General features: G+C 41.0%; 2 protein-coding genes and 1 non-coding gene across 5 annotated transcripts; 1 reads left to right on the forward strand and 2 right to left on the reverse strand.

The window, feature by feature from the left end:
* Positions 1 to 6,663: 6,663 nt before the first annotated feature.
* On the reverse strand, positions 6,664 to 77,857 carry LOC138429540 (cytochrome P450 3A24-like). The gene is made up of 14 exons (XM_069571185.1): positions 76,832 to 77,857; positions 66,507 to 66,835; positions 60,366 to 60,459; positions 56,153 to 56,205; positions 46,663 to 46,762; positions 42,586 to 42,699; positions 42,250 to 42,338; positions 38,556 to 38,704; positions 23,821 to 23,948; positions 22,661 to 22,727; positions 16,191 to 16,351; positions 12,772 to 12,998; positions 10,258 to 10,420; positions 6,664 to 6,872 (listed from the first exon to the last, which is right to left on the reverse strand). Exons 2-14 carry the CDS (start codon positions 66,575 to 66,577, stop codon positions 6,777 to 6,779), a joined length of 1,512 nt encoding a protein of 503 aa, XP_069427286.1. The 5' UTR covers positions 66,578 to 66,835; positions 76,832 to 77,857; the 3' UTR covers positions 6,664 to 6,776.
* On the forward strand, positions 8,017 to 8,088 carry TRNAC-ACA (transfer RNA cysteine (anticodon ACA)). The gene has a single exon. It is a non-coding gene; the product is annotated as a tRNA-Cys (tRNA).
* A 2,554-nt stretch (positions 77,858 to 80,411) lies between the features above and the next one.
* LOC138429539 (cytochrome P450 3A24-like) lies at positions 80,412 to 120,412 on the reverse strand. 3 transcript variants are annotated; one of them, XM_069571182.1, is made up of 13 exons: positions 120,135 to 120,412; positions 115,925 to 116,018; positions 114,006 to 114,058; positions 111,580 to 111,679; positions 107,604 to 107,717; positions 107,270 to 107,358; positions 101,881 to 102,029; positions 94,145 to 94,272; positions 93,020 to 93,086; positions 87,960 to 88,120; positions 85,340 to 85,566; positions 82,917 to 83,079; positions 80,412 to 80,620 (listed from the first exon to the last, which is right to left on the reverse strand). In XM_069571182.1, the coding sequence occupies exons 1-13, from the start codon at positions 120,203 to 120,205 to the stop codon at positions 80,525 to 80,527; spliced, it is 1,512 nt and encodes a 503-aa protein (XP_069427283.1). In that variant the 5' UTR covers positions 120,206 to 120,412; the 3' UTR covers positions 80,412 to 80,524. The 3 variants fall into 3 exon arrangements, with proteins under 3 accessions (XP_069427283.1, XP_069427284.1, XP_069427285.1); XM_069571183.1 differs by having other exon boundaries at positions 111,669 to 111,741; positions 120,135 to 120,304; XM_069571184.1 differs by lacking the exon at positions 111,580 to 111,679 and having other exon boundaries at positions 120,135 to 120,310.
* Positions 120,413 to 121,635: the final 1,223 nt, after the last annotated feature.

Here is a 121,635-nt window from a genome sequence, read left to right on the forward strand (position 1 = left end):
CGGAGATAAGTGGGATCTGGAGCCACTGTAGGGATGGGTGGGCTTCCCAGCGGAGGTGACACTGCTTGCAGTACCAGGGACAGAGCAGAGTTTGCCTAAGAGGAGAAGCAGAGAGGGTATTCAGGCTGTGAGAATGGTCCATCTTATCATCATTACCATTGCTGAGTGTGTTTGTCATTTCTTGGTTGCAAAGCACAATGTCTAAATCAACGAGTTTTTATTACTGCTAATCAGATCACAGGCCAAGTTAGAGATCCTGTAATTCTAGGGCCAAAGTTCCACCCTGGACAGCTCAGCAGGGAGCTGAAGGCTGTGCAGAATGTCTGGGAAAAGTGACAGGGCTTTCTGGCATGACAGTGACCTGTCTTGAATTTGTTAGGGTCCAGTCCTGAGATTAAAAACATTTACCAAGGTGACACTGACTCGGCATAAATCAACCATTCGGGGCCATTTCGCACATTCACAGTGTCGTGCCACCACCTCCTCTAGTTCCAGCGCGCTCCCATTCCACCAGAGGGCACTCCTGAGTCCATAAGCAGCTCCTCCCCACTCTGTCCTCTCCTAGCCCCTGACCACTGCTCACGTACATTCTGACTTCATGGATTTGCCTCTTCCAAATGCTTCCTATAAATGGAATCATGTAATGTGTGGTCTCTTGTGTCCAAATTCTTTCATTTACATGTTTTTAAAGTTAATCTCTCTTGTACCATGTATTAGTATTTCATATCTTTGATAACTGAAGAAACAACTATTGTATGGATATATCACAATCTGTTTATCCATTCATCCACTGGTTTGCCTTTTTCTGCCCTTTAGCTTTTGTGAAGAGTGCTGTTACGAACATGCAGGTGTATGTATTTGTTTGAGAAATTGTGTTCAGTTCTCTTAGGCATCTACCCAGGAGTGCAGTTGTGCAGTCATACAACTAACAGCACAGTCCATAATTCTATGCTTAAATACCTGAGGAGCTGCCAAACTGTTCCACAGAGCTGCTGTACCTTTACATCCCCACTAACAATAGATGCTACTGCTGCTGCTGCTGCTGCTAAGTCACTTCAGTCATGTCCGACTCTGTGCGACCCCACAGATGGCAGCCCAGCAGGCTCCCCCGTCCCTGGGATTCTCCAGGCAAGAACACTGGAGTGGGTTACCATTTCCTTCTCCAATGCATGAAAGTGAAAAGTGGAAGGGAAGTCGCTCAGTGGTGTCTGACTCCATGGACTGTAGCCTACCAGACTCCTCTGTCCATGGGATTTTCCAGGCAAGAATACTGGAGTGGGGTGCCATTGCCTTCTCCGGCAATAGACGAGGGTTCCACATTCCCTCTACATTGTCACCAAAACTTTTGTTTCCCCTTTTTTTTTTAACATAAGCATGTTAGTGGTTGTGACATAGTAAAATTTCTAGGATTTTGACTTTTTGTAACAATGTTAGTTAATAATCTGAGAATTTGCCAGAGGCAGAGAGGGCAAATGAAGGGTGTGGCTGGGAACCTGGTCCATCAGGTCCCAGAGGCTTCTCTGGGCTCCGGGACACCTATTCTCTGTACTGTGTACACAGCTGCCTAGAAGGCATCCACAGAGTGTGACTGATGTGCAGGCTGTGGGTGGATTATTTAAACCTGCTCAGTTGCCTAATCTGTAGAATGAGGGTTAATAATTACGTCTTTCCCTTCCTATAGGAGCTCAGTCAGACCAGACCCTGATCCATGACCTGAGGGGCTTGGGGCCTAAACCTGCAGGTCAGAGTCCTGGTGTCACTGGGGGATGAGAACATGTGACCTTGCCCATCACATGCCTGTTCCTTAGCAAACCCTCTAGAAATGTTCACTCACAAGAGCTCATATGAATTCAAGGAGTAGCCAAAAAGGACAAGCATTATAGAGTAAGCAAGGTTAGGAACTGTGTTGTTTGTTAGCAAAAGGAGACATGAGTTCAAGTTGTAGTTGAAAAATTAATTTTAAAAAAAGGCTGGGAGTTTTCTGACTCTGAATCTTTACCTTTTTCATTCTTATTGACTGTGTTTAAATGTCTCCTTTCCCCTCTGCTGTGTGAGGGGCTGCTGAGTCGTAAACGTTCGGATTATTATTTCCTGGATCGGGGCTGGGCAGGTCTGTCCAGCTGTATGAGCTCAGGTCCCTGAGCAGGACTCCAGCGGCAGATTCTCCACCCACCACACAGACGCATGGATCTATCTGCATCTACCTGTCATCTCTCCATCTATATCAGCTATCTATCTGTAGTGCATCATCCAACTAACTAGCTGTCATCTGTCTACAAAGAAAAGCAAGGATGTACACTGATACATGCAGTTCCAGTCTCTGGCTCCGCGGGGTTTCTGCTGTTTTCCCCTTTCCTGGGCCAGGGACTCCCTTCTCTGACAGGGAGAAACCTGTCTTCTGTTGTCCGTTGCTGCTGTTGAGTAGCTCAGTTGTGTCTGACTCTCTGTGACCACATGGACTGCAGCATACCAGACTTCCGTGTCATTTACCATCTTTGGGAGTTTGCTCAAACTCATGTCCATTGAGATGGTGATACCATCCAACCATCTTATCCTCTGTTGTCCCCTTCTCCTCTTGCCTTCAATCTTTCCCAGCATCAGGGTCTTTTCCAGTGAGTGGGCTCTGGGCGTCAGGTGGCCAAAGTATTGGAGCTTCAGCTTCAGCATCAGTCCTTCCACTAAATATTCAGGGTTGATTTCCTTTAGGATTGACTGGTTTGATCTTCTTGCTCTGCAAGGGACTCTCAGGAGTCTTCTCCGGCACCACAGTGCAAAGCCATCAATTCTTCGGCCCTCAGCCTTTGTTATTCTCCAGCTCTCACATCCATACATGATTACTGGGAAAACCATAGCTTTGACTAGATGAAGCTTTGTTGCCAAAGCCATGCCTCTGCTTTTTAAAATGTTGTCTAGGTTTGTTGTAGCTTTTCTTCCAAGGAGAAAACGTCTTTTAATTTCATGGATGCAGTCACCATCTGCAGTGATTCTGGAGTATACACCTGTGGCGGATTCATGTTGATGTATGGCAAAACCAATACAATATTGTAAAAAAAAATAATAATAATAAATAAAATTAAAAAATAAAAAAAGATAGGAAATAAAGTATCCACTATTTCCATTGTTTCTCTATCTATTTGCCACGAGGTGATGGGACAGATGCCATGATCTTGGCTTTTTGAATGTTGAGTTTTAAGCCAGCTTTTTCACTCTCCTCTTTCACCTTCATCAAGAGGCTCTTTAGTTCCTCTTTGCTTTCTGCCATAAGGGTGGTGTCATTTGCATATCTGAGGTTATTGATATTTCTCCCGGCAATCTTGATTTCAGCTTGTGTTTCTTCCGGCCTGGCATTGCACATGATGTAGTCTACATATAAGTTAAATGAGCAGGGTGACGATATACAGCCCTGACATAATCCTTTCTCAATTTTGAACCAGCCCATTGTTCCATGTATGGTTTTAACTGTTGCTTCTTGACTTGCATACAGATTTCTCAGGGAGCAGGTAAAGTGGTTTGGTATTCCCATCTCTTGAAGAATTTTCCACAGTTTCTTGTGATCTACACAGTCAAACACTTTAGTGTACTCAATGAAGCCAAAGTAGATGTTTTTCTGGGATTCTCAAGCTTTTTCTGTGATCCAACGGATGTTGGCAATTTGATCTCTGGTTCCTCTGCCTCTTCTAAACCCAGCTTGTATATCTGGAAGTTCTTGGTTCACATACTGTTGAAGTCTAGCTTGAAGAATTTTGAGCATTATTTTCCTAGCATGCGGAATGAGTGCAATTGTGTGGTAGTTTGAACATTCTTTGGCATTGCTCTTCTTTGGGGTTGGAATGAAACACTTTTTCCAGTCTTATGGCCACTGCTGAGTTTTCCAAATTTGCTGGCATGTTGAGCACAGCACTTTCACAGCATCATCTTTTAAGATTTGAAATAACTCAGCTGGAATTCCATCAGCTCCACTAGCTTTGTTTGTAGTGATGCTTCCTAAGGCCTACTTGCGACTTCACATCTCAGGATGTCTGGCTTAGGTGAGTGATAAAACCATCGTGCTTATCTGGGTCATGAAGATCTTTTTTGTATAGCTCTTCTGTGTATTTTGTTACCTCTTCTTAATATCTTCTGTTTCTATTAGGTCCATACCATTTCTGTCCTTTATTTTGCCTATCTTTGCATGAAATATTCCCTTGGTATCTCTAATTTTCTTGAAGAGGTCTCTTGTCTTTCCCATTCTATTTTTTCTCCTATTTCTTTGCATTGTTCACTTAAAAAGCATTTCTTATCTCTCCTTGCTATTCTCTGGAAATCTGCATTAAGATGGGTATTGGGTATATCTTTCTTTTTCTCCCTTGCCTTTTGCTTCTTTTTCCTCAGCTATTTTGTAAAGCCTCCTCAGACAACCATTTTGCCTTTTTACATTTCTTTTTCTTGGGGATGGTTTTGATCACTGCCTCCTGTACAATGTTACAAACCTTGGTCCATAGTTCTTCAGGCACTCTATCAGATCTAATCCCTTGAATCTACTTGTCACTTCCATTGTATAATCAAAAAGGATTTGATTTAGGTAATACCTGAATGGCCTAGTGGTTTTCCCTACGTTCTTCAATTTAAGTCTGAATTTGGCAATAAGGAGTTCATGATCTGAGCCACAATCAGCTTTCAGTCTTGTTTTTGCTGACTGTATAGAGCTTCTCCATCTTTGGCTACAAAGAATATAGTCAATCTGATTTTAATATTGACCATCTGGTGATGTCCACGTGTAGAGTTGTCTCTCCTGTTGTTGGAAAAGGGTCTTTGCTGTGAACAGTGGGTTCTCTTGGTAAAACTTTGTCAGACTTTGTCCTGCTTCATTTTGTACTCCAAGGCTAAACTTGCCTGTTACTCCAGATATGTCCTGACCTTCTAATTTTGCATTCCAGTCCCCTATGATGAAAAGGACTGGTGTTTTGGAATTCTTTCTAGGTCTAGTCTTATAGGTCTTCATAGAACATTCAACTTCTTTGGCATTAGTGGTTGGGTCAGAGACTTGGATTACTGTGATACTGAATGGTTTGCCTTGGAAATAAACTGAAATAATTCCACCGTTTTTGAGATTTTACCAAAGTACTGCATTTTGGACTCTTCTGTTGACTATGATGGCTATTTCATTTCTTCTAAGGCATTCTTGCCCACAGTAGTAGATACAATGATCATCTGAATTAAATTTGCCCATTCCTGTCTGTTTTAGTTCACTGATTCCTAAAATGTTGATGTTCACTCTTGCCATTTCCTGTTTGACCGCTTTCAATTTACCTTGATTCATGGATCTAACAATCCAGGTTCCTATGCAATATTGTTCTTTATACCATTGGACTTTACTTCCACCACCAAACACATACACAACTGGGTGTTATTTCTGCTTTTGCTCAGCCTCTTCATTCCTTCTGGAGCTATTTGCTCTTCTATAGTAGCATTATCCATAATATATTTATTTACTCGATCAATCCCCCTTTATGTAGCTATTGCCACTCAAACCCCTTTCTACTCATGGTGCCCTCCTCATCCTCCTCGGACCTCCACACCCTCTTTAGGCTCTGGCTGCCCTGGCCAGGCCGCTCTTCAGGGTGGACACTCCTTTCTCCTAGCCTATGTTCCCACACCCATGCCAGGCTGCTGTTTCTGTGGATACTTTCCCCACTCTATGCAGTCTCCAACTCGGAGCCACTGAGCCCCCCTTCTTGGCCCACACCCTGGAGGTTAAGGCTGTCAGCCTTCTGTGTGCCCCCTAATGGCTTTAGGACTGGACTATCCAGGAAATCCCTAGCAAGGAAGGGGTTGTGGATGGGAGGGGCAGAAAAGGGGAAGGAAGGGCTGTGTGCAGCTTCTGATATCAACTGAAACTGACCAGTGGCTGTAGCCTTTCTCTCCAATCAACTGACCAATCAACCATCTTATATTCCATGTTCATTGTGTTAAGACAGTTGGGAGTTGAGGGTGGAAAACAAAGACGCTTCAAAAAAAAATCTGTTTCCTGCCTTCCAGAAATATCAGGGGAGATGAGATGAAAATTGTTAATCAAAGCTAATAGTATACATGTATCTGTTGTTATATAAAATATGAGCTCAAAAAACATAGATTTAAACTATGAACATACTCTGTAAGAAATGGGCAAAATCACTGTGGATTAATTCTTACCTATGTAATACATCAAAGAGCAGTTTTGAAAAAGGTCCCACCCACCAGGGATTGTGATGGTCAAAAGTATTTAGTCACTGGCTCTCCCTGATTCCATTGTACACATTCCCCCTAAAGGGCAGGATGTATTAAAAGTATCAAATAATACTTTTGTAAAGAGTTGTTTATAGAGTTGCTCAATAGAATATTTGATTTGGAATATATAAAATAAAACCTGTGATATAGAAATAAATGTCAGAACTTCAGTCACCACAATAATTCTTGTTTTCATTAATTTGCTGATAAAACTGTTGAGACATTCTCTTTCTTGATCAGTGCTCTGGAGTAGATGTTACTAATTGCAGGTGGGTGGAGATGGTCCTTTGAGAATCAGATAAGCTGAGTGTACATACCCAGCCCTCATTAGTCACCTCTTTCATGTTACACAGTATATAAAAACACAGACACTGAGAAAGCTAAACAAATGTGCAGATACCCTAGTCATCCAGCAAGTACAATAGAAGAAGCCCATCTTTATTTCTGAGTTTTACCACAAAGTAAATCAAGTCCCCTGAAATTCTGGGACACAGCTCCTTGAAGAACAAAGCTCAGGTCTTTAGGGAAAGTCAGGCTCCACTTATGGTTCCATCTCTGAGCACAACCTTTAGAACAACAGGTTTTTCCGGTCTTAAAAGTCCTTGGCTGCTTATCTTCAAGGGGATCTGCAACAGTTCAGAGAACCAATGAATGAAGCACCGCCAACAAGAGAAGCCAAGTAGACGATGCATTTCAGACAATAACGCTTTACAGCAATATACAAGCTACTTGTAGCATCGTGTATTTTTTTATTTTTTTTTAAACTACCAATTCAATGTGTTCAACAGCTATAGGGAGGGGCAAGCTGCCAATATTTCCTTGATTCAATTTTAATAGATTATGACTTTCAGAAAATTGGTCTGTTTAACGTGTTATAAAATATATGGGCACAAAGTCATTTCTAGTACTCCCTTATTATTCACTTAAAATTTTTTAAAATTCCAATTTATTGAGATATAAATGATTTATGGTATAAATATTTGACTTACATATATAATGAAATTACAGCCACAATAAGTTTAGTTAACATCCATCAACTCATAGAGATAGAAAAATAAAAAATAATATTTTTCTCTCATGAGCACTTTTAGGATCTATTCTCTTCTACTACATAAAAATGTCTATAATTTTACGTTAAAATTTATGCTTAAAATTTTATATTTTTATTTTAATTGTATTAAAAATGTCTACAAACTATAATCATCACATTTTATGTGACAGCCCTGTACTTATTTATCTATAACCAGAAGTTTGTACCTTTTGATCACTTGCATCCAGTTTCCCTTCTTTATCTTTGATTCTCTGTACTTACTCCATAAGTTATCTCAAGACTAGATAGTGAAAGCATTCATTCATCATTCACTGCACAAAAATATCGACTGAGCGCTATGCCTATGAAGCATTATGCCTGTTTTTTAAAACATCCCCTGGTTCCAAGTGCAGGGCAAAGGGTGAAGTTCTGATAACCTACAGTGTTCTGTCTGAGATTTTTAGCCCCTTTCCCAGTCACTCCTTCTGGGTTGGGGAACCAACAGAGTGACCTTCTAACCTCAGCTGACTGAAGGACAAGCAAGGAGCTGTGGAGGGAGAAGCCCCAGCCCATGGGGGATTGGGTGGAGCTTGCAGGGGCATCTGCCCTTCCCAGGGGTGCCTGAGGCCCCCTTTCTCTCAGGGCTGAGTCCCCTGTGTGTGTACACTTACAGGACGCCCACACAGATGCCTGCAAGTGAAATGGAAACATCTTTATCCTCCTCTTCCCTGAGAAAGACTTCCCTGGTGGCTCAGATGGTAAAGCATCTGCCTACAATGCGGGAGACCCAGGTTCAATCCCTGGGTTGGGAAGATCCTCTGGAGAAGGAAATAGCAACCCACTCCAATACTCTTGCCTGGATAATCCCATGGATGGAGGAGTGTTGTAGGCTACAGTCCATGGGGTCGCAAAGAGTCGGACACGACTGAGCAACTTCACTTTCACTTTCCCTGAGAAAGCTACTCAAAGGGAGGAGCTGCTTATTAAATGTATGACTCCTAGAAATAAGCCTTATTTTAGGGCCATGCTTGAGATGAATCAATGCCAATTGTTCTGTGTGTGCCTCAGAGAGTGATTCCAGGTCTTGCTACAACTGCAACAAATTGTTATTTTAAACTTTCAAACATTTACCCTCCTACACTGTTGGTGGGAATGCAAACTAGTACAGCCACTATGGAGAACAGTGTGGAGATTCCTTAAAAAATTGCAAATAGAACTACCTTATGACCCAGCAATCCCACTGCTGGGCATACACACCGAGGAAACCAGAATTGAAAGAGACACATGTACCCCAATGTTCATCGCAGCACTGTTTATAATAGCCAGGACATGGAAACAACCTAGATGTCCATCAGCAGATGAATGGATAAGAAAGCTGTGGTACATATACACAATGGAGTATTACTCAGCTGTTAAAAAGAATTCATTTGAATCAGTTCTGATGAGATGGATGAAACTGGAGCTGATTATACAGAGTGAAGTAAGCCAGAAAGAAAAACACCAATACAGTATACTAACACATATATATGGAATTTAGACAGATGGCAATGACGACCCTGTATGCAAGACAGGAAAAAAGACACAGATGTGTATAATGGACTTTTGGACTCAGAGGGAGAGGGAGAGGGTGGGATGATTTGGGAGAATGGCATTCTAACATGTATACTATCATGTAAGAATCGAATTGCCAGTCTATGTCTGACACAGGATACAGCATGCTTGGGGCTGGTGCATGGGGATGACCCACAGAGATGTTATGGGGAGGGAGGTGGGTGGGGGGTTCATGTTTGGGAACGCATGTAAGAATTAAAGATTTTAAAATTAAAAAAAATAGTACAGTATTATAAAGTAAAATAAAGTTAAAAAAAATTAAAAAAAAAGAAACAAACTTTCAAACAGTATGCATTTTCCCTGCAGACAGACACACAGACATACATAAAACAAGCAAGAACACAAATGACATTTGATAAATTTTAAAATTCAAACTTCCACAAAATTCCATATTTGTGTCCAAGAGCTCTGATCAACTGCAAGTCACTCCTTAAACATTTGCCCAATGACGTCAAGACACCACTGAGCGTTTATGAAAGCAATAAAATGAGGGGACAGAGTTGAAGACCTTCTTAGGTATAAAGGAAATAAAGGAACCAAACTGGCTGGTTCAGGGTCAAAGTATTGTTAGGTGGTAGGACCCATGATGCCAGCCTGTGATACCTGTACACACAGCAGAGGGGGCAGTGGGCTCTGGCCTGGATGCGCAGGCTGCATGGAGGGACTCAGGACTGAACTGGAACTCGAAGGGGGAGGATGGACTGTAGGGTGGACAGGAAGGACACACAGTCATTCTGAGAATGCAAAGGGAGCCCAGCTGGATGGCAGCAGGATCCCTGGCAGGTGAGGGGCTGTGGGAGCCCTTCCCATCCGGCAGAAATGCTTTCACTCAGGGATCACTGTGGCTGCACAGAAGGATCAGTGGGGGTGCTCTCAATGCCACACTCTGGGGAAATTATTTTAGAGAGTCTGAGGTGACCTCGGCATAGGGATATTGGTCCCCAGTAATTTACTTCTTTATACAAACAGTGGCTGAGAATCGCTGTCAGGAGAGCTTCTGTAAGTTCCCATGGAGAAGGGCATCAGTGAAAAATCATGACATGGTCATCTCTGCTCTCACAACTTTGTACGACATTTTCCTCCCTTCTAGTGGGCGTGACCCCAAATTGTAAAAGTTGCTCGCGTTCACTGGACTTGGTGTAGTCATGTCGTGCTATTGCACTGACTCTAGATGACCTTTACAGTTGGGTCTCTATGAAGACTTAGCCCTCCAAGGCTGGTTGGCAATTAAAGGCCACAGATGGCTTCAAACAGATTCTCTGTCTCTAAACTAAACTGTTGTTTGAATAGATCACAATCTTATAGACACAGAGAGATACATCTCACTTAAAAAATTCTCAGTAAAACGCTATGCAGAGTGAACTGCTAACCTGTGTTTCTTTACAAGGTTTGAAGGAGAAGTTCTGCAGGACTCTGACGACAGCAAGTTTCATGTTCATGATAGCAAACCTCATGCCAATGCAATTTCGGGGTCCAGTTCCAAAAGGCAGGTAGACGTAAGGATTTATGTTGTCCTTGTTCTTCTTACTGAACCTGGATCCACAACCGTAGATGAAAAAGTCAATGGAACAGAAAAGTCACAGAAATTCCAGGTCTGAGGTTTTAACTTAAACCCTCAACCAGTAGCATAAGGGAGACTCCTGTGGGCAGATGACTGAATCCTGCTGTGGTGATTTTGCTGTGAGAAAGGTAAGCCCCAGGGCCTTCCCATTTTCCAGACCCCACAGGAGAGTTCAGTCCTGGCGAGCAGATGAGATGAAGGATGTTTAAAGAAAATGCATCTTTAAATATGAAATTTACATTCAGATTGGTGACATGCTCAGGCTCTGAAAGACAGGCAATGAGACTGATTGTAGGAAGAGTGGGTTCCTGCCTCCACGAACACTGACATTGGTCACGTGCCCAGAGACGAAGGAAGCAGGAGAAAAGTCTCTGAACATTTTAATTGTTAGTTTTCAATTGCTTCCCCTTCCCCTCCTTTTGTGTATGTGTGTCTCTTCCTCTCACATACAGAGAATGTTGAGGTCAGTAGATTTATGTGGGCATATGACTCTACTCTGGTTCAATCACTGATTTCTGTGTCTGTCATTTCCACAAACCTTTAAAGTCCTTGATGGTTAGACCTCTGCTCAATTCAAATTTGACTCCTTAATATTTGAATATATTAAGGAAATATGTGGATTTGGGGTAAGTAATAATGGCATTGTGGTTCTGTGTATTTTAAAGAGTCCCTATTTTGGAGACTACTCTGGACTATTTACAGACAATGTGATTTCAGATGCACGGAGAATTAGTCGAAGGGCATCATGTGAGTCGTGCAGACCTGGCTGATGGCTGTTGAGCAGGGAATGGACACAAACGGATACATTAAACATGATTCATAGACATTTGCCTATAGAATATATAGTGTATATGTTCAAAACTCTTAATAATAGGCTTTAACATTTGGATTTCTCACTCCCTGGCCCAGTCCCTGCCAGGTGAGCACTATCTCTCTGCATGATGGCTGAATGAATCAAAGGGAGGTACAGTGAGTGGTCTCTGATTTCAGGTTCCTGAGGTTGCAGGAGGGGGAGCTACTGAACTTGAGAGAGACACTGAGGTTCGCTGGTCCAGGACGGAGGACTTGGTGGACTCTGACTCTTCTTTCAACAATGTTACATGTACAGGTTATGCTAGCACTAAGGACACCGGGGTGAAGAAGACACAGTCCCTGCCATCAGGGAGCTTATAGTCAGGGGCTCATAAAGGGCTAGATCCCAGCTAGGGTGCTAAAATCTTCAATCAAATTTTGCTCACCATAAAATAAATGGGAGAGCATCAGCTCTTTCCAGAGTCCAATCTGTGCCCAAACCAGATCCTGACTCTGAATTCCCAGAAGACAATATTAACCCCTCCAAGGAGAAAGTCTAGACATCTAGAGACCAGAGGACTTCTCTCCGAAAGGTCACCAAACACTGAGGCAGAAGGGAGCTGCTCAGGTCTGCAGCCACAGACTGAATGAGGGCACCTGTGTCTCCATCCTCACTGAGGCTGCTGGAATCACCTGGGATGAGACCGCTAGGTCCTCAGCCTACAGTCCCACAATAATAATAGAGGAAACAGTAGCCAATGTTTAAAGCAATGGAAATATGGGAATGTTGGTGATGAATTCAAAGAACTAAGGAGAACAGACAGACAGACTTTAAGGAATAAAAACCAATGCAACTAAAATAATATAGCTGTTAAGTAAATTATAGCAGATGCAAGATATATAAATATATTTTAAAAACATAGAATGTTGTTTATAATTTACTGTTAAATAAAGAAAGCAATTGAAAATCAGACTATATGTAATGCCATTCCAAGTTTTAACAGTGGGTATATGCATAGAAAAATGTCCACAGGATTTACATTTCACTATTAGTGAGACCTATCTTAAGTTATTGGGCTTCCAGGGTGGCTCAATGGTAAAAAATCCACTTGCCAATGCACAAGATATGGGTTCAATCCCTGGGTCAGGAATATCTCCTAGAGAAGAAAATGGCAACCCACTCCAGTATTCTTGCCTGGAAAATCCCACAGACAGAGGAGACTGGTGGGACGCAGTCCATGAGGTTTCAAAGAGTCAGACACAACTTAGTGTCTAAACAACAGCAAAGCTTAAGGTGTTGAGAATGTACAGAGCTAAATACTTTTGCTCTAGTTCACGGTTGGTAAAATTTTTAATTTTAATTATTATTTAATCAAATAATATTCTTGGAATACGAAAAGACATTTAACAATAAAAAAGGTATAAAATAAAGCAATTATATAGTCACACATTTGTTATCCATAATGAGAGTCGTTAGAATACGCTCTGAGCAACTAGATCAGAGAGGGTCCCCTTCCCTAGGGTCTTGTACCTTTCAGGACGGAACTCCTCAGGCTCTGGCCAGAGCTGTGGGTCTCTGTGAAGCACGGAGATTGGCACCATCACTGTTGTCCCTTTGGGAATGGACACCCCATGGATTTCCACATCCTTCTTACAGAACCTCTCAAGTCTAACAGCAATTGGAAACATTCTGAGAGTCTCATTCACCACCATGTCAAGATACTCCATCTGTGCCAGGACATCGTAGGTTGGAGGTGCCTAGGAAGAAAGAAATAGATTTTGATAAATTAAGATATCAGATCAACCTTCAACTCCATCTATGTAGGCCTATTGAAATGTTAGGAACTCCAGGGGATAATTTAAATTGGTAAAGAACGTTAGCATTTAGAGACATTTTACATGTCATTTGACCTCTCAGCGCCCCTTGAGATGGGCAGTAGTCATGGCAATGGAAGAACATTGGAACAGGTCTCTAAATAGTTTGTGAAACACCACAGGTTATCGTGGAGCGTATCTTTTCTCTCATGAGAACAAATGTGACCAAGGGTTAGGACCCTTACTCTTAAGTGAAATGGGCCACAGTCAGTTTCTTTTCCAAAGTGAGGCCACACATCTCTACCAAGGAAAGAGCGTATAACAGAGCAAATCCCCTATTCAACGTGAAGGTTCTTAGTTGAAGACTCCTGACCGCTCATTCTCTTCATTATACACATACAGTCTGGAAACAATATATGAAAACTCCATAAATAATTGGGGAGAAACAAGTTCCTTTCTAAACCAAATCCGCAAATGAAGAGTATGGATGAGAACACAATTTCAGATGCAGGGAGGTTACAAGAGGATCAGAACCCCACCGTCTGCTGCTAGAAGGGTCCTTATTATCCCTACAAGTGTGACCCTAAGGTCTGAAGGTCTAAACAAGCAACTCCAGCTCCATGGTCCAGCTATCTGCACGCCACAAAGAACTCTGGTTTGGGCTGAGATCTGAGACCAGTGGGGGTGATACGTGGCTGTCACGTGGGGTTATAGTTAAGGGGAAACATTGTAGAGGGTAAGAGTGGCTCAGGAGCCAACACCCCGGATCACAGCTTGACTAGATCAGCACCACGCACACGACTAGTGCCTGGAAGTATTTCATCTCCCTGTAGCTCAGGTTTCTCATACGTTACATGGAGACAGATGGAGCTGACCCTCCAGAGGGTAGCGTGGCAGAGACACTCACTGCTCACCCAGCATCCATGTAGTCCACATGTTTCCCAGCCCACTTGAAGTTATGGAAAACCAGCTTTGCCAACAGGCTGTGAACTGAGGCAATTATGTCAGTTCAGAGACAAATCAGTTGAAAACGCAGTAAGCAACTCTAGAGTTCCTTATTCCACAGAAGACAAGAAGGCCTTATGTTTCAGATAAGGCAATTATAAGATGGTAAATGCTCTGAGTCAGTTTTCCTGAGTGACTCTGTGAAGCAGAGCTGTCCACTCCATCCTCCACTAACAATCCATGTTCAGTGTGTACACGTGGGTGATGGAAAACTTTGCTATGAAAGCCCCTGAGATTCCAGGGCTTGTCTGTTACTGAGGCATAAGCTAGCCTCTCCTGACTAATAAAGAATTTCTTGAAAATTAAACACATTTTTAAATAGAAAGTATTTAGAACAGACATATAAAGTAAGAAGCACATATTAGCCAATAATACTAGTATTATTAGTATTCTTATAAAAGGAGAGAATGCAATGCCTTAGCTAGCCTTGGTCTGTTAGCAGCCTTTCAATCTTCTTGTAATCAAAAGAATCCCAATATGGGGTTTACCAGAGAAGAAAGTCATCTCTAATTTATGCAGGCCCTACAAAGTATTTGAAGGACCTAGGATTCGAAAGGACATAAGACTTGTCCAAAAGCAGTCAGATCTCATACTTGTGTCCTCTGCTTCCTACCGTATGTCCTTTCTTGTACAGCAAGCTTCACCTAGTCTAAAGTTTACACTGGGCAGCAGACTGAATTAATGGTCCCAATTCTCCACCATTATTTGTGTCCATTCCCTTCGCCATTACCTCTGTGATGCCCTCCCATCCTGACTCAGGTTGGTCAGGTGGCTCAGTGGTTTGAGCCAGTGGAATATTGGCTATGTGTGATGCTAGCAGAGTTTTGAAAGTCACCCATAGGATTAGGCCTCTTGCTCATGACATCTACTGCTGCCCTGAGAAGCAGACAGGTAGAGATTGAGACATGTGAGGAGCATGTGTGGAGCCGAGTCAGTCCAACTGTTAGGGAAAGCACACTGACTGAAACCGCCCACCCTGGCCAGGTGCCGTAGTAATTGTTTGCATGAGTTGTTTTATGACAGAAGGTCCTGGTTAGGAACACAGAACTAATAAGCCACCACCAACTGGAACAGTTCAGGAAAGGTCAAAAGGAGACATCACATGTCCAACCACCTCCCAGAATCCTTCTCTCTGGCACCCATCTTGGCTGAATAAGGCATGTACCACCAGGAAGGACTGAGTCAGAATGATTGGCTAAAGACAACCCGGGAACTAATCCCATCACTGTAAAACCCGAGACTGCAAGACTGGCAGAGCTGTTCTCCTGGGTTCCCTTACCCTCCTGCTCTCCACCTGGGTGCCCTTTCCCAATAAAATCTCTTGCTTTGTTAGCACATGTGTCTCCTCAGACAATTCATTTCTGAGTGTTAGACAAGAGCCCCGTTTCGGGCCCTGGAAGGGATCCCCTTTCCTGCAACACAACCACTTAGCTAAGGCCAGCCTAGCTCTGCCACAGACCACAGCCCAGACCACAGCAAGTCCAGCCAATATCAACAGATAACTATGCAGACACCATAAACTTGGGTAAACTCTGGGAGATAATGAGGGACAGGGAAGCCTGGCATGCTGCAGTCCATGGGGTCACAAAGAGTCCGACACAATGTAGTGCCTGAACAACAAATGCAGACACCAGAGAAATAGATGGTTCCTGCTAGATGCCACTGAAGTTCTGTGCATGTTACTTGGTATTATTCTGATAACTGATACCTCAAGACCAGCACTTTTTTCAAAGCACTTATATTGCTGTGAGTAGCGCGAAGTACTTATGTTCTCTCCCTTTGCTTTGTATCTTTTAGATCTTTCCTAAATGTGCTGTGTTCAATCCCAGTCTTCTGTGAGTCTTTGCAATCCCATGAACTGTAGCCCACCAAGCTCCTCTGTCCATGGGATTTCTATGGCAAGAATACTGGATTGGGTTGCCATTTCCGACTCCAGGGGATCTTCTCAACCCACGTATCAAACCCACATCTCCTGCATTGGAAGAATTGGATTTTTTTTTCCACTGCATCACCTGGGAAAGGAGGTAAATGATTTGATGCTTATGCTTTGGGCAGAAATCTCCTAAGAAGTGGTGAGAAGACAATCATGCTAAGGCTTCACCTTCCCCATCTCTGGGTATCATCACTCACCTTATTGGGGAAAGTCGCATCAATCTCCTCCTGCAGCTTCTGCTGGACATCAGGGTGAGTGGCCAAAATATACAGAAGGAAGGAAAGAGTACTGCTAGTGGTCTCATAGCCGGCAAAAATAAAGATAACACTTTGGGCTATGAGTTCTTGGTCAGAGAGAGCTAAAAAAAAAAAAAAAAAAAAAAAGACATTTTAGGTAAAGCACGGCATTGTAAAAACCATAGCTTAAATGATGAGACATTCCAGTGAAACTCCCGAACCCCCAGGGGAAATCATGTAAAAGTAATTCAGAATCAAACTGAGAGTGATTTCCACCCTGTGTCTCTCACAGAGCCAAGAAAAAGCCAAGAACTGTCTTGATCCAGTTTTTCCCAAGTCTCTACTATTCTTGGCCCTCTGTTCCTGCAATGCCACCCCCCACCAACACAGCTGGGTAATTTCAAGAGACAGCACTTCTGTCTAACGTCTACAGTATTATCATTGTGGCCTTTAGAGAACTGTAAAAGAACTTTAGCTCCAAGTAAAATGGAGCAGCATTTCCTTCTAGAATATTTCAAATTATTTTAGTTAAGGCACAGCTTGATTTTTTTTTGTGAAGGATACAATAATAAAGCTACATGGTCAGTTTAGTTCAATCGCTCAATCATGTCCGACTCTTTGCAACCCCATGGACTGCAGCACGCCAGGCCTCCCTGTCCACCACCAACTCCTGGAGCTTGCTCAAACTCATGCCCATCGAGTCGGTGACTCCTGCCTTCAATCTTTCCCGGCATCAGGGTCTTTTCTAAAGAGTCAGTTCTTTGCATCAGGTGGCCAATTTATTGGAGCTTCAGCTTCAGCATCAGTCCTTCCAATGAATATTCAGGACTGATTTCCTTTGGGATGACTGGTTTGATCTCACTGCAGTCCAAGGGACTCTCAAGAGGCTTCTCCAACACCACAGTTCAAAAGCATCAATTCTTCGGTGCTCAGCTTTCTTTATAGTCCAACTCTCACATCCATACATGACTACTGGAAAAAACACAGCTTTGACTAGATGGACCTTTGTTGGGAAAGTAATGTCTCTGCTTTTTAATATGCTGTCTAGGTTGGTCATAGCTTTTCTTCCAAGGTGCAAGCGTCTTTTAATTTCATGGCTGCAGTCACCATCTGCAGTGATTCTGGAGCCAAAGAAAATAAAGTCTCTCACTGTTTCCATTGTTTCTATTTGCCATGAAGTGATGAGTCTAAATGTCATGATCTTCATTTTTTGAATGTTGAGTTTTAAGACAGCTTTTTCACTCCTCTTTTACTTTTTTCAAGAGGTTCTTTAGTTTCTCTTCACTTTCTGCCACAAGGGTGGTGTCACCTGCATATCTGATGTTACTGAGATTCCTCCCAGCATATCCTGATTTCAGTTTATGCTTCATCCAGCCCGGCATTTCGCATGATGTACTCTGCATAAAAGTTAAATAAGCAGGGTGACAAAATACAGCTGTGATATACTCCTTTCTCAGTTTGGAACCAGTCTGTTGTTCCATGTCCAGTTCTAACTGTTGCTTCTTGACCTGCATACAGATTTCTCAGGAGACAGGTCAGGTGGTCTGGTAATTCCCATCTCTTTAAGAATTTTCCTCAGTTTGTTGTGATCCACACAGTCAAAGGCTTTGGTGTAATCAATAAAGCAGATGTTTTTCTGGGACTCTCTAGCGTTTTCTATGATCCAACAGATGATGGCAATTTGATTTCTGGTTCCTCTGCCCTTTCTAAATCCAGCTTGAACATCTGGAAGTTCACAATTCACGTACAGTTGAAGCCTCACTTGGAGAATTTTGAGCATTACTTGGCTAGCATGTGAGGTGAGTGCAATTGTGCAGTAGTTCGAGCACTCTTTGGCATTTCCTTTCTTTGGGATTGGAATGAAAACTGACCTTTTCCAGTCCTGTGGCCACTGCTGAGTTTTCCAAATTTGCTGGCATATTGAGTGTATCATTTTAATAGCATACTCTTTGAAGATTTGAAATAGCTCAACTGGAATTCTGTCATTTCCACTAGCTTTATTCATAGTGATGCTTCCTAAGGCCCACTTGATATCACATTCCAGGATGTCTGGTTCCTGGTGAGTGATCTCACCATCGTGGTTTTCTGGGTCTAGAAAATCTTTTTTGTATAGTTCTTCGGTGTATTCTTGCCATCTCTTCTTAATATCTTCTTTTTTTTCTGTTAGGTCCATGCCATTTCTGCCCTTTATTGTGCCCATCTTTGCATGAAATATTCCCTAGTTATCCCTAATTTTCTTGAAGAGATCTCTAGCCTTTCCCATTCTATTGTTTTCCTCTATTTCAGTGTCATATCTTTTTGCTTTCTCATACTGTTAATGGAGTTCTCAAGGCAAGAATACTGAAGTGGTTTGCCATTCCCTTTTCCACTCAGACCATATGGTCAGTTCAGTTCAGTTCAGTCACTCAGTGGTGTCTGACTCTTTGTGATCCCATGAATTGCAGCATTCCAGGCCTCCCTGTCCATCACTAACTTCCGGAGTTCACTCAAACTCACGTCCATCGGGTTGGTGATGCCATCCAGCCATCTCATCCTCTGTCGTCCGCTTCCCGTCCTGCCCCCAATCCCTCACAGCATCAGAGTCTCTTCCAATGAGTCAACTCTTCTCATGAGGTGGCCAAAGTATTGGAGTTTCAGCTTTAGCATCAGTCCTTCCAAAGTACACCCAGGACTGATCTCCTTTAGGATGGACTGGTTGGATCTCCTTGCAGTCCAAGGGACTCTCAAGAGTCTTCTCCAACACCACAGTTCAAAAGCATCAATTCTTCAGTGCTCACCTTTCTTCACAGTCCAACTCTCACATCCATACATGACTACTGGAAAAACCATAGCCTTGACTAGATGGACCTTTGTTGGCAAAGTAATGTCTCTGCTTTTGAATATGCCGTCTAGGTTGGTCACAACTTTCCTTCCAAGGAGTAAGCATCTTTTAATTTCATGGCTGCAATCACCATCTGCAGTGATTTTGGAGCCCCCCAAAAATAAAGTCTGACACTGTTTCCACTGTTTCCCCATCTATTTCCCATGAAGTGATGGGACCAGATGCCATGCTCTTCGTTTTCTGAATGTTGAGCTTTAAGCCAACTTTTTCACTCTCCTCTTTCACTTTCATCAAGAGGCTTTTTAGTTCCTCTTCACTTTCTGCCATACGGGTGGTGTCATCTGCATATCTGAGGTTATTGATATTTCTCCCGGCAATCTTGATTCCAGCTTGTGCTTCTTCCAGCCCAGCGTTTCTCATGATGTACTCTGCATATAAGTTAAATAAGCAGGGTGACAATATACAGCCTTGACGTACTCCTTTTCCTATCTGGAACCAGTCTGTTGTTCCATGTCCAGTTCTAACTGTTGCTTCCTGACCTGCATACAGATTTCTCAAGAGGCAGGTCAGGTGGTCTGGTATTCCCAACTCTTTCAGAATTTTCCACAGTTTATTGTGATCTACACAGTCAAAGGCTTTGGCATAGTCAATAAAGCAGAAGTAGATGTTTTTCTGGAACTCTCTTGCTTTTTCCAAGATCCAGCAGATGTTGGTAGTTTGATATCTGCCTTTTCTAAAACCAGCTTGAACATCTGGAAGTTCACGGTTCACGTATTGCTGAAGCCTGGCTTGGAGAATTTTGAGCATTACTTTACTAGCGTGTGAGATGACTGCAATTGTGTAGTAGTTTGAGCATTCTTTGGCATTGTCTTTCTTTGGGATACCATATGGTAGGGGAAATTAAATTATATTTTATCAAAACTTGTTTAGAGGAACATAACAGTACAATATGGGCTACAGATAAACTCTTGGAACTGAAAGTGTGGTCCATGGACTAGCAGCATGAGCAGGATTTGGAAGCCTAATACAAATTCAGATTTTCAAATCCCATCCTAGAACTATGGATACAACATCTGAACTTTCATGAGATGTGGAGATGTGTGTGCACAATGTAGCCTGAGAAGCATGGATTATGCCCTTGAGAGGCATCAGGGAATACAAGACTTGGGGCACATGTCTTCAAGGGGATGTTCAAGATACATATAGAAGCTACCGAAATCAACAAAAATCTTGAAGAGTTGTGATGATCCTAGGCTAATCATTCGCATTAAAATAGCAAAAGAAAGCATGCATCCATGGAAAGATATAGCCCAATGTGAAAATTAGAAAAATAAGATCCAGAGAGTAGAATTAGCAATGCTGATTCATTCTAGCCTGAAGGTCATCCTCTAAGTACACATCCCCTCTCTCTGCACTTTTTTATGCTTATCAAACAGCCCTGTGATTATACACTAGTCTACAATTTTATTTTCTCCAAAGAGACAAAGCATGCTCAGGCTCTCAGCTATTTGATGGGTGTAGTATAACCTTTGTTACTTAGAGCACTCAACTCTATGTGGTACCTGTTCCAACCAAGAAATAAATAATAAAAGTAATATAAAATGAGTGTAATAAAGGTCTACAAGATTGTAGATGATGATATCTCCAATGATGATATCTGTGATGCTATTGTGGATAAATTCAACCATCAAATTCTTTCCCCAGTTAACATGAACTCCATAATACTCAAAGTCTAGAGTTGTGCTGTCTAATATGTGACTATTCAAATTTTAAATGATTAAAATGAAATACAATTTAGCATTCAGGTTCCTGGGGCACTGGCCACATGTCATGTCCTCAGGAGATACTTACATCTAGTGATTACTATATTGAACCGAACAGATATAGATTATTTCCTTCATCACAGGAAGTTGTATTGAATCATGTACTTGAAGAAATGATAGATGATAATAGATAGATAGATAGAATGATAAAAGTAGGTATCCACACAGTTATAGATATATTTAGAGTGTGCTGAAGTAGGTTTATACCTGCTTTCAAGAACCAATTTTATAAAATTCCAGACTTTTGTGAGATGGTTATCAATCCATTGGTGGCTTCAAATTAACCATTTAGGAGTATTCATGTAATGGGATTAAAGCACACCAGGGTCTTTTTGTGTGTGAGAGAGAGCTGATTTGCATCAGTGTTTTGGAGTAGATACAGACATCTTTTTTTTTTGTTGTTAAATTTTTACAGTATTGTGTAAAAATAGTTGATGTTCTGAAAATTGTCCACTGAGAGGATCTGGAAGCAAAACAAACAAACAAACAAAAAACCGTGGTAGCAATGAGCATTCCTAGAACCCAGATTTTGGATTCTAAACATCATTTCTCAGTAGACGGAACCTGAACTTCTTAGAGAAATGGCTTATTCCAGGGGAAATACAAGAGAAAGCTAGAATGCCTTGCATTAGGAAGTGAGGAAGTTCTTGGAAAATGATAAATGAAAAGGATACAGGATACTCTGTATACAACAGTGGTGGACACACATCATTATACATTTATCAAAAACCGTAGAATGTACAATGCCAAGATTGGACCCAGGTGTGAACTATTGTCTTTGGGTGATAATAATGTATCAGTTTAGGTTCATTGATTATAACAAGTGTATCACTCCAGTATGGACTTCTGATTTGAGGAAGGCTATATATAGGTGGGGGGGCAGAATGTATATTGGGAAACTGTATTCTTCACTCAGTTTTGTTTTTTAATTTCTGCTAAAAAATAGCCTATTGAAAAAAATTTTCAGGAGAAAAAAGTAATATATATATATAGGAGCCCACTTGAAAGGGCTCCAGTGGACAAACCTGAGAGAATTTGAAAATCAAAATGAAGAGTGATATGAGAGAGTAAGTTAGCTGTACACGAGATATACTGATATAAATAAATAAGTGACTGGGGGAGAATGGAGAGCTCTCCCTATGAAAGAACATCAGCTCATAAATACAGAAGAATGATGGGTTTAGAAAGACATCATGTAATCATAATAACAACGGTTTCAGTCAAAAACCATTCATGAATGATAAAACCAGTGGGTGACGATTGGAAGAGGAACAGAATATTTACAGTCACAAAGGCTTCTACCAGAAGTTATGTGTTAATAACAAAGTGGGGTGGGAATTACACTTAACAGTAGAATAAGCTGGTGAACACAAGTTTAAAAGTATTTCAAGTTAAGGTCACTAACACTGGAGCAATGTGTCCCCTGATGAACGAAGGGATGAAGCCTTGATGCAAATATTCAGACAGAGGTTCTGACTTGGTGGTTCTGGGGGAGTCTGAGAACTGATATCGGAACCAAGCTCCCCAAAGGTTCAGCTGTAGTGATCCATTTCATAACTGACTTCTGGGCATGACATTCTTGTTATACTTGCCCTTCGAGCTCTGAACAAAGTTGTGCCTGCAAACTTCTAGGAAGTACCATGGTCTACTCTTTTTTTCTGCACAAGTGTCTTTCTTCAATTTGGCCTAAATTCCCATCTGCCTGGAAAATTTCCTGCACATTTTCAGAACTGCCCTCTACCTCTGTGTTTCCCCACTGGGGCCTCTCTGAAGCTCTCCTTGGTTACCTTTATGATTGTCTGTTTCTTTGAAATTCTGGGAGTTAATCATCAGCTGAAGAAAGTCCACACGTGGCTGTAAGCAGAAAGAAATTTCTATGATAGAAAGTTATTTGTGAAGTCATAGACAAATCAGGAGTGCAGTATTTAACCTCTTTCCTGAGAGTATGGCCCCTTAAAGAGCAGAAGTCTGATTAGTATTGCCTGAGTCCTCAGTGAACTAACATTCACCTACAGACCTTGGAAAACATGATGTTTCCCAGACAGAAACCCAGCCATCAATCCAACTGCTTTCTGGTCCTCACTCTCTCCGACCTTTGGTTTCTCTGTCTTTTGAAACAGCTTCCTTGCCAAAGAGTTGCCTGTTGTCTCTCCTGTCACACTTGTTTGCTCAGGAAAAGTCCGTGATTTTGTTCCTTTTTTTCCTTCCAATTTTAATTCCTAATGAATTATCACACAAATTAATCCCCTCACATTTGCAAAGTTCATTGGCAGTGTTTTTGGAAGCATGTTCAATGCCTTGACCCTCTCAAAACCTTATACAATCTTCAGTGACATCTTGGGTACAAAACCCTTGTCCCCCTGACCTGCAGACATCCTTTGGTGGCCTCCAATCTTCAAAGAGGCAAACCTGGGTTAATGAGCTTGCAGCCTCATGGCCCATGCCAGACTAGGAGAGGGCTCCAATTTAACACAGAATTCACTCCACGAACTGCCTGATGGGGCTTTCCATTCATTGCACAATCTATAAAATAGGAGTCTTGGAATCAAAGTGATTCTTTACCAGTATAACATATGGGAAAATTATAATATTGGTAAAAATCATTCTCAAATAGTAATTGTTATCCTTTACCAGTTTATTGAATGGAGGTGATAAAACTTTTATCTCAACAATATTTATGTAATGACATATTACATAATGACATATTAGTATATGCATGCCTACTATTAAATTTAAACATCACTCTCTGGCTCATTTTCTTATTTCTTCCCCAACCTCCACCTTCCTCATCCCTCCAAAATGATATATTAATAACTTCCCAGTTTTAAAATCTATATTTCTCTACCTAATTTTTTTAAAAATGCAGAGAAGTACACAAATCATATGTGTACAGGTTAACAAATTTTCAAAATGTGACCACCCTCATGTAACCACCACCGGATTTTACCTTTTGATTATCTTTGAGGCGACTTTCTTTTATCCTTTTGACAGATTTTGCAAAAAAATTCAGAGCACTTTTTGGAAGTACGGTGATATTTAATACTTCAAGGATTGGGATAAGGAATGGAAAAAGTACTGTAGAGAGAAGATAAAAGAAAAGCACAGTGAAAATTCAAAAATTACACAGCAAGTATAATTTTCTCTATCGATCAGGAAAGATACCAGGGTCAGATACCAGAATCACTCCCTCTATGACCTTTGCTCAGACTCCCTAGCCAATGACTGAGCAAGGCCAAGTCCACTTACAGAGGCCATCACTATGGTAGTGAGATCAGTGGTCCCTTCTGACTTTTGGGATGATCAAGGAAACAGAATTACATTCCTGAACTTCATAGTCTTTCATCATTGGATTAGAGTCTCTTTGGATAAACCACACTAAAGTCTGCTACTCTAATTAACCATTTTCTGCAAAAAAACAATTCAAGATATAAATAAAACAGTGTATGTCTTTCAATCACAATGGAACTAAATTAAAAATCAATAATAAAATTGGGAAACTCACAAATACATGGAAATTAAACAATACATGGAAATAAATAATACACTCCTAAATAACTGAAGAGTAGTATACTATATCAAAAATACAACCAGAAATTACTTTGAGATAAATAAAAATGAAGCCATTACTTACCAAAATGAACGGGATATAGGAAAAACAGTGCTCATGGAAAAGTTTAAGGCTATAAATGTCTACTTTTAAAAAGAACAAAAATCTCAAGTCATGAACCTAACTTTCCACCCTAACTCAGTGAAAGAAGAGCAAACTAAACCTAAAGCTAGAACAAAGAAGAAAGTAATAAAGACAAGAGCACAAACGAATGAAATAGGGAATAAAAACAATACAGAAATTCAATGAAACCAAAAGCTGATTCTTTGAAAAGAACTTTTAAGCTAGATTGACCAAAAAATAAAAAAGAGAGAGGAAAAAGTCTCAAATGTCTAGCATCACAATGACAGAGGAGAAATTACTATTGACATTAAAGTGAGAAAGAGCATAATGGAATACAAGGAACAATGTTCATCAATAAATTAGATAAGTTAGAAGGAGTACACAAATTCCTTAAAAGACATGAAGTATAGAAACTAACTCAAAAAGAAACAGACAATCTGAATTTCTTTATTTTAAATGGTTGAACAGGAAGATTGATTCCTCTGATTCCATACTTCTTTCTCAACATTACTTTGGCTATTCAGGGTCTTTTGTGTTTCCATACAAATTGTGAAATTATTTGTTCTAATTCTGTGAAAAATATCATTGGTAGTTTGATAGGAATTGTGTTGAATCTATAGTTTGCTTTGGGTAGTATACTCATTTTTATTATATTGATTCTTCCAATCCAAGAACGTGGTATATTTCTCCCTCTATTTGTGTCATCTCTGATTTCTTTCATCAGTGTTTTATAGTTTTCTGTATATCTCTTGTTTCTTTTGGTAAATTTATTCCTAAGTATTTTATTATTTTCATTGCAATGGTGAATGGGATTGTTTCCTCAATTTCTCTTTCTGATCTTTCATTGTTAGTGTATAGGAATGCAAGGGATTTCTTTTTTTTTCCCAACATGAACATATATGCATTTATTTGTTGATTATAAAAATGAAAACCCGGAATGAAAATCTACACTTACAAATGTTATAACAGAGAACAACTAGCTGTATACAGGAATATTATAAAGCATGACTGATAATATTACTTCAGTAATAACGGTGTGGTCTTCTTGTAGTTTATGGAATAATGGTAGAGCCTAAGGTCCAGTCCTTTTAAAGTTTATTTTTTCTTTTTTTTCTATAATTGTGCTTCTATTTCTTAATATACTACTGCTTCTGAGAGCTTTACCTGACAGCCATTAAAGATGATATAATTTAGTCTTCTACATTACTCTGAAACCTAAATTGGAAACAAATATTTCCTAAAAAGCAATTATATATTTCAGTGCTTATTATACTTGCTCTACATATATTATTAAAGTTGAGTGCTTTATGTTAGAGAAGTTAATCTGAAATCATTCTTAGTTAAATTCATCATTCTCTGTCCTTGTTAGAACAAGTAAAATGAAATGGTAGGAACATTAAGGGTGGAGCATTGTTATTATATGTTTGGCAAACTATGAAAATTAACATTTGAAAAGTACCTCACTGTGTTGAGTTTTATTATTGTTTAGCTATAATAAAGGTGGAAATGTGAAAATATTCCAGATGGTTATATATTTTTTTCTTTTCTAAAAAATTAATTAATTTATTTTAATTAGAGGTTAATTAATGGCACCCCACTCCAGTACTCTTGCCTGGAAAATCCCCATGGATGGAAGAGCCTGGTAGGCTGCAGTCCATGGGGTCACTAAGAGTCGGGCACGACTGAGCGACTTCCCTTTCACTTTTCACTTTCATGCATTGGAGAAGGAATTGGCAACCCACTCCAGTGTTCTTGCTTGGAGAATCCCAGGGACGGGGGAGCCTGGTGGGCTGCTGTCTATGGGGTCGCACAGAGTCGGACACGACTAAAGTGACTTACCAGTAGCAGCACTTTATAATATTGTAGTGGTTTTTGCCATACATTGACATGAATCAGCCATGGGTGTACATGTGTTTCCCACCCTGAGCTCCCCACCCACCTCCCTCCCCATATCACCCCTCAGGATCATCCCAGTGGACCAGCCCTGAGCACCCTGTCTCATGTGTTGAACCTGGACTGGCGATCTGTTTCACATATGATAATATACATGTTTCATTGCTATTCTCTCAAATCATCCCACCCTCACCTTCTCCCACAGAGTCCAAAAGTCTGTTCTATGTATCTGTGTCTCTTTTGCTGTCTTGCATATAGGGTCATTGACACCATCTTTCTAAATTCCATATGTATATGCATTAATATACTGTATTGGTGTTTTTCTTTCTGACTTACTTCACTCTGTATAATAGGCTCCAGTTTCATCTACCTCATTAGAACTGATTCAAACGCATTCTTTTTAATAGCTGAGTAATAGTAATGCAAGGGATTTCTGTGTATAATTTTATATCCTGCAACTTTACTATATTCATTGATTAACTCTAGTACTTTTCTGATGGTATCTTTAGGGTTTTCTATGTAGAGGATGATGTCATCTGCCAACAGTGAGAGTTGTACTTTTTCTTTTCCAGTCCGGATTCCTTTTATCTCTTTTTCTCTGATTGCTGTTGCTAGGACTTTCAAAACTATGTTGAATAGTAGTGGTAAGAGGGGGAACCCTTGTCTTGTTCCTGATTTTAGAGGAAATGCTTTCAAAGCAATCTTGAGAAAAAAGAATGGAAATGGAGGAATCAACATTCCTGACTTCAAACTATACTACAAAGCTACAGTCATCAAGACAGTATGGTACTGGCACAAAGACAGAAATATGGATGAACTGAACAAAATAGAAAGTCTAGAGACAAATCCATGCACCTATAGACACATTGTCTTTGATGAAGGAGACAAAAATATACAATGGAGAAAAATCAGTCTCTTCAACAAGTGGTGCTGGGAAAATGGGTCAACTACATGTTAAAGAATGAAACTAGAACACTTTCTAACACTGTACATAAAAATAAGATAGATTAAGCCTAGACCAGAAACTATAAAACTCCTAGAAGAAAACTCAGGCAGAACATACTCTGACATAAATCACATCAAGATCCTCTACGATCTACCTCCCAGAGTAATGGAAATAAAAACTAAAATAAATGAATGAGATTTAATTAAACTTAAAAACTTTTGCACAATGAAGGAAACTACAAGCAAAGTGAAAAGACAGCCCTCAGAATGGGAGAAAATAATAGCAAACAAAACAACTGACAAAGAATTAATTTCCAAAATATATAAGCAGCTCATGCAGTTCAATATCAGAAAAATAAACACCCAATGAAAAAGTGCACAATAGACCTGAACAGACTTTTTATCCAAAGAAGATACACAGATAGCTAATAAACACATGAAAAGATGTTCAATTTCACACATTATTAGAGAAATGCAAATAAAAACCACACTCACACTAGTGTATCATCTCCTACTAGTCAGAATGGCCATCATCAAAATGTTTACAAAAAATAAATGCCAGAGAGGGTGTGGAGAAAGAAGAAACCTCTTACACGGTTGGTGAGAATGCAAACTGGTACAGCCACTGTGGAGAACAGTGTGGAGATTCCTTAAAAACCTGGGAATAAAACTGCGATATGACCCAGCAAACCCACTGCTGGGCATACACCCCAAGGAATCCAGAATTGAAATAGACACATATACCCAATGTACTGCTGCACTATTGACAATAGCTAGGACATGGAAGCAACCTAGATGTCCATTGGCAGAGGAACAGATAAGCAAGTCACGGTACATATATACAATGGAATATTACTCAGTTATAAAAAAGGAATACATTTGAGTCAGTTCTAGTGAGATGGATGAACCTGGAGCCTATTATACACAGTGAAGTAAGTCAGAAAGAAAAGACAAATACTGTATATTAATGCATATATATTGAATTTAGAAAGACGGTACCAATGATCCTACTGCAGCACAGCAAAGAGACACAGATCTAAAATGAAGACTTTTGGACTCAATGGGAAAAGGCGAGAGTGGGATGATTTGAGAGAATAGCATTGAAACATGTACATTACCCTATGTAAAATAGATGATCAGTGCGAGTTCAATGCATGAAGCAGGGAACCCAAAGCCAGTACTTGGGGATAATCCATAGGGACAAAGGGGGAGGGTGGTGGGAGGGGGTTCAGCATGGAGGGGACACATGTATACCTGTGGCCGATTCAAGTTGATGTATGGCAAAAACCATCACAATATTGTAAAGGATTTATCTTCCAATTGAAATAAATTAATTAATTGGAAAAATTATTAAAAAGAAACTACTCAAAAAGAAAGAGACAATGTGAACAGACCTATAAGAAATACAAAGTTTGATTTGATAATCAAGAAACAACCCAATTTGACAATGAAAAGCTTAGGTCCAGATGGCTTTAATGCTGAATACTACTCAAATAATTACAGAATTAATACCAAATTTTCACTAACTCATCCAGCAAATAGAAAATGATAGAACACTTTGAAAGTTATTCTGCAGGGCCAGTATTAACCCAGAGTGAGAAACAGACTAAGATATAACAGGAAAAGAAAACTATAGACCAATATATCCTATGACCATGGATATACAAATCCTCAACCAAATACCAGCACACTGAGTCTACTAATATAGAAAAAGATGTATACATCATATATAAGTGCACTTTATTCCAGGAATGCAAGGTTGTATAATATGCCATTTCAATAGAGTAATAAACAATGACTACACGATGATCTGATAGATGCATAAGAGCCATGTGACAAAATCCAATACCCGCTTGTGATAAAAGCTCTCAGCAAACAGGAACAGAGGGACTTTCATCAACCTGATAAAAGGACTCTATAAAAAAAACATAGTTAACACTAATATTTAATAGTGAAAAACTGGATACTTTTCTCTAAAGTTAAGAATAAGACAAGGAAGCCTTTTTCACCACTGCTATCCAAAACTGTACCTGAGATTCTAACAAGAAGTAATTAGTCAAGAAAATTAAACAAAATATATCCATATAGGAATGAAGGGGCAGTCCTAAGATGGCGGAGGAATAGGACAGGGAGACCACTTTCTCCCCCACAAATTCATCAAAAGAACATTTAAACGCTGAGTAAATTCCACAAAACAACTTCTGAATGCTGGCAGAGGACATCAGGCACCCAGAAAAGCAGCCCAGTGTCTTTGAAAGGAGGTAGGAAAAAATATAAAAGACAAAAAATTAAGAGACAAAAAAGGCAGGGACAGAGCTCTGTCCCGGGAAGGGAGTCTTAAAAAGAGAGAAGTTTCCAAACACCAGGAAACACTCTCACTGGCGAGTCTGTGGGGAGCCTTGGAACCACAGAGGGCAACATAACTGGGAGGGAAAATAAATAATTAAAACCCACAGATTATGTGCCCAACAGTAACTCCCCCAGTGGAGAAGCAGCGCGGACGCCTGCACCCGGCGCTAGCAAGCAGGGGCTGTGCAGGGAGGTGTGGGCTGCATTGCTTAGAGTAAGGACCGGGCCTGAATGCCCTGAGGGCAATCTGAGGGAACTAATTTGGGCTAGCAAACCAGACTGTGGGATAGCTACCACGTGAAAAGCCCTAACCTAAGACACTGCCAGGCCACTCACAGAACAAAGCACTGAACAGAGCTAGCCCGCTGCAGACCATCCCCCTCCGGTGACAGGGGGCCAGAGCTGGAAGGGGGCAATCGCAGCCCCAGAGAGACATTATCTACCAAACTGCAAGCAGGCTTCTTTGCTAACTAAGACTTCTTGGGGTTCCGGATGGTCAACATCCGCCTGAGAAGGTGCGCCAGTTGTACACCCAGAAAATCGAGTGGCAGGGATGGGGGAGGCAATAAGTTGCAGTGACCGTGCTTGCCAAACACATCACCTGAGCTGCTCAGACCTGGGAAGGGCACAAAACGCAGGCTCAACCGAGTCTGCACCTCTGAAGACTACCTGAGTACCTGAACCTGACTGGCTTAGACCTGGCAGGTGCATGCAGCCCAGGGCCGGCCTCCGACGGTTCCCGGCGGAGCAACCTAGAGGCTGAGCAGTGTGGGCAGGGAGGGCACACACGCTCTGAGCGGGGGCAGGCCCAGTGTGGCTGAGACACTGTGAGCACACGCCAGTGTTATTTGCTTGCAGCATCCCTCCCTCCCCACAGCGAGATTGAACAAGTGAGCCTAAAAAAATGTCCGCCACCGCCCCCTTGTGTCAGGGCAGAAATCAGACACTGAAGAGACCAGCAAACAGAAGAAGCTAAAACAGAGGGAGCTGCCTTGGAAGTGACAGGTGCAATAGATTAAAACCCTGTAGTTAGTACCACTACATAGGAAGGGGCCTATAAATCTTGAGAAATATAAGCCAGACCAAGGAACTATCTGAAAATGAACTGACCCCATACTGCCCACAACACCAGAGAAAGTCCTAGATATATTTTTTACTATTTTTATTATCATTCTTTAAAAATTTTTTTTTAATTTTAAGTCCTCTATTATTCCTTTAATTTTCATTTTTATAACCTACTATTATTTTGCATAAAAAGAGACCCTATTTTAAAAATCAAACTTCATATATATATTTTTTATAATTTTTGTGACTTTGTTTATTTTTTCTTTTCTTTAATATTGTATTTTTGAAAATCCAACCTCTACTCTAGATTTTTAATCTTCGCTTTTTGGTATTTATTATCAATTTTGTACCTTTAAGAACTGAATCTTCAGTACCTATTTTTACTTGGGAGTGAGATTACTGACTTGACTGCTATCTCCCACTTTGGACTCTCCTTTTTCTCCACCAGGTCGCCTCTATCTCCCTCTCCCCCTTCTCTTTTCTACCCAACTCTGTGAATCTCTTTGTGTGTTCCAGACGGTGGAGAACACTTAAGGAACTGATTACTGGCTGGATCTGTCTCTCTCCTTTTGATTCCCCTCTTTATCCTCCTGGCCATCTCTACCTCCTTCCTCCCTCTTCTCTTCTCTGTATAACTCTGTGAACATCTCTGAGTGGTCCAGACTGGAGCGCACGTAAGGAAATGATTACTGGCCAGCTTACTGTCTCCTCTTTTGATTCTACCTCATCTCATTTGGGTCACCTCTAACTCCCTCCTCCCTCTTCTCTTCTCCATGTAACTGTGAACCTCTCTGGGTGTCCCTCAATGTGGAGAAACTTTTCATCTTTAACCTAGATGTTTTATCACTGGTGCTGTATAGATGGAGAAGTCTTGAGACTACTGTAAAAATAAGACTGAAAACCAGAAGCAGGTGGCTTAAGTGCAAATCCTGAGAGCACCAGAGAACTCCTAACTACAGGGAACATTAATCAACAGGAGCTCATCAAATGCCTCCATACCTACCCTGAAACCAAGCACCACCCAAGGGCCAACAAGTTCCAGAACAAGACATACCAGGCAAATTCTCCAGCAACACAGGAACACAGCCCTGAGCTTCAATATACAGGCTGCCCAAAGTTACTCCAAACCCACTGACATCTCATAACTCATTACTAGACACTTCATTGTACTCCAGAGAGAAGAAATCCAGCTCCACCCACCAGAACACTGAAACAAGCTTCCCTAACCAGGAAATCTTGACAAGCCACCTGTACAACCCCACCCACAGTGAGGAAACTCCACAATAAAGAGAACTCCACAACTGCCAGAATACAGAAAGGCCACCCCAAACACAGCAATATAAACAAGATGAAGAGACAGAGGAATACCCAGCAGGTAAAGGAACAGGATAAATGCCCACCAAACCAAACAAAAGAGGAAGAGACAAGGAATCTACCTGATAAAGAATTCCAAATAATGATAGTGAAAATGATCCAACATCTTGAAATAAAAATGGAATCATAGATAAATAGCCTGGAGACAAGGATTGAGAAGATGCAAGAAAGGTTTAATAAGGACCTAGACAAAATAAAAAAGAGTCAATATATAATGAATAATGGAATAAACGAGACCAAAAACACTCTGGAGGCAACAAATAGTAGAATAACTATTTGCATTTGCAGAAGATAGGATTAGTGAGGTAGAAGATAGAATGGTAGAAATAAATGAATCAGAGAGGAAAAAAGAAAAATGAATTAAAAGAAATGAGGACAATCTCAGAGACCTCCAGGACAATATGAAATGCTCCAACATTCGAATCAAAGGAGTCCCAGAAGAAGAAGACAAAAAGAAAGACCATGAGAAAATACTTGAGATAATAGTTGAAAACTTCCCTAAAATGGGGAAGGAAATAATCTCCCAAGTCCAAGAAACCCAGAGAGTCCCAGACAGGATAAACCCAAGGCTAAACACCCCAAGACACATATTAATCAAATTAACAAAGATCAAACACAAAGAACAAATATTAAAAGCAGAAAGGGAGAAACAACAAATAACACACAAGGGGATTCCCATAAGGATAATAGCTAATCTTTCAATAGAAACTCTTCAGGCAAGGAGGGAATGGCAAGACATACTTAAAGTGATGAAAGAAAATAACCTACAGCCCAGATTACTGTACCCAGCAATGATCTCATTCAAATATGAAGGAGAAATCAAAAGCTTTACAGACAAGCAAAAGCTGAGAGAATTCAGCACCACCAAACCAGCTCTCCAACAAATGCTAAAGGATCTTCTCTAGACAGGAAACACAGAAAGGGTGTATAAACTCACACCCAAAACAATAAAGTAAATGGCAATGGAGTCATTCTTATCAATAATTACCTTAAATGTAAATAGGTTGAATGCCCCAACCAAAAGACAAAGACTGGCTGAATGGATACAAAACAAGACCCCTATATATGTTGTGTATAAGAGACCCACCTCAAAACAGGAGACACATACAGACTGAAAGTGAAGGGCTAGAAAAAGATATTCCACGCAAACAGAGACCAAAAGAAAGCAGGAGTAGTAATACTCATATCAGATAAAATAGACTTTAAAACAAAGGCTGTGAAAGGAGACAAAGAAGGACACTACATAATGATCAAAGGATCAATCCAAGAAGAAGATATAACAATTATAAATATCTATGCACCCAACATAGGAGCACCACAATATGTAAGACAAATGCTAACAAGTATGAAAGGGGAAATTAACAATAACACAATAATAGTGGGAGACTTTAATACCCCTCTCACACCAATGGATAGATCAACTAAACAGAAAATTCACAAGGAAACACAAATGATACAATAGACCAGCTAGACCTAATTGATATCTATAGGACATTTAACCCCCAAACAATGAATTTCACCTTTTTCTCAAGTGCACACGGAACCTTCTCCAGGATAGATCACATCCTGGGACATAAATCTAGCCTTAGTAAATTCAAAAAAATTGAAATCATTCCAAGCATCTTTTCTGACCACAATGCAGTAAGATTAGATCTCAATTACAGGAGAAAAACTATTAAAAATTCCAACATATGGAGGCTGAACAACACACTGCTGAATAACCAAGAAATCACAGAAGAAATCAAAATATACATAGAAACGAATGAAAATGAAAACACAACAACCCAAAACCTGTGGGATATTGTAAAAGCAGTGCTAAGGGGAAAGTTCATAGCAATACAGGCATACCTCAAGAAACAAGAAAAAAGTCAAATAAATAACCTAACTCTACACCTAAAGCAACTAGAAAAGGAAGAAATGAAGAACCCCAGGGTTAATAGAAGGAAAGAAATCTTAAAAATTAGGGCAGAAATAAATGCAAAAGAAACAAAAGAGACCATAGCAAAAATCAACAAAGCCAAAAGCTGGTTCTTTGAGAAGATAAATAAAATTGACAAACCATTAGCCAGACTCATCAAGAAACAAAGGGAGAAAAATCAAATCAATAAAATTAGAAATGAAAATGGAGAGATCACAACAGACAACACAGAAATACAAAGGATCATAAGAGACTACTATCAGCAGTTATATGCCAATAAAATGGACAACGTGGAAGAAATGGACAAATTCTTAGAAAAGTACAACTTTCCAAAACTGAACCAGGAAGAAATAGAACATCTTAACAGACCCATCACAAGCACAGAAATTGAAACTGTAATCAGAAATCTTCCAGCAAACAAAAGCCCAGGTCCAGAAGGCTTCACAGCTGAATTCTACCAAAAATGTAGAGAAGAGCTAACACCTATCCTACTCAAACTCTTCCAGAAAATTGCAGAGGAAGGTAAACTTCCAAACTCATTCTATGAGGCCACCATCACCCTAATACTAAAACCAGACAAAGATGCCACAAAAAGAGAAAACTACAGGCTAATATCACTGATGAAGATAGATACAAAAATCCTTAACAAAATTCTGGCAAACAGAATCCAACAACACATTAAAAAGCTTATACACCATGACCAAGTGGGTTTTATCCCAGGGATGCAGGATTCTTCAATATCTGCAGATCAATCAATGTAATACACCACATTAACAAATTAAAAAATAAAAGCCATATGATTATCTCAATAGATGCAGAGAAAACCTTTGACAAAATTCAACATCCATTTATGATAAAAACTCTCCAGAAAGCAGGAATAGAAGGAACATACCTCAACATAATAAAAGCTATATATGACAAACCCACAGCAAACATTATCCTCAATGGTGAAAAATTGAAAGCATTTCCCCTAAAGTCAGGAATAAGACGAGGGTGCCCACTTTCACCACTACTATTTTGGAAGTTTTGGCCACAGCAATCAGAGCGGAAAAAGAAATTAAAGGAATCCAAACTGGAAAAGAAGAAGTAAAACTCTCACTGTTTGCAGATGACATGATCCTCTACTTAGAAAATCCTAAAGACTCCACCAGAAAATTACTAGAGCTAATCAATGAATATAGTAAAGTTGCAGGATATAAAGTCAACACACAGAAATCCCTTGCATTCTTATACACTAATAATGAGAAAATGGAAAGAGAAATTAAGGAAACAATTCCATTCACCATTGCAACAAAAAGAATAAAACACTTAGGAATATATCTACCTAAAGAAACTAAAGACCTATATATAGAAAACTATAAAACACTGGTGAAAGAAATCAAACAGAACACTAATAGATGGAGAAATATAGCATGTTCATGGATCAGAAGAATCAATATAGTGAAAATGAGTATGCTACCCAAAGCAATCTATAGATTCAATGCAATCCCTATCAAGCTACCAACGGTATTTTTCACAGAGCTAAAACAAATAATTTCACAATTTGTATGGAAGTACAAAAAACCTCAAATAGCCAAAGCAATCTTGAGAAAGAAAAATGGAGCTGGAGGAATCAACCTGCCTGACCTCAGGCTCTACTACAAAGCCACAGTCATCAAGACAGTATGGTACTGGCACAAAGACAGAAATACAGATCAATGGAACAAAATTGAAAGCCCAGAGATAAATCCACGCACCTATGGACACCTTATCTTTGACAAAGGAAGCAAGAATATTCAACGGATTAAAGACAATCTCTTTAACAAGTGGTGCTGGGAAAACTGGTCAACCACTTGTAAAAGAATGAAACTAGAACGCTTTCTAACACCATACACAAAAACAAACTAAAAAATGGATTAAAGATCTAAATGTAAGACCAGAAACTATAAAACTCTTAGAGGAGAACATAGGCAAAACACTCTCTGACATAAATCACAGCAGGATCCTCTATGATCCACCTCCCAGGATATTGGAAATAAAAGCAAAAATAAACAAATGGGACCTAATTAAACTTAAAAGCTTCTGCACAACAAAGGAAAGCAAGGTGAAAAGACAGCCTTCAGAATGGGAGAAAATAATAGCAAATGAAGCAACTGACAAAGAATTAATCTCAAAAATATACAAGCAACCCCCTACAGCTCAATTCCAGAAAAATAAACGACTCAATCAAAAAATGGGCCAAAGAACTAAATAGACATTTCTCCAGACAAGACATACAGGTGGTTAACAAACACATGAAAAGATGTTCAACATCGTTCATTATCAGAGAAATGCAAATCAAAACCACAATGAGGTACTATTTCACGCCAGTCAGAATGGCTGCTATCCAAAAGTCTATAAGCAATAAATGCTGGAGAGGATGTGGAGAAAAGGGAATCCTCTTACACTGTTGGTGGGAATGCAAACTAGTACAGCTACTATGGAGAACAGTGTGGAGATTCCTTAAAAAACTGGAAATAGACCTGCCTATGACCCAGCAATCCCACTGCTGGGCATACACATCGAGGAAACCAGAATTGAAAGAGATATGTGTACCCCAATGTTCATCGCATCACTGTTTATAATAGCCAGGACATGGAAGCAACCTAGATGTCCATCAGTGGATGAATGGATAAGAAAGCTGTGGTACATATACACAATGGAGTATTATTCAACCATTAAAAAGAATACATTTGAATCAGTTCTAATGAGGTGGATGAAACTGGAGCCTGTTATACAGAGTGAAATAAGCCAGAAAGAAAAACACCAATATAGTATACTAACGCATATATATGGAATTTAGAAAGATGGTAATGATAACCCTGTATGCGAGACAGCAAAAGAGACACAGATATATAGAACAATCTTTTGGACTCTGTGGGAGAGGGAGAGGGTAGGATGATTTGGGGGAATGGCATGGAAACATGTATAATATCATATAAGAAACAAATCGCCAGTCCAGGTTTGATACAGGATCCTTGGGGCTGGTGCACTGGGATGACCCGGAGGGATGGTACGGGGAGGGAAATGGGAGGGGGGTTCAGGATGGGGAACACATGTACGCCCATGTTGATGTGTGGCAGAACCAATACAATATTGGAAAGTAATTAGCCTCCAATTAAAATAAATAAATTAAAAATTAATAAGTAAACAGTGCTGTGGTGAACATTGGGGTACACATCCTTTATATTTAATAAGTAAATAAATAAAATAAAATTTAAAAAAAGGAAATGAAGACTGAAACTCATCAGATAACATGATCATGTATACAGGGAATCCTAAGGACACCACTAAAAACCTATTAGAAAAAATAAAGAAGTTCAGCAGGGTTTCAAGATACAAGATCAAAATACAAAATCAGTTGTATTTCTATACATTGCAATAAATAAAATGAAAGTGACATTAAGAAAAAATTCCACTGATGGTAACATCAAAAAGAATAAATAAGTAGGAACAAAATAAAAGATATGTAAAATTTACACTCTGAAAACCACAAAACCTTGTTGAACTAAATTAAAGAAGATGTAAATGAAAACATTCCATGTTCATAAATCAGAACATTTTCATTGTCAAGATGGCACATCAACAGATATAAGACATTCCCTATCAGAACCTTAGCTGGCCTCTTTGAAGAAACTGACTATCTTAAATTAAATTCATATGAAATTGCAAGGGGCTCATAGAAGACAAAATATTCCTGAAAAAAATAATAACGTTATAAGACACACCTTTCCTGATTTTAAGACTTACCTTAAAGCTACATTAATCAAGGCAATGTGGTACTGGCCTAAGGATGAACACATAGATTCATGGAATAGAATTTTGAGTCCAGAAATAAACCCACATGGCTATGGTCAACTGAACAGTGAAAATGTTTCCAAGACCATTTAATGGAGACAAAATAGGCTTTTCAACAAGTGATGCTGAGACAACTGGATAGCTATAAGCATATTACACCAGGGGTATTTATTTAAGTAATAACTGAAATCTGTACCTTTTGACTACCATCATCCAATTCTCCTATCTCCCAAACCCTGTCTCTGGAAACCAAAAATCTGACATTGTTTTTCAATGAATTTGGATTCCTTTTTTTGATTCATCATGTAAGTATTTGCCGTTCTCTGTCTGACTTATCTCACTGAGCATAATGCCCTCCACTGAGATCCAGCCACATTGCTGCAAATGGCAGGATTTCCTTCCTTTTAATGGCTGAATAGTATTCTGGTGGGTGGGTGTGTGTACACCACATTTTCCAAATCCACTTATCCATCGATGGACACTTAGTTGTAAAAACCATTGAACTGTACATTTTAAGTGGGTGAATTGATGGTATGTGAATTATATCTCAATAAACCTCTGAAAAAGAAGGAAGGAAGGGAGAAAGAAAGAATGAGAGGGAAGGAGGGGTGGAGGGAGGAATACAGAAAAAGAAACATAGTAGGACACTTACCTATTGAGAGAAGAAATGGATCAAGGATACTAAATCTTAAGAGCTTCTGGACATTCTCCACAAACGGATCTTGTGGGTTGCCAAGGGAATCAATATTCACTCCAAATGATGTGCTAGTAATCACATCCATGCTGTAGGCCCCAAAGATGCTGAGTAGAGAAAGACAGACACAGTTAAAATCAGGACCAGCTGACTATACATATCCAACACAGTAAACAAGAAAATCATATAAAATCAGATGCCCAGGCAAGATAGGGCAAGAGCCACACTCTCTGAGAACCACCTGCTGGATCACGGAAGACTGCCTGCTACTATCACTCACTCCTGAGGTGTGAATGATGCAACTGCCCCTGTGCTGGGGGGATGGGGACACTAAGGCAAGTTAGACGCCCCCACCTCCAAACTCGAGGAGCTCAGTCATAGAAGGATAGAACCCACAATCAGACAAAGGACAGTAGTGTGCTTTGACTATGGGCAATAAAAGGTGTATAAGGACTGTGTCTGAGCAGAGCAAAGGGAGTAAATTCACTCTTCCTGGGGAGTCAAGAAAGGGGACATTGATCTGGGTCTCAGCTCAACACAGAACCTGTGCTCAGAGCTCATTCTCCTTTAGCACATAAACCAGAGTTGATATACAATATCACATTAGTTTCAGGTATAGAAGAGCAATTTTAAATACTTCATTTAAAGTTATTATTAAATATTGGCTACCTTTCTGTTATGTACAATCTATCCTTGTAGCACAATTATGTTATACATTGCAATTTGTACCTTTTAATCCTCTATCCTATCTTGCACTCCCCTTCCTGCTCCCCGCTGATGACCATCAGTTTGTTTTCTACATCTGTGAGTCTGTTTTGGTTTTATATATTGATATTTATTCATTTTATTTTTAGATTCTACATATACATGATAACATGCAATACTTTTCATTCTCTAACTTATTTCACTTAGCATAATACCCTCTAGGTCCATGTATGTTATTGTAAACGGTAGAATTTCATTCTTTTTTATGACTCAGTAATATTTCTTGAGTTTGAGTGAACTCTGGGAGTTGGTGATGGACAGGGAGGCCTGGTGTGCTGCAATTCATGGGGTTGCAAAGAGTCAGACACGACTGAGCAACTGAACTGAACATTTCTTGTGTGTGTGTGTGTGCGCACGTGTATACTTGTACACATGCCACATCTTCTTCATCCATTCATCTGTTGGTGGATACTTACATTGTTTCCATATCTTAGCTATTGTAAATAATGCTGATGTAAACACGTACATTTTCAAATTCGTGTATTCATGTTCATTGGATATATACCCAGGGTGGAATTGCTGTATCATATGAAAGTTCTTGGGCTTCCCAGGCCTCTGAGTAGTAAGGAATATGCCTGCAATGCAGGAGATTTGGGTTTGATCCCTGGATCAGGAAGATCCCCTGGAGAAGGAAATGGCTGCCCACTCTAGTACTCTTGCCTGGGAAATCCCATGGACAGAGGAGCCTGGTGGACTACAGTCCATGGGGTTGAGAAGAGTTGGACATGACTGAGCAACTGAGCACACACAGAACAGTTGTCTTTTTAGTTTTTGGAGAAACCTCCATATGTTTCCCCAGTGGCTACATCAATTTACATGTCTACTGACCTTATACCAGGGTTCCCTTTTCTCTACATCCTCACCAACATTTGCTATTTGTAAACTTTCTAATGATAGTAATTCTTACAGGTGGTGGGTGATTTTGTGATTTTGGTTTCCATTTCTCTGATAATATGCAATGTTGAGCATCTTTTCAACTGTATATCTTCCATGGAAGAAATATCTATTAAGATCTTCTGCTCATTTTTCATTGGGTTGTTTGTTTTTCAGATTTTGAGTTGTATGAGACATTTATATATTTTTGATATTAACCTCTTATCATATCATTTGCAAATATTTTCTCCCATCCATTCACCAGGTTGTCTTTTCATCTTATTAAAATTTTACTTTGTTGTGCGAAAGATTTTTAAGTTTAACTGGGTACCATTTGTTTATTTTTGCTCTTTTTTTTTGCCTTAAGAGTCAAATCTAAAAATGTACAGTTATGATTATGTCAAACAGCATTCATTCTCCCTATTGTTTCTTCCATGTTTTTATGGTTTCCAGTCTTACAGTCAGGTTTTTAATCCATTTTGAGTTTGTTTTTGTATACAGTGTGAGAAAATGTTTTAATTTCATTCTTTTGCATGTAGCTGTCCAGTTTTCCCAACACACTTATTGAAAAGACTGTCTTTAATCCATTGTTTATTCTTGCCTCCTTTATCATAGATTAATTGACTATAAGTGTACAGGTTTATTTTGGGGCTCTAAATTTTATTCAGTTGATCTTTGTGTCTGTTTTTGTGCCCATACTCTCTCTCTTTTTTAATCCATACTTTATTTTTTTTAATTTAAATTTATTTATTTTAATTGGAGGCTAATTACTTTACAATATTGTATTGGTTCTGCCACACATCAACATGAATCCGCCACGGGTGTACACGTGTTCCCCATCCTGAACCCCCCTCCCACCTCCCTCCCCATACCATCCCTCTGGGTCATCCCAGTGCACCAGCCCCAAGGATCCTGTATCAAACCTGGACTGGTGATTTGTTTCTTATATGATACACATGTTTCCATGCCATTCCCCCAAATCATCCCACCTTCTCCCTCTCCCACAGAGTCCCAAAGACTATTCTATACATCTGTGTCTCTTTTGCTGTCTCGCATACAGGTTCATGTTCATTGCAGCACTGTTTATAAAAGCCCATACTCTTTAAAATCAGGAACAAGATAAGGATGCCCACTCTCACCCCTTCTATTCAATGTAGTATTAGAAGTCCTAGCCACACGAATCAGACAAGAAAAAGAAATAAAAGGCATCCAAATTGGAAGGGAACACGTAAAACTATCACTATTTGCAGATGAAATAATACTTTTACATAGAAACTTCTACCAAAAAACTAGAATAAATGAATTCAGTAAAGTGGCAGGTACATGGTTAATATGCAGATATCTGTTGCTTTTCTATACAATAATAAAGAACTACCAGAAAGAGAAAATGATAAAACAATCCTGTTAAAATCACATAAAAAAGAATAAAATACCTAGGAATAAACTTAACCAGGGAGGTGAAAGACCTATACTATGAAAACTGTAAAACAGTGAAGGGAATTGAAGATGACACAAAGAAATGGAAAGATATCTCCTGTACATGGAAAGGAATAATTAACGTTGCTAAAATGCCCATATTACCCAAACCAATCTGTAGATCTAATGCAATCCCTATCAAAATGCCCATGTTACTTTTCACAGAACTAGAACAAATAATCCTCAAATTTATATGGAACCATATAAGACCATAAATAGCCAAAGCAATCTTGAAAAAAACAACAGAGATGGAGGCATCATGCTCCCTGACTTAAGACCAAACTGTATATTTTTGTTTCCCAGAATATCCAAGGTGACAGTTAAACAGATAAGTTAACCCTGGCTCATGTACACAGAAGATACCTTCTGATATTTTCATGAGCCACCACTCATTCTCAGGTGGCCAGTCAGAGTTGTAAACCATATACTTACTTCTGTTTGGTCACTAGAGTAACTCAGCAGTAGGAATTTAGCTCCAAGGCAGGAAACACAAGGGTCTCAGTGGAGCTCAGGTACAAACAACTTCACCCCTACTTACTCTTTCATGTTGATGGACGTGCCTTTCTCTGCTTCCTTCCTCAGGTTCCTCACCAACACATCTCCATACTTCCCAATGATAGGAAACATCTAGACACAAAACACAACAGCACTGGAAGTTAAATGTGGAGACTCAAGTTTTAGAAGAACCTGATTTTCACTGGCATGCAGCCATAAGTGACATTTTATTATGAATCTGATGAGGTCTCTTTTAGGATATGAAGATAAAAACCATTTTAGGAAACTCAAATTTGGCACACCATTCCTTGAACAGGGACTATGAATTTATTTTCTACCTTATTCTTTAAGTTGCTCATGGAAAACCCTCTTCTTTTACCTCTTTGAGCTTCCCACTGGTGAAGGTTGGAGACAGCAATGTCCGTATTCTCTTCCAATGTTCATCCTCAGCCACAGTGATGGCATTTTTCATAATTCCCAATGGACCAAAAACCTAGAGTTGAAAGCAAAACACATTTTACCCTACCTAAGTTTTAACCCTGGGATTTCTTTGGAAGGAATGATGCTAAAACTGAAGCTCCAGTACTTTGGCCACCTCATGCGAAGAGTTGACTCATTGGAAAAGACTCTGATGCTGGGAGGGATTGGGGGCAGGAGAAGAAGGGGACGACAGAGAATGAGATGGCTGGATGGCATCACTGACTCGATGGATGTGAATCTGAGTGAACTCTGGGAGTTGGTGATGGACAGGGAGGCCTGGCGTGCTGCAATTCATGGGGTCGCAAAGAGTCGGACACAACTGAGTGACTGAACTGAACTGAACTGAAGTTTTGGAAATCTCAACAGTTGTGGAAAATGTGTTAATAATTTGGGGACAATGTATTCAATAAATCTTTAGTGACTATCTACATAGTACCAGGCCCTATGCTAGATGCACAATAAACATTTATCCTGAGTCTCTAGGTTCCTGCGAAGGTGGTAGACATTTGGACACTTCATGTGGTTTCCAGCCTTCATATTCCAATCTCCTTTTATTTATTTATTTATTTTCTTTCTTTTTTTTAATTTTTATTTTTACTTTATTTTGCTTTACGATACTGTATTGGTTTTGCCATACATTGACATGAATCAGCCATGAATGTACATGAGTTTAAACGCAAATGACCCATGTAGTGCAGAAAGGGTTCTTCCAGGGGGATAGAAGGGAATAAGGTCTAGTTCATCTTCCTGGGCTATGCAGAGAAGGGATTGGTGATAGCCAGCCAGATAACCTTGGCAGACTGCATTTTGCCTCAGATTACTTCTGTATTTACATATATTTACAGGCTGACCAACTTGAAAAGGAATGTGCTGATATGGTGGGGGTTTTTTAGTACTACCTACACAAAAGATTAGGAATCTACTTGCTATTCTGAAAAAATTACGCAGGGATATGGAAAATATTTTCCCCTACATCTCCCCCCAAGGAGTAGAAGGGTAAAGAAGATAACTCTATTTCTCATCTTGGAACAGGCTTATGAAGCCAACCTGTTTTAAAATTTCCTCAATCTTTCAAATTTATATTTTGTTTTAAAATGGATACCTCCAACCCTTGTTTTTGACAAAGCTCACAAACAAGAAAGACAAATTTCCTTAGCTTGATAAAGAGTATCTACAAAAAAAACCTACAGCTAACATCACTTTAATGATGAAATACTAAGGTGACATCACCAAGATAGCAGAGTAGGAGACTACAGCCTTTGTTGTCTCACAATTGGACAGCTCACAGTAAATGAAATTCGGTCTAAAAGGTGTCAGCAATATAACAGACCACACTTGAAAATAACTCGCAGAAAGAGTAAGGAGAATAGTTACATTTTGTTTGCATCATCCCTTCCCCTAGGCCAGCACTGCTCAGCATCAACAAGGAAGTCCCCAGCCTGAGACATTTTCCCTTGCTGGAAAAAAAAAAAAAAAAACAACTAAAAGAGACGACATGAAGAGTGACCAGTTTCTCCAGACTTTCAGAACATTGCACAAATGACCTGCTTTGCTTTCACCCCACCCAGAGACGAGCAGAGCTGAGACAACCAGAGACAACTAGAAACAAAGAAGAAGGGCAGGGACTACCAGTGTCAACCACACAGCAGGAGTGACCTTGGTTCTCTGTACCCTGCTCTGCAGAAAGCCCCAGAAACTTTGCTATGACGAAACCAACTGCCAGCATAGTCATTGGAAAACCTCTGAAAATTTTGGTGCTGATCACTTCCCAGGGTTCTACCTTAGCAGACTCCGATTTCCTGAGTCCTGTCTTCCCCCTCAACTCCAACAGAGCTGCTCCAGCCACTGATGCCCTGAGACTCAGGATCCACACCGGCTGCCAGCCCCAATCTTTTGGGCTGGGCATGTGAAAAAAACCCATCCCAGACCCCTGCAGCTGCTCAGGTGTTTATACTACATCAGTGGAAAGCAGTAGGTATTATGTGCTTTTGTAGCTACACACACACACATCTACCTGTCTGTATCTGCATCTATCTGTCATTGGTCTATATCATCTGGCCTGCTATCATCTATCTACACAGAAAAGCATGGATTTACATGGATAGTTCAGTCAGTGACTTCACGGGGTTTAGTCTAGTTTCTCAGTCTCTGAACCTATGACTTTTTCTCCAACAGTGAAAATGCTGGCTCCCATCATCCTTTCTGTATTACTTGATCAATCCTCCTTTATGGACCCAATCCATGAACCATCCCTTTCCACTCATGATGCCCCCTCACCCTACAGGCCACCCCCACAAGTGAGCATTTTGGGTTCCCTCACCCATGCCCGGCTGCCATCCCTGTGGACACCCTCCCCTCCCTGCTCAGTCTCTGACTTGGAGCCACTGTCCTCCATCTCTGGCTCCACCCTGACCTGTGGGGCTGCCCACCTTCTGTGGTCCACCTTCGGGTTTAGGACTGGACTGTCCAGGAAGAGATGGCAGGCAGGGGAAGGAGAGGGGAAGGAAGGAGCAGGAAAGGGAAAGGAAGAGCCATGTGCAGCTTCTGATCCCACTGAAACTGACCAGTGCCTGTAGCCTTTCTCCCAATCAACTGATCAATTAGCCACCTTTAATTTCACATTCATGATGTTAAGGCAGTTGCATGAGCCCTACTCTACTGCCTCCAGCCCCACTAGAGCTGCCCAGTTAGTGCCACCGCTGATGTTATAAGACCCAGGATCCACACCAGCAGCCAATCTTTTTTGATGCGCATGTGCAAAACACCATCAGAGGCCCCTGCAGATGCTCAGATGCCTAAAGCCAGTCCTTACTACTGTCACTCGACTGCACTGACACACCTGTCCACAGCTAACCTCTGCAGCCACACACCTGCACACTGCCAGGCTCAAGCCTGAGCACAGCAATGAAGACCCAGCACAGCTAAAAATGTAATAAATAAATTACTTTTAATGGATAGTCTTTCCATAAATGGTGCTGGAGCAAATCAAACATTTAGATGCAAAAGAAAAAAAAAGACAACCTCATACATTACACAAAACCTAAGATAAAATGGATCGTAGACTTAAATGTAAAACATAAAATGATTTAATGTTTAGGAAAAAATAAGAGATAATCTTCAGGGCCTGGGGCTAGGTCAAGATATTTTGGACTTGACAACAAAGGCAAAATCCATAAAAGAGAAAATTGATAAATCATTTATCAAAATTTAAAGAACAATGTTTGCTAAAGACCTTGATAAGAGGAAAAAGCAAGCTGCAAGCCATGACTATAAAAGACCCTGTATGCAAGACAGCAAAAGAGACACAGATGTCTAGAGCAGACTTTTGGACTCTGAGGGAGAGGGAGAGGGTGGGATGATTTTGGAGAATGGCATTAAAACATGTATACTATCATGTAAGAAATGAATCGCCAGTCTATGTTCGATATAGGATACAGGATGCTTGGGGCTGGTGCACAGGGATGATCCAGAGAGATGATATGGGGTGGGAGGTGGGAGGGGGGTTCATGTTTGGGAACTCATGTACACCCGTGGTGGATTCATGTCAATGTATGGCAAAACCAATACAGTATTGTAAAGTAAAATAAAGTAAAAATAAAAATTAAAAAAAAGAAAAGAATATCAAGAGGGAGTCTTATAGGGATGGAACAGTTCTATACATTGATTGTCATGGTAACTACACAAATCTACATCTAGGACACATTTCCATAGAGCAAAACATACACAAATGAGTGAACATGAAACTGATGAAATCAGAATAAGCTCCATGAATAGTATGAATGTCAATTTTCTGCTTTGAAATTATATTTTAATTAATTGATGTATTGCTGTTGGAGAAATCAGGACAAAAGTTACATGACATGCAGTCTCTTTGTATTTTTCTCTTTTGACAACATCCTATGAATTTATAATATATTTCAAAATGCATATCTAAGAAACAAATACATTTTAAATTAAAATAAAAATGGATGCCTACCCTCCGGTTTGTGAAGACAGAATAACATTCTTTCACTAGTACTGTTTTGATCACGTCTGGATCTGTGATAACCAACAGAGGTTGTTTACCTTCAAAAATCCTGTGTAGGAAAAACAGAGTTTATTAAACTTAATGAGCCATTTTGCAGGTGAAACCACACCTGGAAGTCCAGATCTCCATCCTAACATTATGTCATCTATCCTTCTAAGTGAAGTGAAGTGAAGTGAAGTCTCTCAGTCGTGTCCGACTCTTTGCAACCCTGTGGACTGTAGCTGGCCAGGCTCCTCCGTCCATGGGATTCTCCAGGCAAGAATACTGGAGCGGGTTGCCATTTCCTTCCCCAGGGGATCTTCCCGATCCAGGGATTGAACCCGATCTCCTGCATTGCAGGCAGACGCTTTAACCTCTGAGCCACCAGGGAAACCCAGAAGGTCATAGTTAAAACTACCATGAAAACATTGTTAATTGTAGGTTGTAGGGACATGGGTATTTCCTATACCATTCTCTATAATATTTATAGGTTTAATATATTTTATTATTAAAAAGGAAGTTATTTTAGTAAATAGTTAAAGTAAATTATTTGAAAATTAAAAAATAATTGAGGAGAGTCAATCTACTCAGTCATTTTTGAAGATATACCCAAAGCATGAAAATGCATATAATATTAGATGAAAACTGTTGACACATTGATTATAAATATGTAACAAAGTATCTGCAAATGGAGGGAAATTTGGAATGCTCTACAAGTGACAGTGGGATTATGAAAGTTTTCTTGCCCTATTGTCTAAAATTTGTTTGCTAGTTTATAATTTTAAGGAAATATTTTAAATAATGAGCTATTCTTGGTAGCATCAAGTTTAGGGTAATTTGAACAAAAGGAAAAAGAGAAAAAAACTTTCAGAGGAGTCTATTTAATTCATTTTCTAAATATTTTCTTTCATTACATGGGTCCTGTGGGCCTTGGGCTCCATGTAGGTGACATCCATCACCAGCTCGGCAGGCCCACATCTGACCCACCCCTCACACAAAGCTGACTCCTCAGATGCGACACGTCGCCGTTTGACCTCATCTCCTGACTGTCAGGATGCCCTTCCATGGGAATGGGCCACTGGCATGAGATTTACTCTGAGTTATTTACACTGTCTTCTGACATTTTGGTTTCACTGTCAATCACTTGCAATGGCTATAGCGAATTGGAAGATTTTCTCCATGTTCCCTATTCCTCCTTTAACTCCACAGAAGACTTTCAAATGGTTTTGTGATCACATGTAAAGACTGCAGAGAAACACTGCACTTACTTCTGCCCATTTCCAAAAGCTGTTCTAAAACTCAGAGGGTGTAAGTGGGTGTCAAGAGCACCTAGTGCTGAAGCAGTGATAGGAGGGATTGAGGAGGCGCTTAATCTGCTCTTCCACCTGACTGACCATATTACTTGGATGATTCCCTTCTTCCCATCACAGTTTTGCAACAACACTTGGGTGGAGAAGAGATAGTGGTTTGGGGTGACCCTTTATATTCATGATGTCACTCCAGCCTTAATAATTTCTCTCACTACCAGTTACAATTCAGATTTTTGAACCCTCCTCAGATCATACTGATTTGCTGTACTGATGAGTGGGGTCAAAGTCTGTATTTATAACAAGCTCTCCCAGGTGGTCCTCATTCATGTCCAACATGAGAATCGTTTTCTAAAGAGAGACCTGGGGTCCACCATGAAAACGTGACTCCATCCAGAGCTCATAAGTACTAAATGGAGGGGCAGTTGGAGCTGGGCCAGTAGTGTCCTAGGGCTATATATTCTTTCCACTCAACCAGGTTGAGTTTTGGGGCCATAACAACTTGGCAGGGTCCTATGGTTTCCGAGGATCTGATAAGAGAAGATGAAGAGGTCTGGACAGGTAGGGCCTCTGCCATTTGCTTTTGGCAAAGAAGCACCACATGATATCTCTCACTCTGTTCTCATTAAACCTCCAACAGCTCCTAAAGCCCGCCTGACACACTCGGGTTAGATATATATACCCTACATCTCCTCAAAGTCAGAGAAAACCAGTAGATAAAACAATAATTGAATACAATTCTATCAGAAAATCTAACCTGAAAATTAAAAAAAAAACAAAAACTTCGTATGTGTAGAGAAAGTAAAAAACTGAGCAGAAACGATTTCCAATTATGTTTACCTATAACCCTCATCTCTTTTCCCAAAGGACATATTAAAGCCAAAATTTAAATAAAGGACTTTGGGTTTTAATTAGAAGAGAAGCATGTGATCATACAGGGGGGGTTTTAGCCCTTATTTTACAAACCCATAGGAGTACTCATAGAGCTGCCTCATTTTTCTGGAGCAGGAATAAATGTCATTATACAGATTTACTTATGCATGTGTGCAAGTATATCCATGAAATAAATTCTCAGCAATGGAATAACTAGGTCAAAAGAGAAGTGCAGGCTTCCAGTTAAGGTTGGTGGAGTAGAAGGACGTGTGCTTATCTCCTCTTGCGAGAGCACCAAGTGTGCAGGTAGCTGTTGGCAAACCATTGGCAGGAGGATACTGGGACCCACCAAAAAAAGAAAAAAACAAAACCCACTTCCAAAGACAAAGAAGAAGCCACAGCGAGAAGGTAGGAGGGACACAATTACAATAAAATCAAATCCTGTACCTGCCAGGTGGGTGACCCACAGACAGGAGAACAGTAATACCAAAGAAGTTCTCACACTGTTGCCAAGGTTCTGAACCCAACATCAGGCTTCCCAGCCTGGGGATCTGACAAAGGGACTGGGAATCCCCAGGGAATCTGGCCTGGAGTGCTAGTGAGATTTGATTATAGGACTTCCAGAGGACCAGGAGACACAGAGACTCCAGTTTTGGAGGGCACAAACAAAATTTTGTGCTCATCAAGACCCAGAGAGAAGCAGTGACCCCACAGGAGACTGAACCAAAACTATCTGCTAGTGTCAGAGGGCTTCCTGTGGAGGAGTGGGTTAGCAGGGGCTCACCACAGGGACTGGGGCACTGGAAGTTCCCCTGTGGCATAAACCCTCTTCAGTTCAGTCGCTCAGTCATGTCTGACTCTTTGTGACCCCATGAATCGCAGCACGCCAGGCCTCCCTGTCCATCACCAACTCCTGGAGTTCACTCAGACTCACGTCCATCGAGTCAGTGATGTCATCCAGCCATCTCATCCTCTGTCGTCCCCTTCTCCTCCTGACCCCAATCCCTCCCAGCATTAGAGTCTTTTCCAATGAGTTAGCCCTTTGCATCAGGTGGCCAAAGTACTGGAGTTTCAGCTTTAGCATCATTCCTTCCAAAGAAATCCCAGGGCTGATCTCCTTCAGAATGGACTGGCTGGATCTCCTGGCAGTCCAAGGGACTCTCAAGAGTCTTCTCCAACACCACAGTTCAAAAGCATCAATTCTTTGGCGCTCAGCTTTCTTTACAGTCCAACTCTCACATCCATACATGACCACAGGAAAAACCATAGCCTTGACTAGACAGATCTTTGTTGGCAAAGTAATGTCTCTGCTTTTCAATATGCTGTCTAGGTTGGTCATAACTTTTCTTCCAAGGAGTAAGCATCTTTTAATTTCATGGCTGCAATCACCATATGCAGTGATCTTAGAGCCCCCCAAAATAAAGTCTAACACTGTTTCCACTGTTTCCCCAACTATTTCCCATGAAGTGATGGGACTGGATGCCATGATCTTCGTTTTCTGAATGTTGAGCTTTAAGCCAACTTTTTCCACTCTCCTCTTGCACTTTCATTAAGAGGTTTTTTAGTTCCTCTTCACTTTTTACCATAAGGGTGGTGTCATATGCATATCTGAGGTTATTGATATTTCTTCCAGCAATCTTGATTCCAGCTTGTGCTTCTTCCAGCCCAGCGTTTCTCATGATGTACTCTGCATAGAAGTTAAATAAGCAGGGTGACAATATACAGCCTTGACGTACTTCTTTTCCTATTTGGAACCAGTCTGTTGTCCATGTCCAGTTCTAACTGTTGCTTCCTGACCTGCATATAGGTTTCTCAAGCGGCAGGTCAGGTGGTCTGGCATTCCCATCTCTCTCAGAATTTTCCACAGTTTATTGTGATCCACACAGTCAAAGGCTTTGGCATAGTCAATAAAGCAGAAATAGATGTTTTTCTGGAACTCTCTTGTTTTTTCCATGATCCAGCAAGATGTTGGCAATTTGATCTCTGGTTCTTCTGCCTTTTCTAAAATCAGCTTGAATATCTGGAAGTTCATGGTTCACGTATTGCTGGCCTGGCTTGGAGAATTTTGAACATTACTAGCATGTGAGATGAGTGCAATTGTGCAATAGTTTGAGCATTCTTTGGCATTGCCTTTCTTTGGGATTGGAATGAAAACTGACCTTTTCCATTCCTGTGGCCACTGCTGAGTTTTCCAAATTTTCTGGCAAATTGAGTGCAGCACTTTCACAGCATCATCTTTCAGGATTTGAAATAGCTCAACTGCAATTCCATCACCTCCACTAACTTTGTTCATAGTGATGATTTTTAAGGCCCACTTGACTTCACATTCCAGGATGTCTGGCTCTAGGTGAGTGATCATACCATTGTGATTATCTTGGTCATGAAGATCTTTTTTTTACAGTTATTCTGTGTATTTTTGCCACCTCTTCTTAATATTTTATGCTTCTTTTAGGTCCATGCCATTTCTGTCCTTTATCGAGCCCATCTTTGCATGAAATGTTCCCTTGGTATCTCTGATTTTCTTGAAGAAATCTCTAGTCTTTCCCGTTCTGTTGGTTTCTCTATTTCTTTGCATTGATCGCTGAGGAAGGCTTTCTTATCTCTTCTTGCTATTCTTTGGAACTCTGCATTCAGATGCTTTTTTGCATTTCTTTTCCATGGGGATGGTCTTGACCCCTGTCTCCGGGTACAATGTCACGAACCTCCGTCCATAGTTCATCAGGCACTCTATCTATCAGATCTAGTCCCTTAAATCTATTTCTCTCTTCCACTGTATAATCATAAGGGATTTGATTTAGGTCATACCTGAATGGTCTAGTGGTTTTCTCTACTTTCTTCAATTTAAGTCTGAATTTGGCAATAAGTTCATAATCTGAGCCACAGTCAGCTCTGTGGGGTCACCATTAACCCTACCATAGAGCCTGTAGACCCCAGGGCTGGGTCACCTCAAACCAAACAACCACCTGAGCAAGGCCTTGCCCACCAGAGAAAGACCCAGTTTTTCCCACTGCCAGTCCCTCACATGAAGAAGCTTACACAAGCCTCTTGGCCTCAGCCATCAGAGGGAAGACAGAAGCAAGAAGCACAATGCAGCAGCTAAAACAAAAACCATATTACAGAAAGTTAATCATGATGTGAAAAGATGCTCAGTATCACTCATTATTAGAGAAATGCCAATCAAAACTACAATGAGATATCACCTCACACAGGTCAGAATGGCCCTCATCAAAAAGTCTTCAAACAACAAATGCTGGAGACGGTGTGGAGAAAGGGGAACACTCTCGCACTGTTGGTGGGAATGTAAATTGATACAGTCACTATGAAAGACAGTATGGAGATTCCTTTAAAAACTAGGAATAAAACATGACCCAGCAATCTCACTCCTAGGCATATACCCTGAGGAAACCAAAATTGAAAAAGACACATGTATCTCATTTTCATTGCAGCACTATTTACAATGTCTAGAACATGAAAGCAACCTAGATGTCCATCGACAGATGATTGGATAAAGAAGTTGTGGTACATATACACAATGGAATATTACTTGGCCATAAAAAGGAATGCCTTTGAGTCAGATGTAATGAGGTGGTTGAACTAGAATTTATCATACAGAGTGAAGTAAGTCAGAAAGAGAAAGATAAATATCGTACACTAATGCATATATACGGAATCTAGAAAAATGATACTGAAGAATTTATTCATAGGGCAGCAATGGAGAAAAAGATATAGAGAATAGACTTATGGACATGGGGAAAGAGGAGGAGAGGGTGAGATGTATGAAAAGAGTAACATGGAAACTTACATACCACATGTAAAATAGATGGCCAACAGGAATTTTCTATATGGCTCAGGAAACTCAAATAGGGTCTCTGTATCAATCTAAAGGGGTGGGATGGGGAGGGAAATGGGAGAGGGGTTCAGGAGAGAGGGGATATATGTATGCTGTTGCTGCTGCTAAGTTGCGTCAACTGTGTCTGACTCTGTGTGACCCCATAGATGGCAGCCCACCAGGCTCCTCTGTCCCTGGGATTCTCCAGGCAAGAACACTGGAGTGAGTTGCCATTTCCTTCTCCAATGCATGAAAGCGAAAAGTGAAAGTGAAGTCATTCAGTCGTGTCCGACTCTTAGAGACCCCATACTTATGGCTGATTCATGTTGAGGTTTGACAGAAAACAACAAAATTCTGTAAAGCAATTATCCTTCAATAGAAAAAAAAATTTTTAATTAATTTAACTGGGAGTCCAGGACAGCTATGCTACTGTACTTGCCTAAGGAACCACCACCAAGGATGCTACCAGGGAAGGCATAATGCTAAATAACCTCTGGAAGTGCAGACATCCATCCATATTGGTACTCAGGACAGAGCCAGAGCCTCTGACATCTTGCCATGGGGACTGAGAGCATGCTCACAGCTGCTGTGTGCACAGTGACTGTCTGCATCTGTGTTGAGCTGCTGGGAAGCTATCGGAGTGACTGATGCCATGGTGTCTTGTACTAGTGCTGCTTCAACAGATAGCTAGTTGTCTGTGCTTGTCTTTCTCAATTATTGTTCCCTGAGACTCTACCAGGAGCAAATAAAAAGTGATTCTCCCTTTCTTCAAAAGAAAGAAAGAAAGAAAGTTAATCATGATGAAAAAGCAGAAACTTATATCCTAGATGAAGGGACAAGATAAAACCCCAGAAAAACAACTAAGTGAAGTGGAGATAGGCAACCTTCCAGAAAAAGAATTCAGAACAGTGATAGTGAAAATGATCCAGGATCTTGGGAAAAGAATGGAGGCAAAGATTGAGAAGATGCAAGAAATGCTTACTAAAGACCTGTAAGAATTGAAGAACAAACAAACAAACACAGGTGAATAACACACTGCTGCTGCTGCTGCTGCTAAGTCACTTCAGTCGTGTCCGACTCTGTGTGACCCCATAGATGGCAGCCCACCAGGCTCCCCCATCCCTGGGATTCTCCAGGCAAGAACACTGGAGTGGGTTGCCATTTCCTCCTCCAGTGCATGAAAGTGAAAGGTGAAAGGGAAGTCGCTCAGTCGTGTCCGACTCTTCACGACCCCATGGACTGTAGCCTACCAGGCTCCTCCATCCATGAGATTTTCCAGGCAAGAGTACTGGAGTGGGGTGCCATCGCCTTCTCCAGAATAACACACTAGAAGGAATTAATAGCAGAATGACTGAGGCAGAAGAACAGATAAATGACCTGGAGGACAGAATGGTAGAAATCTCTGCTGTAGAACAGAACATAGGAAAAAGAATGGAAAGAAATGAAGACAGCCTAAGAGACCTCTGGGACAACATTAAACACACCAACATTCATATTATAGGGGTCCCAGAAAGAGAAGAGAGAAAGAAAGGGCATGAGCAAATATATGAATAGAAAACAGCTGAAAACTTCCCTAACATGGGAAAGGAAATAATCAACCAAGTCCAGGAAGCACAGAGAGTCCCAGTCAGGATAAATCCAAGGAGGAACACACCAAGACACACAGTAATCAAACTGACAAAAATTAAAGACAGAGATAAAACATTAAAAGAACAAGGGGAAAATGACAACTAACACACAAGCGAACTCTCATCAGGCTATGAGTAGATTTCTCAACAGAAACTCTACAAGCTGAAGGGAATGGCATGATATATTTAAAGTGATGAAAGGGAAGAAATTACAACCAAGAATACTCTACCCAGAAAGACTCTCCTTCAGACTTTATGGAGAAATCAAAAGCTTTCCAGTCAAGCAAAAGTTAAGAGAATTCAGCACCACCAAACCAGCTTTACAACAAACGCTAAATGAATTTCTCTAGGCAGGAAACACAAGAGAAGGAAAAGACCTACAGAAAATAACCCCCAAACAATTAAGAAAATGGTAATAGAATCATTCATATCGATCATTATCTTAAAGGTAATGGATTACCTTAAATGTAAATAGATTAAAGACACTAACCAAAAGACATAGACTGGCTGGTTGGATGAAAACAGGTGCATGTATGCACTTCCACTTACTGCATCACTCTGCTTGACACACTCCCCCCCAAATTGTATGTAATTGTTTTATATTGTTTATTTAATCATGTTTCCATTATGGCAATTGTAATTATCTTTTATTTTTGTCTGACTGTTGATTGTGAAAACTGATAAACATCTTTTACTATTGTGATTATGATACTATTACTCACTTAATAACACTATATCTTGACTGGCCAACAGAAAAATAATAGAAGTCTATATCACCAAAACTAGGATCTAATAGGAAAACCTGTAATCACTTTTTAAAATCCAGATGCATATCAGAATTATCTTGAAACTTTCTGCAAAATACAAATGCTCTGGTATTGCTTTTTTTCCTCCAGAGCTCCACATGTTTCTAATGAGCAGTCATGTTTAAAAACAACTGGACTATATGATGATCTTTTACTTTTATCTAGTTTACTTCACTTTTTCTATTTCATATTCAGTGCTCCCATTTGGTTTAGTTTATGTTCTCCAGTTTTTCCATCTTTTCTTCTTTTTTTTCCTTTGATGTTCTTTCCTGAACCTTTATCAAGTGTAGTAGAAAGGCATTTGTATACTACATATAAATATGTATTATATATATATTTTAAAAAACATGAATTTTTGCCTAACTAAAAAAATTATGACATTTCAATTTTACTTGTTTGACTTAGTATGAGCAGAATACTAGATTTCTAATTAAAAAATAGACATGCAACAAGTGACAAAGGTTTATGGTATGAAATAGGGAACTATAGTCAATATCTTATAATAACATATGATGGGAAATAATTTTGAAAATAATATATGTGTATTTGTATAACCAAATCACTTTGTGTGCACATTGTAAATCAACTCTACTTCAATAAAATATATACATTTTAAAAAGAGAGAGAAACATGTGGGAAAGGGTCATAAAATACATTTATAGGCACATATTAGAATGTTCTGGAATAATGCATTTTATGCAATTAAAGGCAACCTAAGGAGAGAAAAAGTGGAAAAGGGGGGAAAGAGTGAGACACTGACAGAAAGTGATGCTAGGAGTCCCTGGGTGTCAAAGTCTGGAGAAAAATGATGACCTGTGACTCTCCAGGCTTGATTCAGACTGTGGACCTGCATACCTGGTGTCTTCTAGGATCTCTGGGCAAAAAAGTCTCCAAAGCTTTACAACAAATGACTTCACTCCAAGAAGCTCTGGAGTGAGACTGTCCTCTATACCAAGAGGAGAGGGAGAGTGGATAATTATACCAAATGTATCCAACAGAAGTTTCCAGAATACTCACCCCCAAATTTTCCCATACTTTTTAAAACATTCTTCATCAAACTCACACATACCCTGCAAGGAAAAACAAAATTATGTTATTAATATACTGTATTGAACCCTACCTCTAACTCACAAAACTATCATTTTTCACTGGCAGTTGGAGGGGAGTTCTTATTCACAAATGTCTTAAGGGAAAGGAGAGAAAATAGAGGAGATATTTGAAACTGACAATTTAAAATCACTCCTATTATACAGAGTGAAGTAAGCCAGAAAGAAAAACACCAATACAGTATACTAATGCATATATATGGAATTTAGAAAGATGGTAATGATAAGCCTGTATGCGAGACAGCGAAAGAGACACAGATGTATAGAACAGTCTTTTGGACTCTGTGGGAGAGGGAGAGAGTGGGATGATTTGGGAGAATGGCATTGAAACATGTATAATATCATATATGAAATGAATCGCCAGTCCAGGTTTGATGCATGATACTGGATCCTTGGGGCTGGTGCACTGGGATGACCCAGAGGGATGGTACGGGGAGGGAGGTGGGAGAGGGGTTCAGGATGGGGAACATGTGTATACCTGTGGCGGATTCATGTTGATGTAGGGCAAAACCAATACAATATTATAAAATAATTAACCTCCAATTAAAATAAATAAATTTATATTAAAAAATAAATAAAATCACTCCTAAATATTCTTTGAATATTATAGATACTAAAACACTTACCCCTGTCAATGAATACTACTTACTCCTTGTCTTTCTGAAGGCTTTTCCTTGTGTATGTGTTGTCTAAAATCCTTTCATCTCTAATCCCCCATGGACATGTGAGAAAACTGAAGCTGAGAGACGTAAGAGTTTCCTACACACTCTTTCATCTCCTAGTTAAGCAGCCTTTTCATTTATCTCATGCGAATTCTAACAGAATAAGGAAGTTAAAGCGCCAGTGATGTTTTTTAATCTCACAGATTTAAATAAGTCTAAGGAGTGTGTGCTGAATGAGAGACTGAGTGAGTGAGTGAGTGAGTGAGTGAATGACAAAGTGGACTTGCCTTCTAGTTTTCCAGCTCAACCCAGAAAAAATGGGAAGATGCCACAACTACACAAAGGACAATGCGGTTTACATGCCTGGCCTGAGTTTTTCCTTCTATAACTTAAAAGAAAAAAAAAAAGCCTTTTGCTAAGTTTCTATTGTGATATTCGAACTGTGGTGTTGGAGAGGACTGTTGAGAGTCCCTTGGACTGCAAGGAGATCAAACCAGTCAATCCTAAAGGAAATCAACCATGAGTATTCATTGGAAGGACTGATGCTGAAGTTGAAGCTCCAATGCTTTGGTCACCTGATGCAACAAGCTGACTCATTGGAAAAGAACCGATACTGGAGAAGTGGGCAACAGATGATGAGATGGTTGGATGGCATCACTGACTCAATACATCAGTTTGAGCAAACTCCAGGAGATGGTGAAGGACAGGGAACCCTGGTGTGCTTCAGTCCATGGGGACACAATTGAGCGACTGAACAACAAACAACGAAGCAAACGAAGTTCTCAGAAATGTGGGGTTTTTAGGTGCATCTACTAAGAAGTTCATCTCAGAAAGGTTGATAGGAAATTGCTGCTTCTTCAGATGGAAAAATATTCAGGAAGTTATTAGGCAGTAATGAGATAATGACAATCTCAGTTGGGAGAATTGGGATCTAAGAAACAATCCTTATGTCTGCTGGAAAGGAAATCTGAGTCAGACAGCAGCTGGCACACAGGGCTCTGCCTGTGGACAGCTGGACATAGTTCACGACCTTCAGCTGAGGGACCAGGCCCTGGGGGAATCATCAGAGCATGATGAATATTAAGATTCAGCCAGAATTCACAGTCCATCTGCTATCTGGTACATTCCCTCCAGTTAAATTAAACATTAAATTAAATTTTTAATAATTTTTTCAAATCATATCCTTTCTAGTGAATTTGCATATGTGATTCTGTCTTATTTTTAAAAACTCCACAACTTGTTTGGTCATTAAATATCTGAAGCAAATAGACAACCACCACGTTGCCTCAGTTACACTCATTCCCTGCTCAAACTAATCTGTGAGGTGCCTGCTCTGAAGGCACAGAAAAAGTAGAAAGCTTTTGTTCCATCTCTCAAATCCCAAAAGATGTCATGTGTAGCAAGAGGTAGAGCAGAAAATGGAAAAAAAACCCAAAAACTGCAGGCATTAGCAGTTCCTGAGAGAATCCAAGTATGTGCAAATTACCTGATATGTTAAAAACTAAAGTGTCCTGCCAGGAGCCAGCGTGAGGAACTCCGCCCGTGGCAAAGGTCATGAGGAAGGAGGCTTGGCATTACACAAAGGCGGGATCGAGCCTCAGGAGACCCCCTGTTCCCGAGCATCTACCCCCAAAACCAGAGTCTGCCTACTTTACTGCTTTATGCTCTCACCTACACCTCTGACTTTACAGGGGGCTGTCCTCCACCACCTCTCTCAGGAAGGAGCTAACTTACAGCTCCTGTCAATAAAAATTCCTGGGCGTGACAAGAGTGTTTCAACTTACAAACTCCTCTGAAGGTTCTCTAGCCTGCCTGAACAGGTTCATCCGGCCACATGTGATTATTCACAGCCTCCCAACCGTGAGAGGCACGAGATGCTTTAAACTTTCTAAATACAGATTCTTTTGAGAAGTTAGAAAATTATTAGTATAGTATAGTGGGTTGATTAGGAATTATATTGGTGAAGGGTTTTTCATTTGTTGAGCCAATATTTGCTGCTAAATCTCCATATTCCCTGCCCTTATAATGAATATAACTAGCATATAGGATAAATAAGTATTAACCTTTGTCTGGTTATATTCTTTGTCCATTTTTTATTTAAGCCTTAGTGATTTTTGCTCTTTGACTGTAAGATGTTTTTAAATAACAGCTCTTCTTAATCTGATGCCAAATATTTCTCCTTTATTTGATTTTTATTTTATGTTTAAAATATTTAGAAATAATATTTTTATGTAATCAAAAAAAAGTATTAACCTTTAAGATTAATCATGTTAAACCTTATGCTAAGTAAATTCCTTTCTTAATTGTAACCCACTACACTCTCACCCTATAGGAATCCAACTTTATCTGGTACCTTCGGAGGGTGGCGCCTGGTTTAAGAAAAAATCACCCCTGGAAAAAATAAGTTTTCTGGTTGACTGACCATTATCAGAAAGGGGTATAAAATGTCAGCAGGCCTCATGGCCAGAAGATGATGTAAAACCCCTAAAACCTTTGTATACATTTATATGAAGCACCTGATTTTGACAAGGGTCAGTTCTGCTGACCCTGTGTGACTCTGTATTCTATCTCTATGTGTAACAAAAAGTATATAAGCAAACCTGAAAATAAAGAAAACGGATCAGTTTCTGGAAAGACTGATTCCCCCGTGTCGTTCTTTCTTGTTCTCCGTTTTTCTGGCTAAATTCCCATCTGTAGCGTGGGTACTTGCCAAGTCTGCTAATTTTGCCCTGGCTTCTAAGACCCATGCAAGAGAGAGCCCAAGGCAGGGCACCCTCCGCTACTCAAGTGGGTGCCAGTGGCCTACGTAAGTGGTGCAAACCTCTTGTCTCGAGGTTTTATTGGTATTCCACGTAAACCAAGTTATTCAGCTTCTTTTTCTCCACTAATTTTCCTACTACACTATTCTTTTCTAATCTCTCTTTATATTTCTAATTAAATAGCTTTTTCCTAGGACACTGATTCTGTCTCCCCTTCAAATTACCCTAGATCCACCAGGGCTGGACCCCAGCAGTGTCCAAGCAATTAAGGAGGAAAGGGACAAAAGGGTACCCAGAGCTTATGCTACCAACAAGGCACATCCAACACTAGTGTATGCAGCATAATGAGCCAAAACCAGGCATCCCTTCATGCTTTCCTCCTGACAATTAGTAGGGCTGGGCCTTGCTGGGAGTCTGCACCTGGCAGAAAGAAGATCCTCTCCACAAAGCTTACAAGATGGAACTTCAAGTCCTGTGCTGACTCAGCCAAGAGAGCTCGACTGTCTGAGGAGGCAAACTTGAGGCTCCTGAAAGCTGACAATAGAGGCCTCGGGTAAAAAGGTCATGTGTGGTGGGGTCTATGATGCCATTTCTGGGAAGTAAGAAAACTCTCAACTGCCTCCTGAGGAGAATTTTTACTATGGAACTCAGCTGGGATTTGCAACCATAAGAAGCAAAAAAAGGGACATCAAGCAACACGCACCTTTCGGTAGGACAGAACGTTTCCAAAATAAGGTAGAGGTCTTGGCCCAGGAACTCCCAACTTCTTGAAAAGCCCATAGGAATACGTTCCATATCTATGAATTGAGAGAGAAAATCCAGGTCACGGATTGTGGAATAAGTGCTGGAGCTGCCCAGTCACTAACTCGAAACTGGAACCATCAGCCTAGAGAGGTAATATATAGGTAATAAATAATAACAGCAATTCCAAAAGCAATAATTACTTTCACTCATCTTCTTTCCCTCCTCCATAGTGAGACCACAAATAGCAGCTGAAATCTTGATGGTCCCAATCCTAGAGTGGATGCTTGATAAATATTTACAATTTGAGAGCTCCTGGGAGGTTTAGGCTATAATTCCTCCAAAAAATTCATTCATATGTATTTAGTAAGTTGACTCTTTCATGACTTAGAAATTCTCATTCTAAGTACACAGGGGAATTTTTTTTTTCCTGTCTCAAACATGAGATTTTGGATAACTGCATTCACCCGAGCATAACATGGCATTGTTCTTATACTTATCCTTTTCCTTCCCTTTATGCTGTTGTTGTTGTTTAGTCACTCAGTCATGTCTGACTCTTTGTGACCCCATGGACTGAAGCATGCCAGGCTTCCCTGTCCTTCACCATCTCCTGGAATTTGCTCAAATTCATGTCCATTCAGTCAGTGATGCCATCCAACCATCTCATCCTCTGTCACCCTCTTCTCCTCCTGCCCTCAATCTTTCCCAGCATCAGGGTGTTTTCCAAGGAGTCAGTTCTTTGCATTGGAGCTCCCGCCACGATCTGACCTCATTTTAAGATCTGATTCTTCTTAACTCTGTCTTCACAAGCAGGCATTAAAATAAGCACTGCTTTTTATTTTAATTAAAATAATATTAGTTTATTAAGCATAACTTGCTTTATTATTTAATTGCAATTCAGTTCAGTTCAGCCACTCAGTCCTGTCCGACTCTTTGCAACCCCATGGACTGCAGCATATCAGGCCTTCCCTGTCCATCACCAACTTCCGGAGTTTACTCAAACTCATGCACATTGAGTCAGTGATGCCATCCAACCATCTCATCTTCTGTTGTCCCCTTCTTCTCTCGCCTTCAATCTTTCCCAGCTTCAGGGTCTTTTCCAATGAGTCAGTTCTTTGCATCAGGTGGCCAAATTATTGGAGTTTCAGCTTCAGCATCAGTCCTTCCAATGAATATTCAGGACTGATTTCCTTTAGGATTGTCTGGTTGGATCTCCTTGAAGTCCAAGGGACTCTCAAGAGTCCAACACGACAGTTCAAAAGCATCAATTCTTTGGTGCTCAGCTTTCTTTATAGTCCAACTCTCACATCCCCACATGACTACTGGAAAAACAATAGCTTTGACTAGATGGACCTTTGTTGGTAAAGTAATGTGTCTGCTTTTTAATATGCTGTCTAGGTTGTTCATAGCTTTTCTTCCAAGGAACAAGCATCTTTTAATTTCATGGCTGCAGTCACCATCTGCAGTGATTTTGGAGTCCAAAGAGATCCATTGTTTCCCCATCTATTTGCCATGAAGTGATGAGACCAGATGCCATGATCTTAGTTTCTGAATGTTGAGTTTTAAGTCAGCTTTTTCACTCTCCTCTTTCACTTTCATCAAGAGGCTCTTTAGTTCTTCTTTGCTTTCTGCCATAAAGGTGGTGTCATAAGGGTGGCAATATGTTTTTACAAATTAATTATCTAAACAATTAAAATGAGCCAGTTAGCATCACTGCCCCAAACATGGGAAATGCAAACTTAATGGTTATTATAGTACACATAGATTTGAATTACATCAGTGGTTGTGTAAATGCTTAACACCTGGAGCTAAAAAAGGAACTATATTTTGCCTACCTACCTGAGTCAATTATATGATATCTATGAGTATATCTGGGCTTCCAAGGCAGCTCAGTCACAAATAATCTTCTGACCAATGCAAGAGACCTGGGAGATACTGGTTTGATCCCTGGCATAGGAAGGTCCCTGGAGGAGAAAATGGCAACCCACTCCAATACTCTTGCCTGGAGAATCCCATGGACAGAGGAGCCTGGTTGGCTACAGTCCATAGGGTTGCCAATAGTCAGACATGACTGAAGCAACTTAACAAGGACACACAAGCCAAGTGCAAATCAACTGAATTAAGAGTATTTTTTTTTAAATTTAAAACTTTTTCACCCGTTAACAAAATATATTCTTTATACTCATTTTTCACTCCATTCTTATCTTTCCTATCAGTAAGTGATCAGCTTAATATGCTCAGTGTCTATTTTCTGTATGTGTTCTTAGAAAATATATAATCATGCCTCATGTGCAGATGCTTTTATTTACTCTCTACCATTTTTTTTTTTTACTGCACTGAACAGTATGCAGGACATGCATTATCTTTGTTCCCAGACCAAGGGATCAGACTTGGGCTCTTGGCAGTGAGAGTGAAAAGTCCTAACCTTTGTACCACCAGGGAATTCTCTCTTTATTTTTTATTTTGAGATAACAGTACATTCATAAGAATTTATAAGAAATAGTACAGAAAGATCTCATTTACTCTTAACCCAGTTCCACCCAGTGGAGACATCTTTAAAAACTATACAGTAACCCAACACATACACACACACCCAGGTACAGCTTTGCAGTCTATGGTTTGTTACCCATGGTCTATGTGGTTAACATATTGGTCTAAAAATATTAAGTGGAAGATTCCAGAAATAATTTATAAGTTTTAAATTGTGCATTGTTCTGAGCAGCATGATGAGATTTTGCTCCATCTGACAAAATGTGAACCATCCCTTTCTTCAGTGCGTCATGCCTGTTAGTCACTTAGTAGCTGACTTAATCATCAGATCAACTGTCATGGCATCATCAGTGCTTGTGTTCAACTCTTATGCTGTGATGGTTGAATTCTTGAAGCACAGTGTTCTTATCTGTAGAATGAAAACTGTGCTCAAGTCTTCCATTACCATCATAGAAACTGAGTACCTTTCAGCTACACCCATGGCTCTGTCGTCAGGCAGTTTGGTTGATTTGGACTACAAAGAAGGATGATTGACCCTTATGTTCCCTGAAACTGTAGAAATGACCCAATGACTAAAGGATCCATTTCCAGACCATTCCCCACCTCATGGCATCTGGTCCTCCAACCAGTGATACTCACCAGCTAAGAACAGTGCCCCAGGTACACTCATTTTCCTGAAGATGCTCAATCACAAAGCAGCTAGATTACTGCCTCTGACTTCAACTATCTTATAAACCAACTGAGGCTGGCACTCCCCATAGCAGGCCTGCCTGTAGGTTATCCTTCGTGTATTATGTGTGCAAGCCCATGACTCAGGGTTCTAGATCTTTACAAGTCTGCTCACTCTAGTGTTACTGAGAGATGATAGAGCATGGGAAAAGAGAGGCTGAGGGAAGAGGCCGCCATCAATGGTTTACCCATGAACTTGCTAGACCTCCAAGGCTAACTCTGTAGAGGCAAATTAGTAAGGTATGGCTGAAAAGCAGGCTGTGTATAAATGGTTCAAAATGCCCGAAAGGCACTTTTACCAGTCTTCAGTAACTTTCCCGTGGAGGCAAAAGACACTTTGTATGACCAAAAATGAGTGGCCATAGACTGTTCCAGAATATTGGATTAAGCTCCTGTCTCTCCTTCTTTTGAAGCTAGCCTTTAAGGTAGCAGAGGTTCAAATTTCTGTATAAATCCAGCAATCTTACAATATGTGATAAGAGAAACCCAAAAAATTTCGTGGCAGGACCTACGTTTGAAGTGCCCATGGACGTACTTTGGCCAAGCCGTGTTGGCAATATCTCTCTTTCCTCCAGAGCAAGTGGTAGAGGTGTGGGCACCAGCTGCCACAACCAAGGGGTGGCCTGTGCAATTCCCACCCCAGTTCCTTTCTATGTCTTCACAACCAAGGCAAAACTGGTTTCTGCTTCCGAACCTTCAGTTTGCTACATGAACCCAAAAGTGATGCCAAGCCATTGAGTGATCATGTTGGCAACACTGGTCCCACAGAAAGATCTGATGTAGTGTCTAACCTCACATGGTTCCACCAAGGCAGCAGGTGAACTGAGTGAATGCTTTGGTTTCTTTCTAGCTCCCCACTTTTTGGTACACTGATGCTTCTTTGGGTAAAAAGGAAGAGGCTAAAGATAAAGCCAATCATTTGCATAGTTTTTGCACTGCATCACCATACGACAGCCTCGCCTGCAGTGACTGATTCCTGGCTGCACCAGTACCTTCTCAGGCTACAGGGATGTTTGCTTGGTGGGGACACTAGCTAGTACCAGCCCCACTGTCAGACAGACCACACACAGTGTGACTTAGATTGTATCTTGTCCCCAGGCTTCAAGCAGATGAGATGCCAACCTTATGGACCTTGTGTGGGATCAGCTCTGAGAAGTATCTCTGAGAGGTCTGCTCTGAGGAATGAGGGATATTCTCCCCTCCATTCCAATCTCTTTCTGGATGCCTCTCACACCATCACTGGCTCCCAGCCATGTATACTCATCTGCCCTGAAGACTAAAATAGCTTGCTGGACATGCATATTGAAAAAGCTATATCACAGGAATATATTTATACACTAGATTCATATTCCAGGCATTATTCTAGAGGGTGAGTTTATTTACATACCTTTCTAGGTACTGGACAACAGTCCTCTTTTTATCCTTCAGGGGAAAAAAACATGCTGGAAATACTCATATCAATTTTTTAAATGAAGTGAAAGTTGCTCAGTCATGTCCAACTCTTTGGGATCCCCAACTAGACAGTCCATGGAATTCTCCAGGCCAGAGTACTGGACTGTACAGCTGTTCCCTTCTCTAAGGGATCTTCCCAACCCAGGGATTGAACCCCAGTCTCCCACATTGCCGGCAGCTTCTTTACCAACTGAGCTATCAGGGAAGCCCCAATTTTGGCAGTTTAATTTCATTCTATTTAGTACTAGATTCAACTATATAGAATGAAATTAAACTCTACCAATTAACTCTATAATATCAGACAGAAAATATGTTGCTGCAATACTTTGAATTACTAATATTTCTTTCAAAGAATTAAAATGAGGTTAATATTATTCATGTGCAGGTCATCATGATTTCCTATACTAAAGGAAAGTGAATTTGACATAGGGCTCATATGTGATTCGGAGGGGTATCTCTAAGCACTTGTTGAAAATAACTCCTCTCCCAACCTAATCCATGATACCAGATAGCCCACCACTTAAAGGAATTCTTCTGCTAGATGGTTTTGATGCATCCTCCTGTGCCATACTTAAAGAGGAAAAAGTGCTTTAAATCCAAATTGGACTCTGGGACTTGTGACAGCATAGGCTTAGCAGATTTTTATCACAGGGAAAATAAATTAGTACACTGATGCTAACCCTTCCAGAGATTAAAAGGTGAAAGAAATGAATATAATCTCAAGACTTCTGCCAAGTATCCCTAGATCTTAAGATTTCTCATTTGGGGCTCCATAGTTCTGCAGAGTACAGGGTGGGGGAATTGAGTCTTAGGAAAGGATGCCCTGAGGAGGGGCGCAGAAAGGCAGAAGGGCTGAGCATGACAAGAAGGGTGACTGGTCTTCAGGTCCCTACTAAAGTCTGGGTGCACCCAGTGCCTTGTGTACATAACACCAGGAAAGGAGGTTCCGGAGAAGGAACTCCTGAGTGACAAAGGGGACGATACTTCCTCATGTCTCTTACAGCAGGTACAGAATCCAAGTCAGAGAGAATGAAACAAAAACTCTCATTGCTCCTTGCCTCCAGGATTCCCAGCCATGGGGATCAGTGAGGACTATGCTGCACATGGGCCAGTTGTTTTTAATTTGCCCTTGATGGACTCTGGTTGACTACTCTAGGTCCATGCAAACTGGTAGTCAATCAGAGGGTCATTTACAGGAGCAAAGAATGTCACAAACCCTCCTAACTATGCTAACAGCAACTCGGGAGTAAAGCTAACTCCTTCAACAGATGTGGGTAAGATCAATAATAACCCATTTGGTGCCCATAGCACCCAATGCTTGAGCAACTTCCCCTCCATTTACTTTGAACTTTAAAAAACTAAGGGAACCCCCTTTCCTGCTTAGCACCCCAAGACCCAGGTTATAGAGGAGATAAGCCTGATGGTTACTCACAGATAGAGGAGCACCAGGCCGGTAGCCAGGAGAACCCAGGTTTCCACGGAAAAGCTTGGGATTAGCTCCATGGCCACTTTTCTTGGCGATTCCCTCCTCTGAGTTTCCTTTCAGCTGTGTGTGCTGCTCTCTGCCTGCCTCTGGAGCTTCTGTTCACATTAGGCGGAGATTCAGTGCGGCTGGGAGATTTATGTGCTTAGAAAGGAGGTGGAGCTGGAGCTGCAACCAACAGAAAGGCGACCTGGGCTCCACCTGCAGGAGCCCTCTCTGCCTTGGTAGTTGGCCAAGCATCACACGCACTTCAGTTTGACCTCCTTTGAGTTCATATTCTGTAGGACATCAATAAACAACTCAATCAGTGTTATCAGTAAGCCCAAAGGTTACAGAAACTCAAATAAAGCCACTGGCTTTAATTCTCCTCTAAACCTCCCTGTCTCTATGGCTGCCGGTAGTCCAAAATATTTGAAACTCTTCAGACAAGATGCTGGTGGTTTAGTCACTAAGTTGTGTCCAACTCTTTTGGGACCCCATGGACTGCAGCCCACCAGGCTCCTCTGTCCATGGGAATTCCCAGGCAAGAATATTGGAGTCGGGTGCCATCTCCTCCTCCATGGGGTCAAACAAGATAGCTGTGCTGATTGTTACTCATACAACTGTTTTCCTGCCTGGAAATGCCCCTGTGTCCCTTTTAGGCTCTTCATTATCCTTCAAAATGAAGCTCAGACAGAACATCTGTGTTAGACTCTTCCCTAACCAACCTCCTTGAGCAGATATAACCATTTCCTTCTCTGGGGATTTCTGTCCCCTGAAAATCCATCTCCTGCGCCATGTTTGGTTTTCACACCTAGTGCCTTCAGTGGATGGAGACTTGGGCACCTACTGGGTACTAGCCAGGGTCATGCCCCAGGTACCTAGCAGAGTGCTTTCTGCAGAGTGGGTATCCAGAAATGTAGATGGAATTGAGTTGGTAGAGGTAAGGGCACTAGGCACCTGTGTGCCCTCTCCCTGTGGCTCTTTGGTGACCACAGCATCTTCCTGAATGGTTAACACAACAAGAGGGCCTGGCTGGGCCTTGGTCACTGCCTCTGGACTTTCAGGAGGCTCCATTAGGATCTCGTTGACAAGAGGGCCCAGAAGGAGAGGCAGAACATATAGGAGAGGGTGATGGCTGCACCAATGGCATCAATTCAGCTGATTCTGGACCCACCTCAAAAGCTCCTGCAAGTCAGATTCTAGATCAAAGAATGGTCACCTCTCTGGAAAGGCCACAATCCAAGATCAAAGGGTGTAAAGAGAGTGAGAGGAAAAAGCTGTCCAATGGCCAAGACGACCCCAACATCATTAGCCACCAGCTATGTGGCACATACAGCAACAGGACTCCAAAAAGACCCCATGAGGGCACGTTATCTCCGGGGAGTGTGGGGTGTGGGTGGGTCAGAACAGAGGGGTTCCCACTTGTGGACGCATAGGGAATTTGGGGGCTTCCGAAGTGTTGCTGGTGGTAAAGAACCCACTTGCCAATATAGGAGACCTGAGAGACACAGATTCGATCCCTGGGATGGGAAGATCCCCTGGAGGAGGAAATGGCAACCAGCTCCAGTATTCTTGCCTGGAGAATCCCATGGCAGAGGAGCCTGGAGGGCTACAGTCCACAGGGTCACAGAGAGTTGGACACGACTGAAGAAACTTAGCATGCAGAGCACAGGGACATTTTATTGGATAACAAGGAGCTGATACAGAGGAGGCCTAGAGTAGCAGTTGCTATCACCTGCTGGAGGCCTCCCCCTGCTGCACTTAAGTTGCTTTAATCATATCTGACTCTGTGACCCATGGGCTGTAGCCCGCCAGGCTCCTCTGTCTATGGGATTCTCCAGGCAAGGGTACTGGAGTGGGTTGCCATGCCCTTCTTCAGGAGATCTTCCCAACCCAGGCATCCAACCAGCGTCTCTTATGTCTCCTGCATTGGCAAGCTGGTTCTTTATCACAAGGGGCACCTGGGAAGCCCAGGCATCCACGTAACCCTGCTGAATTCCTGATGGGACCAGTATGAGGGCTGAGCATCAAGAAATTACAATGGCTCATTATCAGCACTCTGAGCCAAGTCCTGTGTCTGCTTGGCCTCGGTAACCATGGATAATGTGAAAAACAAAATCTCAAAGGTTCTTAAAACTTAATAGAAACACAAGGCATGTAAGCTGTGTTTGTGCGCTTCCTTCTCCCTTTATCCTGTCTCACTTTCTCTCCTTCTGCAGAAAGCGATACTCATCTCTTGCTAACTTTGGCCTGAGAGTCCCCAGGGCTGTCCTAATTAGCCCGTGTGGGTGGAAGTCTTATTAGTAAAGTGCAGTAAGTCCCAACTATGCCTCCTGCCCTATTTTACTTCCTTGGGAGCTTGTCATGGAGCATGAAATTTCTGTCATCATAGTTTTTCATCTTTGGTTTCAGGCTTCCTCCAGGAGGTCCCTGTTAAAATCCACAGCTTCCACTGAGAATTATAATGTTTGAACACATCTGTTTATCTGTCCATTGCTTCAGTTCAAGCGGGTGACTGTCAGGTGCTGGTACTGTGCTGTGGCCTAGAAGCTATACAGTCCTGTCCCTTGGGGGCAGCCTCTCAGTAGAGGAAGTGAGACACACAGCTGAGCTCAGTATGGGGCATACCTTTTGGAGTCTTTGGGGGAAATGGAGCCCTAGAGAGAGGCAGCAAAGGAGAGAAATGGATGAAAGCTTGAGTATCAACAAAGGACAGACCTGGGAAGCTGGAAGAGGATCCCCAGGGAAAACGAAGTGAAAGTGAAAGTCGCCCAGTCGTGTCTCTTTGCCACCCCATGGACTATACACAGTCCATGAAATTCTCCAGGCCAGAATACTGGAGTGGGTAGCCTTTCCCTTCTCCAGGGGATCTTCCCAACCCAGGGATAGAACCCTGATCTCCCGCATTGCAGGTGAATTCTTTACTGTCTGAGCCACCAGGGAAGCCCAAGAATACTGGAGTGGGTAGCCTATCCCTTCTCCAGGGGATCTTCCCAACCCAGGAATTGAACCAGGATCTGCTGCATTGTAGGCGGATTCTTTACCAACTGAGCTATCAAGGAAGCAAGTCAGACAGAAAGCCTGAGTGATTTTGATACATTTCTGCCCCTTTTAGTGCCTTCTCTGGGTACCTTTGGGTTTTCCCTGGTGGCTCAACTGTAAACAATCTGCCAGCAATGCAGGAGACCCAGGTTTGATCCCTGGGTCAGGAAGATCCCCTAGAGAAAGGAATGGCTACCCACTCCAGTATTCCTGCCTGGAGAATCCCATGGACAGAGGAGATTGATGGACTCCTGTCCATGGTGTCGCAAAGAGTGGGGTACAATTGAGCAACTAAGCACGTACACACACTGGGTACCTTTAAGGAGGGTCATGCTAACATCTCCCATGTACGTATATAGAAAGTGAAACTCAGTGACTGCAAATGGCTTCCCAACAGCTATTGATCAAAACATGTTATAAATAATATGAAGAAAGATGGCAAGTGTTCTGCTCTGAAATGTCAATATTCAAAGTCTGCAGTTTCATGATGAGGGTCACTGTGAAATAGTGAGACTCAAGGCTGAAGCAGCAATTTGGTTAAAAGTTCGGCTCCTATCTCCATGTCTAACCCTGCCCAGGGGCTCCCTCCATGGGTCTCCAGAATCAAGGACTTCATCTCACCTCAGGAGAAACAAGGACAGATGTTTGTCATGACAGGTGCTTGTCACATGTGTATACTCCCCACTAAGAGGAACACAAAGTACATCCCCCAGGAAGAGATTACAGTGTTCTCTGGTAACTACTGACAACTTGATTCACTCAGCTAAACCCACAGCCTTTCTTATTCTTCTTGGAAACAAATTCCTTATGGAAACTACATACTTTCACCTTCCTCCAAAATGCATATGCCAATATGATGGTTTTCTCATTAAGCCTTACACACCATCACCTTCCCAATTCACCTCAGGGCCTGGTCCAGCTGGTTGGAATCTATCCCAGGGGCAACAGTCTAGTCAAGTCCTGAGAAAAGTGTGTAGCCAGAGCCACGTCCTAGCAAAGGCAAATGGCCTGCTCTGCAAAGGGAAATAATAGAAGGCGTGATCTTTGTGCCCTTCATTCCACAACCAGACACACTTGGCTTGAAAAATCTCACTTACGAAGACCGTGAAGGAAGACGTGTGTGCCTGAAGAGCACCCCACACCTCACGTCTCTCATCTGGTCATTTGTGTACCGGCGGCCTCGGCATGGTCAAAGCTCTGTCCCGAGTACTTCATGTGCAGATGGGACTAAGAGCCAGATATTACTCAGGTGGAAGATAGAAATAGACAATTATAGTACTGCCAAGATAAACTAATTATACATGTTTTAGAAACACAGTGTCCTCATCAACGATGCATGGCTTATCTTTTCAGACCTTAGCAATCAGTCAGAGATGGAAATCAAAGAACACTCATGGAATCGGGCATTAGGCTCAGGTATCAGGAGAGGTGAGCAGGGTGTCAGGACCTCAGTGATGCAAGAGGACCCATCAGTCTGCTATTCCTCTCCTTTTAGAGGTGACTCCTCTTCTGGGAAGCCTGTCCTGACTTTCACTGGCTGAGAGAATTGCTCAGGGTATGAGGAGGCCGTATTTCTCTGGATTGATGTGTGTGTTAGTTTCCAATTTCACAGATCACGGGTCTGTAACCAGAGCTCTGCCCCAACACAGATAAGCAAGCCAGTCAGTAGGGGCTGGAATGAGGCAGTGGGATGTTCTTTCTGACCCACACATAACCCACCATGAAGAAACACACACACACACACATGTGCCCTTAAGCAGAAGCACTTCCATGGACTTCACAGCAAAGAGAAGAGAAAGACCTCATCATGGCCGCTCACATTCTACTCTATTCCTGAATTTCTCTTTCTTGACAAATGAATCACTAACATCTCTACCACACTGTACACCTTAGAAAGTTCTTTCACATCTCTCATTTGATTACCCTGAAAACTATGTGAGATAAGCAGTGTTGGGGTTATTTGATTCCCATTTTACAGATGTAAAAACAGAAGCTCAGGGTGGGGAAGAATCTTGCCCAAATATTGAACAATAAATGTAGGGTGTGGAGCTAGATCTTGTAATTCTAAATTGTGCCAGTGACATGCTTGCCTGGATTCCAAGAGGCCTCCTGAAATAACTTGGCAGATTGTGTCAACCTCTTATGGGATAAATATCTCCATCATGCTTCTACTGTTGTTATAAATGCTAGAGCTGTTTTAAGAGCTCTAAGAGAGAGAGCAGATGACTAAATCTTATGTATTCATGAACTCATGGTGTCAGCAGATAAAGGATGTTGCAAAAAGTCCTGACGTGTCACAATCAGAATCATCTGGGTTTCCAAGAAAGCAGGAAATGAAAGATGAATGAAACCAAGGAGTGAAAGAGGAATCAGAGGAGGTGGGCAAGTTTCAGAAGACCACGAGGAAGGGAACTAATGACACAGGAGGTGTAAAATGAAAGAAAAGATCAGCATCACAGGTTAGCTGCAAAAGAGGAGCAAAGTGTTGGCCGTCTCTCCTAATCAGTACAGTAACCTTCTAAGGAGTTTTATCTGACCCTAGACTGGCCTCACCCAGGAAATTCCCTACTCTGCCACCAGACAGAGCCCGGTAAAACATGAGTCATGCACCATTCCTATATTACTCAAATCTTTCCAACCACTTCCATCATCCACAGAATTAAACCCAAATGCCATGAGGCAGTTATTCAAGACCCATGTTGGATGTTTAGGTCACTTTCATACCTTGGTTATTGCAAACAGTTCTGCAATGAGTAAAGGGCTTCAAAGTAGCCCTTTCTTGAGATTAATGGCTAGAGGTAGAACTTTTGGATTTTATGGTAGTTTTCTTTCAGCTTTTTGAGGAATCTCCATGCTGCCTTCTACTGTGGCTGCACCAAGTTACATTCCCAGCAACAGTGCAGGAAAGTTCCCCTTTCTCCACATCATCGCCCACATTTGTTGTTTCTTGTCTCCTTGACAGTTTGTCGTTTGGACAGGTGTGAGGTGGTGTCTCATCAGGAGTGATGCTGAGCACATTTTCATGTGCCTGTTGCCATCTGTCTGTCATCTTTAAAATGTCTATTCAGGTTTTCTGCCCACTTTTTAATCAAGCTGTTTGGTTTTTTAATATTGACCTGGGGTATTACACTAAGAGAAATAGTCAGAAGGAAAAAAAAAAGAGACAAATACTGTATGACTTCACTTATATGTGGAATCTAAAACACAAAGTAGAATACAGAAAAAGACTATTACAAAAATGCAAAAAGATACAGAAAAAGACGCACAGATACAGAGAACAAACAGGTGGTTGCCACAGGGGGGGGCAGGCTGAAGGATAAACAAAATGGGTGAAGGGAATTCAGAGGCAGAGACTCCACGTAGAGAACACAGAAGTCACTGGGGTATAATGTTCACACAAGGAATATAGCCAATAATATTGTCACAAATTTATACGGTGCCAGATGCTTGCTGGTCTTACTAAGCTGATCAAATTGCAATGTATTAAAATATAGAATCATTATATTGCATGCCTGAAACTAAGTAACATTGTATGTTAATAAGAACTCAATTTCTTAAAATAATTTAAAAATAAATGAACAAATAAACGGTGAAAAAAAGATCTGTGTGCATCTGGCCACTGCTGACTTCTTCAGGCTTGTCTCAGTTCACTTCCCGTGCAAATATGATGTTTTAAGAAAATGGTATGATGTACTGTTCCCAAGCCCCCCAGACGACTGGTCTTGTGTCTACGCAACCATTCTTCCATCTGAAATGGGTCCAATCCATTTTCCATCGTGAATTCCTAGACTTCCTCTGGGAGTCAGCCAGGGCACCATCTTCCCCAGTGACCCTTGTCCTGAACATGTAGGTGGGGGGGAGGGTCCCACTTCTGCATGATCACAGTTCTCACAGTTATCACGTGGAAACATACTAACTCTCAGACCATGATATCCATTTAATTCATGTGCAGGGGGAATGTTAAAAACTACACAAGCCTGGGTGCACCTGAATATCTGAAATTCATGGGATGAAGTCAAATATAAGAAAATTGCATCTATTACTTTAATTGTTGCTAAGAATTGTGAAAAATATTAGCTGAAATATTAAAAGAAATAGCCTAGATCCTAGGGAACATAACTGAGCAAAACCAGCCAAAGAATAGAAAGCTAAACAGTCTCAAAATTCATTAAAAAAGTAAGTGGCAGTCAAATCTTCTTGCAAGGAAACATCACATTCAGAGACTTTTAAGGTAATCTTCAAGAAACACATATGTCTTAGCCTGCTTTCCCAAGAAAGAAGAGCTTGAAATACAGGCTTTCGTGGTACTGTCTTCTGGGGAATTTGATCCAGGGGAGAAAGAGTGAAGGAAAATACCAATCTGGTCAACATTTGATATCAAAAGCAACCAACTCTTCGATCAACTGACCATCTTCTGAGAGGCCATACGACCACTCAGAAGATGCAGCCCATCCAGGGGATTGAAGAGGGAAGAGGGTACTCACTGGTTTCCCTTTCCTTTTGGGAAAATGTTCTTCCCACAGGGAAGTAATTCTCTGAAACTTCTGTATTACAGAAGAATTGCTAGGTTGAGAGGCACAGTCAGGCTTCACTGCACAAATTCAGTTGGAATCTGGGCAATGATGGTCCCTGCACTTGTGGCACAAACAGGGACCAGGGCAGCTACACTAGTTCTCTATGCTGTCTAGCAGATTATCCCCAAATACAACCCCTTGAAACAAGCATTTACTGCATCACAGCTCCTTGGGCTGAGTTCAGATGTGGCTTACCTGGGTATCTCTGGCTCAAGCTTTCTCCTGCTATCAGGCTGGGCTGCCTCTCATCCAAAGTCTCACCTGGGGAAGGACCCACTTTCAGGTCCTCCAGGTGGTCTGGCAGGGTTCAGATCCTCACAAGCTCGAGGATTCAGTTCCTCACTGGCTGTGGCCCAGAAGCCCCTCAGATCTCTGCCACCGGTCTCTCCACAGAGCAGCTCCCAACATGACAGTCGCTTCCCCCAGAGGGAGGGAGTGAGAGGGGCACCCAATTAATATTCTACTCATCAGAAGCAAGTCGCCTATCCCAGCCTCACCAGTGGGAGGGGGTTAAATGGGGCATAAGTGCTAGCAGGCAGAGCCATTGGCGGCCAGCTGAGAGGATGTCATCGCAGAGGTGAAGCTAAGATTCTGAGTTGTCACATAAAATCAATTCAACCATGCCCGGATCACTCTATGAGGACAGTATGAACTTGATCCAAATAGGACAAAAGTGAGACAAGAAAGAAAGACTACATTTCACTCCCACTCACAGGCTTCAGCACAAAATTTCTGAGCAAAATAAAGCCAGTCAAATCCAGCAACAATGATACACCATGACCAAGTTGGATCTTCAAGGGATGGGAATACCAGACCATCTGACCTGCCTCCTGAGAAATTTCTATGCAGGTCAAGAAGCAACAGTTAGAACTGGACATGGAACTATAGACTGGTTCCAAATCAGGAAAGGAGTAGGTCAAGGCTATATATTGTCATCCTGCTTATTTAACATATTGTAGAGTACATCATGCAAAATGCCAGGCTGGATGAAGCACAAACTGGCATCAAAATTGCCAGGAGAAATATCAATAACCTCTGATATGCAGATGACACCACCCTTCTGGCAGAAAGTGAAGAACTAAAGAGCCTTTTGGTGACAGTGAAAGAGGAAAGTGCGAAAGCTGTATTAAAACTCAACATTCAGAAAACCAAGATCATGGCATCCAGTCCCATCACTTCATGGCAAATAGATGGGAAACAATGGAAACAGTGAGAGACTTTATTTTCTTTGGCTCCAAAATCACTGCAGATGGTGACTGCAGCCATGAAATTAAAAGACACTTACTCCTTGGAAGAAAAGCTATGAACAACCTAGACAGCATATTAAAAAGCACAGACATTACTTTACCACAAAAGGTCCGCTAGTCAAAGCTATGTTTTTTCCAGTAGTCATGTATGGATGTGAGAGGTGGACTGTAAAGAAAGCTGAGCACCGAAGAATTGATACTTTTGAACTGTGGTGTTGGAAGACTCTTGAGAGTCCCTTGGACTGCAAGGAGATCCAACCAGTCAATCCTAAAGGGAATCAGTCCTGAATATTCATTGGAAGGACTGATGCTGAAGCTGAAACTCTAATACTTTGACCACCTGATGTGAAGAACCAACTCACTGGGGGAAAAAAGACCCTGATGCTGGGAAAGATTGAAGGCTGGAGGAGAAGAGGACAACAGAGGACGAGATGGTTGGATGACATCACTGATGCTATGGACATGAGTTTGAGTAGGCTCCAGGAGTTGGTGATGGACAGGGGAGCCTGGTGTGCTGCAGTCCATGGGGTTGCAAAGAGTCGGACATGACTGAGCAACCGAACTGAGTTGGATTTTACCCTGAAACTCAGGGGTGACTAACAAAGAATAAATATTAGTATTAGTTATCAGGTTAATTGATTAAAAGAGAAAGGTCTTATCATCCCAATAGCTTCAGAAAACACATTTATTAATATTCAATATATCATTTATGATAGAAGAATGCACTACTAATAGCAAAGAATTTCCTTAATGTAATAAAAGTATCTACCAAAACCACCTAACGAAACCTCATTCTTCATAGTATGAAAGCATTGTCTGCTCATGCCATTCTACCACATGCACATACAGCCTCTTCAGCATTCGTAGCCTCTCTAAGCACCTGAAATGCCATCGATTAATTCTATGCTGGAAACAAAAAGAACGTCATTACTTGTTTTTGTCAGAAACCCAGTCTGTAGATCCCAGGTGAACAATTCAAAAAGATCACTGAATAAGTTAAATATTTTTTTACCCTTTGAGAACTGACCAACATGGGTTCATTCAGTGGGTTCATTCAACTGAGATCAGCTGGGTTCAAAAGCTGAGTTCTTCACCTTTAGTTAGAACATAGGCTCTTATGATAATCAGATAGAAAAAATAAACCACCTCCCCAGAAAATAAACAAATGCTCCTCATTAGTGCATGCAGTATCAAGAGTTTTCTAAGTAGACATGTCAGCACATGCCTGCCAAGCCCAGTGATTTTTTCCAGGGACCCTGCCCAGCCAATTCCAGGCCACACCTTGAATTCAATACAAGATGCCCTATTCTGATTGGTCACACAGTTATCTCCATGGTCATATGCCCTGTGTATCAGTCTGAGCTATGCCTGGTACTATGACAAAACATGGGGACAAAGTGTGAACAAGACTGTCACAAAGGGCGCTTACCTAGGTGGGGTGCTCCATGCATGCAGACACCTCCAAAGGCATTGGGAGGCTGGGAAAGGCAGAGTTAGGTGGGATCCAGAGCCTCTGTAGGGATGGGTGGGCTTCCTAGAGGAGGTGACACCAATGCAGTACCACGGACAGAGCAGAATTTGCCTAAGGAGAGGAGAGAGGGCATTCAGGCTGTGAGAATGGTTCATCTTATCAGAACTATCATTGCTGAGTATGTTTGTTATTTCTTGGTTGCAGGCAAAATGTCTAAATCAACCAATTGTTATTAGTGTTAATAAGGAAGTGATCAGATCACAGGCCAAGTTAGAGATCCTGTAATTCTAGGGCCAAGGTTCCACCCTGGACAGCTCAGCAGGGAGCTGAAGGATGTGCAGGATGTCTGGGAAAAGCAACAGGACTTTCTGGCATGACAGTGACCTGTCTTGAATTTGTTAGGGTACAGTCCTGAGATTCAAAACGTTTACCAAGGTGACACTGACTCGGCATAAATCAACCATTCGGGGCCATTTCGCACATTCACAGTGTCATGCCACCATGTCCTCTAGTTCCAGCATGCTCCCATTCCACCAGAGGGCACTCCTGAGTCCATAAGCAGCTCCTCCCCACTCTGTCCTCTCCCAGCCCCTGGCCACCACTCATGTACATTCTGACTTCATGGATTTGCCTCTTCCAAATGCTTCCTATAAATGGAATCATGTAATGTGTGGTCTCTTGTCTCTGAATTCTTTCATTTATGCATTTTTAAAGTTAATCTCTCTTGTACCATGTATTAGTATTTCACATCTGTGATAACTGAAGAAGCAACTATTGTATGGATACATCACAGTCGGTTTATCCATTCATCCACTGGTTTGCCTTGTGTCTACCCTTTAGCTATTGCGGAGAGTGGTGTTATGAACATGCAGGCATATGTCTTTGTTTGAGAAATTGTGTTCAGTTCTCTTAGGCATCTCCCCTGGTGTGTGATTGCTGGTAATTCTATGCTCAACGACCTGAGGAGCTGCCAAACTGCTCCACACACTGGCTGCTTGGTTACATCCTCACCAGGCAGCAACAGCTGAGGTTTCCACATTTCCTCTACATCCTCAACACTTCAGTTTCCCCTTTTTACAAAATAACCATCCTGGTGGTTGTGATGTAGTAAAATTTCTGGGATTTTGACTTTGTGCTACCAACATTAGTTAATAATCTGTGAGAATTCAACCAGAGGCAGAGGGCAAGTGAAGGGTGTGGTTGGGAACCTGGTCCACCAGGTCCCGGAGGCTTCTCTGGGCTCCCGGGACACCTATTCTCTCTACTGTGTACACAGCTGCCTAGAAGGCATCCATAGAATGTGACTGATGTGTAGGCCCTAGGTGGGTTATTTAAACGTACTCAGCCTCAGTTGCCTGATCTTTAGAAACAAGGTTAATGATTATGTCTTCCCCTTCCTATAGGAGCCCAGATTAGAGACCTGAGGAGCTTGGGGCCTGAACCTGCGATAAGAGTTCTGGTGTCACTGGGGGAAGAGAACATGTGACCTTGCCCGTCACACACCTGATCCTTAGCAAACCCTCTAGAAATCTTCACTCACAAGAGCTCATATGAATGCAAGGAGTAGCCAAAAGGGGCAAGCATTATAGAGTAAGCACAAGTTACGAACTGTGTTGTTTGTTAGCAACATGAGTTCAAGTTGTAGTTGAAAAATAAATAAAAGGTTGGGAGTTTGCTGACTCTGAATCTTTACCTTTTCCTTCTAATCATGTTTAAATGCCTCCTTTTCCACCTGCTATGTGAGGAGCCACTGAGTCATAAATGTTCAGGACATTATGTCCTGGATTCTAACTGGGGCTGGGGCGAGGGGTCTGTCCAGCTGTACGAGCTTAGGGCCCTGAGCAGGACCTCCAATCCTACCTTCCCCACCGACCACACAGATGCATGTTACCTATCTATATCTGTCATCTATCTATCTATGTCAGCTATCTATCTGTAGTGTATCATCCAACTAACTAGCTGTCATCTGTCTACAAAGAAAAGCAGGATGTTCACTGATACATGCAGTTCCAATCTCTGACTCCACGGGGTTTCTTCTGGTTTCCTTCTCTAATAGGGAAAAACATGTCTTGCTTAATAAATCTCCCTTTGTGTAGCTACTGCCACTCAGCCTTTTTCCAGTCCTGGTATACCCCTCACCCTCCATGGTTCTCCACACCCTGTTTAGGCTCTGGATGCCCTGGCCAGGCCACCCTTCTGAGCAGACACTCTTTGCTCCTTGCCTGGACACCCATACCCAGGCTGGGCTGCTGTTCTGTGGACACCGTCCCTCCTCAATCTCCAACTTGGAACCACTGAGCCCCCCTTCCCTGCCCACACCCTGAAGGGTAAGGCTGTCAGCCTTCTGTGTGCCCCCAGTGGCTTTAGGACTGGACTATCCAGGAAATCCCTAGCAAGGAAGGGGTTGTGGATGGGAGGGGCAGAAAAGGGAAAGGAAGGGCTGTGTGCAGCTTCTGATATCTACTGAAACTGACCAGTGACTGTAGCCTTTCTCCCCAATCAACTGACCAATCAACCATCTTTTATTCCACGTTGATTATGTTAAGACAGATGGGAATTGAGGGTAGAAAACAAACACACTTCAAGAAAACCTGTTTCCTGCCTTCATGAAATATCAGGGGAGATGAGATGAAAACTTGTCATCAAAACTAATAATATAATTATATGCGCATTTGTTGTGATACAAAATATGTGCTCAAAAAAAGTAGATTTAAACCATGAAAGATAGCTCAGTTGTTAAAGAATCCACCTGCAATGAAGGAGACACCGGTTGGGAAGATCCTCTTGAGAAGGGATAGACTACCCATTCCAGTACTCTTGGGCTTCCCTTGTGGCTCAGCTGGTAAAGAATCTGCCTGCAGTGCGAGAGACCTGGGTTCAGTCCCTGGTTTGTGAAGATCCCCTGGAGAAGGGAAAGGCTACCCACTCTGGTGTTCTGGCCTGGAGAATTCCATGAACTGTATAGTCCATGGGGTCGCAAAGAGTTGGACATGACTGAGCAACTTTCACTTTCATACTTTCTGAGAAATGAGCAAAACACTGTGGAATAATTCTTACCTATGTAATATATCAAATAGCAGTTTTGAAAAAGGCCCCACCCACCAGGAACTGTGATGCCCGTGTTTAGTCACTGGCTCTCCCTGATTCAGTTGTACACATTCCCCCTAGAGTGTAGGATGGTATCCTAATACTTTTGTAAAGAGATGTTTACCGAGTTCCTCAACAGAATATTAGATTTGAAATATATAAAATAAAACCTGTGATATATTAAAACATGTCAGAACTTTAGTCACCACAATACTTCTTGTTTTCATTAATTCACTGATAAAACTGTTGAGACACTTTCTTTCTTGATCATTGCTCTGAAGGAGTAGATGTTACTAACTGGGTGTGGGTGGAGATGGTCCTTTGAGAATCAGATAAGCTGAGTGTACATATCCAGTCCTCATTAGTCACCTCTTTCATGTTACACGATATATAAAAACACAGACACTGAGAAAGCTAAACAAATGTGCAGATACCCTAGTCATCCAGCAAGTGCAATAGATGAAGCCCATCTTTATTTCTGAGTTTTACCACAAAGTAAATCAAGTCCCCTGAAATTGTGGGACACAGCTCCATGAAGAACAAAGCCCAGGTCCTTAAGGGAAGTCAAGCTCCACTTATGGTCTCATCTCTGAGCACAACCTTCAGAAAAATGGGTTTTTCCGGTCTTAGAAGTCCTTGACTGTTTATCTTCAAGGGGATCTGCAACAGTTAAGAGAACCAATGAATGAAGTACCGCCAATAGAAGCAAAATAGTCAAGATCCATTATAGACAACAATGCTTTACAATATACAAGCTACTTTTAGCATCATGCATCTTCGGTTTTTTTTAAACTACCAATTCAATGTGTTTGAAAGCTATAGGGACAGACAGGCTGTCAATGTTTCCTTGATTAAACTTTAACACTTTATGACTTTCAGAAAATTGGTCTATTTAACCATTGTTATAAAATATATGGGCAGAAAGTCATTTCTAGTGCTCACGATTCACTTTTAAAAGTTGTTTTAATTCCTCTTTTACTGAGATATAAATGATTAATGGTAAAAACATTTGACTTACATATATGTGAAATTACTACCACAATAAGTTTAGTTAACATCCACCACTCATAAGAGACAGAAAAGGAAAAAATAACTGTTTTCCTCTTTTGAGCACTTTTAGGATCTACTGTCTTCTACTATATAAAAATGTCAACTATAAGCATTGAGTTTTACATGATATCCCTGTACTTATTTATCCATAACCAGAAGTTTGTACCTTTCGATCACTTGCATCCAGTTTCCCTTCTTTATCTTTGATTCTCTGTACTTACTCTGTAATTTCTGGAAAGACTGGATAGTGAAAGCATTCGTCTATTATTCTTGCACAAAATATTATTTGAGCACTATGCCTATGAAGCATTTTGCCTATTTTTTTTAAACATCCCCTGGTGCCAAGTGCAGGGCAAATGGTGAACTTCTTAAGACCTACAGTGGTTTGTCTGAGATTTTTAGCCCCGTTCTCACCCAGTCACTCCTTCTGGGTTGGGGAACCAACAGAGTGACCTTCTAACCTCAGTTGACTGAAGGACAAGCAAGGAGCTGTGGAGGGAGAAGCCCCAGCCCATGGGGGACTGGGTGGAGCTTGCAGGGGCATCTGCCCTTCCCAGGGGTGCCCGAGGCCCCCTTTCTCTCAGGGCTGAGTCCCCTGTGTGTACACACTTACAGGACACCCACAAGTAAAATGGAAACATCTCTATCCTCCTCTTCCCTGAGAAAACTACTCAAAGGGAGGAGCTGCTTATTAAATGTATGACTCCTAGAAATAAGCCTTATTTTAGGGCCATGCTTCAGATGAATCAATGCCAACTGTTCTGTGTGCTCCTCAGACAGAGATTCCAGGTCTTTTTATAACTGTAACAAATTGTTTTTTTAAACTTTCAAATGGTATGTATTTTCCCTGCAGGTAGACACACATAAAACAAGCAAGAACACAAATGACATTTGATAAATTTTAAAAATTCAAACTGTTCCAAATTTGCATCCAAGAGCTCTAATCAGCTGCAAGTCACTCCTTAAACATTTGCCCGATGACATCAAGGCACCACTGGGCATTTATGGAAGGAATAAATGAGGGGATAGAGTTAAAGACCTTTTCAGGTACAAGGAAATAAAGGAACCAAACTGGTTGGTTCAGTGACAAAGTATTGTTAGGTGGTAGGACCCATGATGCCAGCCTGTGGTACCTGTAAACACAGCAGAGGGGAGAGTGGGCTCTGGCCTGGATGGGCAGGCTGCATGGAGGGGCTCGGGACTGAACTGGAACTCGAAGGGGGAGGATGGACTGTAGGGTGGACAGGAAGGACACACAGTCATTCTGAGAATGCAAAGGGAGCCCAGCTGGATGGCAGCAGGATCCCTGGCAGGTGAGAGGCTGTGGGAGCCCTTCCCATCCGGCAGAAATGCTTTCACTCAGGGATCACTGTGGCTGCACAGGAGGATCAGTGGGGGTGCTCAGGACACTACACTCTGGGGAAATTATTTTAGAGAGTCTGAGGTGACCTCGGCATAGGGATATTGCTCCCCAGTAATTTCTTTATACAAATAGTGGCTGAGAATCGCTGTCAGGAGAGCTTCTGTAAGTTCCAGTGGAGAGGGGCATCACTGAAAAGTCATGACATGTCATCACTGCTCTCACAACTTCGTACAACATTTTCCTTCCTTCCAGTGGATGTGACACCAAATTGTAAAAGTTGCTCACATTCACTGACTTTGTATAGTCATTTCATGCTAACTGCCTTGACTCTAGATGACTTTACAGTTGGGTCTTTATGAAGCCACAGACTTAGCCCCCCAGGGATGAAAGACAGTTAGAGGTCACAGATGGATCCAGACAGATTCTCTTTCTAGTAAGCTAAATTATTATTTGAATAGATCACAACCTTATAGACACAGAGAGATACACCTCATTAAAAAATTCACAATAAAACATTATTTATGCAAATAATGAACTGCTAACCTGTGTTTCTTTACAAGGTTTGAAAGAGAAGTTCTGTAGGATTCTGACGATAGCAAGTTTCATGTTCATTATTGCAAACCTCATGCCAATGCAATTTCGGGGTCCAGTTCCAAAAGGCAGGTAGACGTAAGGATTTATGCTGTCCTTGTTCTTCTTACTGAACCTGAATCCACAACAGTAGATGAAACAAGTGAATGAAACAGAAAAATCACAGGAGCTCCAGGTGTGAGATTTTAACTTAAACCCTCAACCAGTAGCATAAGGGAGACTCCTGTGGGCGGGTGACTGAATCCTGTTGTGCTGATTTTGCTGTGAGAAAGGTAAGCCCCTGGGCCTTCCCATTCCCCGGACCCCACAGGAGCTTTCAGTTCTGGTGAGCAGATGAGATGAAGGCTGTTTAAAGAAAATGTATCTTTAAATATGAAATTGACATTCAGGGTGGTGAGATGCTCAGGCTCTGAAAGGCAGTTAGGAAATGAGACTGACTGCAGGAAGAGTGGGTTCCTGCCTCCACGAACACTGACATTGGTCATGTGTTCAGAGACAAAGGAAGCAGGGAAAAGGTCTCTGAATATTTCAGTTGTTAGTTTTCTATTATTTTTCCTTTGCTTCCTCTTGTGTGGGTATGTCTCTCTCTCCCATACACAGAGGTTGCTGAGGTCAGTAGATTGATGAGGGCATATGACTCAACTCTACTCTGTTTCAATCACTGATTTCCTTGTCTGTTCCACAAACCAATAAAGTCCTTGATGGCCAGACCTCTGCTTTATTCAAATTTGACTTCTCAAATTTGGATTTGGAGAAGTGATAATGACACTGTGGTTGTATATATTTTAAAGAGTCCCTATTATACAAAATATTCTGGAAGAATATTCTGGAAGAATACATTAAACATGATTCATAAAACTTGTGCCTATAAACTATACTGTGTATATGTCAAAAACTCTTTATAATTGGCTTTAACATTTGGATTTCTCACTCCCTCGACCAGACCCTGACACACACAAGTGAGCACTAACTCTCTGCTTGACAGCTGAGTGAATCAAAGGGAAGTACAGTGAGTGGTCTCTGGTTTTATGTTCCTGATGCTGCAGGAGGGGAAGCTGAAGTTGCTGAGCTTGAGGGAGACACAGAGGTTCCCTGGTCCAGAACAGAGGACTTGGTGGACTCTGACTCTTCTTTCAACAATGCTAAGTGTACAGGTTATGCTAGTACTAGGGACAAAAGGGTGAACGAGACACAGTCCCTGCCATCAGGGAGCTTATAGTCAGGGGCTCATAAAATGCTAGATCCCAGATAGTGCTCTAAAATTCAGTCCAAATTTTGTTCACCATAAAATAAATGGGAGAGCATCAATTATTTCCAGAGTCCCATCTGTGCCCAAAGCAGAACCTTGCTCTGAATTCCCAGAGACAACGCTTAACTTCTCCAACGGGACTATCTAGATGTCTAGAGAGCAGAGGACTTCTCTTTGGAAGGTCAAAAAACATGGAGGCAAAAAGGAGCTGGCCCAGGTCTACAGCCACAGACAGAACCAGGCCACCTATGTCTCCTCCATCCTCACTGAGGCTGCTGGAACCACCTGGGATGAGACTACTAGGTCCTCAACCTACAGTCACACAATAATAATAGAGGAAACAGCAGCCAATGTTTAAAGAAATGGAAACGTGGGAACGTTAGTGATGAATTCAAAGAGCTAAAGAGAATAGAAAGAAAGACTTATAGGAAATAAAAACCAAAACACTTAAAATAATATAGCTGTTAAGTAAATTATAGCAGGTGTAACAATCATATATATATATATATTAAAAACATAGATTTCCATTTGTACTTTACTGTTAAATATAGTAAGCAATTGAAAAATAAAACTACATATAATGTCATTCTAAGTTTTAACAATCTGTATATGCATAGAAAAATGTCCTCAGGACTTACATTGCACTATTAATGAGGCCTATCTTAAGCTGTTGGACCTCCCTGATGGCTCAGTGGTAAAGTATCCACCTGCCAATGCAGGAGACATGGGTTCGATCCCTGGGTTGGGAACATCCCCTGGAGAAGAAAATAGCAACCCACTCCAGTCTCCTTGCCTGGAAAATCCCACGGACAGAGGAGACTGGTGGGCTACAGTTTATGAAGTCACAAAGAGTCGGAAATGACTTAGTGACTAAACAACAACAAAGCTTAAGGTTTTAGGAATGCACACAACTAAAATTTTCTGTTTTTTTTTCTTTTTTAGTTTATGGTTGGTAAAGTTTTTAATCAAATAATATCATTCTTGGAAAAAGTAAAGACATTTAACAATAAAAAGATGTAAAATAAAATGATTGTATAGTCACACATTTGTCACCCACAATGAGAGTCATCAGAATATGCTCTGAGCAACTAGATCAGAGAGGGTCCCCTTCCCTAGGGTCTTGTACCTTTCGGGACGAAATTCCTCAGGCTCTGGCCAGAGCTGTGGGTCTCTGTGAAGCACGGAGATTGGCACCATCACTGTTGTGCCTTTGGGAATGGACACCCCATGGATTTCCACATCCTTCTTACAGAACCTCTCAAGTCTAACAGCAATTGGAAACATTCTGAGAGTCTCATTCACCACCATGTCAAGATACTCCATCTGTGCCAGGACTTCGTAGGTTGGAGGCGCCTAGGAAGAAAGAAATAGATTTTGATAAATTAAGATATCAGATCAACCTTCAACTCCATCTATATAGACCTATTGAAATGTTAGGAGCTCCAGGGAATAATTTAAGTTGGTAAAGGACCTTAGCATTTACATACATTACTATCATGTCCTTTGACCTCTCAATGCCCATTGAGATGAAACACCACAGGTTATCAAGGAGTGTATTTTCTCTCTCATGAAAACAACCATGACTGACAGACTAGGACCCTTACTCTTAAGTGAAAAAGTCCAAAGTCAGCATTTCTTTTAAAAAGTGAGGCCACACAACGGTACCAAGGCAAGAACGTGTAAAAGAGCAAATCCCCTATTCTTAGTTGAAGACTCCTGACTGCTCATTCTCTTCATCACACATATACAGTCTGGAAACAATATATGAAAACTCTATAAATAATTTGGGGAGAAACAAGTTCCTTTCTAAACCAAATCTGCAAATGAAGAGTACGATTGGGAACACAATTTCAGATGCAGGGAGGTTAAAGAGGATCAGAACCCCACCCTCTGCTGCTAGAAGGGTCTCTTCTTATCCCTACCGGTGTGACTCTAAGGTCTGAAGGTCTAAACAAGCCATTGAAGCCCCAGTGTTCAGGTCTCCACACATCACAAATAATTCCAGTTTGGGCTGAGATCTGAAACCACTGGAGGTGATACATGGCTGTCACGTGGAGTTATATTTAAAGAGAAACATTGTAGAGGATAAGAGTGGCTCAGGAGCCAACACCCTGGATCACAGCTTGACTAGATCAGCACCACATACATGACTAGTGTCTGGAAGTATTTCATCTCCCCGTAGCTCAGGTTTCTCATATGTTACATGGAGACAGATGGAGCTGACCCTCCAGAGGGTTGTGTGGCAGAGACACTGCTCACCCAGCATCCATGTCGGCCCCATGTATCCCATCCACTTGAGGTTATGGCCAAATCATCCTTGCCAACAGGCTGTGAACTGAAGTGATTATCTCAGTTCAGAGACAAATCAGTTAAAAACCCAGTAAACAGCTCTTGAATTCCTTATTCCACAGAAGACAAGAAGGCCTCATGTTTCTGACAAGGCAATTACAATAAGGTAGAGGCTCTGATTCAGTTTTCCTGAGTGACTCTGTGAAGCAGAGCTGTCCACTCCATCCTCTACTAACAATCCATGTTCAATGTGTGCACATGGGTTCATGGAAAACTTTGCTATGAAAGCCCCAAGATTCCAGGCTTGTCTGTTACTGAGGCATAAGCTAGCCTCTCGTGACTCATAAAGAATTTCTTGAAAATTAAATGCATTTATAAATAGAAAGTATTTAGAACCAACATATAAAGAAGCACATATCAGCCGACAGTACTAGTATTATAAGTATTCTTTTTTTAATTTTTAAATTTTAATTGGAGGCTAATTACTTTACAATATTGTGGTGGTTTTTGCCATACATTCACATGAATCAGCCGTAGGTGTAAAGGAGAGAATGCAATGCCTTAGCTAGCCTTGGTCTGTTAGCGACCTTTCAATCTTCTTGTAATCAAAAGATTCCCAATATGGGGTTTACCAGAGAAGAAATATCATCTCTAATTTATGCAGGCCCTACGAAGTATTTGAAGGACCTAGGATTTGAAAGGTCATAAGACTTGTCCAAAACCAGTCAGGTCTCTTACTCATGTCCTCTGTTTCCTACCGTATATCCTTTCTTGTACAGCAGGCTTCACCTAGTCTAAAGTTTATACAGGGCAGTAGAGTGAATTAATGGTCCCAGTTCTCCACCATTTCCTCTGTCCATTCCCTTTGCCATTAACTCTACGGTGCCCTCCCATTCTGACTCGGGTTGGTCAGGCGGCTCACTTTGAACCTGTGGAATATTCACCAAATGTAATGCTAGCAGAGTTTTGAAAGTCACCCATGGGATTAGGCCTCTTGCTCGTGATATCTACCACTGCCTCGAGAAGCAGACATACGGAGACTGAGACACGTGAGGAGCATGTGTGGAGCTGAGTCTGTCCAGCCGCTTATCTAAGGCCAGCCTAGATCAGTCAACACCCAGATCACAGCAAGTCCAGCCAATATCAATAGATAAATATGCAGACACCGTGAACTTGGGCAAGCTCTAGGAGATAGTGAGGGACAGGGAGGCCTGGTGTGCTATAGTCCATGGAGTCGCAAATATTCCAAAATGACTTAGCGACAGAACAACAACAAATGCAGACGCCAGAGAAATAAGTGCTTGCTGTTAGTTTGGATTCTTTTCCACTGCACCACCTGGGAATGGAGGTAAATGATTTGGTGCTTATGCTTTGGGCAAAACCTCCTGAGAAGTGGAGAGAAGACAATCATGCGAAGGCTTCACCCTCCCCCTCTCTCTCCAGGTATCATCACCCACCTTATTGGGGAAAGTCGCGTCAATCTCCTCCTGCAGCTTCTGCTGGACCTCAGGGTGAGTGGCCAGTTCATATATAATGAAGGAAAGAATACTGCTAGTGGTCTCATAGCCACCAAAAATAAAGCTAATACTTTGGGCCATGAGTTCTTGGTCAGAGAGAGCTAAAAAGAAAGTCAAGACATTTTAGGTAAAGCATGGCAATGTAAAAAATCACAGTTTAGATGATGAGACATTCCAGTGAAACTCCCAAACCCTTAGGGGAGATCAAGTAAAAGTAATTTAGACTCAAACTGAGAGTGATTTCTACTCTGTGTCTGCCTCACAGAGTCGAGAAAAAGCCAAGAACTGTCTTAATTGAGCTTTTCCCGGGTCTATACTATTCTTGGCCCTCTGTTCCTGGCAATTCCACACCCCCACCAACACAGCTGGGTATTTCAAGAGATAGCACTTCTAACATTTACAGTGTTATCGGCGTGTCCCTCAGAGAGCTGTAAAAGAGCTTTAGCTCTAAGTAAAATGGAGCAGCATTCCCTTCTAGAATATTTTATTTTTTTAATATAAATTTATTTATTTTAATTGGAGGTTAATTACTTTACAATATTGTATTGGTTTTGCCATACATCAACATGAATCCACCACAGGTATACACGTGTTCCCCATCAAGACAGTGTTTCTTAATCAAAGGTGGTCATGCAAGTTTCATTCTTAGTGTCTTTTACATCCTTTTTTTTTTTTAAAGAAAAGAAAGCTAGTCTTAAGGTGACTGTCACTTAATAGTTCATACACAGAGGATGAGTGTTATAGGTTTTTTTTAAGTCATGAAGAACTTGAATATCAATTGATGTATAAGAACTTTATTTTTTTGCTTTTATTTTTATTTATTAATTTTTTAATTTTTATTTTCACTTTATTTTACTTTACAATACTGTGTTGGTTTTGGCATACATTGACATGAATCCGCCACGGGTGTACATGAGCTCCCAAACATGAACCCCCCTCCCACCTCCCATCCCACATTATCCCTCTGGATCATCCCCATGCACCAGCCCCAAGCATCCTGTATCCTGCATCGAACATAGATTCGTTTTTTACATGATAGTATACATGTTTCAGTGCCATTCTCCCAAATCATCACACCCTCTCCCTCAGAGTCCAAAAGTCCACTCTACACATCTGTGTCTCTTTTGCTGTCTTGCATACAGGGTCATCATTACCATCTTAATTAAAAGCTTCTGCACAACAAAGGAAAATATAAGCAAGGTGAAAAGACAGCCTTCAGAATGGGAGAAAATAATAGCAAATGAAGCAACTGACAAGCAACTAATCTCAAAAATATACAAGCAACTTATGCAGCTCAACTCCAGAAAAATAAGCGACCCAATCAAAAAATGGGCCAAAGAACTAAATAGACATTTCTCCAAAGAAGACATACGGATGGCTAACAAACACATGAAAAGATGCTCAACGTCACTCATTATTAGAGAAATGTAAATCAAGACCACAATGAGGTACCACTTCACACCAGTCAGAATGGCTGCGATCCAAAAGTCTATTAGCAATAAATGCTGGAGAGGGTGTGGAGAAAAGGGAACCCTCCTACACTGCTGGTGGAAATGCAAACTAGTACAGCCACTATGGAGAACAGTGTGGAGATTCCTTTAAAAATTGCAGGTAGAACTGCCTTATGATCCAGCAATCCCACTGCTGGGCATACACACCGAGGAAACCAGAATAGAAAGAGACATGTGTACCCCAATGTTCATCTCAGCACTGTTTATAATAGGAAGGATATGGAAACAACCTAGATGTCCATCAGCAGATGAATGGATAAGAAAGCTGTGGTACATATACACAATGCAGTATTACTCAGCTATTAAAAAGAATATATTTGAATCAGTTCTAACAAGATGGATGAAACTGGAGCCGATTATACAGAGTGAAATAAGCCAGAAAGAAAAACACCAATACAATATACTAACACATATATATGGAATTTAGAAAGATGGTAATGATGACCCTGTATGCAAGACAGCAAAAGAGACACAGATGTGTAGAGAGGACTTTTGGCCTTCTAGAATACTTTAAATTATTCTAGTTAAGGTGCAGCTTGATTTAAGAGATTTATGATACTAAGGCTATATGATAGGGGAAATTGAATTATATTTTATCAAAACATTTCCAGGAACATGAAAGTACAATACTGGGCTACAGTTAAACTCTTGGTACTCACAGAGTGGTCCATGGACCAGCAGCATGAGCAGGATCCAGAAGCCTAATACAAATTCAGAACTATGGAAACAACATATGAACTCCAATCATGAGATGTGGAGATGTATGAACACAATGTAGCCTGAGAAGTATGGATTATGCCCTTGAGAATCATCAGGTAATACAAGACCTGGGGCACAAGCCTTCAAGAGGATGATCAAGATATGTATAGAAGCTACAGAAATCAACAAAAAGCTTAAAGAGTTGTGATGATCCTAGTCTAATCAGTGGCGTTAAAATAGCAGAAGAAAGAATGTGTGCCTATAAGGACATAGGCCAGTGTGAAATACAGAAAAATTAGGTCCAGGGAGTAGAATTAGCAATGCTGATTCAACTCCAGCCTGAAGGTCATCCTCTCAGTATACACCCCCTCTTTCTGCTCTTCTTTATTCTTATCAAACAGCCCTGTGATTATACACTGGTCCCCATTTTTATTTTCTCCCGAGAGACCAAACATGCTCAGGCTCTCAGCTATTTGATGGGACTGAAGTAGGACCTTTGTTACTTAGAGCACTCAGCTCAATGTGGTACCTGCCCCAACCAACTGACTAACAATAAAATGAGTGTAATAAAGATTTAGACAGTTCTAGTTCCCCAATGATGTTATGTGTGATGTTATCATGGATAAATTCAACCATCAAATTCATTCTCCAGTTGGCATAAACCACAAAATACTCAAAGTTTAGAGTTGTGCTGTCTAACATATGAGTCTTCAAGTTTTAATTGATTAAAATTAAATACAACTTATCATTTAGGTTACAGTAGTGCTAGTCACATGTCACTGGACTTCCCTGGTGGCTCAGATAGTAAAGCGTTTGCCTACAATGCAGGAGACCCAGGTTCCATCCCCAGGTTGGAAGGATCTCCTAGAGAAGGAAATGGCAACCCAATCCAGTATTCTTGCCTGGAAAATCCCACGGACAGAGGAGCCTGGTAGGCTACAGTCCATGGGTTGCAAAGAGTAGGACACAACTGAGTGACTTCACATTCACTCACTCAGTCTCATATCAAATCCTCAACAGAAACTTATGTCTAGTGATTACTATATTGAACAGAGCAGATGTAGAATATATCCTTCATCACAGAACGTTGTACTGAACTATGTACTTGGAAAAATGATAAATGATAATAATAGGTAGATATAAGTAGGTGTACATACAGGAATAGACATATTGAGAATGGGCTGGAGTCAGTTCATCCCTGCTTTCAAGAACCAATTTTATAAAATTAATAATTTTGTGAGGTTATCACAAGTTATCACAAATTTTGTGAGGTTATCATCAATCCATTGGTAGCTTCAAATTAATCATATATGAGTATTCATGTCATGGAATTAAAACACACCAGGGTCTTTTTGTTTGAGAGAGAGAGAACATGTTTATATCAGTGATTTGAGGTAGATATAGAAATCTTTTTTATTTTTACACCTGGGTAAAAAATAGATGATGTTCTGAAAGTTGTCCACCGATGATCTAGAAGCAAAGAAACCCTAGTAGCAATGAGCATTTCGAGAATCCAAATTTTGGGTTCTAAATACCATTTCTCACTAAATGGAACCAGAACTTCTTAAAGAAATGGCTGATTCCAGGGGAAATAGAAGAGAAAGCTGGAATGCCTTGCATTAGGAAGTGAAGAAGTTCTTGGAAAATGATAAATGAAAAGGATACAGGATACTCTGTATACCACAGTGGTGGACACACATCATCATACATTTATCAAAACCCATAGAATGTACAATATCAAGATTGGATCCAGGTGTGAACTATTGTCTTTGGGTGATAATAATGTATCAGTGTAGGTTCATTGATTATAACAAGTGTATCACTCCAGTATGGGCTTCAGATATTGAGGAAGGCTATATGTAGGTGGGGGCAGAATGAATATTGGGAAACTCTGTACTCTTCAACTAAGATTTTTTTAATTTCTGCCAAAATAAAATGGCCTATTGAAAACATTTTTCAGGAGAAAAAAGTAGTATGTATATAGGAGCCCACTTGAAAGGGCTCCAGTGGACAAACCTGAGCAAATTTGTAATCACAATGAAGAGTGATGTGAGAGAGTAAGTTAGCTATTCATGAGATATACTAACATAAACAAATAAATGATTGCGGGAGAATGGAGAGCTCTCCCTATGAAACAACATCAGCTCATAAATACAGAAGAATGATGGGTTTAGAAAGGCATGTTTTAATCATCATAGTAACAATGGTTTCGGTCAAAAGCCATCCACGAATGGGTGCCATCCATGAATGTCCAGTGGGTGACAACTTGAAGAGGAATAGAATATTTACAGTCTCAAAGTCTTCTCCCAGAAATTACGTGTTAACAACAAAGGGGAAAAAATAATACTTTACAGTAGAGTAAGCTGGTGAAAACAAGTTTAAAAGTGTTCCCAGTTAAGGTCACCAACACTGGGGCAATGTGCCCCCTGATGAATGAAGGGATAAAGCCTTGATGCAAATATTCAGACAGAGGTTCTGACTTGGTGGGTCTGGAGGAGCCTGAGAATTGATATTGGAACTAAGCTCCCCAGAGGTTCAGCTGTAGTGATCCACACCATAACTGACTTTTGGGCATGACATCCTTGTTATACTTGCCCTTCAAGCTCTGAACAAAGTTGTGCCTGCAAACTTCTGGGAAATGCCACGGTCTACTCTTTCTTTCTGCACAAGTGTCCTTCTTCAATTTGGCCTAAATTCCCATCTGCCTGGAAAACTTCCTGCACATTTTCAGAACTGCCCCCTACCTCTGCATCTCCCCACTATGGCCCCTCTGAAGCTCTCCTTGATTACCTTTATGATTGTCTGTTTCTTTGAAATTCTGGGAGTTAATCATCAGCTGAAGAAAATCCACACGTGGCTGTAAGCAGAAAGAAATTTCTATGAAAGAAAGTTACTTGTGAAGTCATAGACAAATCAGGAGTGCAGTATTTAACCTCTTTCCTGAGAGTATGGCCCCTTATAGAGCAGAAGTCTGACTAGTATTGCCTGAGTCTTCAGTGAACTACTATTCACCTACAGACCTTGGAGAATATGACGTTTCCCAGAGAGAAACCCGCCATCATGTCAGTGCTTTCTGGTCCTCACTCTCTCTGATCTTTGGTTTCTCTGGCTTTTGAAATAGCGTCCTTGCCAAAGAGTTGCCTGCTGTCTCTCCTGTCACACCTGTTTGTTCAGGAGAAAGTCCATAACTTGGATCCTTCTTTTCCTTCCAATTTTAATTCCTAATGAATTACCACACAAATCAATCCCCTCACAGGTGCAAAGTATATTGGCAGCTGTTATAGAAGCATCTTCAAGGCCTTGATCCTTTTCAGTGACATCCTAGGTACAGAACCCTCTGTTCCCCTGACCTGCAGACAAGCTTGTGTCTCAGGCCTCATGGAGGCAAAGGTGGGTTAAACAGCTTGCAGCCTCACAGCCCAGAGAAAACCCCTGCCCATGCCAGACTAGGAGAGGGCTGCAATTTAACACAGAAGTCACTCCACCAACTGACTGATGGCGCTTTCCATTGCACAATCTATAAAATAGGAGTCTTGGAATCAAAGTGGATTCTTTACCAGTGTAACATTGGGGAAATTACAATATCAGTAAAGTCATTTTTAATTCTTATCCTTCAACAGTTTATTGAATGTAAGTGGTAAAACTTTTATCTCAACAATATTCATGCAATGACATACTAATATGCATGCATATAATTAAATTTAAACAACACTCTCTGGCTCATGTTCTTATTTCTTCCCCAACCTCCACCTTCCTCATCACTCCACAATAATATATTAATAACTCCCCAGTTCTAAAATCTATACTTCTCTACCTATCTTTTTAAAACTGCAGAGAAGTACACAAATCATATGTGTGGAGGTAAATAAATTTTCAAAAAGTGAACACCCTCATGTAACCACCACCAGATTTTACCTTTTGAATATCTTTGAGGCGACTTTCTTTTATCTTTTTTACGGATGTTGCCAAAAAATCCACAGCACTTTTTGGAAACATGCTGATATTTAATACTTCAAAGATTGGGATAAGGGATGGAAAGAGTGCTGAAGAGAAAACATAAAAGAAAAGCATAGTAAAAAAATCAAAATTTACACAACAAGTATAATTTGCTCTATCTATCAGAGAAAGATCAGAATCACTCCCATTGTGACCTTTGCTCAGACTTCCAAGCCAGTGACTGAGCAAGGCCAAGTCCACTTATGGGGCCTTCACTATACTAGTGAAATCAGTAGTCCCTTCTGCCTTTTGGAATGATCAAGGAAATAGAATTATATTCCTTAAATTGGTAGTTTTTTAATCTATTTGATTAGAGTCTCTTTGGATAAACCACAATAATCTGCTACTCTAATTAACCATTTCATTCAAACAACAATTCAAGATAACAATTCAGAATAGAAATAAAACAGTATGTGTCTTTCAGCCATAATGGAATTAAATTAAAAATCAATAACAAAAATTGGGAAATTCACAAATAATGGAAATTAATATACTCCTAAATAACCAATGAGCTGTATACTATATAAAAAATGAAACCAGGAATTACTTTGAAATAAAGAAAGATGAAACTATTACTTATGAAAATGAATGGAATATAGGAAAAACATTGCTCATGGAAAAGTTTAAAGCTATAAATGTCTACATTTTAAAAAGAACAAAGATCTCAAGTCATGAACCTAACTTTCCACCCTAACTCACTGAAAAAAGAAGAGCAAATTCAACCTAAATCTAGATGAAAGAAGAAAGTAATAAAGACAAGAGCAGAAACTAATGAAATAGAGACAATAAGCAAATTTGGAAAACTCAGCAGTGGCCACAGGACTGGAAAAGGTCAGTTTTCATTCCAATCCCAAAAAAAGGCAATGCCAAAGAATGCTCAAAATACCTCACAATTGCACTCATCTCACACGCTGGTAAAGTAATGCTCAAAATTCTCCAAGCCAGGCTTCAGCAATACGGGAACCATGAACTTCCTGATGTTCAGGCTGGTTTTAGAAAAGGCAGAGGAACCAGAGATCAAATTGCCAACATCCACTGGATCATGAAAAAAGCGAGAGAGTTCCAGAAAAACATCTATTTCTGCTTTATTGACTATGCCAAAGCCTTTGACTGTGTGGATCACAATAAACTGTGGAATTTTCTTCAGGAGATGGGAATAACAGACCACCTGATCTGCCTCTTGAGAAACCTTTTAATCTTTTCATTTCAGGCCTGCAACCACCATCTGCAGTGATTTTGGAGCCCCCAAAAATAAAGTTTGACACTCTTTCCACTGTTTCCCCATCTATTTCCCATGAAGTGATAGGACCAGATGCCATGATCTTCGTTTTCTGAATGTTGAGCTTTAAGCCAACTTTTTCACTCTCCTCTTTCACTTTCATCAAGAGGCTTTTTAGTTCCTCTTCACTTTCTGCCATAAAGGTGGTATGTCCCGGCAATCTTGATTCCAGCTTGTGTTTCTTCCAGTCCAGTGTTTCTCATGATGTACCCTGCATATAAGTTAAATAAGCAGCGTGACAATATACAGCCTTGACGTACTCCTTTTCCTATTTGGAACCAGTCTGTTGTTCCATGTCCAGTTCTAACTGTTGCTTCCTGACCTGCATATAGGTTTCTCAAGAGGCAGGTCAGGTGGTCTGGTATTCCCACCTCTTGCAGAAAATTCCACAGTTTATTGTGATCCACACAGTCAAAGGCTTTGGCATAGTCAATCAAGCAGAAATAGATGTTTTTCTGGAACTCTCTTGCTTTTTCCATGATCCAGCGGATGTTGGCAATTTGATCTCTGGTTCCTCTGCCTTTTCTAAAACCAGCTTGAACATCAGGAAGTTCATGGTTCCCGTATTGCTGAAGCCTGGCTTGGAGAATTTTGAGCATTACTTTACTAGCATGTGAGATGAGTGCAGTTGTGCAATAGTTTGAGCATTCTTTGGGTAGTATACTCATTTTTACTATACAGATTCTTATAATTCAAGAACATAGTATATTTCTCCCTCTATTTGTGTCATCTTTGATTTCTTTCATCACTGTTTTTTAAATTTTTTCTTTACTTTAGCTGACTCTGATTTTAGTTTTTTTTATATAAATTTATTTTATTTTAATTGGAGGCTAATTACAACATTGCATTGTTTTGCCATACATTGACATGAATCTGCCATGGGTGTACATGTGTTCCCCATCCTGAACCCCCCTTCTCACCTCCCTCCCCATCCCATCCCTCTGGGTCATCCTAGCGCACCAGCCCCGAGCATCCTGTATCATGCATTGAACCTGGACTGGTGATTCGTTTCACATATGATAATATACATGTTTCAGTGCCATTCTCCCAAATCATCCCACCCTTGCCCTCTCCCACAGAGTCCAAAAGACTGTTCTATACATCTGTGTCTCTTTTGCTGTCTCACATACAGGGTTATTGTTACCATCTTTCTAAATTCCATATATATGCATTAGTATACTGTATTGGTGTTTTTCTTTCTGGCTTACTTCACTCTGTATAATAGGCTCTATTTTCATCCACCTCATTAGAACTGACTCAAATGTATTCTTTTTAATGGCTGAGTAATTCTCCATTGTGTATATGTACCACAGCTTTCTTATCCATTCATCTGATGATGGACATCTAGGTTGCTTCCACGTCTTGGCTATTGTAAACAGTGCTGTGATGAACATTGGGGTACAGATGTCTCTTTCACTTCTGATTTCCTCGGTGTGTATGCCCAGAAGTGGGATTGCTGGGTCGTATGGCAGTTCTATTTCCAGTTTTTTAAGGAATCTCCACGCTGTTCTCCATAGTGGCTGTACTAGTTTGCATTCCCACCAACAGTGTAAGAGGGTTCCCTTTTCTCCACACCCTCTCCAGCATTTATTGCTTGTAGACTTTTGGATAGCAGCCATTCTGACTGCCGTGAAATAGTACCTCATTGTGGTTTTGATTTGCATTTCTCTGATAATGAGTGATGTTGAGCATCTTTTCAACATCATCAGTGTTTTATAGTTTTCTGTATACAGGACTTTTGTTGCTTTAGGTAAATTTATTCCTAACTATTTTATTCTTTTCGTTTCAAGGTGAATAGGATTGTTTCCTTAATTTCCCTTTCTGATTTTTCATTGTTAGTATATAGGAATGCAAGGGATTTCTGCGAATTAATTTTATATCCTGAGACTTTACTATATTAATTTCTGGTGGCATCTTTAGGGTTTTGTATGTCGAGGATTATGTCTTCTGCAAACAGTGTGAATTTTACTTCTTCTTTTCCAATCTGGATTCCTTTTATTTCTTTTTCTTCTCTGATTGCTGTGGCTAGGACTTCCAAAACTGTGTTGAATAGTAGTGGTGAAAGTAGAGACCCTTGTCTTGCTCCTGATTTTAAAGGAAATGCTTTCAAAGCAATCTTGAGAAAGAAGAATGGAACTGAAGGAATCAACCTTCCTGACTTCAGACTATACTGAAAGAAGGTGAGAGTATTAGTTGCTCAGTCCTGTCTGACTTTTTGTGGCCCCATGGTATATAGTTTTGCTAGGCTTCTCTGTCCATGGGATTCTCCAGGCAAGAATACTGGAGTGGGTAGCCATTTCTTTCACCATGGGATCTTCCCAACCCAGGAACTGAACCCAGGTCTCCTGCATTGTATGCAGAGTCCTTGTCTAAGCCACCAGAGAAGACTATACTACAAAGCTACAGTCATCAAGACAGTATGATACTGACACAAAGATAGAAATCAATGTAGATCAATGGAACAAATTAGAAAGTCCAGAGATATATCCATGCACCTATGGACAACTTATCCATGCACCTATGAACAACTTAGGAGAAGGCAATGGCACCCCACTCCAGTACTCTTGCCTGGAAAACCCCATGGATGGAGGAGTCTGGTAGGCTACAGTCCATGGGGTCGTGAAGAGTCGGACACGACTGAGTGACTTCACTTTCACTTTCACTTTCATGCATTGGAGAAGGAAATGGCAACCCACTCCAGTGTTCTTGCCTGGAGAATCCCAGGGACGGCGGAGCCTGGTGGGCTGCCATCTATGGGGTCACACAGAGTCAGACACGACTGAAGCGACTTAGCAGCAGCAGCAGCAGCATGGACAACTTATCTTTGACAAAGGAGGCAAAAATATATCATGGATAAAAGACAGTCTCTTCAACAACTGGTGGTGGGAAAACTGGTTCACTATGTGTAAAAGAATGAAACTAGAACACTTTCTAACACCATACACAAAAATAAACTAAAAATGTATGAAAGGCCTAAATAAAAGACCAGAAACTATAAGTAGAGGAAAACAAAGACAGAACACTCTCTGACATAAATCACTCCAAGATCCTCTATGACTGGCCTCCAAGAGTAATGGAAATAAAACCAAAAATTAACAAATGGAACTTAATTAAACTTAAAAACTTTTGCAAATGAAGGAAACTATAATGAAGGTGAAAAGACAGCCCTCAGAATGGGAGAATATAATAAAAACAAATGAAGCAACTGACAAATAATTAATCTCCAAAATATACAAGCAGCTCATGCAGCTCAACATCAGAAAAATGAAGAACCCAATCAAAAACTGGGCAAAAGACCTAAACAGACACTTCTCCAAAGAAGACATGCAGATGGCTAATAAAACATGAAAGGATATTGAACTTCACTCATTATTAGAGAACTGTAAATCAAAACCACAATGAGGTATCATCTTACACCAGTCAGAATATCCATTATCAAAAAGTCTACAAACAATAAAGTTGGAGAGGGTGTGGAGGAAAGGAAACTGTCATAAACTGTTGGTGGGAATGCAAACTGGTCTAGCCACTGTGGAGAACAGTGTGGAGATTCCTTTAAAACTGAAAATAGAATTGCCATACCACCCAGCAATCCCACTGCTGGGCATACAACCCAAAGAAACAAGAACTACCCCAATGTTCATGGCAGCACTATTTACAATAGCTGGGACATGGAAGCAACCTAGATGTCCATCGGCAGAAGAATGGATAAGGAAATTATGGTACATATACACAATGGAATATTACTTACTATAAAAAGAAATTCATTTGAGTCAGTTATAATGAGGTGGATGATCCTGGAACCTATTATACAAAGTGAAATAAGTCATGAAGAGAAAGAAAAATACTGTATATTAACGCATATATATGGAATTTAGAAAGAAGGTACCGACAATTTTACGTGCAGGTCGGCAAAGGAGGCAGATGTAGAGAAGAGACTTTAGGACCCAGTGGGAGAAGGCAAGGGTGGGATGATTTGAGAGAACAGCACTGAAACATGTACATTATCATATGTAAAACAGATGACCAGTGCAAGTTTGGTACATGAATCAGGGCACCCAAAGCTGAGTGTACAAAAAGATAGGGTACAGGGAGGTGTAGGAGGAGGATTCAGTATGGGGTGGACACATGTATCCCTGTGGCCGATTCATATTGATGGATGACAAAAACCTCACAATATTGTAAACTAGTTATCCTCCAATTAAAGTTAATTAATTAATTGGAAAAAAATTAAACAGAAACTACTCAAAAAGAAATAGACAATGTGAATAGACCTATAAGAAATACAAAGTTTGATTTGATAATCAAGAAGCTACCCACAATTTGACAATGAAAAGCTCAGGTGCAGATGGTTTCAATGCTGAATACTACTCAAATATTTAAAGAATTAATATCAATTTTTCACTAACTCATCTAACAAATAGAAGATGACAGAATACTTTGAAAGTCATTCTTCAGGATCAGTATTAACCTGGTGTGAGAAACAGAGTAAGATACTAGAGGAAAAAAAACAACAACAGATCAATGTATCTTACGACCATGGGTACACAAATCCTCAAGAAAATACTAGCAAACTGAACCTTCTAATATATACAAAGATGTATACATCATATATAAGTACACTTTATCCCAGGAATGCAAGGTTATATAATATGCCTTTTCAACAGAGTTAAAAACAATGACCGCACAATTATCTAATATGTGCATAAGAAGCATGTGACAAAAATCCAATACATACTTGTGATTAAAAAAACTCTCAGAAAACAGGAACAGAAGGGTCTTTCAACAACTTGATAAAAGGAATCTATGAAAAACCCATAGTTAACAACTTAAGTAAACCCATAGTTAACACTAATACTTAATATGAAAAACTGGATGGTTTCTCTAACATTAAGTGTAAGACAAGGAAGCCTTTTCCACCACTTCTACCCAAAACTAGCAGATTCATGTTGATATATGGCAAAACCAATACAATATTGTAAAGTAATTAACCTCCAATTAAAATAAATAAATTTATATTTAAAAAAAGAATAGGACAAGGAAGGCTTTTCACCACTTACACTCAAAACTGTACCTGACATTCTAACCAGAAGAATTAATCAAGAAAATTAAATAAAATATATCCATATAGGAAATGAAGACTAAAATTCTATCATCAGATAACATGATCTTGCACACAGTGAATCCTAAGGAAGTCACTAAAAACCTATTAGAACTAATAAACAAGTTTAGCCAGGTCTCAAGATACAAGATCAAAATACAAAATCAATTGTATTTCTGTACATTGCAAAAAAATAATATGAAAGTCACATTGAAAAAACACTTCATTTATAACATCAAAAAGAATAGAATAAGTAGGAATAAAATAAAAGATGTAAAATTTACACTCTGAAGACCACAAAACCTCGTTGAACTAAATTAAAGATGTAAGTAAATAAAAAACATGCCATGTTCGTGAATCAGAACATTTACATTGTCAAGATGGCAAATTGACTGATACAAGGCATTTCCTTTCAGAACTCTAGCTGACCTCTTTGAAGAAATTAACTATCTTAGATTAAATTTATATGAAATTGCAAGGGGCTCATAGAAGATGAAACATTCCTGAAAAAAAAAAAGTTATAAAGACTCACATTTCCTGATTTTAAGACTTACCATAAAGCTACATTAATCAAGGCAAAGTGGTTCTGGCCTAAGGATGGATATACAGATTCATGGAACAGAGTTTTGAGTACAGAAATAAGCCCACATGCCTATGATCAACTGAACACTGAAAATGTTTCTAAGACCACTCAATGGAGACAAAACAGTCTTTTCAATAAGTGGTGCTGAGACAACAGGATAGCTATAAGCAAATTACACCAGGAGTATTGATTTAAGTAATAACTGAAATTTGTACCTTTTGACCACCATCATCCAATTCTATCTCCCAAACCCTATCTTTGGTAACCAAAACTCTGACATTGTTTTCTATGTGTTTGGATTTCTTCCTTTGATTCAACATGTGTTTGTCTTTCTCTGTCTGACTTATCTCACTAAGCATAATACCCTCCATTGAGGTCCAGACACATTGCTGCAAATGGCAGGATTTCCTTCCTTTTCATGGCTGAATAGTATTCTGTTGTGTGTGTGTGTGTGTGTGTGTGTGTGTACACACTACATTTTCCCTCTACATTTATCCATCCGTGGACACTTAGGTTGTAAAAACCATTCTATTATATATTTTAAATCAGTGAATTGATGTATTCAATTATATCTCAATAAACTTGTGAAAAAGAAGGAAGGGAGGGAGGGAAGGAGGAAGGGGGGGAAGAAAGAACAAGAGGGAAGAAGGGACGGAGGAAGAAATACAGAAAAAGAAATGTAGTAGGACACTCACCTACTGAGAGAAGAAATGGATCGAGGATATTAAATCTTAAGAGCTTCTTGGCATTCTCCACAAAGGGATCTTGTGGGTTGCCAAGGGAATCAATATTCACTCCAAATGATGTGCTAGTAATCACATCCATGCTGTAGGCCCCAAAGACGCTGAGTAGAGAAAGATAAACACAGACAATTACAATCGGGACCAGCTGACTATCCATATCCAACAGAGTCAACAATAAAATCATATAAAATCAGATGCCCAGGCAAGACAGGTCAAGAGCCACACTCTCTGAGAACCACCTGCTGGATCACGGAAGACTGTCTGCCACTATCACTCACTCTTGAGGTGTGAATGATGCAACTGCCCCTGTGCTGGGGGGATGGGGACACTAAGGCAAGTTAGACGCCCCCACCGCCAAACTCAAGGAGCTCAGTCATAGAAGGATAGAACCCACAATCAGACAAAGGACAGTAGTGTGCTTTGACTATGGGCAATAAACGGTGTATAAGGACTGTGTCTGAGCAGAGCAAAGGGAGTAAATTCACTCTTCCTGGGGAGTCAAGAAAGGGGACATTGATCTGGGTCTCAGCTCACCGCAGAACCTGTGCTTAGAGCTGATTCCCTTTTAGAGCAAAACCAGAGTTGATATACAATATCTCATTAATTACAGGTGTAGAAGAGCGATTTTAAATACTCCATTTAAAGTTATTATTAAATACTGAATAGATTCCTTGTTATGTATCTATCCCTGTGGCACAATTATGTCATACACTGTTGTTTGTGCCTTTTAATCCTCTGTCCTATCGTGCACTCCCCTTCCTACTTCCCACTGGTAACCACCACTTTGTTTTCCACACTGTGAGTTTGTTTCTGTTTTGTTATATTGATATTTATTCATTTCATGTTTAGATTCCATGTATAAATGATAACATACCACATTTGTCATTCTCTGTCTAACTTACTTCATTAGGCATAATACCCTCTAGGTCCATGCATGTTGTAAACGGCACAGTCTCATTCTTTTTATGGCTCAGTAATATCTCTGGTGGGTGTGTGTGTATACAGCCATGCAGCACATCTTTAAGCGTTCATCCACTGACAGATACTTATGTTGCTTCCGTATCTTGGCTGCTGTAAGTAAAGCTGATATAAACACTGGGGTGCATGTACCTTTTCAAATTAGTGTATTCATTTTCACTGGATGTATACCCAGGGTGGAATTGCTGGATCATATGACAATTCTTAGCTTCCTGGGTGGCTCAGTGGTAAAGAAACTGCCTGCAATGCAGGAGATTTGGGTTCGATCCCTGGGTCAGGAAGATCCCCTGCAGAAGGGAACGGCTACCCAATCCAGTATTCTTGCCTGGGAAGTCCCATGGACACAGGAGCCTGGTGGGCTACAGTCTGTGGGGTCACAGAGAGTGGGACATGATGGAACACAGACAATAGTTCTCTTTAAGCTTTTGGAAAAACCTCCATACGGTTTCCCACAGTGGCTGCATCAATCGACAGTCCACCAACCTTGTACCAGGGTTTCCTTTCCTCCACATCCTCACCCAAACTTACAGGTTTTGAATGATTTTGTGATTTTGATATGCATTTCTCTGATGATTTGCAATGATGAACATCTTTTCAACTGTATATCTTCCCTTGAAACAATGTCTATTAAGATCTTCTGCCCATTTTTTTCATTGGGTTGTTTGTTATTTAGATATTGAGTTGTATGAGACATTTACATATTTTGGATACTAATCTCTTATCATCACATCATTTGCAAATTACTTCTCCCATCCATTTACAAGGCTGTCTTTTCATCTTATCAATATTTTACTTTACTGTGTAAAAGAATTTTAAGTTCAATTAGATAAAAGTAAAAAATTAGGAAAGTAGGGAAAACCACTAGATCATTCAAGTATGACCTAAATCAAATCCCTTATGATTATACAGTGGAAGTGAGAAATAGGTTTAAGGGACTAGATCTGATAGATAGAGTGCCTGATGAACTATGGACGGAGGTTTGTGACATTGTACAGGAGACAGGGATCAAGACCAATCCCATGGAAAAGAAATGCAAAAGAGCAAAATAGCTATCTATTTTGCTTACAAATAGACAATAGGCCTTACAAATAGCTGTGAAAAGAAGAGAAGTGAAAAACAAAGGAGAAAAGGAAAGATATAAGCATCTGAATGCAGAGTTCCAAAGAATAGCAAGAAGAGATAAGAAAGCCTTCCTCAGCGATCAATGCAAAGAAATAGAGGAAAAGAACAGAATGGGAAAGACTAGAGATCTCTTCAAGAAAATTAGAGATACCAAGGGAACATTTCATGCAAAGATGGGCTTAATAAAGGACAGAAATGATATGGACCTAACAGAAGCAGAAAATATTAAGAAGAGGTGGCATGAGGGGGGTTCATGTTTGGGAACGCATGTAAGAATTAAAGATTTAAAAAATAATAATAATAATAAATAAATAAATGCATAGTATTGGGGGAAAAAAAAAAGAAGAGGTGGCAAGAATACACAGAAGAAATGTAAAAAAAAGATCTTCATGACTCAGATAATCATGATGGTGTGATCAATCATCTAGAGCCAGACATCCCTCAAGTGGGCCTTAGAAAGCATCACTACGAACAAAGCTAGTGGAGATGATGGAATTCCAGTTGAGCTATTTCAAATCCTGAAAGATAATGCTGTGAAAGTGCTGCACTCAATATGCCAGGAAATTTGGAAAACTCAGCAGTGGCCACAGGACTGGAAAAGGTCCGTTTTCATTCCAGTCCCAAAGAAAGGCAATGTCAAAGAATGCTCAGACTACCACACAATTGCACTCATCTCACACGCTAGTAAAGTAATGCTCAAAATTCTCCAAGCCAGCCTTCAGCAATACGTGAACCGTGAACTTCCAGATATTCAAGCTGGTTTTAGAAAAGGCAGAGGAACCAGAGATCAAATTGCCAACATCCGCTGGATCATGGAAAAAGCAAGAGAGTTCCAGAAAAACATCTATTTCTGCTTGATTGACTATGCCAAAGCCTTTGACTCTGTGGATCACAATAAACCATGGAATTTTCTTCAAGAGGTGGGAATACCAGACCACCTGACCTGCCTCTTGAGAAACCTATATGCAGGTCAGGAAGCAACAGTTAGAACTGGACATGGAACAACAGACTGGTTCCAAATAGGAAAAGGAGTACGTCAAGGCTGTATATTGTCACCCAGCTTATTTAACTTATATGCAGAGTACATCATGAGAAACGCTGGGCTGGAAGAAGCACAAGCTGGAATCAAGATTGCCGGGAGAAATATCAATAACCTCAGATGTGCAGATGACACCACCCTTATGGCACAAAGTGAAGAGGAACTAAAAAGCCTCTTGATGAAAGTGAAAGAGGAGAGTGAAAAAGTTGGCTTAAAGCTCAACATTCAGAAAACTAAGATCATGGCATCTGGTCCTATCACTTCATGGGAAATAGATGGGGAAACAGTGGAAACAATGTCAGATTTATTTTGGGGGGCTCCAAAACCACTGCAGATGGTGATTGCAGCCATGAAATTAAAAGACGCTTACTCCTTGGAAGGAAAGTTATGAGCAACCTAGATAGCATATTCAAAAGCAGAGACATTACTTTGCCAACAAAGGTCCATCTAGTCAAGGCTATGGTTTTTCCAGTGGTCATGTATGGATGTGAGAGTTGGACTGTGAAGAAAGCTGAGCACTGAAGAACTGATGCTTTTTAACTGTGGTGTTGGAGAAGACTCTTGAGAGTCCCTCGGACTCCAAGGAGATCCAACCAGTCCATTCTGAACGAGATCAACCCTGGGATTTCTTTGGAAGGAATGATGCTGAAGCTGAAACTCCAGTACTTTGGCCACCTCATGCGAAGAGTTGACTCATTGGAAAAGACTCTGATGCTGGGAGGGATTGGGGGGCAGGAGGAGAAGGGAACGACCGAGGATGAGATGGCTGGATGGCATCACCGACTCGATGGACATGAGTTTGAGTGAACTCTGGGAGTTGGTGATGGACAGGAAGGCCTGGCGTGCTACAATTCATGAGGTTGCAAAGAATTGGACATGACTGAGCGACTGAACTGAACTGAAAAATTTAGGTCATTTGTTTACTTTTGCTCTTGTTTTCTTTGCCTTAAGAGTTAAATCCGAAAACATGCTGTTGTGATTTATGTCAAAGAGCATTCTGCCTATTGTTTCTTCTATGTTTTTATGGTTTCCAGACTTACACTTAGATCTTTAATTCATTTTGAGTTAGTTTTTCTATTGGGTATGAGAAAATGTTCTATTTTCATTCTTTACATGTAGTTGTCCAGTTTTCCCAGTACACTTATTGAAGAGACTGTCTTTTCTCCATTGTATATTCTTGCTTTCTTTATCATAGGTTAATTGACTCTAAGTATATGAGTTTATTTTGGGCCTATCAATTTTATTCAATTGATATGTGTCTCTTTTGTGCCAGTACTCTCTAAAATCAGGAACAAGACATGGATGCCCACTCTTTCCACTTCTATTCAATATACTATGGGAAGTCCTAGCCACAGGAATCAGACGAGAAAAAGAAATAAAGGGCATCCTAATTGGAAGGGAACATGTGAAACTATTACTATTTGCAGATGAAATAATATTTTATATAGGCAACCCGGAAGTTCCACCAAAAATCTACAATAAATAAATTCAGTAAAGTGACAGGTACATGATTAATTTGTAGACATCTGGGACTTTTCTATATAGTAGTAAAGAACTATCAGAAACAGAAAATAATAAAACATTTCTGTTTAAAATTACATTAAAAAGAATAAGACACTGAGGGATAAACTTAACCAGGGAGGTAAAAGACCTATACTATGAAAACTATACAACAATGAAGGAAATTGAAGGTGATACAAAGAAATGGGAAGATATCACGTGTACATGGATTGGGACAATTAATGTTGCCTAAATGTTCATGTTACCCAAAGCAATCTATAGATCTAGCATGATCCCTATCAAAATACCTGTGTTACTTTACATAGAACTAGAACAAATAATCCTCATATTTATATGGAACCATACAAGACTATAAATAGCCAAAGCAATCTTGGAAAAAACCAACAGAGATGGAGGCATCAAGCCCCCTGACTTAAGACCAAACTGTATTTTTGTCTCCCAGAATACCCAAGGTGACACTTAATCAGATAAATTAATCCTGGCTCATGTACACAGAAGATACCTTCTGATATTTTGATGAGCCAACACTCATATGCCTGGCCGGCCAGTTGGAGTTGTAACACCATACACCTACTTCTGTCTGGTCACTAGAGTAACTCAGCAGTAGGAAGTTGGCTCCAAGGCAGGAAACACAAGGGTCTCCATGGAGCTCAGAGGACCAGCAGCTTCACCCCTACTTACTCTTTCATGTTGACGGACGTGCCTTTCTCTGCTTCCTTCCTCAGGTTCCTCACCAACACGTCTCCATACTTCCCAATGATAGGAAACATCTAGACACAAAACACAACAGCACTGGAAGTTAAATGTGGAGACTAAAGTTTTAGAAGAACCTGGTTTTCAGGGGCATGCAGCCATAAGTGACATTTTATTATGAATCTGACGATGTCTCCTTTAGGATGTGAAGATAAGAACCATTTTAGGAAACTCAAATTTGGCATACCACTCTTGGACAGGGATATGAATTTATTTTCTATCCTAATATTTAAGCTACTCATGGAAAACTCTCTTTTCTTACCTCCTTGAGCTTCCCACTGGTGAAGGTTGGAGACAGCAATGTCCGTATTCTCTTCCATTGTTCATCCTCAGCCGCAGAAACAGAATTTTTCATAATTCCCATTGGACCAAAAACCTAGAGTTGAAAGCAAATTTAACCCTACCTAAGTGTTGGAAGTCTCAACAGTTGTGGAAAATGTGTTAATAATTTGGGAACAATGTATTCAACAAATCTTTAGTGACTATCTGTGTAGTACCAGGCCCTATGCTAGATGCACAATAAACATTTATCCTGAATGTCTAGGTTCCTATGAATGTGGAAGAGACATTCAGCCACTTGATATGGTTTCCAGCCTTCATATTCTAATCTCTTTTTAAATGCAAATGACCTATGTAGTACAGAAAGGGTTCTTCCAGGGGGATAGAAGGGAATAACATCTAGTTCATCTTCCTGGGCTATACAGAGAAGAAAGGGATTGGTGACAGCCACCCAGATAACCTTGACAGACTGCATTTTGCCTCAGATTACTTCTGTCTTTACATATATTTACAGCCTGATCATGGAGATGGCAATGGCACCCCACTCCAGTACTCTTGCCTGGAAAATCCCATGGACGGAGGAGCCTGGTGGGCTGCAGTCCATGGGGTCGCTAAGAGTCGAACACGACTGAGTGACTTCACTTTCACTTTTCACTTTCATGCTTTGGAGAAGGAAATGGCAACCCACTCCAGTGTTCTTGCCTGGAGAATACCAGGGATGGTGGAGCCTGGTGGGCTGCTGTCTATGGGGTCACACAGACTTGGACACGACTGACGCGACTTAGCAGCAGCAACAGCCTGATCAACTGGAGAAAGGAATGTGCTGATATGGTCGGGGCTTTTTAAGAAGTACTAATTATGCAAAATTTTATGAATCTACTTCATATTCTGAAAAAAATTGCACAATGACATGGAAAATATTTTCCCCTACATTTTCCCCCAGGAATGGAAAGGAGAAGACAATTCTATTTCTCAGCTTGGGACAGACGTATGAAGCCAGCCTGTTTGAAAACTTCCTCAATCTTTCAAATTTATATTTTGTTTTAAAATAGATTGCTCCAATACTCATTCATGATAAAACTCACAAAACAAGAAGACAAAGAAATTTCCTCAACTTGATAAAGAGCATCTACAAAAAGACCTACAGCTAATATCACTTTAATGATGAAATACCAAAGTGACATCTCCAAGACAGGAGACTCAGCACCAGAGTGGAGACTCCAGATTTTGTTTTCTCACAATTAGACAGCTCACAATAAATGAAAATAGGTCTAAGAAGCATCAGCAATGCAACAGAGCACACTTGAAAATAGCTCACAAAAAGAGTAAGAAGAGTTACATTTTGTTTGCATCATCCCTTCCCCTAGGCCAGCACTGCTCAGCAGCAAGAGGAAATTCTGCAGCCTGAGACATTTTCCCTTGCTGGGAAAAAAAAGACTAAAAGAGACAACAGGATCAGTGACCAGTTTCTCCAGCCTTTCAGAACATTGCACAAATGACCTGCTTTGCTTTCACCCCACCCAGAGATGGGCAGAGCCAAGACATCTAGAGACAACTAGGAACAAAGAAGAAGGGCAGGGACTACCAGTGTCAACCACGCAGCAGGGGTGACTATGGTTCTTTGTACCCTGCTCTGCAGAAAACCCCAGAAACTTTGCTATGATGAAACCAAGTGCCAGCATAGTCACTGGAAAACCTCTGACAATTTTGGTGCTGATCACTCTCCCGGGTTCTACATTAGCAGACTCCAATTGCCTAAGTCCTGCCTTTCCCCTCAACCCCCAAAAGAGCTGCTCCAGCCAGTGACGTCCTGAGACCCAGGATCCACACCAGCTGCCAGCCCTGATCTTTTGGGCTGGACACGTGCAAAACCCCATCCCAGACCCCTGCAGCTGCTCAGGTGTCTACACTACATCAGTGGAAAGCAGCACGTATAATGTGCTTCCGTAGCTACACACACACACACACACACACACACACACACACACACCTGTCTTTAACTTTATCTATCTGTCATCTGTCTATATCATCTGGCCTGTTATCATCTATCTACATACAAAAGTGTGGATTTACACTGATAATTCAGTCGGTGACTCCACAAGGTTTAGTCAAGGTTTAGTCAAGTTTCTCAGTCTCTGAACCTGTGACTTCTTCTCCAATGGTGAGAATGCCGGCTTCCATCATCCTTTCTGTATTATTACTTGATCAATCCTCCTTTATGGAGCGAATCCACAATCCATCCCTTTCCACTCACAATGCCCTCTCACCCTATGAGCCACCACCACAAGTGAGTATTTTGGGTTCCCTTACCAGTGAAAGTGAAAGGGGCTTCCCTGATAGCTCAGTTGGTAAAGAATCCGCCTGCAATGCAGTAGACCTTGGTTCGATTTCTGGGTCAGGAAGATCCCCTGAAGAAGGGAAAGGCTACCCACTCCAGGATTCTTGGGCTTCTCTTGTGGCTCAGCTAGTAAAGAATCTGCCTGCAATGCAGGAGACCTGGGTTGAATTCCTGGGTTGGGAAGATCTCCTGGAGTAGGAAAAAGCTACCCACTCCAGTACTTTGGCCTGAAGAATTCTATGGGCTCTATAGTCCATGGGGTCTCAGCATGTCGGACATGACTGAGCTACTTGCACTCTCACTTCAGTGCCCGGCTGCCATCCCTGTGGACACCCTCCCCTCCCCACTCAGGCTCTGACTTGGAGCCACTGTCCTCCTTCTCTGGCCCCACCCCTTGATGTGTGAGGCTCCCCACCTACTGTGGCCCCTCTTTGGGTTTAGGACTGGAATGTCTAGGAAGAGATGTCAGGCAGGGGAAGGAGAGGGGAGGGAAGGGGCAGGAAAGGGAAAGGAAGAGCCATGTGCAGCTTCTGATCCCACTGAAACTGACCAGTGCTTGTAGCCTTTCTCCCAATGAACTGATCAACTAGCCACCTTTAATTCAACACTCATGATGTTAAGGCAGTTACATGAGCTCTACCCTACTGCCTCCAGCCCCACTAGAGCTGCCCAGTTAGTGCCACCACTGATGCTACAAGACCCAGGGTCCACACCAGCAGCCAATCTTTTTTGATGCGCATGTGCAAAACACCATCAGAGGCCCCTGCAGATGCTCAGATGCCTAAAGCCAGTCCTTACTACTGTCACTTGACTGCACTGACACACCCGTCCACAGCTAACCTCTGCAGCCACACACCTGCACACTGCCAGGCTCAAGCCTGAGCACAGCAATGAAGACCCAGCACAGCTAAAAATATAATAAATAAATATTAAATAAATAAATTATTTTAAATGGATAGTCTTTCCATAAATGGTGCTGGAGCAAATCAGACATTTAGATGCCAAAAAAACAAAAACTTAACCTCACATGTTACACAGAAACTAATACAAAATGGATTATAGACTTAAAGGTAAAACATAAAATGATTTAATGCTTAGGGACAAAATAGGAGAAAATCTGCAATGCCTAAGATATTTTGGACTTGACAACAAAGGCAAAATCCATAAAAGGGAAAACTGATAAATCTCTCATCAAAATTTAAAGAGCAGTATTTGCTATGCTAAAGATCCTGATAAGAGGAAAAAACAAGCTACTTGCCGCAAATATAAAAAAACAGTAAGAAGGAGCCTTTAGGGATGGAACAGTTCTGTACATTGATTGTCGTGGTAGCTACAAAATCTACATCTAGGACTCATTTTCATAGAGCAAAGCATACACAATGAGTGAGCATGAAACTGAAGAAATCACAATAAGCTCTGTGGATAGTATGAATGTCAATTTTCTGCTTTGAAGTTGTAGTCTAATTAATCAGTGTATTGCCATTGGAGGAATCAGGATGAAAGGTACATGACATCCAGCCTCTCTGTGTTTTTCTTTTTTGACAACATCTTGTTAATTTATAACATATTTCAAAATGCATATCTAATAAGCAAATTGCAAATTTAAAAAATGGATGCCTACCCTCCGGTTTGTGAAGACAGAGTAACATTCTTTCACTAGTACTGTTTTGATCATGTCTGGATCTGTGATAACCAAAAGAGGATGTTTACCTTCAAAAATCCTGTGTAGGGAAAATAGAGCTGATTAAATTTAAGGAGCCATTTTCTGCAGCTGGAGCCATACCTAGAAGTCCAGATATTTATCTTAACATTACATAATCCATCCTTCTAAGGTCATCATTAAAAGTACCATGAAAACACTGCGAATTCTAGGCGGTAGGTATATGGGTATTTCCTATATCATTTTCCATAATTTTTGTAGGTTTAATGTATTTCATTATCAAGAAGGAAGTTAGGTTAGTAAATAACTGAAGAAAGTAGATTATCTGATAATTTAAAAATAATTAAGGAGAGACCATCTACTCAGTCATTTTTGAAGATATACCCAAAGCATGAAAATGCATATAATATTAGATGAAAACTGTAGACACATCTATCATAAATATGTAACAATATATCTGCAAATGGAAGAAGATTTGGAATGCTCCACAACTGACAGTGAGATTATGAAAGATTTTCTTTTCTGTCCTATTTTCTAAAATTTGCTTGTTAGTTTATATTTTTTAAAGGAAAAAATTTAAATAGTGATCTCTCCTTGGTAGCATCAAGTTCAGGATAATTTGAACAAAAGGAAAAAGAGAATGAAAAAAATCAGAAAAGCATGTACAATTCATCTTTTAAGTATTTTGTTTTCATTATATGGGTCCCACGGGCCTCAGGCTCCATGTAGATGACATCCATCACCAGCTCGGCAGGCCCACGTCTGACCCACCTCTTACACAAAGCTGACTCCTCAGATGTGGCACGTCACTGTTTGACCTCATCTCCTGACTGTCAGGATGTCCCTTCATGGGAATGGGCCACTGGCATGAAGTTTACTCTGAGTTATTTACTGTCTTCTGATATTTTGATTTCACTATCAATCACTTGCAATGGCTAGAACAAATTGGAAGATTTTATACATGTTCCGTATTCCTCCTTTAACTCCACAGGAGAATTTCAAATCGTTTTGTGATCACATAAAAAATTGCAGAGAAACACTGCACTTACTTTTGCCCATTTCTAAAGGCTGTTATAAAACTCAGAGGGTGTAAGTGGGTATCAAGAGCACTTAGTGCTGAAGCAGTGATAGGAGGGATTGAGGAGGCGCTTAATCTGCTCTTCCACCTGACTGACCATATTACTTGGACTATTCCCTTCTTCCCATCACTGTTTTGCAACAACAGTTGGGTGGAGAAGAGACAGTGGTTTCAGGTGACCCTTTATATTCATGATGTCACTCCCGCCTTAATAATTTCTCTCAGTAACAGTCACAATTCAGATATTTGAACTCACTTCAGATCATAGTGATTCTGTGTACTGATGAATGGGGTCAAACTCTATAACAAGCTTTCCCAGGTGCTCCTCATACATCCAAGCATGAGAACCATTTTCTAAAAGAGAACTGGGATCCACCATGAAAAAGAGACTGCATCCAGAGCTCACAGGTACTAACTGTTGGCGGGGCAGTTGGAGCTGGGCCAGTAGTGTCCCAGTGCTATGTATTATTTCCACTCAACCAGGTTGACATTTGGGGCGATGGCAACTCACAGGTTCCCATGGTTTCTGAGGGCCTCATGAGAGAAGAGGAAGAGGTCTGGACAGGTAGAGCCTCTGCCACTTGCTGTTGGCAAAGAAGCACCACAAGACACTTCTCCCTCTGCTCTCACCAAACCTCCAACAGCTCCTAAAGCCCACCTGACACACTCTGGGTTAGATATATATACCCTACATCTCCTCACAATCGGAGAAAAACAGTAGATAAAACAATCATTGGATACAATTCTATTGGAAAATCTTACCTGAAAATTAAACAAACAAAGCAACTCCATACATGTAGAGAAAGCAAAAAGCTGAGCAGAAATGATTTCCCATTATGTTGACCTATAACCCTCATCTCTTTTTCCAAAAGGACATATTAAATCCAGAATTTAAATAAAGGATATTGGGTTTAAATTAAAAGAGAATCATGTGGGAAAGGGTCATAAGATACATTTATGAGCACATATTAGAATGTTCTGAGATAACACATTTTATGCAACTAAGGGTAACCTAAGGAGAGAAAAACGGAAAAGGGGAGGAACAGTGGGATCATGGACAGAAAGTGGTGCTAGGAGCCGCTGGGCCTCAAAGTCTGGAGAAAAGTGACAACCTGTGACCCCCCAGGCCTGTTCAGACTATGGACCCGGATACCTGCGGCCTCTGGGATCTCTGGTAGAACAAGCCTGCAAGCTTTACAGCAAATGACTTCATCCCAAGAAGCTCTGGACTGAGAGTGCCCTCCACACCATCAGGGGAGGGCAGGATTATTACAACAAGTGTGTCCGATGGAGTTTTCAGAATACTCACCCCCACATTTTCCCATACTTTTTAAAACATTCTTCATCAAATTCACAAACACCCTATAAGGAAAAACAATATTATGTTATTAACATCCTGTATTGAACTCTATCTCTAATTCACAAAACTACTACTTTTCACTGGCAGTTGGAGGGAAGTCCTTATTCACAAATGTCTTAAGGGAAAGGAGAGAAAATAGAGGAGATATTTGTAACTGACAATTTAAAACCACTCTTGAATTTTCTTTGAATATTATAGATACTAAGCACTTAACCCTGACAGTGAATACCAATTGCTTCTTGTCTTCTGAAGGCTTTTTGCTTGTGCATGTGTTGTCTAAAATCTCTTAATCTCTAATCCACCATGGACACGTGACAAAACTGGAAATGAGGGAAGTAAGGGTTTCCTACACACACTTTTATCTCCTAGTTTAACAGCCTTTTCATTTATCTCATGAGCTCTTTCTAGAATTTCAGCAGAATAAGGAAGTTAAAGCACCAGTAATGTCTTCTAATCCTGCAGATTTAAAAGACGTCTAAGGGGTGTGTGCTCCGTGAGAAAGTAAGTGAGTGAGTGAATGCATGATAAAGTGGACTCACCTTCTAGTTTTCCAGCTCAACACAGAAAAGATGGGGCGATGCCACAGATATATAAAGAACAGTGCGTTTTAAACATCTGGCCTGAGGTTTTACTTCTGTAACTTAAAAAAAGCCTGTCCCTAAGTTTCTATCATGATATTTAATGCTTTAGCAAGTAAATGGAGGTCTCAAGAACTGTGGGTTGGGGCGCATCTCCTAAGGAGTTCACCTGGGAAAGGTGGAGAGGAAATCACTGCTTCTTCAGATGGAAAAACATTCAGGAAATTCTGAGGCAGTAATGAGACAGTGAAGACCTCAGTTCGGAGAATCAGGATCTGAGAAACAAGCCTCATGTCTGCAGGACAGGAAATCTGAGCCAGAGAGCAGCCTGCACACAGGGCTCTGCCCCTGCACATTTGAACACAGCTCACAACCTCCAGTTCAGGGGCAGGGCCCTGGGGAGGCATCAGAGAGGAATGAATATCAGAATTCACAGTCCATCTGCCACCTGGTACATTCCTTTCAGTTAAATTAAACTTCTAATAATTTTGTCAAATCATATCCTTTCTAGTGATTTTTGTATATGTGATTCTGCCTTATTTTTAAAAACCTCCACAACTTATTAAGTGGTTAAATATCTGAAGTAAATAGACAACCTTGCCGCAGTTACACTCATTCCCTGCTCAAATTCATCCATGAGTTGCCTGCTTTGAAGGCACAGAAAAGAAGAAAGCTTTTGTTCCATTTTTCTTATCCCAAAAGATGTCATGTGTAGCAAGAGGTAGAGCAGAAAATGCAAAAAAAAAAAAAAAACAAAAAAAAAAACAACCTTGCAGGCATTAGCAGTTCTTGAGAAAATCCAAGTATGTGCAAATTACCTGATACATTAGAACTGAAGCATCCAAGCAATTCAGGAGAAAGGACAAAAAAGGGAACCCAGAGCTGATGCTACCAACAGGACTCATCTAACTATATTGTACACTGCTTAGTGACCCATGACCAGGCATCCCTTCATGGTTTTCTCCTGATAATTAGTAAGACTTTGCCTTGCTGGGAATCTGCACCTGGCAGAGAGAAGATCCTCTTCACAAAGCTTATAAGATGGAACTTCAAGTCCTATGCTGACTCAGCCAAGAGAGCTTGACTGTCTGAGGAGGCAAACCTGAGGCTCTTAACAGCTGACAATAGAGGCCTGGGATAAAGAGGACATGTGTGTGGGGGGCCTACGATGCCATTTCTGGGAAATACGAAAACTGACAACTGCCTACTGAGGAGGAGAATATTTACTATGGAACTCAGCTGGGATTTGCAACCATAAGAAGCAAAAAAGGGACATCAAACAACACACACCTTTCGGTAGGACAGAATGTTTCCAAAAAGAGGCAGAGGTCTTGGGCCAGGAACCCCCAGCTTCTTAAACAGTCCATGTGAATAAGTTCCATATCTATGAAGTGAAAGAGAAAATCCAGGTCAGGGATTGTGGAATAAGTGCTGGAGCTGGCTAGTCAGTGATTCAGAACTGGAACCATCAGCCTAGAGAAGAAACATGTAGGCAATAAATACCAGCAATTCCAAAAGCAATAATGACTTTCATTCATCTTCTTTCCCTCCTCCACAGTGAGACCATAAATAGCAGCTGAAATCTTGATGGTCCCAATCCTAGAGTGGATGCTTGATAAATGTTATAATTTTGGAGCTCCTGAGAGGTTTATGCTATAATTTCTCCCAAAAAAATCATTCATATGTAATTAGTAAGTTGATTCTTCCATGGTTTAGAGATTCTCATTCTAGATACAAAGGGGAAACTTTCTCTTTCTGTATCAAACCTGAGATTTTGGTTTTCTACATCCACTCAATGACAGAGTTCCTAGGCTCTGCCTTGGCCTTGTTCTCATCCTTCTCCTTTCCTCTGATGTTTTCTTGTTTAGTCACTCAGTCATTTCCGACTCATTGTGACCCTATGGACTGCAACATGCCAGGCTTCCCTGTCCTTCACTGTCTCCTGGAGTGTGCTCAAACCCATGTTCATTGAGTCAGTGATGCTATCCAATCATCTCATCCTCTGTGCCCTCTTCTCCTGTCCTCAATCTTTTCCAGCATCAGGTTCTTTTTGAATGAGTAAGCTCTTCCCATCAAGTGGCCAATGCATCAGAGCTCCCTCCATGATCTGACCTCATTTTAAGATCTGATTCTTCTTAATTCTGTCTTCAAGAGCAGGATTTAAAGCAAGCACAGTGTTCCTGTCTGTAGAATGAAAACTGCATTCAAGGCTTCCATTGCCATCATAGAAATTGAGCACCTTTCAGCTACACCCATGGCTCTGTGTTCAATTTGGTTGACTTGAACTACAAATAAGTTGCAGTGATTGACTCTTTTGTTCCCTGAAACTGTATAAATGAATCAATGACTAGAGGATCTGTCTCCAGACCACTCCCCAACTCATGGCATTAGGTCCTCCAACCACCTGCTAAGCCCAGTGCCTGATTTACATTCGTTTTTCTAAAGATGCTCAATCACAAAGCCTCTGTACTTCAACTATCTTAAAAACCAATCAAGCTGGTGCTCCCTATCACAGGCCTGCCTGAAGGTTATCCTTCATGTATTATGTGTGCAAGCCCACAACTCCAGGTTCTAGATCTTTGCAAGCCTGCTCATTCTGGTGTTGCTGAGAGATGACAAAGTGCAGGAAAAGAGAGGCTGAAGGAAGAGACTGCCATCTATGGTTTAAATGTGAACCTGCTAGGCCTCCGAGGCTAACTCTGTAGAGTTAAATTAGTAAGGTATGGTTGAAAACATGCTGTGTGTGTTCATAATGCCCTACAGGCACTTCAGCAGAGAGATATCGGGGTTCCCAGTCTTCTGTTACCTTCCCATGTAGAGCAAAAGACACTTTGTGTGACAAAAAATGAGTGACCATAAAAAACTTCAGAATATTAAATGAAGATCTTGTCTCTCCTTTTTGGAAGGTAACCTTTAAGGCAGCACAGGTTCAAATTTCTGCACAAATCCAGCAATTTTACAATATGTGATAAGAGAAACCCCCAAAATTTCATGGACGGACCTATGCTGGAAGCGCACACAGAGGCACCTTGACCAAGCGCAGTTGGCTTATCTCTCTCTCCTCCAAGGCAAGTGGTGGAGGTGTGGGTACCAACTGCCACAAAAGGGGTGGCCTCGGCTATTCCCACCCCAGTTGCTTCCCCTTTTGTTTGTCTTCCTTTCCTGTTTCTCTTCACAAACAGGGCAAGTCAATGTCTGCTTCTGAACCTTCAGTGTGCTACATGAACTCAAAAGTGATGCCAAGCAGTTGAGTAACCATGTTGGCAACACTGGTCCCACAGAAAGCTCTGGTCTAGTGTCTAAACTCACGTGGTTCCACCAAGGCAGCAGGTGGACTGAGTGAATTATTTGGCTTCTTTCTAGCTGTTCACTTTTTGGTTCATGCAATAATGCTATTTTGGGTAAAAAGGAAGGGGCTAAAGATAAAGCCAACATTTTTATAGCCTTTACATTGTGTCGGCATAACGAGAGCATTGCCTGCAGCGTCTGATTCCTGGCTGCACCAGTACCTTCTCAGACTACAGGGATGTTTGCCTGGTGGGGACACTAGCTAGTACCAGCCACACTGTCAGACGGACCACACACAGTGTGACTTAGATTGTGTCTTCACCCCAGGCTTCAAGCAGATGTGATAGCAACCCTGCTGACCTGTGGGACCGGGTCTGAGGAGAATCTCTGGGAGGATTGGGGGGGGGGGGTCTGCTCTGAGGAAAGAGGAATATTCTCCCCTCCATCCCAATCTCTTTCTGGATCCCTCTCATATCATCACTGGCTCCCAGGCCTGTATACTCATCTGCCCTGAAGATTAAAATAGCTTGCTGGACATGTATATTTAAAAAGATATATCACAGGAATATTTTACTACACTAGATTCATATTCAAGGCATTATTCTAGAGGGTGAATTTATTTACATACCTTTCTAGGTACTGGACAACAGTCCTTATTTATCCTTCAGGGAAGAAACACATGCTGGAAATACTCACATCAATTTTTAAAATCTAGTCCTAAATAGAATGAAATTAAACTGTTCCACATTATTTTATAATATCAGACAGAAAATACATTGCTGCAATACCTTAATTTCCTAATATTTCTTTCAAGTAATTAAAATGAGGTTAATATTACCCACGTTCATGTCATCATGATTCCCCACACCTAGTGAAAATGAAATTGACAGAATCCAAATGTGATTTGTAGGGGTATCTCTAACCACTCATTGGCAGTAACTCCTGTCCCAACCTAATGCATGATAACAGAATCTCAACATTGAAAGGAATTTTTCTGCTAGATGGTTTTGATTCAACCTCCTGTGCCATACTTATTAGGGAAAAATCACTTAAAATCCAAACTGGACTCGGGCTTGTGCCTCTTGTAGGCTTCAGTTCAGTTCAGTCACTCAGTCGTGTCCGACTGTTTGCGACCCCATGAATCGCAGCACCCCAGGCCTCCCTGTCCATCACCAACTCCCGGAGTTCACTCAGACTCACGTCCATAGAATCAGTGATGCCATCCAGCCATCTCATCCTCTGTCGTCCCCTTCTCCTCCTGCCCCCAATCCCCCCCCAGCATCAGAGTCTTTTCCAATGAGTCAACTCTTCGCATGAGGTGGCCAAAGTACTGGAGTTTCAGCTTTAGCATCATTCCTTCCAAAGAAATCCCAGGGTTGTTCTCCTTCAGAATGGACTTGTAGGCTTAGTAGATTTCAAATCACAGGGAAAATAAATTTTTATACCGATTCTAACTCATCCAGAGATTGAAAGAAAAGGTGAAAAAAATGAATATAATTTCAAAGTTTCTACAAACTCTCCTCCAATCTCAAGCTTTCTCATTTGGAAACTAGATAATTTCTGCAGAGTACAGGGTGCAGGAATTGAGTCTTAGGAATGGATGCCCTGAGGAGGGGTGCAGAAAAGGAGGAGGGATGAGTATGAAAAAAAGGGTGCTCGGTCTCAGGCCTCCAAACAAAGTCAGAGTGTGCCCCGTGCCTTGTGTAAATGACACCTGGAAAGAGGGTCTGGAGCAGGAACTCCTGAGTGACAAAGGGGCCAAACATTCCTCATGATTCTTGCAGCAGGTACAGAATCCAAGTCGGAGAGAATGAAACAAAAACCCACGTTGCTCCTTGCCTCCAGGATTCCCAGCCATGGGAATCAGTGAGGACTATGCTGCACGTGGGCCAGTTGTTTTTAATTTGCCCTTGATGGACTCTGGTTGACTACTCTAGGTCCATGCAAACTGGTAGTCAGGCAGAGGGTCATTCTCAGGAGCAAATAATATCACAACCCCTCCTAACTATGCTAACAGCAACTCGGGAGTAAAGCTAACTCCTTCAACAGATGTGGGTAAGATCAATAATAACCCATTTGGTGCCCATAGCACCTGATGCTAGAGCAATTCTCCTCCATTTACTTTGAACTTTAAAAAACTAAGGGAACCTCCTTTTCTGCTTAGCACCCCAAGACCCAGGTTACAGAGGAGATGAGCCTGATGGTTACTCACAGATAGAGGAGCACCAGGCCGGTAGCCAGGAGAACCCAGGTTTCCAGGGAAAAGCTTGGGATTAGCTCCATGGCCACTTTTCTTGGCGATTCCCTCCTCTGAGTTTCCTTTCAGCTGTGTGTGCTACTCTCTGCCTGCCTCAGTGTGGAGCTTCTGTTCACTTCATGTGGAGATTTAGTGCAGTTGGGAGATTTATGTGCTTAGAAAGGAGGTGGAGCTGGAGCTGCAACCAACAGAAAGGCCACCTGGGCTCCACCTGCAGGAGCCCTCTCTGCCTTGGTAGTTGGCCGAGCATCATACACATTACAGTTTGACCTCCCTTGAGTTCATATTCTGTAGGAAATCAATAAACAACTCAATCAATGTTATCAGCAAGCCCAAAGGTTATAGAAACTCAAATAAAGCCACTGGCTTTAATTTTCCTCTAAACTGCCCCATCTCTATGGTTGCCTGCAGTCCAAAATGTTTGAAATCCTTCAAACAAGATGGTGGTGGTGGTTTAGTTGCTAACTCATGTCCCACTCTTTGTGACCCCATGGAAGCAGTCTAACAGGCTCCTCTGTCCATGGGATTTCCAGGCAAGAATGCTGGAGTCAGGCGCCATCTCCTCCTCCACGGAGTCAAACAAGATAGCTGTGCTGACTGTTACTCATACAATTCTTTCTTCTGCCTAGAAATGTTCCTGTGTCCCTTGTAGGCTCTTAACTATTCGTCCAAATAAAGCTCAGACAGAACATCTGTGTTAGAGATTTCCCAAACCAGCCTCCTCGAGCAGATATAACAATTTCGTCCTCTGGGGAACTGTCCCCTGCACACAATCCTACTATCTCCCACACCACAATTAGTTTCCACACCTAGTTCCCTCAGTGGATCAAGAGCTTGGGCACATGCCCAAGTCATGTACCAGGTACCTAGCAGACTGCTTTCTGCAGAGTGCACATCCCGAATGGTAGATGGACTGAATTGGTAGAGGTAAGACCACTGGGCACCTGTGTGCCCTCTCCCTGTGGCTCTTTGGTGGCCATGCCATCTTCCCGAATTGTTGACACACCAAGAGGGCCTGGCTGGGTCTTGGTCACTGTCTCTGTGTTTTCAGGAGGATCCACCAGGATCCTGTTGACAAGAAGGTCCCAGAAGGAGAGGCAGGACATGGAGGAGAGGGTGATGGCTGCACCAATGGTATCAATTCAGGATGATTCCTGTCCCACCCTCAGAGTATCCTGCAAGTCAGATTCTAGATCAAAGAATGCTCACCTCTCTCTGGAAAGGCTGCAATCCAAGATCAAAGGGTGTAAAAGAGAGAGAAAAAAGCAGCCCAATGGCCAAGAGGACCCCAATGTGCTTAGCCACCAGTAATGTGGCACATACAGCAACAGGATTCCAAAAAGATCACGTGAGGGCATGTTATCTCTGGGGTACGTGGGATGTTGATGGGTCAGAGCAGATGGGTTCCCACTTCTGGACACACAGAGGATTTGGGGGCTTCCCAGGTGGCACTGGT

The sequence above is a fragment of the Ovis canadensis genome, chromosome 24 (genome assembly GCF_042477335.2).
Source record: "Ovis canadensis isolate MfBH-ARS-UI-01 breed Bighorn chromosome 24, ARS-UI_OviCan_v2, whole genome shotgun sequence".
NCBI lineage: Eukaryota > Metazoa > Chordata > Mammalia > Artiodactyla > Bovidae > Ovis > Ovis canadensis.

Bases quoted from the DNA above. Each gene is read 5' to 3' on its own strand.
- LOC138429539 (XM_069571182.1), bottom strand. From the start codon at position 120,205: ATGGAGCTAATCCCAAGCTTTTCCCTGGAAACCTGGGTTCTCCTGGCT. The intron at 107,359-107,603 runs GTAAGAAAAGAG...TTTTGTGTCTAG, and splicing joins CCAGTGGGAAGCTCAAGGAG to ATGTTTCCTATCATTGGGAA. The intron at 94,273-101,880 runs GTGAGTGTCCTA...TTTTCTCTTCAG, and splicing joins TCCATTTCTTCTCTCAGTAG to CACTCTTTCCATCCCTTATC.
- LOC138429540 (XM_069571185.1), bottom strand. From the start codon at position 66,577: ATGGAGCTAATCCCAAGCTTTTCCGTGGAAACCTGGGTTCTCCTGGCT. The intron at 16,352-22,660 runs GTAACCAAGGAG...TTTTTTTTTTAG, and splicing joins AGAAACAGACAATCATAAAG to CTCTCTCTGACCAAGAACTC. The intron at 12,999-16,190 runs GTGAGTGATGAT...CTTTCTTCCTAG, and splicing joins ATGCGACTTTCCCCAATAAG to GCACCTCCAACCTACGATGT.